General features: G+C 41.2%; 4 protein-coding genes and 1 long non-coding RNA gene across 5 annotated transcripts; 1 reads left to right on the top strand and 4 right to left on the bottom strand.

Annotated features, from left to right (window-relative positions):
• Window positions 1-6,124: 6,124 nt before the first annotated feature.
• Window positions 6,125-14,919, bottom strand: LOC133592348 (sulfotransferase 2B1-like). The gene is made up of 6 exons (XM_061944931.1): window positions 14,739-14,919; window positions 13,048-13,256; window positions 12,849-12,975; window positions 12,574-12,668; window positions 9,965-10,145; window positions 6,125-7,135 (listed from the first exon to the last, which is right to left on the bottom strand). The coding sequence occupies exons 1-6, from the start codon at window positions 14,875-14,877 to the stop codon at window positions 6,999-7,001; spliced, it is 888 nt and encodes a 295-aa protein (XP_061800915.1). The 5' UTR covers window positions 14,878-14,919; the 3' UTR covers window positions 6,125-6,998.
• A 295-nt stretch (window positions 14,920-15,214) lies between these two features.
• LOC133592340 (uncharacterized) lies at window positions 15,215-19,094 on the top strand. Its single transcript, XR_009814543.1, has 4 exons — window positions 15,215-15,299; window positions 17,305-17,437; window positions 18,604-18,828; window positions 18,904-19,094. It is a non-coding gene; the product is annotated as an uncharacterized lncRNA (long non-coding RNA).
• On the bottom strand, window positions 16,504-30,015 carry sult2st3 (sulfotransferase family 2, cytosolic sulfotransferase 3). The gene is made up of 6 exons (XM_061944918.1): window positions 29,832-30,015; window positions 18,790-18,998; window positions 18,591-18,717; window positions 18,387-18,481; window positions 18,102-18,282; window positions 16,504-17,411 (listed from the first exon to the last, which is right to left on the bottom strand). Exons 1-6 carry the CDS (start codon window positions 29,965-29,967, stop codon window positions 17,275-17,277), a joined length of 885 nt encoding a protein of 294 aa, XP_061800902.1. The 5' UTR covers window positions 29,968-30,015; the 3' UTR covers window positions 16,504-17,274.
• A 6,065-nt stretch (window positions 30,016-36,080) lies between these two features.
• tmem147 (transmembrane protein 147) lies at window positions 36,081-50,506 on the bottom strand. The gene is made up of 8 exons (XM_061950336.1): window positions 50,361-50,506; window positions 49,572-49,675; window positions 45,976-46,045; window positions 43,163-43,228; window positions 41,703-41,839; window positions 41,481-41,565; window positions 41,150-41,271; window positions 36,081-37,726 (listed from the first exon to the last, which is right to left on the bottom strand). The coding sequence occupies exons 2-8, from the start codon at window positions 49,646-49,648 to the stop codon at window positions 37,606-37,608; spliced, it is 678 nt and encodes a 225-aa protein (XP_061806320.1). The 5' UTR covers window positions 49,649-49,675; window positions 50,361-50,506; the 3' UTR covers window positions 36,081-37,605.
• A 2,463-nt stretch (window positions 50,507-52,969) lies between these two features.
• Window positions 52,970-75,460, bottom strand: gapdhs (glyceraldehyde-3-phosphate dehydrogenase, spermatogenic). The gene is made up of 11 exons (XM_061950325.1): window positions 75,356-75,460; window positions 66,454-66,513; window positions 66,062-66,158; window positions 58,216-58,322; window positions 54,646-54,736; window positions 54,427-54,545; window positions 54,212-54,293; window positions 53,970-54,121; window positions 53,728-53,890; window positions 53,554-53,651; window positions 52,970-53,472 (listed from the first exon to the last, which is right to left on the bottom strand). The coding sequence occupies exons 2-11, from the start codon at window positions 66,480-66,482 to the stop codon at window positions 53,403-53,405; spliced, it is 1,008 nt and encodes a 335-aa protein (XP_061806309.1). The 5' UTR covers window positions 66,483-66,513; window positions 75,356-75,460; the 3' UTR covers window positions 52,970-53,402.
• Between the last annotated feature and the right edge of the window lie 37,436 nt (window positions 75,461-112,896).

Raw genomic sequence — 112,896 nt, 5'->3', positions numbered from 1 at the left:
CAGGCAAAAAAGGCCACCATGTAATTGATGTAGTGTCAGAACTCAAGGGACAGAGGACACACAAGACACACACATGCAGAGACACACACATTACACACACTACTCAGTGGCCTAGTGGTTAGAGTGTCCGTCCTGAGATCGGTAGGTTGGGAGTTCAAATCCCGGCCGAGTCATACCAAAGACTATAAAAATGGGACCCATTACCTCCCTGCTTGGCACTCAGCATCAAGGGTTGGAATTGGGGGTTAAATCACCAAAATGATTCCCGGGCGCAGCCACCGCTGCTGCCCACTGCTCCCCTCACCTCCCAGGGGGTGATCAAGGGTGATGGGTCAAATGCAGAGAATAATTTCGCCACACCTAGTGTGTGTGTGACAATCATTGGTACTTTAACTTTAACTTTAACATCCTTTACATATCAAAAATTGGGCTGCGCTGTTGGACAGTTTTAGTAAACAGCACTAATAATCCAATGGTAAATTTTCCTGGGGACAAAAGAAAACCATGTAACTGCTTTAATTAAATTATGGTCAAGTCTCTTTTGTCACTGAAAGGAAGACTGTTGATGTCGAATTAAACACCCAGCAATTACGCCAGGGCCACGTTATAGCTGCTATCGTGACCCTCAGAGGGCCGCTTGTAACAGCAAATATATATGAATATAAAAAGGTACGATAGCCTCGATACACTATTTGTGACTCCTCCATGAATCACCACCTTAACGTGGTGGAGGAGTTTGAGTACCCAAATGATCCAAGAAGCTTTGTTGTCGGGGGCTACATACCCCTGGTAGGGTTTTCCAAGGCAAACTGGTCCGAGGTGATGGGTCAGACTTAAAGCAGTTCAAAAGACTTTTATAAAGAAAGCCCGAAAGAGAGACGTGGAACCATGCCCCCCTCCCCCGTAGACCCACCACCTGCAGGGGGATCCATGAGAGTCACTTAGTGGACAGGGTAGGCGAATGCCTCGGCGACCCGGCCCTCGGTTGCCAAATCTGGTTGTCGGGACATGGAACGTCACCTCTCTGGCGGGGAAGGAGCCTGAGCTTGTGCATGAGGTCGAGAGATACGTCTAGATATAGTCAGGCTCACCTCAACGCTCTGGAACCAAACTCCTTGAGAGGGATTGGACTTGACTCTTTGCTGGAGTTGCCGCGGGGAATAGGCGGTGAGCAGGTGTGGGCTTATTATTAGCACCCTGGCTTGGGGCCTGTGAGTTGGAGTCATCCCCGGTGAACGTGTGGGTTATTTTCTTGTGCCTTCGGATCGGGGGACAGGCTCTGACTGTGGTTTGCACGTAAGCGCCAAATGGCAGTTCGGAGTACCCGGTCTTCTTGGGGACTCTGGAGGGAGTGCTGCAGGGCGTCCCACCCGGGGACTTCATCGTTCTACTGGGTGACTTCAATGCCCACTTTGGCAGCGACAGCAAAACCTGGAGAGGCGTGATTGAGAAAAACGGCCTCCCTGATCTGATCAGAGTGGTGTTCTGTTATTGGACTTCTGTGCTAGCCACAGTTTGTCCATAATAAACACTATGTTCAAACATAAGTGTGTCCACAAGTGCACGTTGCACCAGGACACACTAGGTAGCAGGTCGATGATCGACTTTGTAGTCAGATATGCGAGAGCATGTTTTGGACACTCGGGTGAAGAGAAGGGCTGAGCTGTCAACTGATCACCACCTTGTGGTGAGTTGGATCAGGTGGCGGGGAAGGATGCCGGACAGACTTGGCAGGCCCAAACGTTTAGTGAGGGTAAGCCGGGAACGTTTGGCAGAGGCTCCTGTCCACCAGATCTTCAACTCGCACCTCCGGCAGAGCTTCAACTGCATTCCGAGGGAGGTGGGGGACATTGAGTCCAAATGGGCCGTGTTCCGTACCTCCATTGCTTCTGCTGCCGATCAGAGCTGTGGTCATGGTGGCAACCCCCGAACCCGATGGTGGACACCAGAGGTAAAGGGGGCTGTCAAGCTGAACAAGAAATCCTACCGAGCATGGCTCGCTTGTGGGACTCCCGGAGCAGCTGACAGGTACCGACAAGCCAAGCCTCAGCGGTGGCGGAAGCAAAAACTGGGAAAAGAGTTTCGGTCGGCTTCAAAGAGATGCTGGCAAACCATCCGACGTCTCAGTAGGGGGAAGCGGTGCCCTGTCCACACTGTGTATCGTGGGAAACCTGCTGACCACTACTGGGGATATAGTTGGGCAGTGGAAGGAATACTTTGAGGATCTCCTTAATCCTACAGACACACTCTCTGTAGAGAAAGTAGAGTCTGATGTCACAAACGCGGACATGTCAATCACTGCAACCGAGGTTGCTGAGGTAATCAAAAAACTGCCCAGTGGCAAGGCCCCAGGAGAGGACGAGATTCGCCCCGAATACCTCAAGGCTCTGGATGTTGTGGGACTGTCGTGGCTGACACGTCTCTTCAACATAGCGTGGAAGTCTGGGGCGGTACCTCTGGATTGACAAACCGGTCCCCTTCTTGAAAAGGGGACCGGAGGGTGTGTTTCAATTATAGAGGGATCACACATCTCAACCTCCTGGGGAAAATCTATTCCAGGGTGCTGGAAAGGAGAGTCTGGCCGTTAGTCGAATCTTGGATTCAGGAGGAACAATGTGGTTTTCGTCTTGGTCGTGGAACACAGGACCAGATTTATACCCTCGCTGGGGTACTGGACAGGGCATGGGACTTGTATTTTGGGGTCTTGTTCACGAGTGAGGGAAGAATGGAACACAATATTGACAGACGGATTGGTGCAGTGTGTGCAGTGATACAGTCACTGCACCGGTCTGTTGGGGTGAAGAAGGAGCTGAGCCAGAAGGCAATGCTCTCGATTTACCGGTCAGTCTACGTTCCTACCCTTACCTATGGTCACGAGCTTTGGGTAATGACCGAAAGGACAAGGTTGCGAATACAAACGGCAGAAATTAAATTATTTCGCAGGATGTCTGGGATCACCCTCAGAGGGTGAGGAGCTCGGTCATCCGGGAGGGTCTCAGAGTAGAGACGCTGCTCCTTTACGTCGAGAGGAGCCAGCTGAGATGGCTGGGGCATCTGCTACGGATGCCTCGTGGACGCCTCCCTAGTGAGGTGTTTCGGGCATGTCCAGCAGGGAGGAGGCTTCGGAGCTGACTGAGGACACAATGGAGGGACTATGTCTTAAAGCTGGTCTGGGAACACCTCGGTATCCTCCCTGTAGAACTAGAGGAAGTGGCCGGGGACAGGGAAGTCTGGGCATCTCTGCTTAGACTGTTTCCCCCATGACCTGGACTTGGATAAGCGGCAGAAAAATTGATGGGTGGAGACGATTTTTTGATCACCAAAAAATGTAGAACAAATGCATTTTCTGGCAAAAATAAACAATTACATTTACCCAGAAATGCATAAATGATGTGGCGGGCCAGACAAAACTACTGCTCCATGCAGTTAATTTTTTTCTGTCAAACGGCATGGCGCAGAGGGTAAAGCGGCCATGCCAGGTTCGATTAGAGCTTCCGCCATCCTATAGTCACTGCCATTGTGTCCATGGGCAAGATACTTAACTATTTCTCCCAGTGCTGCTAATACTGGTGTATGAATGTGAATGAATGTTTGCTAGTGGAGGGGCCGTATAGGCGCAAATTGGCAGTCACGCTTCCGTCAGTCTAACACACGGCAGCTGTGGCTACAAAGGTAGCTTACCACATTCATGGTGTGAACGTGGAGTGAACGAATGATGGGTTCTCTGTTCTTTGTGAAGCGCTTTGAGTGTCTAGAAAAGTGCTATATGAGTCTAATCCATTAATATTATTATAAAATTGAAATACATTTAGCAAGAAAGATGAAATGTCTTAATACTTCCAGGCTTTTACAGGCCACATGAACCAGATGTGGTCCCTGGGCCTTGACTTTAAGTTATGTCATATGTTTCGCAATTACAAGCGGCCCTCTGTAAAATCCATTAGGTCAAAATGTGCAGGGAAGTTGTGGGGTATGGAAAAAGTTGTGAGCTCCTGTGGGGTTTCTCACATAGGGTGCCATTGAAGCTATAGAACTCCCTTTGATTAGTCTAACACATTCAAAAATATGTGTCTTAACCTAATAGTGAATTCGTACTCGCAATGAAAGGAAATGGAGAATGTAATCAAACAAAATTAAAGATGGTTAAAAAAAAACACAAATAAAAAAAACTCAATAGCTTTATGAGAAGCACATCACGGTGGGGTTTAAAGATTGTGAATTATATTTACATTGCTTTTTTGAGGGGGGGGGAGGGGTCATGTCTGTATGAAATAAAAAATGAAGACAAGTGAAAACTAAGTTAAATTGGATATTATATTTTAGTAAATATAGCAATTGTTTGCGTCAGCGTGTGTGTGTTATATTCCTTGACATATTTGGTTGCGCAGGGGTAATTTGTCTGTGAAAAGGTAGACATGTGCTGCCATCTATCGGTTGACTTTGTAATGTCTTACTGTAAATAGTTGACACTAGTTTTGAAACATTAAAGTTATTGAGAGGACATGGATGAAAAAAAGGAGTTCATTATAAAAAGAAACATTTTCGGCAATGTTGCTGAGTTTGCATTTATGAGATTGACTGCTCATATTACACATAATTTAAAAAAGCTGCTTTAAACAATGAAGTGTTTCTAACTAAGCTCTTGAATCAACAGGGGGATATAGTGATTATGTCTAACAAACTGGCCATGATATAAAGTAATCCCTTCAAGGAGTTGCAAAATATGCACTCCATGCACAATTAAAAAGGTACAATGGGGGGGGGGGACTAAGGAATTCTGTATATTTCAACATGTTTGCATGCATTTTAAACTTTTTCAAGAGTATTTTAAAAACAATCCATACTATCTAAAGTTGCGGTGAGGTTCATGGCTGGTGAGGCACTGACTTCATCACAGTCAGATTTACAAACATATGAACCCTAAAGAGTATCTTATTCATCATTTGATTGGCAGCAGTTAACGGGTTATGTTTAAAAGCTCATACCAGCATTCTTCCCTGCTTGGCACTCAGCATCAAGGGTTGGAATTAGGGGTTAAATCACCAAAAATGATTCTCGGGCACAGCACCACTGCTGCCCACTGCTCCCCTCACCTCCCAGGGGGTGAACAAGGGATGGGTCAAATGCAGAGGACAAATTTCATTACACCTAGTGTGTGTGTGACTATCATTGGTACTTTAACATAACTTTAACTTTACACATACAAACTGTAGCACACAAAAAAGCACATTTAATTAAAAAAACGTTATTATGGTCTTACCTTGACTTATAAGTGCGGGAACAATGGTGTTTGTGTTGGAGGAGTTGTGAATGAATGAAATATGAAATCCGTGCTGCAGTCTGCAGGTGTACCTAATGTTGTGTCCCTGCAGTCGTTCACGGCTCCTCCGGCGCGAGCATTGTTGTTTTTGCACTTTTTGGCTTCTTGTTAAGTGACTTTTTTTGGGTGGATTCGGTCTTGCACGTGGAGGGTTTGGGTGTGGGCTTTGGTTGGTGTGGCGCTCCCGTCGGGGGGTGCATTCTGTCGGCCGGGGTGCATTAACCGGCACCAGGAGGCGGGATTACTGCGAGCCTCACACAGTGCGTCTTCGCAGCCGTTTTATGATTGCTCAGCACAAGAAATACTTTACACACATACAGTTGTTGACAAAATACACTGTACATTATATACCTCAGCTAACTAAACTATGGAAATGTATAATATAGTTCATATAGCAATACGCTCTCACTGCACAGCAGGCCAGCAGTTAGCCGAGTCCGCAATCCATGTTGAGGCACAACTGAGTGACGTGCCTCAACTGGCTGCTGATCACCGCACCGTCTCTTCTCAGTGTTTGAACGGCAAATGTGAAAATTCAGCGATTTTCAATAAAAATTATCTAAAACTGGTGAAGTTAAATGGAAAATAACTTTATAGTATAATCACTGAATACATATAACAATTTAATGATTTTTTTTTCTTTTTAAATTTTTTTTCTTTCCATGTCGCAGGTGAGGCGCTGCCTCACCTGCCTCCAGTGACTGCACATCTCTGATATATATGTACCGTATACACAATCATATGCACACACATACACATACATTAATTTACACATATACAGACGCAGGCATGCACGCATTTTTTTTTTAAACGGTTTTATTTTTCTAACGCTTATCTTGTTCAGGGTCACAGGTATGCTGGAACCTATCCCAGCAAGTCATATGTTAAGTGAATCGTAACAGTCAATGATTCTACATGAAGAACAAAACATGTCCAAATGTTAGTGCAAGTGTCTTATTCAAGATCAAGTGCTGTAGTTTTTACAACCAGTGGTGTAGTAAGTAGTGGGTAATAAACTATAAATCACAGAAAAGTAAAAACAGTGCAAACACACGCGGGTAGAAATGCAAACAAATAGCAGTAGGAGCACTAAGCCCATAAAGATTAGATCTATCTAGATCTAAATAATCAATAAAGATAATAGGAGTAGTATTAGTATTAGAGCTATTCTTGTATGAAAAGATTGATATTTTTCATAATTATTTTCTATTTTGTTGTGTTTATATTACATTGTTATTGTTTTATAATGTTATGTTCATAAACTCAGAGGATAGGTGTGTATGCACACAGTACTGTTCACTGCTTGCAAAATTATAATCACCTTATCAAAGGCAAACTAAAAAAAAAAAGTTCTGATATTTTGAAATATTTCAGTTACAAAAGTATCAGTATCGGCAATATGGGCCCTGTATTTACTTGGTATTGGGCCAGTAGCTAAATTTGCAGCATCACTCACTCCAAACACACCCACTAGGAACATGGCAAAGCATGCCTGGGCGTGTGCTGTCCGGAAGGGGAGAACTACTTGGTGAAAAACATTGGGTGGGGCAGACACAGGTGAACATAATAAGGACGCCAGGAAGAGAGGAGCACAAAAATGACCAGAAACTCATTAAAAGTCATTGTGCTAATATTGAAGATTTTTGGCCCACTAAATTTCCAGTGCTGACATTTTATCTTATATTCCCTTGTCTGCTGCTCCGTCCAGGGTCCAGGGCAAAGTGAAGTTCTCTCCCTCCAGCTCCTTGTAAATGGTGGAGGAGATGCGGGCCACTTGTTCTGCACTAAAATGTTTTTTCCAGTCCCCGGCAACACCTTATACACAGAAAACAACAACTATTGTAAGTATCGGTAGGTCGTGAGTTCAGCATCAAGGGTTGGAATTGGGGGTTAAATCACCAAAATGATAATTAAATCATCAAAATTCAAGTCTAAAGGCAGGGCAGTGATCCACCAGTTCATATGTAAACATACAGTACCTTCAATATTTGAAACCATACGGTACTAATTCCTGGTACCTGGGAATCGATACCAGTACTATTCGTTACCAATTTCGGTGCTTTTGTGTGTTCATGTGGTAATAAATGGTAATTGATTATACATTCTCTTTTATTTAAAGATACACTTTACATTGAGCTGATATGCTGTCCAGTTGTTACAGCTTGTTTTTTTTTTTATACTTCTGAATCTAATTTCCAAGGCTCTTTGACCGACCCAAATATATCCATTTCACAACTGTGGTCGTATGGGACACAGAGGTACTCAGTTGTAATACAATGTTTCACCACGTGTGGCAGTAATGACAATTTCAAAGAAACAGAAGTCTGGAGCTATTGTCAAAGAGAAGTTTAAGCGCACAAATTATAACTAAAGGGGTGAAGGTTAATGTGAGTGTGAATGTTGTCTGCCTATCTGTGTTGGCCCTGTGGTGAGGTGGCGACTTGTCCAGGGTGTACCCTGCCTTCCGCCCGAATGCAGCTGAGATAGGCTCCAGCACCCCCGCGGCCCCGAACGGGACAAGCGGTAGAAAACGGATGGATGGATGGTGGTGGTGAAGGTTTGTTTTGGTTTGCACTTAAATTTTGACAGTTTCTTTTAAGACACATGACTCATTTAGAATGTATTCACTGGAGTCTATGTTAATAATTCCTCTGTGGAAACGCTCCCCACCCACACTGCTTGGTGCCTCGTCTGAGCGGCTGTGACGTAGATTACCATAGTAACTAGTATATCATGCAAAAGCGCAGATTACAACCATTGAAATACCTTGTATAGTTCAAGATTTACGGTCATTTGAAAACATCACTACACATCATAATGGCAGCTACAGTTTCCATCTTAAAGATCTAAAAAAATTATTTGGGAATGTCTGGCGGGCCAGATTGAAAAGCCTAACATGCGGCCCCCGGGCCTTAATTTGCCCAGGTCTGCTATAGGCTGATTATTAAACCGCTCACAATACTGTAAGGCAGGGGTCACCAACGCGGTGCCCGCGGGCACCAGGTAGCCCGTAAAGACCAGATCAGTCGCCCGCTGGCCTGTTCTAAAAATAGCTGCACTTACCAGTGAGCTGCCTCTATTTTTAAAATTGTATTTATTTACTAGCAAGCTGGTCTCGCTTTGCTCTACATTTTTAATTCTAATAGAGACAAAACTCAAATATAATTTGAAAATCCAAGAAAATATTTTAAAGACGTGGTCTTCCATCCATCCATCCATCCATTTTCTACCGCTTATTCCCCTTTGGGGTCGCGGGGGGCGCTGGAGCCTATCTCAGCTACAATCGGGCGGAAGGCGGGGTACACCCTGGACAAGTCGCCACCTCACTTGTTTAAATAAATTCATTTTTTTTTTACTTTGCTTATTATAACTTTCAGAAAGACAATTTTAGAGAAAAAATACAACCTTAAAAATGATTTTAGGATTTTTAAACACATATACCTTTCTACCTTTTAAATTCCTTCCTCTTCTTTCCTGACAATTTAAATCAATGTTCAAGTAAATTTTTTTTTTTTATTGTAAAGAATAATAAATAAATTTGAATGTAATTCTTCATTTTAGCTTCTGACAAAGAATATTTGTGAAAATATAACTTATTATGATTAAAATTCAAAAAAATTATCATGGCAAATCTAGAAAATCTGTAGAATCAAATTTAAATCTTATTTCAAAGTCTTTTGAATTTCTTTTAAAAATGTTATGCTGGAAAATCTAGAAGAAATAATGATTTGTCTTTGTTAGAAATATAGATTGGTCCAATTTGTTATATATTCTAACAAAGTGCAGATTGGATTTTAACCTATTTAAAACATGTCATCAAAATTCTAAAATTAATCTTAATCAGAAAAAATTACTAATGATGTTCCATAAATTCTTTTTTTAATTTTTTCAAAAAGATTCGAATTAGCTAGGTTTTCTCTTCTTTTTTTTGGTTGAATTTTGAATTTTAAAGAGTCGAAATTGAAGATAAACTATGTTTCAAAATTTAATTTTAATTTTTTTTGTGTTTTCTCTTCTTTTAAACCGTTCAATTAAGTGTTTTTTCACCATTTATTCTCTACAAAAAACCTTCCGTAAAAGGAAAGAAAATGTACGACGGAATGACAGACAGAAATACCCATTTTTGTATATATATATATATATATATTTATTTATTTAGCTATTCTTGTTTAAATCACACTTACATATAACTTACAAATGACAATATATTTATTTATTTAAGTGTGTATCAAACTGGTAGCCCTTCGCATTAATCAGTACCCAAGAAGTAGCTCTTGGTTTCAAAAAGGTTGGTGACCCCTGCTGTAAGGAGAAGATGCAAATATAACCAATGAGAACCCGAGAGGAATAAGCGGTAGAAATTGAATGGATGAATGGTTCTACATGTAAAGCGACTTTGGGTACTTAGAAAAGCGCTATATAAATCCCAGTTATTATTATTATTATTATAATGGATAGCACTCGCACTATGATTTATCAAGCATGACACTGTTCAGCGGGCACCTATATTTAGCAGGTTTGAAACGTGTGCAAACTGTGAAATGGCTGTAAAAAAGAAGGCAATGTGTGTAATGACATCTTCCGTGGTCATTTTGATAATCGACAGCTTTCTGTCAAATTATAGAAAATCAATTGGCATCTCACCTTTCCTAAAGAACGGAGACTTGTCAGGATCCATGTAGTCCTTGGAGATCAAACTGAAGTTGGACATGATGTTGGCCTGCATGGACTTGAAGGAACAATTATCCGCTATTTTCTGGATGACTTCGCTACTCAGGTTCTTGCCCAGGAAATCAGCAATCCTACGTAGAGCTGAAGGAAGATCCTGCAAGAGATGATTGATTTACTGAGAGTGGTATCTTGACTTAAGAGCGCTCTCACTTAAGGGTTTTGAGATAATGATAATGATAAATGGGTTGTACTTGTATAGCGCTTTTCTACCTTCAAGGTACTCAAAGCGCTTTGACACTACTTCCACATTTACCCATTCACACACACATTCACACACTGATGGAGGGAGCTGCCATGCAAGGCGCTAACCAGCACCCATCAGGAGCAAGGGTGAAGTGTCTTGCTCAGGACACAACGGACATGACGAGGTTGGTACTAGGTGGGGATTGAACCAGGGACCCTCGGGTCGCGCACAGCCACTCTCCCACTGCGCCACGCCGTCCCTTAAGAGATTTCTGTCGGCTAATTGTTATGGTTTAAGATGCAAGCAAAGATTTGAGTTACAAACATCCTCGCCATTCGTTGGCACAGCAAATGTCAGAGTGAACACCCCAAGATTCGACCAAAATATCTAGTCTTACTTGTGATCACCACCTTATTTTTAGAGATCGACATAACTTGGTTTTTAGCATGGAAAGGAAGAAAGCGAGTGTGAAGAACAATGCTGAGAAGAAGTGGATGGTATTCATTGAATTAAAAGCAAGAGTATAAAGCCAGCCAAATACATTAAAACAGTATGTAAACAGGGGATGTGTATTCTGAAAATATGGAGAAGCTGCTGATGGTGTGCTTGACAGAGATGCAGCTGGAAGGATATACCTTAGAATTCCACTCTCCAGTGGAGAACAAAAAAGGTGCACATGACATTTCATAAGACTACTGTAGTTTGTAGTTTATTCTATTGCATTGTATTTCATACAGAAGTTTGTTCATATTTTTTACAACTCTTGTTATATGTTAAAACCGTGCTGTTTAGGTGGCCAGAGCACCAATTAAATTGATTTCAATTAATTTCAAATTGGAAGAGGTTGATTTAAGAGTACAAGCGTTTTGAGTTAAAAGCTCTGGCACAGTACCACCTAAGCTTGCAAGTTGAGGTATTGCAGAACTAGGCATTCTGCGGCCCGCGGGCCACATCCGGCCCTTTGTGCGTCCCTGTCCGGCCCGCGTGAGGCCAATCATAAATTACAAAATAAATTTTAAAAAAAGTATCTATGTCGAGTGTGCAATACAACGGTGCTGCTTTTGTTTTGAAAAGCGTTATTTGTATTACGTCCGTGTGGACGTATGCGCGTGCGTGATTGTGAGTGAATGTGAACAGCTGCAATCACAAATTACAAAATAAAGTTAAAAAAACATCTATGTCGTGCGCGCAATACAACTGTGCTGCTTTTATTTTGAAAAGTGTTATTTATGGACGTATGTCCGTGTGTAACCTGTGAGTGAAGGTGCACAGCAACAAGTGATGCACGGTTATTCCCGAGACGCTAAAAAGAGAAAAGTTGATGACGAATGGCGGGTTTTCAACAAGACATGGACTGCCAAGCAACGTTCCCTCTAAGGTGCGCGCCTGCGCAATTGCGCACTGCTCAAGCGTCCTCTGCGCACAGCAAATATATGCCGCGCACCAAATCAAATCCCATCTGAATTCTAAACAAAATAAACACATTTATTCTGTGTAATTATTTAATGCAACTCTGAGTGATAGTGACAACAAGCGGCCCTAACGGTGTTCGTCAACACCGTTCAATTGAACACCGTTCAATTATTGCAACGTCTATCGAGATGCTTCGAGGCCAAGAATTATATCGATCACTTTATTGAGCAAAACTGTTTATATTCGGCCATAACCACACCAAAAACATGAGTAAAACACTTCTATCTCGAAAAACTAGTCATTTTCTGCCGTACAAACCAGGCCAAAACCAACTTGTCATCTGTCACCAACACGCATACCACTGGTGCGTTTATGGCCACACAAAAAGTCGGACAACTCAAATACCACACCAAGTTACACTATGACTCCTCAGTCGTACGTGTGCTTATTTTACTGTCATTTATTATTAATGTTAATTTATTTATATTAATCATGGAATGCTGTTACTAGAGAATGTTACAGGAATGCACACTTCATCCTATGCTTACATTTCATTGTGCAACATGAGGATGTTTAAGGGGAACTAAATGTGATCTTTGAAAGGGGTACAAATGATTTCCAAAGCAGTGCTTTTGGTATTAAGTTAAGTTAGGTTAAATGAAAGTATTATTATTATTATTATTAATTATTATTATTATTATTATTATTATTATTTATCTTACGGTATATATCAAAAATAATATTGAGCAAAATTTTATTGAAATATTTTCGATGTGGCCCTCCAGCAGTGCTCGGGTTGCTAATGCGGCCCCCGGTAAAAATTAATTGCCCACCCCTGAGGTATTGTGTTGCTGTATCTTAAAAGTACATTTTCCCACAAATGTTAGTGTATTGTAATTTGACCAACATATAAACTTTATTTTACCTGAACCATTTCCTCATATGTAATGAAAAGGATTCGGTCTCCTAACTCTGCACGCTTCCAGCTCTTCAAGTGGTTTGTCCATTTGCCAAAAAACACTGCAGACACAGAAAGTCATTTTGAGTTAAAACATCTACACATCTCTAGTATGCTGTTCAAAATATTTTAAGCACACCTGCACAACCAAGATGTGTCTCTTACTAGCCAAATGCTTATTTTTGTAGTGACGTACTGTATTGCATCATACTATAAAAACTGTATATATAAGGGTTGTTGACCTCTGCCTTGCAGGAATTTGTCAATAAACTCGTCCAAAGTTCCAGGGTCCTCAAGGAAAGTCGCCATCTGATGGAAGTAATATGACGACACAATGATATCCTTGGGGTTCCTCATGACGTAGATCACCTGAAGGAGGGATAAGTAAGTGCAAAGCAGGACCACGTGACAAAAACCGATGACGTTGGGACTTGAATTCACCTTGGCACTGGAAGTTTTGAAGGAAGGTGGCATGAACTGGTAAGGAAAATGTGTGACCAGCCCTCTTGGGGAGGGCAGCTGATCCACCACTTCTTGTAACCTCTTCTCCTCCAGCCAGGGAACTCTGTCCCAGTTGGGGACGGTTAGGATGGGTGTCAGGTCCCCCTCATTCAGCACCAGCGGGAGGATCTCTTGCATCCAGACTGTACCTGCAGAGGAAAGCAAAGTATAATGTTTGATGGCAGAATAACGGCACCAACAAGTATATATGCTTTGCTTTTGCACAACTTACATTCCTTATTTGACTAAACAAATACACTATATTGAAAAAAAGTATTTGGACACCCATCCAAATGATGAGCATCAGGTGTCCTAATCACTTGGCCCGGCCACAGGTGTATAAAATCAAGCACTTAAGCATGAGGACTGTTTCTACAAACATTTGTGAAAGAATGGGCCACTCCCAGGAGCGCAGTGATTTCCAGCGTGGAACTGTCATAGGATGCCACCTGTGCAACAAATCCAGTCGTGAAATTTCCTCGCTTCTAAATATTCGTAAGTCAACTGTCGGCTTTATTATAAGAAAATGGAAGAGTTTGGGAACAACAGTAACTCAGCCACATAGTGGTAGGCCACATAAACTGACAGAGAGGGGTCAGCAGATGCTGAAGAGCATAGTGCAAAGAGGTCGCCGACTTTCTGCACAGTCAGTTGCTACAGAGCTCCAAACTTCATGTGACCTTCCAATTAGCCCATGTAGAGTACGCAGAGCTTCATGGAATGGGTTTCCATGGCCAAGCAGCTTCATCTAAGCCATACATCATCAAGTCCAGTGCAAAGCATCGGATGCAGTGGTGTAAAGCACGTCGGCACTGGACTCTAGAGCAGCGGAGACACGTTCTCTGGACTGACAAATCACGCTTTTCCATCTGGCAATCTGATGGACCAGTCAGGGTTTGGAGGTTGCCAGGAGAACGCTACATTGCATTGTGCTGAGTGGGAAATTTGGTGGAGGAGGAATTATGGTGTGGGGTTGTTTTTTTAGGAGTTGGGCTTGGCCCCTTAGTGAAAGGAACTTTGAATGCTCCAGGATATCAAAACATTTTGGACAATCCCAAGCTCACAACATTGTGGGAACAGTTTGGAGCGGGCCCCTTCCTCTTCCAACATGATTGTGCACAAAGCAAGGTCCATAAAGACATGGATGACAGAGTCTGGTGTGGATGAACTTGACTGGCCTGCACAGAGTCCTGACCTGAACCAGATAGAACACCTTTGGGATGAATTAGAACGGCGACTGAGAGCCAGGCCTTCTCGACCAACATCAGTGTGTGACCTCACCAATGTGCTTTTGGAAGAATGGTGGAAAATTCCTATAAACACACTCCACAACCTTGTGGGCAGCCTTCCCAGAAGAGCTGAAGCTGTAATAGCTGCAAAAGGTGGACCAATATCATATTGAACCCTATGGGTTAGGAATGGGATGGCACTTCAAGTTCATATGTGAGTCGGGACAAGTGGCCAAATACTTTTGGCAATATAGTGTATGTCAGCCTTGCAAACAACCACATTATATTTATGGTTAATCCTTATTTGGTTGGACATTAACATAAATCATTGCATTGTTCTTTAGAGACAAATAGTTTGCATACATACTTTAGTTAGGAGCTGGAACAAACGAACTGACTGACCTGACTTCGGGTACGTGACAGAAATGGCGTCATTGTCTTCAAACGAGAAGTCTTGTGCAAACGCCAGACTTTCTTGGCAGTGGGTCTCTTTCGGTAACATAAGTCCATGATGCATAAAATAGAGGTCTTCTGCAGCCATTGTTTGTTTTTCACTAAATATCCAAAAACTGAGAGGAAGGCGTGTCTGCTTTCGGGTGTTGCGTTCAAGTCCATAGGAATATTTGGATTCCGGGTTTTGTTTGACAATACACTGACGTTTTCAAAAGTACACTTCAGATTGATTTGAGATCTTAACATTATTTTCAGGACAGTACAACGATTTGAACACACAACCGAGCAAATATCGGGCTAAAAATATGACAAAATGACACTCGATAGGAGGAGGTACATTTCCGAGGGTACCTGAAGTTATCACAGCACTTCCAACACACGTTACAGAATATTAATTGGCCAGATTTAGTAACTCTAATCGTCATACAACATCTACTTGGAGACTGTGGTGAACCATTAAGTAATAATGTTAAGGAGAGGGAAATCACACTTCAACGACTGGCTTTGACGGTAAAGGATTGTTTGTTTGCATCTAAGCAGTTGTTGTTGTTGTTGTTGTCACTACAATGGGCACACCGTCCTGGTTTTGGAGTCACAGCATCGAAACACTTCTTGCATAATCATTTTTTATTTTAAAGTTTTATTTTTTTCCACTCATTTTCATCAGCTTGTCTTGCACGGGGTCACAGGTTAGCTGCAGCCTATCCCAGCTTAAAAATGAAGTAATGTGTTGAGTGAATAGTAACAGTCAGCGATTCCATGTGAAGAACAAAACATGTCGAAGTATCAGTCCCAGCATCTTAGTCAAGACGTAGAGCAAATGATAACCTGCTACCCAAAAAAGTACAACCATTCTTCTCAACTAAAGAGGAGAAATATAACCTTAGAGGAAAAACATATTTAAAACAATTGTATGCACGTACAACACTAAAAACCTTTAGCATATCTGTATGTGGAATTAAATTATGGAATGGATTAAGTAAAGAAGTTAAACAATGTACTGATATGATCCAGTTTAAGAGGTTGTTCAAATTAATAGTGCTTGCAAAGTACAAAGAAGAAGAATTAAGAGAAACACCTTCGACCAGAGATGTCCGATAATGGCTTTTTTGCCGATATCCGATATTGTCCAACTCTTAATTACCGATTCCGATATCAACCGATACCGATATGTATAGTCGTGGAATTAACACATTATTATGCCTAATTTTGTTGTGATGCCCCGCTGGATGCATTAAACAATGTAACAAGGTTTTCCAAAATAAATCAACTCAAGTTATGGAAAAAAATGCCAACATGGCACTGACATATTTATTATTGAAGTCACAAAGTGCATTATTTTTTTGAACATGCCTCAAAACAGCAGCTTGGAATTTGGGACATGCTCTCCCTGAGAGAGCATGAGGAGGTTGAGGTGGGCGGGGTTACGGGGTGCGGGGGTAGGGGGTAGCGTCCCGGAAGAGTTAGTGCTGCAAGGGGTTCTGGGTATTTGTTCTGTTGTGTTTATGTTGTGTTACGGTGCGGATGTTCTCCCGAAATGTGTTTGTCATTCTTGTTTGGTGTGGGTTCACAGTGTGGCGCATATTTGTAACAGTGTTAAAGTTGTTTATACGGCCACCCTCAGTGTGACCTGTATGGCTGTTGACCAAGTATGCATTGCATTCGATTGTTTGTATGAAAAGCCGTAGGTTTTATGTGATTGGGCCGGCACGCAAAGGCAGTGCCTTTAAGGTTTATTGGCGCTCTGTACTTCTCCCTACGTCCGTGTACACAGCGGCGTTTTAAAAAGTCATACATTTGACTTTTTAAAACAGATACCGATCATTTTGAAACCGATACCGATAATTTCCGATATTACATTTTAAAGCATTTATCGGCCGATAATATCGGCAGCCCGATATTATCGGACAACTCTACCTTCGACCTTATTGAAAATGGGATATTCTTAATCTCAGTATGTTTATCATGACTGACTTAATTAAAAATTCTGTTTTAATAATTCAAAGGATGTCATTGTGCTATAAAAAGAAGTCAGTAAATGAACGTATATATTTGTAAACACTCTGAAGTTGGAAAGGTGTAGGATTAAACTAGCTTTGCTTCTTCCTACTCCTTTCCGGACATGATATATAGAGAAATTATATGAAATTGTGTGATGTATTATGCTGTAAGTGTGTTCATGTTCAAAGTAAACTAAAGAAAGAAAGAAAGTACTGTAGTTGTCACAACCGCGGTAGTAATTAGTAGGTAATAAACTATAAATCACAGAAGAGCAAAAACCAGTGAAAACACATGGCAGGAGGAATGCAAAGAAAATGGCAGGAGCTCTAAAACCGTGACAAAAAGACTCGATACGCAGGTGAACATAAGAAGGAAGAGCACAAATATGACCATAACTCAATAAAAGTGCAAAAAAGACAAGTATTGTAATATCCTAATAGTGAAGATTGTTGGCCTACTAAATTTCCAGCGCTGACATTTTATCTTATATTCCCTTGTCTGCTGCTCCGTCCAGGGTCCAGGGCAAAGTGAAGTTCTCTCCCTCCAGCTCCTTGTAAATGGTGGAGGAGATGCGGGCCACTTGTTCTGCACTAAAATGTTTTTTCCAGTCCCCGGCAACACCTTATACACAGAAAACAACAACTATTGTAAGTATCGGTAGGTCCTGAGTTCAGCATCAAGGGTTGGAATTGGGGGTTAAATCACTAAAATGATTCCCGAGCGCAGCCACCGCTGCTGCTCACTGCTCTCCTCACCAGAGGGTAATTTCACCACACCTAGTGTGTGTGTGACTATCAGTGGTACTTTAACTTTAACTTTTAAACCAGAAAGAAAATGCAAGTCTAAAGGCAGGGCAGTGAGCCACCAATCCTAAAGTTAATATGTAAACACTGTAGGAATGTGTGCAGTAACTTCTACATTTGAGCGCATACCGATTCCTGGTACCCAACAGTAACAATTTTTATGCGGTAATAAATGCTCATTTTTAAATAATAAAACCTAAAAACAAATATTCAAGAGTAAGCGGATAATAACTGCTATCAAGTTGTTGTATTTTGTTTTCTTACACTTCTGAGTCTCATTTGCAAATATCGTCCAGTACATGGGTGTCAAATTTGGCCCGCCGTGTAATTTCACTTGGCCCTTGAGGCGATATCAAATTAACACTAGAGCTGGCCCGCTGATTATATACAGCGGCGGTGCCGCGGTAACACCGCATTCACCGCTAATTCTCATACTTGCCAACCCTCCCGGGCAAAGTGTTACCGAAGTTTCTTATTCCTTTTACAAAATAATAAATTAGCATCTCACCTTTCCTAAAGAATGGAGATTTTTCAGTGTCCATGTAGTCCTTGGGGATCAAACTCAAGTTAGACATTGCATTGGCCTGCATGGACTTGAAGGAACAATTATCTGCTATTTTCCGAATGACTTCGTCACTCAGGTTCTTTCCCAAGAAATCGGAAATCCTACGTAGAACTGAAGGAAGATCCTGCAACAAATGAGGATGCATTTATTATTATCTTAAAAGTACTTTTTTCACAAATGTTAATGTTTTGTAATTTGACCAACATATAAAACATAACTATATTTTACCTGAATCATTTCCTCATATGTAATAAAAAGGATTCGGTCTCCTAACTCTGCACGCTTCCAGCTCTTCAAGTGATTCGTCCATTTGCCAAACAACACTGCAGAAGCAGAAAGTCATTTTGAGTCGAAACGTGACAAAACATCTCCACATACACACAAATAATACTCTCTATTATTATAAAAACTGTATATATAAGGGTTGTTGACCTCTGCCTTGCAGGAATTTGTCAATAAACTCGTCCAAAGTTCCAGGGTCCTCAAGGAAAGTCGCCATCTGATGGAAGTAATATGACGACACAATGATATCCTTGGGGTTCCTCATGACGTAGATCACCTGAAGGAGGGATAAGTAAGTGCAAAGCAGGACCACGTGACAAAAACCGATGGCGTTGGGATTTGAATTCACCTTGGCACTGGAAGTTTTGAAGGAAGGTGGCATGAACTGGTAAGGAAAATGTGTGACCAGCCCTCTTGGGGAGGGCAACTGATCCACCACTTCTTGTAACCTCTTCTCCTCCAGCCAGGGAACTCTGTCCCAGTTGGGGACGGTTAGGATGGGTGTCAGGTCCCCCTCATTCAGCACCAGCGGGAGGATCTCTTGCATCCAGATTGTACCTGCAGAGGAAAGCAAATTATAAAGTTAGATGGCATAATAACGGCACCGACAAGAATTATGTTTATTTCTGCACAACCCACATTCACTACCGTATTTTTCGGTCGCAGTTTTTTTCATAGTTTGGCCGGGGGTGCGACTTATACTCAGGAGCGACTTATGTGTGAAATTATTAACACATTACCGTAAAATATCAAATAATATTATTTAGCTCATTCACGTAAGAGACTAGACGTATAAGATTTCATGGGATTTAGCGATTAGGAGTGACAGATTGTTTGGTAAATGTATAGCATGTTCTATATGTTATAGTTATTTGAATGACTCTTACCATAATATGTTTTGTTAACATACCAGGCACGTTCTCAGTTGGTTATTTATGCGTCATATAACGTACACTTATTCAGCCTGTTGTTTACTATTCTTTATTTATTTTAAATTGCCTTTCAAATGTCTATTCTTGGTGTTGGGTTTTATCAAATAAATTTCCCCAAAAAATGCGACTTATACTCCAGTGCGACTTATATATGTTTTTTTCCTTTTTTATTATGCATTTTCGGCCGGTGCGACTTATACTCCGAAAAATACGGTAATTACTTAATTGACTGAACAAATATGTCAGCCTTGCAAACAACTACATTATGATGATATTGGTTGATCATCATTTGGTTAGACATGAACATAAAACATTACATTGCATACCCTGAGTGTATTAAGTACCGAACAAGGGGCTATAAATGATGACTTATTTCATTTTTTTTCCTATAAATGTTAAATATACAGTTAACTCAATGTTCTATGTTAGCTACCTCTTTATTCTATGATAGCTATCTCTTTTTGATCATAATGTATATTTCCTGCTAGATCTACTCTCTTTTATGCTGCCCTTTTTTTTTTTTGTAGCTGTTACATATACGGTAATATTGTACATGGTAATTGGGATTTGTTATATATTGTATATATTATATAAAAATATAATATAATATATCAGTATATATTATATACTGTATATATATAATATGTAAATATTACATGTATGTTATATTTTATATTGCTACTATGGTACATTTTTAGTCTACTTTATACCTGCATTATCCTTTCCATCCTTTGTAACTGAGCTACTGTGTAGAACAATTTCCCTTGTGGATCAATAAAGTTTGTCTAAGTCTAAGTCTAAATGTTAAATCTATATGTTGCATAAAATGTAAAATCTAAATGTTCAATCTAATGTTGAATATAATTATTCAATGAAAATGTTAAATATAAACATTAAATCTAAATGGTGCCGCACCGCGAGCAGTCAGAGATGTGGGTGTGACGTTGCGTGATTAGTTGCATATTTTATAAATATGTAGCTTTACACACATTTACATTTAACATTTATAATTAAAATTAAATTCAACAACTATATTTAAAATGTAACAATTGGATTTTGCATTAATATTTAGTTAACTAGGGACGCGTCGCTCGATCGGCCACTGATCGATATAAGATGTTTTTTGTTAAAAAGTGTGTGGTTGGCCTTCGCCAAATAAAGTATTTTAATGCCGATCACAAACGCCGATCCTCTCTTGCTGACAACCAGCTATCAGCTCATTATGTGTATCTATACACAATGTGAAGCCACTCCCCTAAGCTAATAATACTTACCTCCATTACGGCAAATAAACTGCATTTTTTAGTATCTTAAAAGGGGTCATATTATGATTTTTTTTTTCTACCATTAAAACAGTTCATTTTGGTCTAGATCAGTGTTTTTCAACCACTGTGCCGCGGCACACTAGTGTATTGTCTGGTGTGCCGTGGGACATTTTGCAACTTCACCTAATTGGTCCAAAAATTATTTTTTGCAAATCAATAATTGTAATCTACAAATAATGTGCCGTTGTCTCGTGTCTGTGCTGTAAAGAGCTTAGCAGGGTTACCATGTAATACTCCATATCAGTAGGTAGCAGGTAGTTCATTGCTTTGTAGAAGTCGGAATGCGTCGAGGATGGTTTGTCGTGATCCCAATATGCAGAGCACAGTGGGAGGTAAGTGCAGGTAAAATGGTATGTTTTGATTAAACCAAAAATGAACAAAAGGGAAAGGAAAAGGCACTGAAGCTTAGGGATGGCTATGTAAAACGAAAGTAAAACTGAACTTGCGACAAGGTAAACAAAAACAGAATGCTGGACGACAGCAAAGACTTACAGCCTGTGGAGCAGAGATGGCGTCTACAAAGTACATCCGTACATGACATGACAATCAACAATGTCCCCACAAAGAAGGATAGCGTACGCACAACTTAAATAGTCTCGATTGCTAACACAAGCAGGTCAGGCAATACCACTCAAAGGAAGGCGTGAAGCTGCTACAGGAAAACACCAACAAAACAGGAAGGAAGAGTCACCAAAATAACAGCGCAAGACAGGAACTAAAGCACTACACACAGGAAAACAACAACAAACTCAAAATAAGGCACGGCAACGTGGTGGAGTTTAATTTTTTAACCTTTTCTGCTAATGGTGTGCCTCCGTATTTTCTTTAAAAAAAATACATATGCCTTGGCTCAAAAAAGGTTGAAAAACACTGGTCTAGATGTAATAATGTTTTTTGGTGAAAAATTTGCATACATTTTGTTTTACAAACCTGTTTGTAAGCCATATTTTTTGCTTTCTTTGAAAACAGGCCGTTTTGAGACGCGGAGTTGTTAGATGCAAATTAACCTCTCCTCACCACGACCCCTTACGCTCGGTGAGCATTCGCCTCCGACCGGCAGAAATGTTTTGTAGTTTTTAAGCTTTCTTGTTTTTATTGTGCACTTTGGACATTGATGACATCACAACACAACATCCCGGGATCAGCGGCTCACCGTGGTTTGTTGTCAGCGAGATAAGGAGACTATATGCAGACAAACAGGATTGAAGCAGAAGCCACCCAAGCTGCAGGTATGTAACTATACAGGTATGTAACTATAAACAAAGGTTAAACTTCTACAAAGTCTGTTTCTCTCCAAATGCTAAATCATAGACATACACTATTTTGCCAAAAGTATTTGGCCACCCATCCAAATGATCAGAATCAGGTGTCCTAATCACTTGGCCCGGCCACAGGTGTATAAAATCAAGCACTTAGGCATGGAGACTGTTTCTACAAACATTTGTGAAAGAATGGGCAGCTCTCAGGAGCTCAGTGATTTTCAGCGTGGAACTGTCATAGGATGCCACCTGTGCAACAAATTTAGTCGTGAAATTTCCTCGCTCCGAAATATTCCTAAGTCAACTGTTGGCTTTATTATAAGAAAATGGAAGAGTTTGGGAACAACAGCAACTCAGCGACGAAGTGGTAAGCCAAGTAAACTGACAGAGAGGTCAGCGGATGTTGGGCTTGGCCTCTTACTTCCAGTGAAAGGAACTTTGAATGCTCCAGGATACCAAAACATTTTGGACAATTCCATGCTCCCAACCTTGTGGGAACAGTTTGGAGCGGGCCCCTTCCTCTTCCAACATGACTGTGCACCAGTGCACAAAGCAAGGTCCATAAAGACATGGATGACAGAGTCTGGTGTGGGTGAACTTGACTGGCCTGCACAGAGTCCTGACCTGAACCCGATAGAACACCTTTGGGATGAATTAGAACGGAGACTGAGAGCCAGGCCTTCTTGACCAACATCAGTGTGTGACCTCACCAATGCGCTTTTGGAAGAATGGTGGAAAATTCCTATAAACACACTCCGCAACCTTGTGGACAGCCTTCCCAGAAGAGCTGAAGCTGTAATAGCTGCAAAAGGTGGACCGACTTCATATTGAACTCTATGGGTTAGGAATGGGATTGCACTTCAACTTCATATGTGAGTCAAGGCAGGAAGCCAAATACTTTTAGCAATATAGTGTATCAATGTGTATATTGACAGTAAAATGCTTTTCCTATTCTATATCCTGTTAATACATTCACTGTCAAAAGTCAAAGTCAGCTTTAGTGTCAATTCTTCACATGTACAAGACATAGAAGGAATCGACATTGCGTTTCTCACTACCCCGTGCGTAGACTAGACAAGAAAAAGACAAGACACAAATAGTAAAGTGACACAACATAAATGTAATGTATCTAACTACTATAGTAACAACAGAACAATACAATGATAATAACAATAATAATAAAACTGCAGATGGTGGCATAATACTCTTACAGGTCTTGAAGAAGATACATATGATACAGATGTAAACAATTTGATGTTTCAGCCGATTACTGTGAAAAAGTGGTGAAACTTAGCCAAGGATGTGTGAATATAATACGTTTTTAGTGCAAAAAAAACGTTGATAGCAGCGGGTCCATAAGTGAAATTTGCAAAGTCTTTTCAGAGTTTCAGGATGTCTAAAGGTCGATTTTTATCTTCCTGACGCCCTGGTGGCTCGGACTGAGGGTGGAGAGGGGAGAGAGTTCAGCAGCCTAACAGCCTGGTGGACAAAGCTGTTATTGAGTCTAGTGGTGCAGGAGCGGAGGCTACTGAACCTTTTTCCAGAGGGCAGGAGGCTGAACTGTTTTTGTTTTGTAGGGTGGCTTGGATCACCCACGGTTGTGAACGCTTTTCGGGTGAGGCGGGTGGTGTATTTGCTGCTGCTTTGAACACTAGTAAACAATAGAGGCTACAGTTAAGTAAACCACGATACGAGTAACATCGCAAAGGTAATAGAGTATATTACTAACTGGTCCATTGCCAAACACAGAGGGCACTGATCCAATTAAAAGTAGTTTTCTGGAAAATGATCCATCATTTTGCAGCAGGACAGTGGCGCTGCTCCTACAGTAGAAAGCTAGGCTAGCTACACAACAACTCGAGCTAACAATGCTAACGTATCATTCACACTAGGGTTGTACGGTATACCGGTATTAGTATAGTACCGCGATACTAATGAATCATATATGGTACTAAACTCAGGAAATATGTCCCTGGACACATGAGGACTTTGAATATGACCAATGTATGATCCTGTAACTACTTGGTATCAGATTGATACCCAAATTTGTGGTATCATCCAAAACTAATGTAAAGTATCAAACAACAGAAGAATACATTATTATAACATTTTAACAGAAGTGTAGGTAGAACATGTTAAAATAGAAAGGAAGCAGATATTAACAGTACATGAACAAGTAGATTAATAATTTGATTTCTACCACTTGTCCTTAATCATTTTGACAAAATAATAGAATGGAAAATGACACAATATATTACTGCATACGTCAGCAGCAGCCTTTGTTTGTTTACTTACTACTAAAAGACAAGTTGTCTTGTATGTTCACTATTTTATTTAAGGACAAACTTGCAATAAGACACATATGTTTAATGTACTGTAAGATTTTTTTGTTAAAATAAAGCCAATGATGCAATTTTTTGCGGTCCCCTTTATTTAGAAAAGTACCGAAAAGTACTGAAATGTATCGAAATAGTTTTGGTACCGGTACCAAAATATTGGTATCGGGACATCACTAATTCAGACATTTCTGACCTAGTGTTATTACTTATCATTTGATTCTCTCCTCCATTTCTATAGATAGAAGTCACCAAGCCCACCACTAAAATTAAAATCTATGTTTTTGTGAAAGTTTGTGGGAAGCAGGATTTTTCTTAGCACACACACAACAAGAGACTTTTTCCGAGTTGACGGTGCATTTCAACAAATCATAAAATTTAAAAGTACGGCACTTTTCACTTCAGATGAGGCTGATCGTCTGTGTAGTGTGTTGCTTTTTAAAGCAACCGATAACAGGACCTTTTTGGTCTTTGTGTTGTACCTCGTTTGGACTACAAATGCTCAAAATAATATGGTGGATTCACACAAACACTGTTGGGTAAGCCTTTACCATATATTGTCACGACATGGACTATGATGCAGTTTATTGCGTGGATTGTGTTCCCGGAATGCAATCGCTGCGATGAGGTGGCGACTTGTCTAGGGTGTACCCCACCTCCCGCCCGATTGTAGCTGAGATAGGCTCCAGCACCCCCCGCGACCCCGAAGGGAATAAGCGGTAGAAAATGGATGGATGGATGGATGGTAATCGGACCAGACCAGTCATGGCTTGAAGGTAAATACATGATTTAATTTATCTATACAAAAAAGGGGTACAAACAAAAAGCGCTCACAGCGGAGGCACAAACTTAGCGTGGGAAACAAAAACTATGGACATGAAACAAAAGTCACTAACTGTGGCATTAATAAACAAAAACTTACCGTACTTGGCAGAGCAGGAATCTAAGGCATGAAACGAGCATGAACAGAGTATGAAACGAGCAACGTCGCCAGGCCGACTACGTGGCAACTACAGGCTTAAACAATAAAGTCTTGATTAGAGACAGGTGTGATTCAAACAAATGAGACAGGTGAAAACTATGAGTTGCCATGGTGACCAAACAATGGAGCGTAAACAGGAACTAAAAGAGTCTTAAACCAACAGAACATAACTAAACAAAACATGACCACAGTACATGACATATATATAGAGATATCCGCACGCGTCATAGGTCAGAAAAAGGTCACACGACTGACAAATTCCGCACGGACCGTTTAGAGGAAGCGTGAAGAAAGGCAAGAGTGTTTAATAAAAATATCTCTGCAATGCCTCCATGGTTTGATTTTAAATTTCCAGGACTTATGCAGAACCCAAATACACAAAAGCAGGTACCAATAGGTTAGAAAAGTTGGTTTTGCATTATAGGTCCCCTTTAAGCATCATTATTAAGTCATACTATTGCTGGAGGACGAGGCCAAACATGTTACACACCGAGAGAAAGCCATGAGCAGGTATGCTAATAGCTAAGATAATCTAGCTTGAAAAGACCAACAAATATAATGAGTAAAGTATTAAGTAAAGTTTAAGAAGTGTAGATGGAACCTTGTCAGAGCAGAAAGTAAACATACAGTCGTGGTCAAAAGTTTACATACACTTGTGAAGGACATAATGTCATGGCTGTCTTGAGTTTCCAATAATTTCTACAACTCTTATTTTTTTGTGATAGAGTGATTGTAGCACATACTTGTTGGTCACAAAAACATTCATGAAGTTTGGTTCTGTTATGAATTTATTATGGGTCTACTGAAAATGTGACCAAATTTGCTGGGTCAAAAGTATACATACAGCAACATACTTAGAAAAAGTGACAATCAAATCAAATTAGCTTCATGGCATGGCCTCTTAACTTCATGTGAGTGATTATGATTGACGACACCTGTTGACTTCTCTTTTGATAATTAATAATCATTTTAGGTGTTTGCTAAAGGTGTTGATAATGACTAAAATTCATAATAGTTAACAATATCCATCCATCCATTTTCTACTGTTTGTCCCTTACAGGATCGCAGGGGGTGCTGGATAATCGTGGTGCAACACCATCGCAAAATAAAAACTGCCACACCTTAAAAAAAAATGTTTCCCTTTAAAACAAAATTAAGTTATATATTTTATGATTGGATAAATAATATATAAACTTTTTTTCTGTCCATAATTAGTCTGAAAAACATCCCAAATATGAAAAGGTTTCTCTGCTTTGTTTTGAAAAACGTGCATCTGAGTTCCGTAGGCGCTACAATGACCCTTGAACTGAGTTGGTACTCGGTTAAGTAAGGACAAAAGAAAAGTTTTTGGGTTGTCAATGTATATACAATATATATTTTTGTATATACAATATAAATTTTTATATAGTTCTGAAATTACTGTTCTCAAATTTTTACTTTTTAAGGTCAAGGCAAGTGTTGCCTAAAAGGAGGACTCATATTTTAGGGCAGTGGTTCTCAACCTTTTTTCAGTGATGTACCCCCTGTGAACATTTTTTTAATTCAAGTACCCCCGAATCAGAGCAAAGCATTTTTGGTTGAAAAAAAGAGATAAAAAAGTAAAATACAGCACTATGTCATCAGTTTCTGATTTATTAAATTGTATAACAGTGCAAAATATTGCTCAATTGTTGTGGTCTTTCTTGAACTATTTGGAAAAAAAGATATAAAAATAACTAAAAACTTGTTGAAAAATAAACAAGTGATTCAACTATAAATAAAGATTTCTACACATAGACGTAATCATCAACTTAAAGTGCCTTCTTTGGGGATGGTAATAGAGATCCATCTGGATTCATGAACTTAATTCTAAACATTTCTTCACAAAAAAATAAATCTTTAACAACAATATTTATGGAACATGTCCACAAAAAATCGAGCTGTCAACACTGAATATTGCATTGTTGCATTTCTTTTCACAGTTCTTTTTGACAGACATTTTAGTGAGAAACCTGAGCTTGTGCTTCACTGAGTTTATGAACTTACATTCATATTTTGTTGAGGTATTATTCAATAAATATATTTATAAAGGATTTTTGAATTGTTACTATTTTTAGAATATTTAAAAAAAAATCTCACGTACCCCTTGGCATACCTTCAAGTACCCCCAGGGGTACGCATACCCCCATTTGAGAACCACTGTTTTAGGGCACCAGGGCAAGTTAGAAGGGCACCAAGGCAAACATTTTTTTCTTTCGAGGCAGGGGCTCCAAAAAGATTTTATATATACACAGGTACAGTATATATCAGGGTTTCCTGCAGCGCTTTGTTGTTAAGGCGGCCGCCTTAACAATAAAGAGCCACTGCCTAAACTAAAGTCTTAACAAGCTGCTCCGCTTAGTTCTGCCTCTGTCAGTACGTCTCTGTAGCACCCAGCATTGTCCCACCCACAGAACCATCTGATTGGTTACACGCAGAGCGGTAACAGCTTCCAAGAATTTCTACAGCTCTTATTATTTGTGATGGAGTGACTGGAGCACATACTTGTTGGTCACAAAAAACATTCATGAAGTTTGGTTCTTTTATGAATTTATTATGGGTCTACTGAAAATGTGACCAAATCTGCTGGGTCAAAAGTATACATACAGCAATGTTAATATTTGGTTGCATGTCCCTTGGCAAGTTTCACTGCAATAAGGCACTTTTGGTAGCCATCCACAAGCTTCTGGTTGAATTTTTGACCACTCCTCTTGACAAAATTGGTGCAGCTCAGCTAAATTTGTTGGTTTTCTGACATGGACTTGTTTCCATACCATTGCATATCAACTTTATTTATAAAGCCCTTCAAAAACAAGCACAGTTGAAAAACAAAGGGCTGTACACCACAAAGAAATAGAGGCAAAGGACAGACTAAAAAATAACATTTAAAACAGAAATAAAAATACACATTTAAAAAGCAAATATAAATTACCCTAAGAACAGTTTGTTAGATAAAATTATTTCTTCAGCATTGTCCACAAGTCAGGACTTTTGGAAGGCCATTTTAAAACCTTAATTCTAGCCTGATTTAGCCATTCCTTTACCACTTTTGACGTGTGTTTGGGGTCATTGTCCTGTTGGAACACCCAACTGTGCCCAAGACCCAACCTCCGGGCTGAGGATTTTAGGTTGTCCTGAAGAATTTGGAAGTAATTGGCAACACTAAATTGGCCCTAGTGTGTGAATGTGAGTGTAAATGTTGTCTGTCTATCTGTGTTGGCCCTGCGATGAGGTGACGACTTGTCCAGGGTGTACCCCGCCTTCCGCCCGAATGTAGCTGAGATAGGCTCCAGCACCCCCGCGACCCCGAACGGGACAAGCGGGAGAAAATGGATGGATGGATCTTCCTTTTTCATTGTCCCATTTACTCTCTGTAAAGCACAAGTTCCATTGGCAGCAAAACACGCCCAGAGCATAATACTACCACCACAATGCTTGACGGTAGGTATGGTGTTCCTGGGATTAAAGGCCTCACCTTTTCTCCACCAAACATATTGCTGGGTATTGTGGCCAAACATCTGAATTTTTGTTTCATCTGACCACAGAACTTTCCTCCAGAAGGTCTCATCTTTGTCCATGTGATGTCAAACAAATTTAGCTGAACTGCACCAATTCTTTTGAAGAGGAGTGGTCAAAAATTCAACCAGAAGCTTGTCAGAAGCTTGTGGATGGCTACCAAAAGTGCCTTATTGCAGTGAAACTTGCCAAGGGACATGTAACCAAATATTAACATTGCTGTATGTATACTTTTGACCCAGCAGATTTGGTCACATTTTCAGTAGACCCATAATAAATTCATAAAAGAACCAAACTTCATGAATGTTTTTTGTGACCAACAAGTATGTGCTCCAATCACTCTATCACAAAAAAATAAGAGTTGTAGAAATGATTGGAAACTCAAGACAGCCATGACATTATGTCCTTCACAAGTGTATGTAAACGTTTGACCATGACTGTATATTCACAGGAAATTAACAAATAGATTAATAAGAGTCTAAAAAAAGGACGATATAAGAGCAACTTTGTCACAGTCAGTGCATGACACGTAAGAGGAGGATTAGATTTATGGGGTCGAAATTAAGGGTAGTTATCTTGATCTTGATCTTGAATAATAAAGTCAATATTTTTTTATTAAAACAATTTTTTGTTTGAGTTAATGTTCACAAATGCACGAAATAACTCCCTGGACGCAAGTAGACTTTATAATATAGGTATTATAAATGTGAGCTAAACATTCCGTATATATCAGCAAGAAAAGTGATTTCATTTTTACATTCGGCATGTTATACCAAACTTTCTGAACTAACAAAACCAAACAAAAGTTGTCCGTGTGTCACTTGCTTCTTTTCTTTGGAAAAAAAAAATACATATTTGATTGGTGCACTCAATAAATGTAAGTGTGCCTTCATCTGTCCATCCTTACATACAGTTACTACAACATAAACATCATGCAGTGCAGCGTTATATCCTGGCTAGTTTAGCGTCCCACACTCAGGACATTATTCACAGGGCACCAAGTCAAAAGAAAACAAAGTGTACCTGATTTGGGATAAGTCACAGCAAACACATCTGTATCCTCCACAGAGAAGTTCTGGGCATATTCCAAGCTCTGTTCCGTGTGGGCTCCAGGAGGCAGGGGCAGGGCACGGTATTGAAGGTACTTGGTCCAGGACATGCTGGCTGAAACTCTGCAGGAGGATTGACAGTCCACATGTCACGCCTTGTTCTCTTAACGAGTCCCTGCTATTATTATAAATAAATTCTTCACGATTCGCTAATTTAGTTGACAGGGCTGCAAGCACTTCCATACCCGCTGCTTTTAGCCGCACTATTAGGTAAAACTACCACATTTTATTCTCTCTTCTTCAGAGTCACATGTGTCCAATTCTCGGTGGAATGTGCAACGTCGGCGCCATTATTAGTGTTTCTCAGCATCCGTTATTCTTGCACACAGAAGCAACAGTGTGTCGATGAAGAAATGTGCACATTAGCGAACAGCGCAGTCCATTCAGGCCTGTTCAGAATGAGAGCTTTCTGGGCCCCCTGAGGCATGGGCTAAGATGGGAGACAAATGAAATAACTTCTAGAGTCTAGGTGTTAAAATGAATAAACTCCTCAATGAAAACGTACAAATTGTGCCAAATATGTTGTGTGGTTAGCCTTGTTTTCTAGCATTGCCTTATCGCTCTTGGACATGGAGTTCAAACTTCAACGGTTGTCTCTGCAAAAGTCTTCGACTCCTCCATAATGATGGTGGATGTTAGAAGCTTTTTCCTCTTCCTGTTGAGGGTCCCGCTTTGCCAGTCCATCACCTGGACAGTGTGTTTTCTTCATTAATTTATGAATACAAAAATACTCAAATTTTCAATTCCCCTAAAAGGTTTTTTGATATCTAACAGGGAATTTGTATGAGTTCCTGTGAGAATTCTTCCCTAAACTGCTGAATGACACTCACCATCCCGACCCCTCCTCCTAATGTTGCACAAAAGGCTGCAGCATACTGTTGGTCTCCTCTGACACGCAGCATCAGACAGACAGGTAAAAAAATAAAAATAAAAATAAAACGTTTGTGCGATCACCAGATCACATAATTACCCAGAATAGTGCTGCTGTTTCGCTGCTGGTCCAACGTTTCCTAAACAAAACAGAAAAAACAAGTCACAGCCTTGTGCAGCCTTTTGGTCATGTTTAGAAGGAGAAAGGATATACCTGCATTTAAAAAAAAAAAAAAAATTTCATCACAAATGACCTACAAATCAGTAAAAAGAAAAAAGAAGTTCATTGTATTCCTCATTAACGTACCCCATCTTGACAGAAAAAAAAGAAAAGTATAATTTTTTGCCTTTTTTTTCAATTTATTTATTTATTTATTTTTATAAATCACATGGTCATAAGTATTCAGAGTCTTTGCTGAATACTTTTATTATTTATTTATTATTTTTATTTTTATTATTTACTTATTTTTATTTTATTTTATTTTTTAAATTTTATTTTTAATTTTATTTTATTTTTTAATTTTTTATTTTTTTAATCTTATTATTTATTTGTGTGTGGCGTCGCGCGGGTCTCACTTCCTGTTGGATGGGGTCCGTGCCCGTGTGGCCCGACCTTGCGCTGTGGGGTCTCTGTTGGTGACTTGGTGTGGTGGCGGCGCAGCCCCCGTGTCTGGTCTGGATGCTGTGTCTCGGTTGTTTGGGCGGTGGTGTGTTTGTGCGGGTTTGGGTTGGGGTGGGGGGGCCTTTTGGTTGGGGGGGTTGTTGGTGTCTCTTGTTTGCGTGTTGGCGTTCGGGCTGACCGGCGGGCTGGCGCCGGCTGGTCTCCGTGGCCCTGGTGGCGTGTGGTTGCTGGTCGCAGTTTTTTTTTGATCGCTTTGATTTGATTGGCTGGTGCTGGCTGTCTGGGGTTATTGCGGCTGCTGTTTCTGCTGCCGTTTGTTTGTGGTGTGGGCGCCCGTGGCTGCTGGGTCTGGTGCAGGGGTGTGGCTGATGTTGTGACTGGTGGCGTGATGGCTGTCGGGGCTGACGAACTGTGTATATGTATGTATATGTGTGTGTATGTATGTATGTTTATATATGTGTATGTGTACATATGTGTATGTATATGTGTACATATGTGTATGTATATGTATATATGTGTATGTGTGGGTATGTATACGTGTATGTGTGTATGTGTATGTATATATATGTATGTGTGGGTATGTATACGTGTATGTGTGTATGTGTATGTATATATGTATGTATGTATGTATATTTCTGGGGGTGCGCTCTGGGCCTGCCTGTCAGACGGGGGTCGACGCCTCAGGCTACTGCATCCGAACTGCGTGTCTGGAGCTCCTGGGTCCCGCTGTCCATCCCTTCCGGGTGCCCGTCTTGGTTGGGGCCTGTTGGGCCTAGTCCCTGCGTCTATTGTGGTAGCTTGGTGCTGCAAGGTATTCCGAGGTGCTGCGAGTCGGCCAGTTGCTGGGGTAGTGACCTTGTTTGTCAGCATGTCTGTGATCTTCTTTTAATTCTTTTTTTTTTTAATTAATTAATTAATTAATTAATTTATTTATTTATTTATTTAATATATTTTATTAATATTATTTTTTAATTTTCCCCTCCCTCAGGGGGGGGGCTCGGCGGGGCGGTTGCTGGTTGTTCCATCTCCATCGTTGGGGTCCCTGCGGGTGGGGTGGGTGGTTCCCGTGGCCCTGTGCCTGGGTGGTCCTGCGGCGGCCGGTTTGGGTGGGGTGGCCGGGGGCTGGCCTCGCCGCGCTCTCCGGGGGTGGGGGGTGGGCTCGTGGGGGCCCGGTTGCCGGTGGGGCGGGGGCGGTCTTCCCGTCCGGTTGCGGGGAGTCTCTGGGTCCCTCGGGCGGTGCGTCTCGCCTTTCTGCCCGTGTGGGGTGTGGTCTCTCGCTGGCTTGGGGTCTGGCTGTCCCCTGCTTTTCTCGTGCCCTGTCCTCTGCCGGGTGCGTCTGTCTGCGGCCTGCTGCTGGCCCTTGTGGGCGGTACGGTGGGTCGGGCTCTGGGGTTCCTGTCGCTGGCCGGCTTGGCTGCGTGGGGGCGGTGGTCCCTGGTTCCCTGGGCACCACGCCTCCTGTTTGTGGGTTGGGCTCTCGGGGGTGATGGGGCCGTGCTCTGGCTCCCACGCACTCTGGGAGTCGAATGTATTGTACATGCAAATTCACATATGCTCACATACGTACATAGGTACCTACGCTCCCACATACATACACAAATACAGTACATATTTACCTACCTAATGTTCGTACATCCACACGCACATTCAATATACAAACATACACATACACATACTGTACATATACATTCACTGTACAAACACATATACACATTCTGTACATATACATTCATTGTACAAACACATATACACATTCTGTACATATACAAGTACATATGCATACTTACACTCATGCACATAATCACGTTTCATCAAACATATATTAACGTTGTTGCCCTAGGGTAAACTGGGTGTAACACATGGCACACTGACAAAGCTTAACCTATTGTGACTATAACAATCTACAAGGTTAATGTAGGTTGCTTCTCTTTCTCCCCCTCCATTTTTCTGCATTCTTTCGTATCTCAAGTTATCATTACGTATATGTATTGTTGCATTTAAACAACTGTATTGTTGATAATAAAGGTAAATTATTGGTATTGTTCATTATCAATAGCGCTATTTCTATTGGTATTTGTATTGATCCATTTGTAGTGTAATAATGCTCATTGTCATTTCTGTATTATTTTTTATTTTTCGCTAACTGCTTATTTGCTATTACTTTTACCATCATATTTGTACATGTCATATTTGCTGATGTTGCTCTATTGTTGTTGTTGTTGTTGTTTGCTGTTGTTGTTTTTGTCTCTCTGTCTAATCCCCCTCTTGTCCCCACAATTTCCCCCTCTGTCTTCTTTTTTTTTCTCTTTCTATCCCCTCCTGCTCCGGCCCGGCTGCACTAAATGATAATATAAATACATTTAATAAAGTCAAATACAAATAAGGCAACAAGAGAAGTATCCTACACTTCTCTTTTGTAAAGTAAATCTGAACAGCCGACATGGGCATCTACATCAACTATATGATTTGCCTGAGAAGCTGGACAGGACAAAAAAAAAAAAAAAAAAGAGTCTTTGCTGTGACACACGTTGTCCATTTATTCTGATCCTCCTTGAGATGGTTAAGTTCCCTCATTGGACTCCAGCTTTGTTTAATTAAACTGATTAACTTGATTAAGAAATACACACACCTGTTTATAGAAGACCTTACAGCTCACAGTGCATGTCAGAGCAAATGAGAAAAAATAGGTCTAAGGAGCTGCCCAAGGAGATCAGAGACATAATTGTTGCAGGGCAGAGATCTGGCCAAGGTTGGAAAAATCGTTTTCCGAAGAGCACGGTGGTTTCCATAATCCTTAAATGGAAGAAGTTTGGGAGGACTACAACTCTTCCAATACCTGGCCGTTCAGCTAAACTGAGCGATTGTGGGAGAATAGCCTTGTAGAGAGAGGTAAAGAAGAACCCAAAGATCACTGTGGAGATGCAGTAGGGAAATGGGAGAAAGTTCCACAAAGTCAACTATCACTGCAGCCCGCCACCAGTCAGGGCTTTATGACAGAGTGGCCCCTCGGAAGCCTCTCCTCAGTGTAAGACATATGCAAGACTGCATCGAGTTTGCCAAAAACCACATGAAGGATTCCCAGAATATGAGAAATAAGGTTCTCTGGACTGATTAGACCAAGATTTAACTAATTGGTATGTTTGGAGAAAACCAGACACTGCTCATCACCTGCCCAATACAATCCCAACAGTAAAACGTGGTGGTGGCAGCATCATGCTATGGGGGTGTTTTTCAGCTGCAGGGACATGACCACTGGTTGCAATTGAAGAAAAGGTGAATGCGGCCAAGTATAGAGATATCCGTGAAGAAAACCTCTTACAGAGTGCTCAGGACCTCAGACTGGACCGAAGGTTCACCTTCCATCAAGACAATGACCCTAAGCACACAGCTAACATAATCAAGGAGTGGCTTCAGAACAAATCCGAGAGTATTTTTATGTCACAGCCAGAGCACTGACCTAAACCCAATTGAGCATCTATGGAGAGACCTGAAAAATGCTGGCCACAAACGTTCACCATCCAACTTGACAGAACTGGAGAGGATCTGCAAGGAAGGATGGCAGAGGATTCCCTAAATCCAGGTGTGAAAAACTCATTGCACCCTTCCCAAGAAGACTCATGACTGTCCTAGCTCAAAGAGGGGCTCTACTCAATACTGAGCTAAGGGTCTGAATGCTTATGACCATGCAATAAAACAAAGAGTGAAACATTTAAAGGGTTCTGAATACTTTCCGTACCCACTGTATATATATCCTGGATGAAAACCAACGCTTCCCATCCAATCCAATCGGGTGACGCTTGCTACAAAGAGCGAAACAGCCCAAAAATAGATGTGCCAAGCTTGTGGTATCGTATTCAAAAAGACTTTAGGCTGTAATTGCTGCCAAAGGTGCATCAACAAAGTATTGAGCAAAGGCTCTGAATACTTATGTACGTGTGATTTTTTAGTTTGAATAAATTTGCAAATTAAAAAAAACACACACACAAAAAAAAACACATTGTAATTACAGGGTATTGTATGTAGAATTTTGAGGACAAAAAATAATTTATTCCATTTTGGAAGAAGACTGTAACAGGACAAAATACGGAACAAGTGCTGTGAATACTTTCCGGATGCACTGTAAGTTTCCAGTGGTTTAAACATTAAGAACTGTGTGTCGAGGTACTTTGGAGGGGTACAGTAAGTTTACAATATTACACAAGTTGTACACTGACTACTTCATATTATATCAAAGTGTCATTTTTTTAGGGTTGTCCCATGAAAATATTTGCAAAAATGTTAGGAGTGTATTCACTTTTGTGAGGTACAGTACAATATCCTTGCACACTAGTGTTTTTTTTATGCACATATTGTAAAATGCACATTTTGTACATTGTCCTGTAATTTTTGTAAATCTGAATTTTAATTTGTTTCCGTTAGCTCACACCGTGGTTCAGACATAAACTTTTTTTTTCCCTGTATGTCCAGAACATGTTAAATTGACAATAAAGATGACTTTGATATGGGTGTGCTGATACACTAATTATTCGATAGATACAGATAGCACTTTCGCAAACTTTCATAAAATTAATTATTTTCTATGATAGTGAAGTCACAAACAGAACACCCAGACAGTTTTAAGGAACAGATTGTGTAATGTCTACTGTGTTGTTAAGGATGACGAGGAGGAGGTTGATCAACAATCACTTTATTGCAAAACTGGCTACTGCAAAACAAAACAAAAACTAACTTTTTTCTCAACATTCAATCATCTTCTATCACTCAAACCAACACAGAGCTGAGCTACTGACACATTCATGGCCACAGAAACAGTCAGACTACACATAATAACCGACATGTCGCTACAATATTAAACCTGCAGAACTATGTACAATAAATTGAAGATTTAATTTTTTTTGGTAAAATATTTAGTTTGAAAGTCCTTATTAGTTCTGATTAAGTGGGATGATTTTTGTTTTGCATTGAACCTGCTAGTACTGACATCTGTGAAAACAGCAGAGCATTTTGGTCTTATTTTTTTAAAGCCAAATTATGTAAAAAGAGAAGCTTTTTAGTGGGAAATATGTTAGATGGTGCTGTCTGACATTTGTTTACTTTAATCAATGCTGACAAATATACGGAAAATACCATTAAAAAAATTGTGGATGGGAAAAAAGATGCATCATCAATCATAATAATTGTTTAATAATCAAATTGTAGCACCCTGAATCGAATCGTGAGGTGCCTAAGATGGCACACCCCAACTGTACATACAGTCGCTTAAACCTTAAGTGGTGGTGGAGCTTCTAGAATCTACTTAACTTATAAAATGGAAGCATGAAAGCATATGGAAGGTTGTTCCGTTTTCCGGACTTGTGGAGAACGGCCGCTCCTGGCTAAATTGTTGGCAATAAGCAAAATCTTATTTGGAGGTCCCCCACCCTCATTACAACACTTTTTCAATTTTTTTATTTATTTATGTTAAACGAATGCAGCTGAGATAGGCTCCAGCACCCCCTTCGGCCCCAAAAGGGACACGCGGTAGAAAATGGATGGATGGATGGATTTTTATACTCAGACTTGACTAAATCGATGCATGTCTTTCTTATCAGCGACGTTTGCAGTACAATGAAGCTACCTGTCATTCATTAATTGACCCAACGAATCACGGGACCCTATGCAAAGCGTGTGATCTGCATATGGTGAGGGAGGCTGGCAAATGACAATAAAAACATGTATTTTTGTTAGATTGTTTTTAAATCCTTTAACCACATACAGTATTTGCACCGTGTAGAGACATTTAAGCCACTACTGGTTTCAGAAACGACAATGCCATGTTCATGTGGGTTTGGATTTGTTTTGCAGTCGACACTCATACATAATCAGGAAATGGTTCAACTTAGAACTTAGTTTGTGTCCTAATTACATCAAGGTAAAATTTTGTACTGAGCCAACCATGTACATAAAATAACATCAAGAAAATGTTACTTTTTTGACTTAATTTATGATCATAATACAAAATCCACCTTTTCACATAACCAGTTGTGTCTTAGAAAAGATCACCGTGGATGTCACTTTGAGAATCATTTCCAGTTCAAGTCCAACAAAACAACAATTATGGGTAAAAAACCTTTTACCTTTAGTTTATCAGCCGGTGGTTTGGATGTAGAACCAGTTAATACAAACAGTGATAAGGTAAAGAGAGATTGGATTGGATTTAGTTACTGTGCACCAGGGTGACAAAAAGAAAAAGTGAGCATAGAGAGATGGCACCAGTCAGCACAGCTTTCACCAACAACACAGTCCAGCTGCCCAGCAAGAAGGCATGGATGAACAACCTGCAGACACAGAGTTGTGAAAGACATTAGACGTACGTTTAAATGGGCAGTGACCCTTAAGTCTGGCCACATGCAAAACATGCATATTTCCAACTGGAATATTAACAAATTATATCAGCAACATTATGTCAACATTTGTGACGCTGTGGATGATGCGCTTTGCAAGACGAAATAAACGGCACACTTTTTACACTCCTCGTGCCATTTAGGATTTAGCTCTGTTTTACAAATTCGCTGTAGTATTAAAATAGACCTTTCTGCTCAGTAGAGTGGTCAACATGTTATTTCTCTGGTTATAAAGTGCACTCACCACATTCCGGGCTCATACACTCACACTGCAGTTGTTCAAGTGGACATACTGTGCAGTTGCAAATATTTACTGTACTGCTTAAGACATTGTTCAGGGTCATGGCAGGGACTGAAGCCTAACGTGGCAGATTTAGGGTCATAGGTGGAGAACACCATGGAAAAGTCACCAGTCGATTGCAAGGACTTTGTAAAAAGGTAAGAACACAGGTTCTTATTTGAAATAAAAAAAATTTGGATGACTGTAATATGTTAATCACTGTCAACACAGTTCATTTAAGAATACTGATATTGTTTGATGATTAATAATCAATCAATCAATCAATGTTTATTTATATAGTCCTAAATCACAAGTGTCTCAAAGGGCTGCACAAGCCACAACGACATCCTCGGTACATAGCCCATATAAGGGCAAGGAAAACTCACCCCAGTGGGACGTCGATGTGTTTGCTAAAAGGTGTTGATAATGACTAAAATACACAATAATTAACAATAATGTTAATGTAATTAATCGTGGCGCAAGACCATTGCAAAATAAAAGCTGCCACACCTTAAAAGTATTTTTTTAAATGCTAAAACAAATTTAGGTTAAGTAAGGACAAAATAAAAGTATTTGGGTTGTCAATGTATATACAATATATATTTTTGTATATACAATATATATTCTGATATAGTTCTGAAATTAGTGTTCTGAAATTAGTGTACTTGTATAGATATAATATCCAGACCTCGCATTGTAACTTTCTAAGGTCAAGGCAAGTGTTGCCTGAAAGGAGGGCTCATATTTTAGGGCACCAAGGCAAGTTAGAAGGGCATCAAGGCAAACAATATTTTGAAGTTTGGTTCTTTTATGAATTTATTATGGGTCTACTGAAAATGTGACCAAATCTGCTGGGTCAAAAGTACACATACAGCAACATACTTTATCAATTTTGGTGATGCAGAAAAAATTACAATCAAATCAAATTAGCTTCATGGCATGGCCTCTTAACTTTATGTGAGTGATTATGATTGACAACACCTGTTGACTTCTCTGAGCCCATTTAAATATGGCTCATGTGATGCAGTCATTAGACTCGGTTACAAACGCGACAATGGGAAAGTCAAAGGAACTCAGCACAGATCTGAAAAAACAAGTCAGGAAAGTCACTTGGAGCCATTTCAAAGCAGCTTAAGGTCCTAAGAGCAACTGTGCAGACAATTGTACGTAAGTATAAAGTGCATGGCACAGTTTTGTCACTGCCACAATCAGGAAGAAAATGCAAGCTATCACCTGCTGCTGAGAGAAAATTGGTCAGGGTGATCAAGAGTCAACAGAGAACCACCAAAAAGCAGGTCTGCAATGAATTGGAAGCTGCTGGAACACAGGTGTCAGTGTCCACAGTCAAGCGTCGCCATGGACTGAGGGGCTACCATGCAAGAAGGAAGCCCTTGCTCCAGAAGCGACACCTTAAGGCTCGTCTAAAGTTTGCTGCTGATCACACGGACAAAGATAAGATCTTCTGGAGGAAAGTTTTGTGGTCAGATGAAACAAAAATTTAGCTGTTTGGCCACAATACCCAGAAATATGTTTGGAGGAGAAAAGGTGAGGCCTTTAATCCCAGGAACACCAAGCCTACCATCAAGCATGGTGGTGGTAGTATTATGCTCTGGGCCTGTTTTGCTGCCAATGGAACTGGTGCTTTACAGAGAGTAAATGGGACAATGAAAAAGGAGGATTACCTCCAAATTCTGAAGGACAACCTAAAATCATCAGCCCGGAGGTTGGGTCTTGGGCGCAGTTGGGTGTTCCAACAGGACAATGACCCCAAACACACATCAAAAGTGGTAAAGGAATGGCTAAATCAGGCTTGAATTAAGGTTTTAGAATGGCCTTCCCAAAGTCCTGACTTAAACGTGTGGACAATGCTGAAGAAACAAGTCCGTGTCAGAAAACCAACAAATTTAGATGACCTGCACCAATTTTGTCAAGCGGAGTGGTCAAAAATTCAACCAGAAGCTTGTGGATGGCTACTAAAAGTGCCGTATTGCAGTGAAACTTGCCAAGGGACATGTAACCAAATATTAAAAATGATGTATGTATACTTTTGACCCAGCAGATTTGGTCACATTTTCAGTAGACCCTTAATAAATGTATATATATATATATATATATATATATATATATATATATATATATATATATATATATATATATATATACATATATACATACATATAAACATACATACATATATATTTAGACACATATATATATATATATATATATATATATATATATATATATATATATATATGTATATATATATATATATATATATATATACGCACCTGCGATGAGGTGGCGACTTGTCCAGGGTGTACCCCGCCTTCCGCCCGATTGTAGCTGAGATAGGCTCCAGCGCCCCCCGCGACCCCAAAGGGAATAAGCGGTAGAAAATGGATGGATGGATGGATATATACACACATACACACACATATATATATATATATATATATGTACTGTGTATATATATATATATATATATATATATATATATATATATATATATATATACATATACATATACAGTATATATACACACACACACACCCATACATACATACATACATATATAATATATAATATATATATATATATATATATATATATATATATACATACATATATAAACATGCCATTTTATATATTGACGCTAATCTGTGCTCAAGTCCCTTCCAAAGGAAACTCATGAATTTTGACCATCGTTTCTAATATCGCCCAGAAGAGGGGGACAAGATCACGCCGAATTGACTCACATTGAGCTAAATTCAGGTATAAACACAGCAGGTCAATTTTCTTGTTACACTTGTGATGTTTCGCGGGCCGCACTGAAGATTGTGGCGGGCCGCACTTGGCCCGTGGGCCGTAGTTTGGACACCCATGTTCTAGAGCCCGTTAAATGTTTTTACTGTTTGTGTAGGACAAATATTATTGCTTATAAGCTGCAGAGGACAGACATAAGGTGAAGCAAACAGTACTGTGCATCGCCTGAAGAGTGCATAGGCATAAATGTGTGAGCTCCTCACCAGCCATGAACCTCACCACATGTCAATGGTATCGGAAAATGTACTTACTCCATTAGGAAAGACTTGTAGACACAGAGTGCCAACAGAACAGTAACAGGCAGCCTGAAGCTCTTAGGAAGATCATAGCGCGTAAACATCCACACTACTGCTGCCGTGGCAATATAATGGACCTGTACACACACACAGACAAAGATGAATAACAATTTGAGAATGTGCTTGTGCAGAGAACAATCATTTCAGATATTTTTAATGGAAATTTAAGTAATTAAATAAATGAAATTGAAATTATTATACTTAATGATATAAACTGTACTATAATGATGAATGTGACAAGGAAAAGAGACTCTAAGTGGATAGGTGTGAAATAATGAACACTCACTAAACTAATATTGGAATCAAAGCTCATTTGGATATATTTCCAGTCAAATTCAATCCCTCTGGCTCCCACCCACAGAGGAAGACATCTGAAAAACCACAAGTAGAGAGATTATTATGAGAACTTATTTGAAGAAATGAAAGGCGTCAGCCAATGTATATTTGTTTTTGTGACTCAAAGTCGAGTCATGACAAAATAGCCGAGGGAAAAAGAGTATCTGCTTACCTTGACATGACGAGTTCTGCTGTTGCCCAGCCCATAGCTGCCACCATGATTTTGTACTCTCCTTTGCCAGCGTTACGTGACATGACAAGATGAAGGCCCAACAGGTCTGCAAGGTCCACCGTAGCCTTCATAAACTCCTGATTTAAAAAAAACAGACATTTTACGATAAGTGACATCCACGATATTAAGTACACCTTCACAATATAATAAAAACAATTATTAAAATATTGCTTGCTACACAACCATATTATTGGTGAGATTTCACTTGATGGTGGTTGTAGACTGCAGTGGTATGGAAATGCACTGTAGCTGATTGATTGATTGATTGATTGAGACTTTTATTAGTAGGTTGCACAGTGAAGTACATATTCCGTACAATTGACCACTAAATGGTAACACCCAAATAAGTTTTTCAACTTGTTTAAGTCGGGGTCCACTTAAATTGATTCATGATACAGATATATACTATCAGATATATACTATCATCATAATACAGTCATCACACAAGATAATCACATTGAATTATTTACATTATTTACAATCCGGGGTGTGGAGGGGGGCGGGTTAGGTTTGGTTGTTATCATCAGTCATCAACAATTGAGAACAGAGAAATGGATATTGGAACAGTGTAGGTCTGACTAGGTAGGACGGATATGGACAGCAAGTAGTGGGCAGAGAGAGAGAGAGAGAGAGAGAGATAGAGAGAGAAGGCATAAGAAAAAGTATCTGCATTTGATTGTTTACATTTGATTATTAACAATCCGGGGAGGGTGTTAAGTTTAGGGTTGTAGCTGCCTGGAGGTGAACTTTAATTGTGGTTTTGAAGGAGGATAGAGATGCACTTTCTTTTATACCTGTTGGGAGCGCATTCCACATTGATGTGGCATAGAAAGAGAATGAGTTAAGACCTTTGTTAGTTCGGAATCTGGGTTTAACGTGGTTAGTGGAGCTCCACTAACCACTAACTAAGCTCCATCCTATATAACATTTTGTGCAATTTAGCTGGGTTTTTTTTAACATTTTAACTGTTTCCTATCCCATATTTATCTAAACATAAACAAATACAATAATTTGTCTAAGGGCCAAATATCGACAACTGGTGCTCAAGTTGTTATGGTTACATTTGTCCAGTCGGTGGCACATTTTCTCAAGTTCAACTTCCCTTTATCTGTGCCAATGTTTTCGATCATCAACACATTTAGTTTAAGAATACATTTTTCAAGGGAGTCCTGCACATTCATACACCAGTGTATAAGTGAGGAGTCTTGCACAAGAACACAACGACAGTGGTTAGGAAGGCGGAAGCTGGATTCGTACCAGGAACCCTCTGGTTTCTAGACGACCATTAGTGTTAAAAGCAATTGTTGTAGAAAGACATACAATACAAGTATCTATAAGTCAAATATATATCTTAAAAAAGCAGACTTGTGGATATGCTGGAATGTTGCTTCAACACTTACCCCTACAAAATCATAAACACCAGCTCCTCCTTCCCAGGTGGGGAAAAAAGTAGCAAGAAACAGCATCTGACAAACAACAAACATATAAGATTAGTAGCAGCAGTGTCAAAATTTCCCTTCAAGAGATCACTATATAGGACATTTACAGTGTTATTCTGCTGTTATGGCATACATGCTTTAGACTCTATACCAAAATGTGACTTAGAATTGTTATCCCATTACAATCTTCTAATATACTTTTTATATTTATTATCATATTATTTTGAATTCAATAAATTGTTCGATTAATAATGCATACATATATGCACTTGGTTTAAAGTTCAATCATACGTTTGAATTAAAACAATAAAAGTGTGGCAACCTGTCTATCAGGGCTGGACAATTAGTCAAATTTAAATTTTGATTATTACTTCTCACGATTATGAAAATATAATAATTGAAAAAAACAAACAACGATGCATGCAAATTCCAGCGCTTGTGACGGTGAAACAAATAAGAGTAAATAAAGAGCATGTCTACTAGAAGTTTGGGATGTCACCATGATTGCTACTTTTTATTTGACATAGCGCTAGTATGCCTAGTCAATAATCACTAAACGCAACAAAAAAGTAAGGCATACAATTTCCGCACTCACGAAACGCCGGAAGGAGTCACATAATTGGCTACTAAAACAGAATTCGCTGACAAACGCAAAATAATATCAAAGAAAGTGACATAAATGTAAATTAAATGTCATTGTGTGGAGAAGGAACATTTGTTTGGGAAAATAATGTGTTCCGTAGCGCTCATTTATCCATGACACACCCAACCGCCCCGTCCTAAACTAAACAATATCGAGACGGTCATTTGAAACAGCGACTAAACTACGGAACTAAAGCTGGCAAGAACAATCCATATACCGACAACTCATGTCCTCTGCTTGTGTTGTTGTGAACGACATCATCAATGCAACATTAATGTACATACAGTGGTCACAACTTGAGAGGCGCCTCTTTTTTTTATTGCTGTTCTGTTCTTGGGTGTTCCAATGGTTCCAGAAGAGAGATAGAAAAAAACATTCATATAGTTCCAAAGAAAAGTAGCTCATAAAAGGTAATAAAGTCAGGGAAAATCGAAAGCGCGTCAAAGAAAATGACTCTTAATATATCACTTTCATCATCTTGTGGAAAACAACCGGACCATGCTTGTGTCTGCAGCGATCACTTAGTGAAATGTTTGTTTGAACATTTGATTTGTTTGAGAAACTTTCTTTGATGCAATCGAGTTTATTCTCTACTGTATTAGTAGTGTTTGATAGCAAAACTAAACGTAAGAAAGGACAATAGATCGCAGTAGTTTGAGTTATTTTGTGGTTGCTATGCCTAAATATAACTAAAAAGACCTGGTTGTGTGAATAAACTAACGTCATGTGAAGTCGTAGTAATAAATATTGTGATTGTTGGTCCCTTCCACCAAGTTTTTGTTGTCGATTTTCATAACAGAAACTAAAAACTTAGTTGTTGTTGCCAAGTGCTTTATACGACATGGATTAAAACATTATAGTGTCTTTGGTGATATTTGTTAGCATCAAGAAAATACCCTTAATAGTATTAATAAAGTGGATGAATACATCTCTTGTGGGCTCAACAGCATATACTGGAACTTGATATCGCTAGCAACATTGCCGAACAACAGGGACATCTACAGATAAATAATGAGACAAATACAAACTTCAAACCAAAAAAAAAACTGCAGACATGAATTGGAGATGAGACTAATGTTTAGAGCAGGAAATCAACTGCACACAAACTTATCCTTTTTCTCATTAGCGTCGCAATCACAGCAACACGGCACTTATTATGTCAATCAAATACGATACTTACCAATGCACAAATAAGTTCAATTTTGTCTTTCACCGATTAATGCTTAATTTGTGGACCCCACACATGATGTGCCTCCAATCTTTTCTTCTCTAAATACCGCAAGTGTCAAGTGAAGTGAGGTAGCAGTAACCTCTTGGTGATGATAAATGGTTTAAATATTTTCCTTTAAAGTGTAAAAATTCACTCCATCTTATTTTAAATATTTGTTCATGATCGCTTTTATATTTGCCTATGAACCTTTCAAAAAAAAGTCTCAATCTGCACGGATTCAGGTAAATAAACAGTAGCCTAATGGGGCTTAGACCATCACCTGAAACCCGGAAATGCCTGGATGTGACTCTAGGTCATGTGATTGCAACCCACCTATAAAGTACCTTGCACAAGCATAATGTACTCAAAGAACTTATTGATACATTTACAAAATAATTATGCTTTGACCTAAACTACTGGTCAAAATTGTCCAACAAATGTATTGCACCAATATATGTGAGGATTTCAGCATTTAATTAACAAACACTTTATTAAATTGTATTTCACACAAATAGCACACACTCTATGGTGGTAAAATAAGTGTAAAAGGTAAAATACTGAATTATAGAGGTTTTTTTATATTGTAGTTATTTAAATGTATTTAGTTACATATGTATTTTATTATTATTTTACTTGTTGTGGTTTATTCGTTACAAATGTATATCCTTTTTATTAAAACAATACTAAAGAGGAGTTTAGGTGGTACAATAAATACTCGTGTTTGGAAGTTAATGAATAATCGTGAAATTAATCGTGAGAACAAAATCAATCAAAGTAATCAAGATTATTATTTTTTCTATAATTGTCCAGCCCTACCGTCTAAACCATTATTTGTCCAATACTATCAACTCGATTTTAACTGAAATACAGGTACTTTCAAAGACCTAAAAGGTTGAATGCCAGACAAAAAAGCTCACTTACTTTGCAGAGCTGGACAAACAGGTATGTGGCGCCTGCCTGGACACATCTCCAGAAAGCATTGTACTCGGAACTGACAGTCGGAAACAAAAAACAACACATGACAGTATGCACAAAGTGGCGGAAATAATAAAAACAATGACAGAAAATGGCCTAAAATATAAGTTTTAAAGGCAACCTATGATGATTTTCCTCTTTTCTGACTTACATTGTTAAAATGCTGTATACTCAACTAAACAATGCCAAAGCGTCAAATCATAAGGTTAATGCTTTTGGGCATGAGGTTGCACTCTGTTTTGCATGCCTCTGAATGCTGAGTTCGGAGTGTTTTTAAAAAAAATATTTATTATTGTGGGCCTTTTGTGACATCCCAGATTGACGGATGTACATATGTGATCATTCTTGTGCATACTGTGTCGGCCATGCTGGCCTTCTCCCCCTATACTGGGCCGACTCAGCCGAGAATACTACCTAAAGTTTCCGGTGTTATTCCTTCTCGTTTAATGTGTTCCCGACTGCGCTGTTGTCTACAAAATAAACACCGCCATGTTTATTTGTTCATGAAATTTTACACAGGACCTTTGGGCAACTATGAAAAGACGCAGACATTTATACTTGGTTTTAAGAAACACAAGAAAGAAGGTAGGCTAAAGTAATATTTAAATGGCTTTACAAATATGACTATGGAGCAAAAATTACACCGAAGCATATCCAACACATTATCAAGACGAGGGGTGCCCATTGTAGTAGGTGTTGTAGTAGATTGATCGCGAGCTACAGATCATCAATCTTCACTATGAGGTCACTTTCGTCAGTTGATTGACATACAGGATCTTGTGAGATGACGCTGGCTGCTGCGAGCTCAGTGTGAAGAAAAAAAAACGACCGGCAGGACATATATACATGCACTGCACTGCACTAATATATATATATATATATATATATATATATACACACACACACACACACACACATATTATATATATATAATATATATATATTATATATATATATATGTATGTGTGTATATATACACATACACACGTACATACATACATATATATATATACACAGGTAAAAGCCAGTAAATTAGAATATTTTGAAAAACTTGATTTATTTCAGTAATTGCATTCAAAAGGTGTAACTTGTACATTATATTTATTCATTGCACACGGACTGATGCATTCAAATGTTTATTTCATTAAATTTTGATGATTTGAAGTGGCAACAAATGAAAATCCAAAATTCCGTGTGTCACAAAATTAGAATATTACTTAAGGCTAATACAAAAAAGAGATTTTTAGAAATGTTGGCCAACTGAAAAGTATGAAAATGAAAAATATGAGCATGTACAATACTCAATACTTGGTTGGAGCTTCTTTTGCCTCAATTACTGCGTTAATGCGGCGTGGCATGGAGTCGATGAGTTTCTGGCACTGCTCAGGTGTTATGAGAGCCCAGGTTGCTCTGATAGTGGCCTTCAACTCTTCTGCGTTTTTGGGTCTGGCATTCTGCATCTTCCTTTTCACAATACCCCACAGATTTCAATGGGGCTAAGGTCAGGGGAGTTGGCGGGCCAATTTAGAACAGAAATACCATGGTCCGTAAACCAGGCACGGGTAGATTTTGCGCTGTGTGCAGGCGCCAAGTCCTGTTGGAACTTGAAATCTCCATCTCCATAGAGCAGGTCAGCAGCAGGAAGCATGAAATGCTCTAAAACTTGCTGGTAGACGGCTGCGTTGACCCTATCTCAGGAAACAGAGTGGACCGACACCAGCAGATGACATGGCACCCCAAACCATCACTGATGGTGGAAACTTTACACTAGACTTCAGGCAACGTGGATCCTGTGCCTCTCCTGTCTTCCTCCAGACTCTGGGACCTCGATTTCCAAAGGAAATGCAAAATTTGCATGGTTGGGTGATGGTTTGGGGTGCCATGTCATCTGCTGGTGTCGGTCCACTCTGTTTCCTGAGATCCAGGGTCAACGCAGTCGTCCGTCTACCAGCAAGTTTTAGAGCACTTCATGCTTCCTGCTGCTGACCTGCTCTATGGAGATGGAGATTTCAAGTTCCAACAGGACTTGGCGCCTGCACACAGCGCAAAATCTACCCGTGCCTGGTTTACGGACCATGGTATTTCTGTTCTAAATTGGCCCGCCAACTCCCCTGACCTTAGCCCCATAGAAAATCTGTGGGGTATTGTGAAAAGGAAGATGCAGAATGCCAGACCCAAAAACGCAGAAGAGTTGAAGGCCACTATCAGAGCAACCTGGGCTCTCATAACACCTGAGCAGTGCCAGAAACTCATCGACTCCATGCCACGCCGCATTAACGCAGTAATTGAGGCAAAAGGAGCTCCAACCAAGTATTGAGTATTGTACATGCTCATATTTTTCATTTTCATACTTTTCAGTTGGCCAACATTTCTAAAAATCCCTTTTTTGTATTAGCCTTAAGTAATATTCTAATTTTGTGACACACGGAATTTTGGATTTTCATTTGTTGCCACTTCAAATCATCAAAATTAAATGAAATAAACATTTGAATGCATCAGTCTGTGTGCAATGAATAAATATAATGTACAAGTTACACCTTTTGAATGCAATTACTGAAATAAATCAAGTTTTTCAAAATATTCTAATTTACTGGCTTTTACCTGTATATATTAGGGTTGTACTGTATACCGGTATTAGTATAGTACCGCAATACTAATGAATCATTTTCGGTACTATACCGCCTCTGAAAATTCTGTCAATATTTTTTGGTGTCACCACATCTTTCGTTTTAAAAAAATTGATATTACATTTATAAACTCAGGAAATATGTCCCTGGACACATGAGGACTTTGAATATGACCAATGTATGATCCTGTAACGACTTGGTATCGGATTGACACCCAAATTTGTGGTATCATCCAAAACTAAGAGAATAATAAGTGATTATTACATTTTAACAGAAATGGAGATAGAACATGTTCAAAGAGAAAGTAAGCAGATATTAACAGTAAATGAACAAGTAGATTAATAATTCATCTTCTCCCACTTGTCCTTAATAACTTTGACAAAATAATAGAATGGACAATGACAATATGTTACTGCATATGGCAGCAGCCAAATTATGAGCCTGTTTGCTTACTTACTAAAAAAAGACAAGTTGTCTTGTATGTTCACTATTTTATCTAAGGACGAACTTGCAATAAGAAACATGTGTAATGTACCGTAGGATTTGTTGTTAAAATATATACATTATATATATATATATATATATATATATATATATATATACACAGTATATATATGTATATATGAGGTAGATCAACTTGACTTGGTCATTTGATAAATACAAGGAAGTGTTTTCAATGTAGATTAAAATCATCATAGGTCCCCATTAAATACTGCTATGAGCACCAGACAAAGCGCTAAAAGGATTACCAAAGCTCTGGTAGTACTAAGCTGATTATTTGGGATTTTATTGTCTCTATAGACAAAGAGCACAACACTTCTATATGATACTTCAAAACGAACAAAAACAATACAAATGTTAAAAGGTAAGTCAGCAATGTGGTCTGTATGTTTCAAATTCAATAAAGACACTTACAGTCCACTGCACTTGTATGTTATGAAATAGGGGAAATACGCCAAAGCGAAGCAATTTCCAAAGTGAAACAGGGTCATGATGACTGGTGATGAAATGAAGTCCTCCTGTAAAGAGATTTAACAATGTAAATATCAACTCGTGCGAGGCCATTTGTCACTTTTTAAACGTTCTACCATGTTTTGAAACAACATATGTTGCCATCCAAGCAACGTTATCATGGACGCCCCTGCTTATTTCAGCAAGACAATGCCAAGCCACATGTTACAACAGCGTGGCTTCATAGTAAAAGAGTGCGGGTACTAGACTGGCCTGCCTGTAGTCCAGACCTGTCTCCCATTGAAAATGTGTGGCGCAACATGAAGTCTAAAATACCACAACTGAGACCCCCGGACTGTTGAACAACTTAAGCTGTACATCAAGCAAGAATGGAAAAGAATTCCACCTAAAAAGCTTCAAAAATTGGTATGCTCAGTTCCCAAACGTTTACTGAGTGTTGCTAAAAGGAAAGGCCATGTAACACAGTGATAATCAGCTGGAATTGCCCAAATTAGTATGAACACTCGATACAAATCTAATAACTCAGTACTATTCAGTTATGCATTCTTCGCTTAAGTCTAAATCCATGTCGTTTATCACTAGTGCATACTCGACATCATTACAGCTCTATGGTTACCGACACACTCATGCCCGCCGAACGTCTGTTTTTCCTCGGCAAGTCTAAAAGCATTTTAATTAATTCAACGTGTAACTATGACGGCAGTAGAAATGTACTTTCACGGCGTCACTTACAGACAAAAATTAGGAAGCAGCAGAACCTGGAGCGGCGCTGAATGACAACCGGAAGTGAGCGTGGTTCTACGAGGAAATCCTACCGACTGTGTCAAGTAGTGGACTTGACAAAGGTTCCGCTACAGTCAGAATAACAACTACACTCCTGCATTTTCTGTTATATAGTACTGTATCAGCTTTTCTCAGCATTGTCATGCCATTTATGAAAGATAACATGCTGCAAGTCTACTGTCGAACGGAAAATCAAAAACACATGTTTATTCAGTACAGCCGTCAATGATCTGGCTAAACACTTGACTACGCCACATATCCCCTCAACTTTATTTTTAATACCACTAGATATTTAATGCATTGATGTAATTATTGTTTAATGCTTAAGTTTAGATGTCAGCCATATGTATAGCATCAACACGTATGACTTAAACCACCAAATTCGACAAAACACGCCACATCACTATTACTTGTATTCCGACACGTGACCTTTTCCCGGAAGTGAAAACCAGTGGTGGTCAACCAAGCTAAGATGGCTGTTGTACGGCAAGCATCGCACGAACTATCGGAGTACAAAAGAGGCTTAAATCTAAAGCTGGAGTCTATCCCAGCTGCATATATATGCATGCTGTATAGTATTTATTGTCTATTGTGAGCGAACTGTGGTGCTGAATTACACCCAGGGATCAATAAAGTACTTTCTATTCTATTGTATTATATTCGGGTGGAAGGAGGGGTACACCCTGGACAAGTCACCATCTCAGACAGACAACATTCACACACTAGGGCAAATTTAGTGTTGCCAATCCAATTGATTTTAAAAGTTTAAATAAGTCAAAGAGACTAATCAAGGCTCAGGAATGTTTTGCAGTTTACTTTTTTGATTTGAGCATGAACCTGCAGTATATTAAAATGTTAATGTTAATTTGTTAAAGTACATTTTATTAGGTGTTAAATTTGGGCTGCAAACAATAATCCTTAACAAGACTAAGAAATACATTCTTGAACTATTTCACTGTGAAATGAATCTACAAAATATACATTTCACATTTTAAAGCAAACTATTGATGTTTATTGCTGGTGTTATCATCCTCGTCCGGACAGAAGGGTGACACAGCAGTGCGGCTGCATCAAAAGAGACATCGGAGCTTTACTGAACCAAAAGTTGCTTTATCACAAGCGAGCATCATTAAACAGGACTGCAGTTCCTGGAGGAGGTCAAGTCAAAAAATTACTAACTTGGGGAAGCCAAACCATCAGTTTATAAATTTCTCCTTCCTGTCTCTGGGTGTGTGCTAAATCAGGAGAGCACATTCTGACCATAAAAGGAGATGTTCATATGTAAGGGTCTGGAAAGACAACAGATTCCGGTTGGAACTTAAATGTTGGCATTAAGATAAACATGTAGTCTCTTCTCATGGATAGGGCAATCACCTTTGCATTTCGAAGTCCAATTTTATTGCCTTCTCTTACAGAGAACTAATCCAATTCACATGCAAATGTCAATACTAAAGGGCCCCATGTTATATGCCTAAATTGAAATACCTACTATTTAAACTGGTGGTTTGCTTTCTCCAAGATGAATATAAACATTCACCATATGCAAAACATAATATGAGTTAATTAATTCACTTCACTGCTAAAATAAATCAGGTGATCAGGACCCAGATACACGGAAGCAAATGGATGAATGGAAAGAAGTTACTGTAGCTTTCAAACAGTATTCTAATCGAGGCTGTCTAAATGTATGCGTTAATGCGGATTATTCCATCATTATTAATCTGATTTAAAAAGTTTAACACATTGAACCCATAGAATAACTCAAACTCCCTGAAACATTTTCGGCAACACATTTCAGGTAGTTTGTCCAAGTAGTGTTCCTAACATGTAACAGGTCCACATTAATTGGATATATATATATATATATTTTTAAACAGATTTATAGTTAACATTATATTAAAGGTGTTTATTTAAATGAAGTTAAATAAATAAATGATAAATGGGTTGTACTTGTATAGCGCTTTTCTACCTTCAAGGTACTCAAAGCGCTTTGACACTACTTCCACATTTACCCATTCACACACACATTCACACACTGATGGAGGGAGCTGCCATGCAAGGCGCTACCAGCACCCATCAGGAGCAAGGGTGAAGTGTCTTGCTCAGGACACAACGGACATGACGAGGTTGGTACTAGGTGGGGATTGAACCAGGGACCCTCGGGTCGCGCACGGCCACTCTTCCACTGCACCACGCCGTCCCTTGTTGCTAAAGTTGCTAAATTAAACACAATCAATGTAGATTAAAATATGTGTAATTAAATTTAATTTATCCACAGCAATCTTGTAATTAATCCAATTAAAAAGATGAGTGTTTGAAAACACTGATTCCAATACATTGATGTGTTAATAGTTTATTATATTAAGTTGTTCACCTGTGCAGCACACCAAAATTAATTGCTTGGTTTGCTGTGATGACCTGCAACAAAACGATTCATGTAAAATATTAGTATTGCTTAATATTTTTAAACAATGTGATCTTTTTTGTGTAATTACTATTTTCACGGTATCAAAAGTTAACATAATAATGTGTATAATTAATCAGGACAAGTAGACATCTTGAAGGTTTTCTCGTTCTGTTTATTATCATTCGGTTTCATTAATCTTTAGGAGTTACAGTCACTCTGCCTCTCCTGTTCCTCTTTCCACTGGTGAATATGCCATTGAAACACACCAACATGGAGATGGGTACAGCAGTTGACCATATTACTGAGCCAAAACGACACAACTACAGTGGCAATGGGAGGTGGAGAGGGCAGGGGCACACGGACACAAATACAGTCAACAACCAATCGTCTCATTGTTAAAGGAAAAGACAAGATTAACTCAGAACACTTAACACAGATTCTGCTGCCTACTTGCACAGTAGTAGAGCTAAGGGGCTGTGAACCTATGACAGTGCTATGGCTGGGGCCTGTGTGTAAAACAGAAAGAACAGGATGAAAACATGGGGGTGGTCCCTTTTCAGACTTCCTTTGAGGACAGGAAGTGTCTACTCTTGGGAGTGCATGTACAGCAGCAGGTCAGCAACACGGTGACTGTAGCCGAACTCATTATCATACCTGTCAAATGAGAGGGAAGTGAGAACTGATTAAAATGACTATTAGGATTATCTTAAACATAATAAACACAAAAATACAAACCAGGAAATGAGCTTGACAAAGTTGTCATTGAGGGAAATACCAGCACCAGCATCAAAGATGGAAGAGTGGCGGTCACCAATGAAGTCAGAGGACACCACCTGCAAAAACAAAGCGAGCAGTTAGTGTCTGATGATCACATTTAAGTACATTTCCGACAATGATGGTATTTGTCACCTGATCCTCAGTGTAACCAAGGATTCCCTTCATGGGCCCATGAGCGGCCTTCTTGACAGCTTCCTTAATCTGAGAGTAAGACGCAGACTTGGACAAGCGGCACGTCAGGTCTACCACAGACACATCAGCCACAGGCACCCTGAAGGCCATGCCTGTCAGCTTACTGGAGACAAATGAACACAATTAAAATTCCTTACTTCCTTGTCTCAGCTAACTAAAGTACACGTTTCTTATGTTCTCACCCATTAAGCGCAGGAATGACTTTGCCCACAGCCTTGGCGGCCCCGGTGGATGCTGGAATGATGTTCTGGTGGGCCCCACGGCCATCACGCCAGGCCTTGCCGCTAGGACCATCCACTGTCTTCTGGGTGGCTGTGTAAGCGTGGACTGTGGTCTGCAATGACAAAAGTATTTTAACTTTCTCAACCACCATCATTCAGTGTAAGGAATTATGAAAATGGTGCTTGGTGTCACTGTGACTTACCATAAGGGCCTCCTCAATACCAAAATTATCATTGATGACTTTGGCCAGGGGGGCCAGGCAGTTGGTGGTGCAGGAGGCATTGCTGTCAACAGTAACACACACACGGTCACAGAAGAGCACTTGCTATGTGGGTCACATCACTTACCCGAACACAACTGAACTCACTTACCCGAACACAACTGAACATTTTTTTTAAATAAAGAAACTACAATTACCTAACAATCTTCATGGAGGATGGATCATATTTGTCCTCATTAACGCCCATGACAAACATGGGGGCATCAGGTGAGGGTGCTGACACAACCACACGTTGAGCTCCACCACTGATGTGAGACTATGGTGGGCCAGGAGAGAAAGAGCACAAATAAGAGATTTGACAAGTTGCAGAAAATATGTGCCTCAATGTAGTGAACGTGTACACAGTAAATACATACAGAAGCTTTCTCCACACTGAGGAAAACTCCGGTGGACTCCACAACGTATTTCGCACCAGACTTGCCCCAGGGGATATCAGCTGGCTTCATACTGGAGTCAGAAAAATAGCATATTTTCAAACACTACTGCCATATGACAATAGACAAAAAAATCTTGTTGAACAACCAAAACAATGCATTTTTAAAAACAAGGTGACGCGAGAGGAAGATCATTAGAATGCAAACAGGATTTGATTGAGGAAGGAATTTTTCATATCCCCCCTTTGTCTGCACTGTCCACAGCCAACTGACAATGGACTGAAACAGCAGGATTTTGAAGGGTATGCTGGCAGCTATTGCAGAAGGATTATGTTGACTGGAATTCACTTGACTGTTAAGGTTCATATCTGTGTCACTCACCACTCAGGATGCAAGAATTATAGATTTTGATAATACAATTATTGTCTGTGTACAAATTACTGTTTCAGAATTATTATGCATGGATTGATTTCACAAAAATAATTATACAATCATATATTTCTTAGACATTTTAATTTGTGTTATTTATTACTGTTGTAAGTAAAGAGTAATCCAATAACATAGTAACAGTACAAAATAATAAATATAAAAAATTGCTCTTTTTTTTTGCAAATAACCTCTGCTCTGTGAACATCATTCTGTTAATATATTAACTTACAATGTATATAGTTTATTTAACTAGGCATGTGAGCACCCATTGATAAACAAAAAGGAAAACTGATGAAAAAAAGAGGAACATTTCTATCAGCACAAAGTGCTGCCACATAAGCCCCTTAAGAACATTTTGAAAAGCAATACTACATTTCCTGCAACTGGGTGCATTTCTAGACTAAATTTTACCTTTAGATTTATTCTCGTCTACCAACTAGGGCTGTAACAACTAATCGATAAAATCGATTATAAAAATAGTTGGCGATTAATTTAGTCATCGATTCGTTGGATCTATGCTATGCGCATGCGCAGAGGCTACTTTTTATTTTTTTATAAACCTTTATTTATAAACTGCAACATTTACAAACAGCTGAGAAACAATAATCAAAAAAAGTATGTTGCCAGTATGGTGCCAGTGTGCTGTTTTTTTTTCAATAAAATACTGAAAAGGATAGAAATGTAGTTTGTCTGTTTTATCCGATTATTAATCGATTAATCGAAGTAATAATCGACAGATTAATCGATTATCAAATTAGTTGTTAGTTGCAGGCCTACTACCAACCTTGTTTGGCTGTCGTTTTGACACTTACATGTTGTCCCATTTGATGTACCACATAGTTTTTAGTTTTTTTAATAGATAACACTAAGCCTAGTATCATTGAAAATGTAATGCAAAATTCTATAACATACATGCGAATAACCTCGAAAACGTTTCCCATTTGCCAATGCTATCCTGTAGCCGTGTATCCTCGGGTAATATACTTCCAGTGTTGTGACATATGTTTACATCCATCACGTAAGAAAACATACCTTCCCGCTGACTACTAATATCTGCTCTAGAACTACAACTGGTTCGGAACAAACAGTGTTCGGATTGTAATCATCCAAATAACATTAGCAGCAAAGTAGGCCACTGTCAACGTTGTGGCTCGTAGAGGGAACAAAGGAATGGTTAGCGTGTTGTACGCTCCCCATCCTTCAACTCAAAGCGGCGTTAAGGTAAGAAGAACAGAGAGTACCTGCGGCTAAGACGAAAATTCTTATTTTTATTGATATTTAATCAAAGCCCCACTTAAAGTACCAGTAGATGGGAAAAATAAGTTGCCTCTATATTGAAGCTATCATCATATGTATCTGATTCATGACAACTAAAGACTTTCAAAGTTTGCAAATAAATAAATATGATCACTATAGTATAAATCTCACAGAAGATTCCCAAGTCATTTTGAAAGACAATTAAGAAGCCAGTCACATGATCGCGTGACGTTGCGAGAGGAACCACAGATCCCTTCCCCATCAACAACATGCAGACTTTGTGAGAGCCAACAACGATTACTTTAGGACAATTATGATCAAAGACCTTATATTTTTGAGCCCGGACACAAAGAGGATGAGCAATACGTTTTAAAAGCCGACTGCTACCCGGCGGACGCAGTCGGCAGTTGTGACACTAGCATACTCAGCATTGCGGGAGTGTAAGACCACATTTCCCATGAGGGCTAGCGCATAGGGTTAGTCAGTCATTAAGACTTTCCACACTTTTACTCAAAATTCATATTTGCGATTTGAAGTCATTGCATTGCTTTTTTCTTTATACAGTACTTTTCAGTTTGTTGCATGGCTTGTCGTGTCAGTGTGGAATTGCAAACTATCAAACTGGTGGCTATTTATTGCTACCACGTAAATTTCCTATAGCTATCATTAGCATTATCATTTTGATTGGAGCATCAAAAATGACTGACTCGTCCAGCAAGAACAGAACCAAGGCAGCATCGGTCTGAAATCCCTCCTCGTCTTTGAGCTCACACCAGCAAGTGAAAGCTGCACCAATGTTGATCCTTGACTGTTCTTTAATCCGGGTCGCCACACTTTTTCTTTTTTTGTCTCCTCAGATGAAACTTTTCGTTTCTTTGGTTGTTTTGCAGCTTCGGCCATGACAGCAGTAATTGTACGTCGGCGTTCACACCGACTTTCGTCTTTGTAACGAATGGGGAGAGGGGGGAGTGATGTATGCCGTAAAGCAAGTCAGCACATTTGTTGTTTTTTGTGTGGCAGGGGTCCTGCCACCCTCTTCAAAGTTGCTTAGTGCCAGTGAAAGTGATACAGACCCCATCAGGCCATGACAGAGGTGTCATTCAACTAGCTGTAAGTAGTTGTATCATCGCAAACGTTATGAAAATATTTTATGAAGGTTAAAAAGTTACTTAGTGCTGCTTTAAAAAAAGCGGAAGTGATATTTTGACATGAAAATTAATGTTTAAAAATGCGGATTTCCGAGTTTACGCGTATATTTCACATTCCTGATTTAACAGACAGGAATAAGCAATCTCTAATGTTTAATGGTCACTATATAAATTCCTTGACAGGGGTACCTGATGCTGTTTGTTTACATTAAACTGACTCAACACTAAGCTACAGATTGTAAATGGCACGTTTATATTTAAGTCAATTCTTCATGAACTTACTTGCCACGAACATAATTTAACTCAGCTAGTATGTCTTACATTTACTTCCGTGTGTTAATCTGGGTGGTGATCCAGCAAACGCCTGCGCCATATTGGACGTTTTATACCCTTGAACTGAAACTTTCTTTTGGAAGGTTTTTCAAATGACTCCTTGGTTATTTCTCAAGTACCCAAAATTCTTTTTTTTGGTGGGAAACGTTTGGGGCTTTGACCTGAAGCCATTTTAAACTAATTTAGCATATTTTTGTGTATCTCCATAGGTGTGTATAAGTGCGTGTTTTCGTTCCGTGCAGGTTGTGCCGAAAATAACGTACCAGCATAATGTCCATTTATAGTGAGTGAAGAAGACTAGTGGAGTGGAGCCTATGCTTTTAAATAACCATGACACTTTTAATTACGGCTAATAGTAAAAGTGGTTAATTGTATTCTTACTCACCACTGGAAGACAGAGATGGGGTTGCCATCGACGATGAGTTTGCCATCCCCCTGGGATACTTCACCGCTGTAACGGCCGTGGGTTGAGTCATATTTGAACATGTAGACCTAAATAGAGGTGAGATGTTATTGGTGAGTATGCATGTTAGCGATCAATAAAAACACACAATTTCGCCTAAATGTCAAAGCAAAATATAGTACAGTATAAGTGACATGTTTCCAGCTAGTGTTGCACGATACAGACGATATACAATATGAATTATTCAAATTTGACAGACGATAAAGCTTGTAATACTTTCGTTAGATCGCGATAACGCATGTTGATGACACATTCTAGCTCTGTCCGCATATTTGACAGCGACAAGCGATCGACTGCGTCCTTAAAGCAATGTCAGGGTTTCTCCTAGACTGCCAAGATAGTTGTGCTGATGGGGCGTGGTCATTATGGCATCATCAAATAATTTGCATAATTTGCCATGATATTATATTTCTTTAAAAAGACTCAAAAAATGTATACATACAGTACATTTAAAAACAAATATGTTATTATTAATTACTATTAATGTGTATTTATGTTTTATCGTTTTGCCATATTTTCTTTTGTTGCTGCTTGTTGTACAATGTACAATGTTTTCAAATGTCTAGAGAATGTTAATGAGTTTTTCTTATTAAAAACAACCAGCAACAAATCTTATTATAAAATGTACTCATGTTTACTGTCATGACGCGGAGTCGAACCCACGTTTCCTCTGCAGTTGGAGCTGCAGGCACCTCTCTTAACCCCTCTGCTAGCAGCACACTCAGACAAGCCTCTGCTCGCGCTGAGCACAACACACCCACACAGCAACAAGCCTGCAAACAATTACTCATCAGCGCACCTGGACTTGACGAGGGGGAGCAGCATAAAGACCAGCGGACCTGAGGAACCTTTGCCAGAACGTCGCTAACCTTCCAGTAAGCATCACGTCTGGCATTCCTTTCCCAGTGATTTCCTCGTCCTTGTTTTGCTCTATCTCTCCGTGTTTCCCCTTGGTTCATGCCCTTTTGTATTTTCCACAGTGACTCCCATGTCCTCCGTGATCGTGCCTTGTTACTCGACACCCATCCGGATTCCTGACTGCTCTCCATGATCCACGACCACCCTGCTCGGACCCAGACACGCTGCCCTGCTCTTGCCCACGACCACTTGCCTGTCCACGAACTGCCTCTTCGCCTTGCCCCCTTGGATAACGACGAAAGATACAATCAACATTTACAGACAACAACCCTTGGTAACATTCACATTATTAATTTTACACATAGTCAACACTCACTCACTTTGAGTAGCATACACACGCCACGTATTCAGCAAAAGGTTTCAAATAAACCTTGTAACTGCAGTCCTGCCCTGGTTGTCGCCTCCTTCCCTTTTCTGATACATAACAGTACGTTCTGGCCACAACATGTCGGAACCAGGCGACAACGGCAAGCCCCAGGCCCGGTCATCCAGAACTTCTGACCTGGCTATCCTTAGCTCCGTCGTGAGCGAGCATCAGGTTCGTTTTTCTGCCCTTGAGGACAATCTGGATAGAGCATTTTCCCGACTGTATACTAGGCTGGACAGCCTATGCCCTGGGGCCAGTCCCGAGCCGGTGGTACCCCCACATACGTCCCAAGTCCGCGGACCTGAACACTGCAATCTGGAACGGGAACCCAGGATTGCCAGTCCGAGACCCTTTGAGGGAGACTTTGAGCTATGTAGGGGTTTTCTGGTACAATGTGACCTCATTTTTTGTCATCAGCCCTCCCGCTATTCCACCGATGGTGCCAAGATTGCATTCATTTTTTCCTTGCTTTCCGGACCGGCACTCAAGTGGGCTACGGCCGCCGTCGACAGAACCGTGGGTCTCAACTCCGACTACTGTGCTTTCCGTGCTGAATTTCGGGCCGTCTTCGATCACCCCAAGGATGGGGGGGACGCGGCCGGACGTCTGCACTCCATCTCGCAGGGCTCACGCTCCGTGGCAGCCTACACCCTGGAATTCCGGACCCTGGCGGCGGACAGCGGTTGGGGGGACCGGGCGCTCCAAAGCGCGTTCCGTCGCGGCCTCTCTGAGGAGATTAAGGACGGTCTGCTGAGAGACAGACCTACTTCCTGCAAAGACCTCATCGAATTGGCCCTCCAATTTGACCGAAGACTTTGTGAACGTGCAGCAGAGCGAGGCCAGAGAGCGGCTTCTAGAAGCCAACCTTTTCCTTCTTTAAAGGTGGAGGGAATCCTGGTGAGCCATACTTTATTCCCCCGTAAGGAAGAAAACCCAGACATTCTGCTACCCGCTACTCTGGCCTGGGACAAGAGGAGCGTACAAGTGGAGGCATTTGTGGACTCTGGAGCAGACGAGAGTCTTTTAGACTATGAGTTTGCCCAGCAGATGGGCATTCCATTGATCTCCCTGGACAAGACACTGCCTGCACAAGCCCTGGATGGACGGCCTTTGGGCCCCATCAAGTACCGCACGGAGCCCCTCTCCATGACCATTTCCGGTAACCACAGGGAGACCATCAGCCTTTGGGTGCTGGAAGCTCCAGTAGCCCCACTGGTTCTTGGAAGATCTTGGCTTCGTCTCCACAACCCCCATATCTCTTGGACTTCCGGAAGAATCCTGGCTTGGAGCACACCCTGCATGGCCAACTGTCTCAGGTCAGCATCCCTTCCAGTCCACCACTCCTCTACCACGACTCCCCCGGCCGATTTATCCCTGGTCCCTGCTTGCTACCATGACTTAGCCGAGGTCTTCAGCAAGGTACGTGCACAGGGACTACCCCCTCATAGACCCTACGACTGTTCCATTGAGTTACTCCCTGACGCTACCCTGCCTTCTAGCCGCCTTTACAATCTGTCTCTTCCAGAGAAGGAGGCTATGAGGGAATACATTACGGAGGGCCTTGCTTCGGGCATCATTACCCCGTCCAAGTCTCCATTGGCCGCAGGATTCTTTTTCGTGGCCAAAAAGGACGGGTCCCTTCGGCCCTGCATTGATTACCGTCACCTGAACAACATCACCATCAAGAACAAGTACCCTCTTCCGCTACTCAACTCTTCTTTCGAGCCCTTGGCACCTGCTACCGTCTTCACCAAACTGGATCTCCGTAACGCCTATCACCTTGTACGGATCAGAGAGGGGGACGAGTGGAAAACGGCCTTCAACACCCATATGGGGCATTATGAGTACCGGGTAATGCCTTTTGGTCTTACCAACGCACCTGCAGTTTTTCAAACACTTGTCAACGACATCCTCCGGGACATGTTGGACCAATTCGTGGTAGTATACCTGGACGACATTCTGATTTTCTCCCGTAACCTCTCTGACCACCAGCAACATGTCCGGCGTGTCATGCAACGTCTCCTGGAGAATCGTCTATTTGTGAAGGCAGAGAAATGCAGCTTCCACTCCTCTTCAGTGGAGTTCCTGGGATTTGTGGTCGAAAAGGGGCACATAAGACCCGACCCGAAGAAGGTGAAGGCCGTGGTAGAGTGGCCTCAACCTACTAATAGGACGGAACTTCGAAGATTCCTCGGCTTCGCCGGCTTCTACCGGCGATTCATTCGGGACTTCAGTAGGGTTGCTGCACCACTCCACTCCCTCACGTCAACTAACGTGCCCTTTGTGTGGACACTTTTGGCTAGAAAGGCCTTTGAGGACTTAAAAGAGCGTTTCGTTTCAGCCCCCATTCTCGTCCACCCCGACTTAGACAGTGCTTTCCTGGTAGAGGTGGACGCCTCAGACTCTGGGATTGGGGCTGTTCTCTCACAACGGTCCAGAAGTGACAATTTGATTCACCCTGTGGCTTTTTTCTCTAGGCGCCTGACTCAGGCCGAGCTGAACTACGATGCTGGGAACAGGGAACTATTGGCGGTCCACGAGGCCCTGGCTGAATGGAGACATTGGCTGGAAGGAGCTAGACACCAGTTCCAGATCTTGACCGATCACAGCAACCTGCTCCACATCCGAGCTGCCAAAAGACTCAACAACCGTCAGGCAAGGTGGCAGCAGTTTTTCTCCCGCTTCAATTACGTGCTCTCTTTCAGGCCTGGGTCTAAGAACACTAAGGCTGACGCACTATCCCGGTTATTCGTGAAAGAGACCACCTGTCCGTCAGTGGCGGATCCCATCCTTCCTCCCACTCGCATCGTTGGAATGGTGACTTGGAAGGTGGAGGACCTAGTCAAATCTGCGCTGCGCGCCAATCCAGGACCGGGAGGTGGACCACCCAACAAGCTTTATGTCCATCGGGAGCTACGACCCAGGGTCCTGGATTGGGGACACTCAAGTCTGTTCTCTTGCCATCCAGGCTTTCAACGATCCCTATCACTGCTGCGAAGACGTTTTTGGTGGCCATCCATGGCCAAGGATACTTGTGAGTTCATCGCTGCTTGTACTACTTGTGCCCGTAATAAGACGTCACACAGGCCTCCTGCTGGTCTCCTTCGCCCTCTCTCCATTCCTGCCCGTCCTTGGTCACACATCGCCCTGGATTTCGTCACGGGATTCCCAGCCTCCAGAGGTAACACCACCATTCTAACTATTGTTGACCGTTTCTCCAAGGCAGCCCACTTCATTCCTCTGCGCAAGTTACCTTCTGCCTCAGAGACGTCTGATCTTCTCACACTACACGTCGTCAAGCAACATGGTATCCCGGTGGACATCGTCTCTGACCGAGGGCCTCAGTTTACGTCACAAATATGGAGAGCCTTCTGCAAGGGAATCGGGGCCTCGGTCAGCCTCACATCCGGATACCACCCCCAGAGCAACGGGCAGGCTGAGAGGGCAAACCAAAGCTTGGAGACCATGCTACGCTGTGTTGCCAGTCGTCAACCCACGTCCTGGAGCAAGTTTTTGCCTTGGGTGGAGTTTTCCTACAACTCCTTGAAGAGCTCCGCTACCGGTATGTCCCCATTTGAGTGCTCGTTGGGTTATCAACCCCCCTTGTTTCCCCAACAGGAACTAGAAATCGCTGTGCCCTCGACTAGGGCTCATATTAGGCGGTGTCAGAGGGTGTGGAGAGCCGCTCGTGCGGCCTTAGAGAGGGCCTCCGAGAGGATGTGCCGCAACGCCAACCGTCATCGCATTCCAGCCCCGTCCTATCGGCCAGGACAACAAGTTATGCTACTCACAAAGGACCTCAGCCTCCAGGTACCATCTAGAAAATTGGCACCACGTTACGTTGGTCCTTTTGCCATCTTGTCCATCATAAACCCTGTATCTGTCAAATTGGCTCTTCCACCCTCGGTCAAGCGGCACCCAGTGGTCCATGTGTCCCAGATTAAACCGGTAGCGGAGAGCGCTCTGTCTCCTCCTGCCCCTGCCCCCCCACCCTCGAGGTTCTTGGCGAACGGAGATCAGGTTTGGACGGTCAAGGAAATCCTCAGGGTCCGTCGACAAGGTAGGGGGCTCGTTTATCTGGTCGACTGGGAGGGATATGGGCCAGAGGACAGATCTTGGGTTCCTGCCTCCTATCTTGCCGATCCCTCTCTTCTGGAGGATTTCTACCGTGGCAATCCTGATGCTCCCCGGCGCTCGTCGGGGGCCTCGCATAAGGGGTGGGGTACTGTCATGACGCGGAGTCGAACCCACGTTTCCTCTGCAGTTGGAGCTGCAGGCACCTCTCTTAACCCCTCTGCTAGCAGCACACTCAGACAAGCCTCTGCTCGCGCTGAGCACAACACACCCACACAGCAACAAGCCTGCAAACAATTACTCATCAGCGCACCTGGACTTGACGAGGGGGAGCAGCATAAAGACCAGCGGACCTGAGGAACCTTTGCCAGAACGTCGCTAACCTTCCAGTAAGCATCACGTCTGGCATTCCTTTCCCAGTGATTTCCTCGTCCTTGTTTTGCTCTATCTCTCCGTGTTTCCCCTTGGTTCATGCCCTTTTGTATTTTCCACAGTGACTCCCATGTCCTCCGTGATCGTGCCTTGTTACTCGACACCCATCCGGATTCCTGACTGCTCTCCATGATCCACGACCACCCTGCTCGGACCCAGACACGCTGCCCTGCTCTTGCCCACGACCACTTGCCTGTCCACGAACTGCCTCTTCGCCTTGCCCCCTTGGATAACGACGAAAGATACAATCAACATTTACAGACAACAACCCTTGGTAACATTCACATTATTAATTTTACACATAGTCAACACTCACTCACTTTGAGTAGCATACACACGCCACGTATTCAGCAAAAGGTTTCAAATAAACCTTGTAACTGCAGTCCTGCCCTGGTTGTCGCCTCCTTCCCTTTTCTGATACATAACATTTACAGACTCTACTTCTGGCCCTCGATGTCCCTAACTAAAGAGGCGAGCTGCAGCGAGCATGGCGTCACACTTGCTTCGCGCTGTTGCTCAAGATGGACTTTCTCTCCTTCAAAACCGCCACTGTCCTCTTAATATTTGCACATTTTGTAGATCAATGTATGTGGGTATTTCTGGGATATATTAAAATTAAGTCCACATTGCAGACATGCTGACAACGCTCCAAACAATGTTTACATCTAGTTTGGGCAGCGCGGTTTTCGTGTGGCTTTGATTTAATGTCAGTTTTTCCCATGTTTGCAAACACACCGCCCTTGTCTGAAAGGTGACTTGCAGAGAATGAGGTGTTGGTGTGAAAAGTGAACTCACGGAGGCGCAAGTGTTTGCACGGGAGGTAAAGCCTGTTGGGATTGTGCCGTTTGTTATCATAGTATTGGTAATAAAATTTACAAAATATCGTCAGACTTTGTGTGATTTCTTCTTACTTTAATTTGGTTTTAAGTAAAAAAACAAACACATATTTTCAAGGTGTGGCTATAATAAAAATGCTGTGGCTGTGCGCCACATTTAATTACATTAAGGGGAAATGAATGTTGCATCCTCACGGGCGGCTAATGCCCCTTCACAGTGCAAGGCTACTTCTAAGTCAATAATCCTTGCCTTCGTGCCAGGAGGTAGAGGTATAGATAACATGTTACACTACACACACTAGGAAGACATTCTAACCTCAAGCAAGAGCAAACAACGTGGGCAAATTGATACAAAAATTGACAGTTACGATACCAAGCAGTATAGTGTCAGGTCAATACTACAGTGCTTAGATCAATGATTTTTTACCATCAACCCATTTTTTGTGGTTTTTCTTATTGTTTACAAACTCAGGAAATACATTCCTGTACACAAAAGGACAAACAAACGAGCAAACAATTTAAATCAGATTTAATTTGTTGTTGATATTGTTATACACCACTCTGTGTTTTTATCTGATTATAATGTTAATCAAAAATGTAATCATGCAATGATCTTGAAAATATGAAGTTTCAGTATCAGAATTGGTGTTCCCAATACTGCCCTGGTAACTACTTGGTAATTACATGGCATATTCTGACAAACAACTCCCACTGGACAATTCAGAGGCTTCAATTTCCTCTAAACATGCACATTTTTAGACCAGGTGACTTTAACGTTTTCCAGGACAAGGACTCCCAAACTGATTGACAGAAGGACCAGGGACCCCCTACTTCTATATCTTGTACAAAATTATGTTTGTATTTTATATTAAAATGGTCCTAAAGGTACATTCTTATTGTGCAATACTAACACTATTCAAATAATAACAGTATTGTGCCGGTGCTGGCAACTAGTGTGCTAATCGCCAGCTGGCAAATGGAGCATTAATCGCTACCTGGCAATTAGTGTGCAAATTGCCAGCTGGCAGCTAGTGCACCAATCTCTCGCTGGCAACTGGTGTGCCACTAGGTAGCTGACAACAAGTGTGCCAATCGCTAGCTGGCAACTAAACACATTTCAAGTACACTTCTATTTTCTCACCATGTACTGCAGGTCAATGAAGGGGTCGTTGATGGCCACAACCTTGATGCCTTTCTGAAGGCAGGCCCTCAACACAAGACGTCCAATACGGCCGAAGCTACATACAGAGAAAGACAGATATTTTCATTGCTGTTTTCTTTATCAAAGTCATTCCTAGGATGTAACATGAAGCTATGACATTCCTCAGTTCACAATGCCGTAGTCGTAAAAACACATCTGGTCACACATAAGGAGAATATTGTTCACAGATGAAGTATAATTAATGCAACCAGAAGACATAATCTGGCTAAACAAAACAGTGGAAGGCTAAATAATCCTTACATTTTGAGGTTTTCTATTGTTTTTCTATTAATAATCACATCATATTGCTAAAAAATGTATTTCTAACTCACCCATTGATTCCAACACAGAGGTCTGACATGCTTGCTGCTTCTTGGGGGAGACTGAGTTAACTGAAAAGAGAAAAGCCAGCATAAGACACAATTATGACAAAAACATTACACAAGTGCTGATTTAAGTCAAGACCAGTTAAGTTATTGGCACAACACAAAATGTGTGTGTCAACATATAAAGCCCTTGAAATTCCGGAAAAACACTGTAAGAACCATTCATTATTATACTTTGAATGCACATACACACAATATATCGAAGTATCTATAAAGGGGAACTCACTTTTTGAAGCAATAATTAAACGTGAATAAAAGTCCACATACAGCGAAGCCAATGGTAGCTCCACTATTCCGCCCATTAAATCTGATAACCATTCAAAAAGCGCCAACAATACTCAATTTACATTTCGTGATTTGAATATTAACCAAGTATTAGTGATATTGTTATTATAACCGCTAACGCAGCCAAACTATTCAGAGTGGCGCAGATGTTTACATCATTGATTGATCAGCAGCTTAATATATGAACATCCTAATGACAGCGGACCTTATACAGTAAGTGGTGTTTTATTATGTGTGCTGGCTTTCATAAAGTCTGCAGTGAGTGGAAATCAGTGATGAAGAAAAAAAAGCAAAGGTGATGCGGTTTTTAAATTAATGCACCGCATATGCTTAAAATTATCAAAATACGTAAATATTAAATGTTATTATAAAAGTGGGCAGCACGGTGTAAGAGGGGTTAGTGCGTCTGCCTCACAATACGAAGGTCCTGAGTTGTCTTGGGTTCAATCCCGGGCTCGGGATCTTTCTGTGTTGAGTTTGCATGTTCTCCCCGTGACTGCGTGGGTTCCCTCCGGGTACTCCGGCTTCCTCCCACTTCCAAAGACATGCACCTGGGGATAGGTTGATTGGCAACACTAAATTGGCCCTCGTGTGTGAATGTGAGTGTGAATGTTGTTTGTCTATCTGTGTTGGCCCTGCGATGAGGTGGCGACTTGTCCAGGGTGTACCCCGCCTTCCGCCCGATTGTAGCTGAGATAGGCTCCAGCGCCCCCCGCGACCCCAAAGGGAATAAGCGGTAGAAAATGGATGGATGGATGGATTATAAAAGTGCCCATTACTACATTACAAATATACTTACATCATGTATATACAACTCTAATGGTGGTGTTTGGATGTATTTTTAGGTGCTCTATAGGAAGAATTGAACGGCTCCCATAGGCTCCATTGATTGTGTTTATTTAATATTTAGACAGCATAAAAAACAATCCATCTGTCATCATGTCTTTATTAATGATTGTGAACGATTCCAAAAAAAAGTGCCGTTCCCCTTTAAGAAAGAGATCCCTCCTGATTTGAAAACACACACCAAACTAATCTAAACGTATACATAAAACTAGACTGCAATTTGTTAGGTAATCAGATATGTAAAAGCAGTGTGACACAGCAAGGTGAGCATATAGATGTATGTTGGCCCTGAGTTGTATTACAAAAGTGTGGAGTGGACGTCTATCAGTGCAATATTTGAAAGGTACAAGTTTTGACAGTGAAGGTATTACGGGCAAGTAGAGGTAATGTATCATGCGTGGACATGTTTAGAAAACAATGGGGAGGATAAAACAGGGAGTGAGAAATGCAAGGAAAAGTTGGCATGCAGCAGCACAATCAGATCATGTTAGGGAGTTGGCATTAGTTCAGCTATGTGATTTACTGTTTGTCTCCTTACATATATGCTTAAATTTTAGGTTTACAAAGACACAATGCTCACTAAAACCAGCAGCATTAACCACGTGTTAGCCTGGTGAACCAGTTTTGTGTGTGTTTGTGTGTGCTAGGTAAGTAAGACCACAGTGGGTTGTCCTTGAAACTGATTGGATATAATTTTAGAATAATCTCCTTAAGTGTGCAGGTGTGTGGCCTGTGTGTGCTGTGGCATTTATCTCAATAATGGTGGAGAGAATGTCAACCTGGTGAAATGCATTATATATACACATACATACCACCAAACATGAGGCCAGTATGTATTGGACTATTATTATTTCATGTCAACCCAAACTACCATTATTGTCTAGATATAACATATTTTTGTCAAGGTCAATTGAGAGTAGACCTACACTTGGTTTTAGTACAGTCTTCCCGTTTTATCAGGTGCTCCAAGTCCCATCTGCCATCTTACGTTGTGTTGCTACTACCGTACTATGTAATAAACATGGTTACCAATGTGGCTGTGTGTGTTCTTCCCTTTCCTCTATCTTTCACCTTTTGTGTGTTTACAAAACTCAGCAATCACCTCCCTTGTCTTAGTTTGTCTTTGTCTCTGGACACCTCCAGGCCTTGTTGAAACGAAGCACTCCATTTTCATTGAACACAATAGGTAGCCCAGCTCCTCTAACACAAAATGGCTGCTCTGCATGAATGATACACTTGTAGATTTTACAAGTAACGAGGACTATTTCAGTAAATTCATGGGTCCCTTTATTAAATGTGGCGTCAGAAAATAAGTTGCTCATGTTAGTGTTATGTTTTTAAACAAATAACCTGCATCCATATATAAGAATTGATAGATTATTTTCATAATTATAAACTCTGGTTCTGACAGTAAAGTAAAATTGCATACCATATTTAAAGCTATAAAGTAGTAGCGAAGTAGCACTAAGCACGATAGGTTTCTTCTGGGTACTCAGGATTGCTGCCACATCCCTAAAACAGATGTGAATATAAGGGTGAATGGTGGATTGTCGACATCCAGTGTCCCACAGGTCAGCAATCTATTTGTGGTGGTGAAATGAAAATACATATTTAGAAATATAAATAAACTTTTGTCACTTTTCTAAAATGTCACTGACAAAACAGAGCCGTGAGTGCTTTTAAATGGGGGACGGCCCACAACAGCACACGCTCTAGGAGCAATATGTGCTTTCATGTAGGGCTGGGCGATATGGCCTTTTTTTAATATCTCGATATTTTTAGGCCATGTCACGATACACATCTCGATATTTTGCCTTAGCCTTGAATTAACACTTGATGCATATAATCACACCAGTATGATGATTCTATGTGTCTACATTAAAACATTCTTGTTCATACTGCATTAATATATGCTCATTTTAAACTTTAATGCAGTGAGGGAAATCACAACTAAGTCAATTGACCAAAACTGTATTTATTAAACAGTTATTAAGCAGTGGCACAAACATTCATGTCATTTCAAAACAGAAAGTGCAAGATTGTCAGACATTTTAAAACAAGCTATGAGTGCACTTTTGTGCATGATGTCACACAAGATATTTCAATAACTGTCAAATACAAATGAGCTGCATAATAGGAAATCTAATAGTGTATGTCCTTTGCTATGTGGTAGGTTACTGCAGACATTATCTCCTTCTGTTGTTGACTATTTTTTTCATACGGTGTTGATGTGGAAATGGTTGCCTCTGCATTTTGTTGGTGTGGCACCGAACGGAGATGTTGACATGCAGAGTTTCAAGCACTCTTCATTCTCTAGCGGGTGACTTTTCAAATGATGCTACATATTAGCAGAAATGCTACTTTTTGTAGCTACGCCTTTTGCCCCACACTTGACAAATTACGGTTGTCTGTTCAACATATTCCCGCTTGAAGCCAAACCACCGCCAGACGATGGACCCCGTGCTGTTTTTCTTGGGAATTAATTCTTCCTTCATTTTGTTACCAGATTCGCACCTTCTTTCTCTCGTATTACCACTCGCACCACAGCTAACGTTACCCATGCCGCTACCTCTCTGCTCCGCGAGGGCGTATACATATGTGACGTATGTAAGAAGGTGCGCTTGTTTTATGTGAGAAGGAGAGACAACAAAGAGTGAGTAACGCCTGTAGCGTAACGCCCGCAGCTAAAAGCAACTGCGTGAGAACGTATACTCGAATATCACGATATAGTTATTTTCTATATTGCACAGAGACAAACCCGCGATCTATCGAGTTTATCGATATATATCGCTGAGCCCTACTTTCATGTCAAAGTTTCCAAAAGTGTCATCACTAAATTTGTCTCTTGTCGCTTTTTTTGAGTATTCAGAGGTGCCTAATCACTTGATAAATATAGCAACAAAGTTCCTAATTCGGTAAAACTGATATCTCCTGCTCTGTCTTCTCACTCTCTGGCAGACCATGTGGTATGAGATGTGTTACAGTAAGAAGCGGAGTTATGATGCATACCACCGTCTACTGTAGAGAGTTGGATTTCTTGATGGCATTATTCATTGTATTGTGGTGAGTTTGTGTTGGTCACAGACACACGTTTTACTTGAAGTAAATTGGGAAAGCAAAAAATATTGCATCATCAAATGTGTTAAGATATGCATATATGCAGACTACATGAAAAGGAGTGGCGGACTACTGGTAAATCAGGAGCAAAAGGTTGGAGACTCCTCATTTAAATTATTATTTGTATTATGATGTACCGGTACTGAAAATTACATGTTACACGATGAGCTAAGTTTAATTATAAAATGTTTCTAACGACACTTGGCTGCAGATTTGGTATTCAGCACCCAGTCACATTTAATCAATCAGTACACAAAGGCAGCATTGTGCCCAGCCAGCCAGTCAAGTCTAATGTTGGGAACAGCAGCTTGAAATCTGCTGACACTCATTTAAATGTAGAGGGGATGGCCCAACAAAGGTTGTTTTATGCTATTTTCGGTTTTAAAACTGTTGCTGTTTTTATGCTATTAAATGTCAACCATTAAATGGCCACACAAAGGCTTTGTCACACTGTACTGTAAAATGGCATGTCATAATCAGAGAAGACAGACAATGTCCGAATCGTTTAAAAAAAAAAAAAAGCTCAATCACTGGTTTTGTACTAACACAGGTGGTGCTGTAGGTATTTTATTTTACTGAACTCCTAAAGCTAACTTATTAATAACCTACTGAGACTAATACCAGAAATAGTGTTTTGTTAGAGCACTCTCTTTATTTTAGGAGTAGAAAACGTAAGCAAAACATATTTTACTACATATATATACAAAAATGGATAAAGCTAAAGGCATTATGCAATGAGAAAGAGCGGAAATATTAAAACTAATAATGAACACGATTACAAAGACGTGTCTTTAAATGGGCAGTGAAATTTCAGTGTAAGAGGTTGGAATTGGGGGTTAAATCACCAAAAATGATTCCCGGGCGCGGCCACCGCTGCTGCCCACTGCTCCCCTCACCTCCCAGGGGGTGATCAAGGGTGATGGGTCAAATGCAGAGAATAATTTCGCCACACCTAGTGTGTGTGTGACAATCATTGGTACTTTAACTTTAACTTTAACTTTAAACTTATTAGTAATTGCTAGAATGTGATATGAAGAAGAGGTCTCTCGGACTTGTTGAACTGTGAACTGCAAACTATTCTGATGCAACTTTGTAAGAATGTTCGATATAAACTACTACTAAATATAATGATACATGTATGAAGTTTATTAAGCCTTTCATTAAGACTATTTTATTACAAATTACATGATATAGTCACGTTCACATACGTTCCCCCTACCGCGAGTAGAATTGAATAGATTTTTTATTGTCCTTGCACATTAATAACAACACAATTGTGGTATACTGATGGCGAAAACTGCCATGCACGGCGCTAACTACTACCCATCAGGAGCAGTTAGGGGTTCGGTGTCTTGCTCAAGGACACCTCGACATGAGGTCGCCAGGCCGGGATCTAAATAGTTTCCGGTTACCAGACGGCCACACTACTAGAGGTGGGGGAAATAATCGATTTTTAGATGCATCTCAATTTGGACAAGGACAATTATAAAATTGATTTGGAAACGTCAGTAATCGATAATCAATGTATTTATTGTAAATAAAGTAATGAAGACAGTTTTTAAAGTTCTTGACTGCCTGCAGCGAGCCACCTCATCGAGAGCTTTGACCAGGTCCTTTATTTTAGGGCACTTATGTTCCAGTTTTTCACACATCTCCATGACTTTAATAAATGTGATGGAACATATTTTTACTGATTCTTATTGATTAATAATCGTGATTATCATTTTGTTCATAATCGTGCAGTCCATGACACATGTCATGCCTTTCATTCTGTTTTGCACCTTCAAAATTTTTAAAGATGTCTTTTTTTTGGAGGTAGTGAGCACAAAATATGTTTTCCTGGAGGCATCCATCTAGCTAGTTGGCCAAACAGGACCTTTACCAAGTCAAGAACGTTCCGTCTCATTGACATATTCACCTCCACATTCAGTCGCTGTACTTCTTTATTTCTTCACTTGCACACTCATCAACACTAACACTTAATTATAAATAATCACCACCACCAGCCCATTTATTTATTTTAGCATTTTTAGCTGTCAACCTCATTTAGCTCACCCTTCCCCCCACTAAGCTGTGACCCATTTTGTTCACACAAAAAGTAGGCTTGCGGGAGGGGATTCTATACACTCTACATATTGTCTACACTACAATATGTAGTAAGAAACCAAGCTCCTGCTACCCTTTGCAGGCCATAATTCCTTTTTTAGAAGAAAAAATGCACTTGAACTCATGGCCACTCCCCCATCCTTCCCATGCCTTGTCTTCAGTTACTCGGGCATATTCAAACTTTAATGTTGCTTTCTATCCCTCAGCCACACTCTTTGTCCCAGCAGTACTTTTCCATTGCAGTTAGCTGATTGGCTGGAGGCCAGGAGGCACATCCCATTAGGGCATGTTTTCACTTGCGGTGTTTGCCCTTAGCATCAAAGAGTTACAGGAGGAGCTTCATTTAAAAAAATACAAATTGTAACACCTCACAACATTTGTTCTCCTGATTGGCCTTTGTCAGTTTCTGGCAATGTCACTTTGCTGCCACATTCTTGTACAGGCCCCACATCAACACACACAGACACACACAGGCTGCACACTCAGCAGGCTTTACTTCCTGCGGACAGAAACACACAAACAACACGTTTGCTCTTTCAACAAGACTTTCCATGAGTGACATGCATGCACACACCGTCATGAATAAATGTAAGGTGCGCCATGTCTGCCTGCGTAGGACTCAATGGGAGAGGGAGGTCATGTGATGACTATGCAGAGGACATGCAGGTTGGCAAACAGTGTCCCTTTTTGTGCTTGTGTCAGAAGCACCCAGTTGCCTTCGAATTAATAATAAATTTTTTGTCTTGGTCTTTTTTTGCTTTGTTGTTTGTAGAAATACTGACAGCATATCAACAACACAAAGGGGTTAACAATGCATTTTCATCAAGTCTGACTTCCGACATAAATATGAAAACCTGCTATAAATTGTTATATTATTGGAACATTTAATGGTTAGAGTGTCCGCCCTGAGACTGGAAGGTCGTGAGTTCAAACCCCGGCCGAGTCATACCATCCATCCATCAATCCATTTTCTACCGCTTGTCCCGTTCTGGGTTGCGGGGGTGCTGGAGCCTATCTCAGCTGCATCCGGGCGGTAGGCGGGGTACACCCATACCAAAGACTATAAAAATGGGACCCATTGCCTCCCTGCTTGGCACTCAGCATCAAGGGTTGGAATTGGGGGTTAAATCATCAAAAAATGATTCCCGAGCGTGGCCACCGCTGCTGTTCACTGCTAACCTCACCTCCAAGGGGGGTGAACATGGGGATGGTTCAAATGCAGAGGATAATTTCACCACACCTAGTGTGGGTGTGACTATCGTCGGGACTTTAACTTGAAAGACCTCTGACAAAACTGACATTTGCATCTTTTGAAGTAGGCCTGAAAAGCCTGCTTAGACATCTAGCATTGACATGACTTAGCATATGGCAGCTACAGGCCTGTGCTTGATGAAATTCAGTCATCTCCAGCGTATACAGTAACAGATTCAGTACGACTATTCTAGCAGCATCGATCTGAGGTATCAGCATCGACATTAGCAGCGGCTCTTCATCGCAGCAACATCTTGAGGCCTGCATTGACCTCCGCCAGCTGGAGTGATGACCTTCAGAAAATTCCTCATTTTCCTCTCTTTCTTTAATGCAAATGTTGACAAGTATGCGGTGGTCTTGCATGGTTGCATCTATACTTCTTCTTTATAGACCAACTTGGACAGAAAAATAGATAAGATGCTTTGCACATTAGGGTTTTTAACACTTGGTTACTTGTCTATGAGACAATCCATAAAGTATTTCATATTTCATAATGACCACATTAGTCACGACACGTATGCACACATTCCCACTGCGCCAGGCATCACACTTCATTACGAAGAGACACGGTCACGTAGCTCTTTTTGCAACCATTTTGCAGCACCGCGTTCAAGATATAACATTTTACACCATCCCGACACATTCCAATGCTCGCAAAGAATTGCCGTTTCGCCGCAGATTGCATTGACAAACGTTGCAATATGTCGAGTTACGTAACTCGGCCATGTTACTTCCGCAAAGATGCAGCGAGGGGAGCTGCCCAATGTCACGCTAGCAAGGTTTCTGCCGCATCACCGTGTCTTTCCTCATTCACACTTTATGTTTTAAAAAGCTTATTGGTAAAACAATTTCACAATTGAGGTAAAATGACAAATAAATGATGCAACAGCGCGTCGATTACACAACTACTCGACTGGCGCCATAACCGCATCTCCTCCCATCAGGGGGCTTATCCTCCATTCCACGGGGAAGATAGGCCTGTATCCCCCTTAAGAGACTCCACCGCGTTATAAATGATACCCACTCAATATTAACTAATGTGTGAGTATTTTTACACGAATATCTGAAATAAACCAACACGAGCCGATGATGAGACAGTAACTTCCGCGAGCAAAAATAGGACGTCGGGGATGAATATGTATAATGTCGTATCTCAACGTTTTACAATGACGTCGCCAAGTAATATTATTTGAATATACATTGCGTGCGGGTTGGTGACGGCTAAAGCGGGATTATGGCTTACCTCACGGCTGATGCTTCTTGGGTCCGAGTGCGCCAACCAGTGGACCGCCTTCCGCTTTTATATATGACACGTGCCTCGCGCAGCCGGGTTTCCCTGGTGACGTGACGTCATGCCATCCATTGCAGCTAGCGTCCATTCTGAACCAGGCGTCCGACACGACCGCCCTTCGCTGGCTGCCATAGCAACCGTCACCTTAGCCCAAAAACGGTGCATTCTTATGAAAAATAATGCAGACCACAGACACAAAGTAAGAAACAAAGATATAGTCAGCTTGATGCAAAGATGAGGTGGAAACACAGATTATTAGTGTGATCTTGTGTCGGATGCAAATTATTATGCGTCTGATGCAGGCATGTCATGTAATGTTTCAATGGTAATAATATATCAACGTCACACACATACAATGTGTTCTTAAGTTGCTGGCTATACTGCAACACCACGCTGCTATACTGGTAGTACTGCTTGTCACTATGTCACATGACATGTTTGAGCAAGGCTACGTGCTGCAGGATGTGTACAAGATGGGAAATCCCTGCAGTGCAGTTGATCATTGGAGCAACATCCTCTTGTCATAATATGTGGCTATAGTGTCTGATATCTGGAGAATGAAGAGATTGCTATTTATAAACGCGATCCGTTTGTTGCCTCATTTTGCATGAAGAGGTGCATGGAAAATGTCAAAAGTATTCGTAGCGCCTTCTTGCTCCGTCACTGGTAACAGTATGCAAAACCCAAAACCAGTGATGTTGGCACGTTGTGTAATTTGTAAATAAAAACAGAATACAATGATTTACAAATCATTTTCAACTTATATTCAATTGAATAGATTGCAAAAAGATATTTAATGTTCGAATTGAGAAACATATATATTTTTTTGCAAATAATCATTAATTTAGAATTTAATAGCAGCAACACATTGCAAAAAAAGTTGCCACAGGGGCATTTTTACCACTGTGTTACATGGCCTTTCCTTTTAACAACACTCACTAAATGTTTAGGAACTGAGGAGACCTAATTTTTGAAGCTTTTCAGGTGGAATTCTTTCCCATTCTTGCTTGATGCACAGCTTAAGTTGTTCAACGGTTTGGGGTCTCCGTTGTGGCATTTTAGGCTTCATGTTGCGCCACACATTGTCGATGGGAGACAAGTCTGGACTACAAGCAAGCCAGTCTAGTGCCCGCACTCTTTTACTATGAAGCCATGCTGTTGTAACACGTGGCTTGGCATTGTCTTGCTGAAATAAGCAGGGGCGTCCATGATAACGTTGCTTGGATGGCAACATATGATGCTCCAAAACCTGTATGAACCTTTCAGCATTAATGGTGCCTTCACAGATGTGTAAGTTACCCATGCCTTGGGCACTGATACACCCCCATACCATCACAGATGCTGGCTTTTGAACTTTGCGCCTATAACAATCCGGGTGGTTCTTTTCCTCTTTGTTCCGGAAGACACGACAGCCACAGCTTCCAAAACAATTTGAAATGTGGACTCGTCAGACCACAGAACACTTTTCCACGTTGCATCAGTCCATCTTAGATGAGCCCGGGCCCAGCGAAGCCAGCAGTGTTTCTGGGTGTTGTTGATAAATGGCGTTCACTTTGCATATAGAGTTTTAACTTGCACTTACAGATGTAGCGACAAACTGTAGTTACTGACAGTGGTTTTCTGAAGTGTTCCTGAGCCCATGTGGTGATATCCTTTACCCACTGATGTTGCTTTTTCATGCAGTACCGCCTGAGGGATCGAAGGTCCATAATATCATCGCTTACGTGCAGTGATTTGTCCAGATTCTCTGAACCTTTTGATGATATTACAGATGGTGAAATCCCTAAATTCCTTGCAATAGCTCGTTGAGAAATGTTGTTCTTAAACTGTTCGACAATTTGCTCACGCATTTGTTCACAAAGTGGTGACTAGTGATGGGTCCGGCAACACCGATGCATCGGCGCATGCGTCGAGCTCATAGAGCGAAACCCTGTGTCGGTGCACGTACCGCTTTTAGAAAGTCACGTGACCGATCATGTGCTGTTTTGGTCACGTGACCGATACGCGAACTGTGTCGCTCTCCCGCCTCCTCGTGCCCTGTGAGCAGGTCTTTTCTACAGCCGGAGAAATAATAACTAAGAAGAGACGACTGAAGTGTTGATAACAACCAAACTTAACCCCCCCCTCTCTCTATATCCCACACCCCGGATTGTAAATAATGTAAATAATTCAATGTATATACTCTGATGATTAACTTGTGTGATGACTGTATTATTATTATTTACTATATTATTGTAAAATGCGGCTGCTAGACTTTTGACAAGAACAAGAAAGTTTGATCATATTACGCCTATACTGGCTCACCTGCACTGGCTTCCTGTGCACTTAAGAAGTGACTTTAAGGTTTTGCTACTTACGTATAAAATACTACACGGTCTAGCTCCGTCCGATCTTGTCGATTGTATTGTACCATATGTCCCGGCAAGAAATCTGCGTTCAAAGAACTCCGGCTTATTAGTGATTCCCAGAGCCCAAAAAAAGTCTGCGGGCTATAGAGCGTTTTCTATTCGGGCTCCAGTACTATGGAATGCCCTCCCGGTAACAATTAGAGATGCTACCTCAGTAGAAGCATTTAAGTCCCATCTTAAAACTCATTTGTATACTCTAGCCTTTAAAAAGCCCCCCTGTTAGACCAGTTGATCTGCCGTTTCTTTTCTTTTCTCCTCTGCTCCCCTTTTCCTTGAGGGGGGGGGGGGGCACAGGTCCGGTGGCCATGGATGAAGTGCTGGCTGTCCAGAGTCGGGACCCGGGGTGGACCGCTCGCCTGTGCATCGGCTGGGAACATCTCTACGCTACTGACCCGTCTCCGCTCGGGATGGTGTCCTGCTGGCCCCACTATGGACTGGACTCTTACTATTATGTTGGATCCACTATGGACTGGACTCTCACAATATTATGTCAGACCCACTCGACATCCATTGCTTTCGGTCTCCCCTAGAGGGGGGGGGTTACCCACATATGCGGTCCTCTCCAAGGTTTCTCATAGTCATTCACATCGACGTCCCACTGGGGTGAGTTTTTCCTTGCCCGTATGTGGGCTTTGTACCGAGGATGTCGTTGTGGCTTGTGCAGCCCTTTGAGACACTTGTGATTTAGGGCTATATAAATAAAGATTGATTGATTGATTGATATTATGATGTTAGTATATGTCTGTATCATGAATCAGGGACCCCGACTTAAACAAGTTGAAAAACTTATTGGGGGGGTCACCATTTAGTGGTCAATTGTACGGAATATGTACTTCACTGTGCAACCTACTAATAAAAGTCTCAATCAATCAATGAAAGAAATAGTCTAAAATTGAATACGTTGGAAAAACTGTTTTTAAAAAAAATAAAAATGTGTAAAAAATTAATTAAAAAAAATCCCAGTCCACAAGCATCCTCATTCACAACACATTCTTTTAGATTTCCATGTTATGATCCATGTTCACATTTTTTATTGACTGTATCTAAAAAAGATACGAATATATTTTTATTTAAATGAAGATATGAACTAATCCTAAATGAAATACAATGACTTGGTTTATTTTATTGTATATACTAGGTCATAAAATCAGTGTCAGTTGAGTCGGTCCATAGGTTGCCTGTAGGGATTTTTAATGTCCAGCAGATGTCAGTATTTAGTGACACAGTATCAATACAGTATCAATACAGTTTTGCAATGTGTCGAAACGCTTCATGGCGCCTCATCAACCCATCACTAGTGGTGACCCTCGCCCCATCCTTGTTTGTGAATGACTGAGCATTTCATGGAAGCTGCTTTTATATCCAATCATGGGAAATGGGCACCCACCTGTTCCCAATTAGCCTGTTCACCTGTAGGATGTTTGAAATAAGTGTTTAATGAGCATTCCTCAACGTTCTCAGTCTTTTTTGCCACTTTTGCCAGCTTTTTTCAAACATGTTGCAGGTATCAAATTCTAAATGAGCTAAAATTTGCAAAAAATAAAGTTTTCCAGTTCGAATGTAAGTATGTTGTCTTTGCAGTCTATTCAATTGAATATAGCTTGAAAAGGATTTGCAAATCATTGTATTCTGTTTTTATTAACGGTTAACACAACATGCCAACTTCACTGGTTTTGGGTTTTGTAATAGCAAAATCAATTCTTCCGTGCATGGTCTTGTATGGCAGACATACTGAGTTTGATCCCCCCCTGAGGCTTTAATGAGGTTAATTTTGTTATTTTGCACTAAAGAAAATAAATTATTGAACAATAAATTTAGTCTAAAACATGCATCAAATTAAATTCAAGTTTGAGTCAAAGACTATTAAAAACATGTTTGTGTCCAACAGCTACATCAGTGACATCATGTTGCAGAGCTGCAAAGGAAGTTGTTATTAAACTTTATTTACTTCCATTTTCACTTTTATAGTTGCTGTCATCCCAAATACTTTAGTCCAGGGATGTCAAACATGCGGCTCGCAGGTTCAATCTTTCCCGCGAGATGAGTTTGCTAAGTGTAAAGTTGAGCTGCATTTTTAAATGCTGTTCTAAAAGTGTCCATTTGATGTCACAATAGCAATCCTGTTAGGCAAGCAAATAGTTTACATCGGGGCGAGCAAGTATACCAAGCAAGAGGTACACGTTAAAGCGGGGCTGCGACTCTTCCCCCTCCGCCCAATGTAAAACAAACTGGAGTAAAATAAACAATTGGTAACCTCACTTAAAATGCTGGATAAGACACTGCACTATTGGTAGTTCTGTGAAAAATATTTTGTTCTGCGCAAATTTAAAGAAAGTCAGCAATGGAAATGACAAATGAGGTAGTTGATACATAGAAGCGTTTTTATTTATGCTTCATTTTGTTTAGATGGGCTGTGACTTATAGTTTAATTGGTGTGTAGAAACACTGAGATTAAGTCTAATTTCATTGTGTTCTTAATGGTGTTTTGTCAAGAGGATTATTTGTGATATGTACATTTTCAGAATGTCCTTGTTCTATTTTGGGCCAAAGTAAAACAAAGAAAGCAATCTCAAGTTGTCGTAGTTGTATTTTTAAGTTACTATGCCATGATTTTACCCAACCGGCCCACGTGGGAATAGGTTTTCCTCCATGCGGCCCCTGAGCTAAAATTAGTTTGACACCCCTGCTTTAGTCAATCGATGTCACAAGATAATTAAATGAAGAATGAATAATAATTTGTGTGTGACTGTTTCAAATGGGTGTAGCACGGTGGAAAAAGGGGTTAGTGAGTGTGCCTCACAATACGAAGGTCCTGGGTTCGATCCTGGGCTCGGGATCTTTCTGTGTGGAGTTTGCATGTTCTCCCCGTGACTGCGTGGGTTCCCTCCAAGTACTCCGGCTTCTTCCCACCTCCAAAGACATGCACCTGGGGATAGGTTGATTGGCAACACTAGATTGGCCCTAAAGTGTGAATGTGAGTGTGAATGTTGTCTGTCTATCTGTGTTGGCCCTGCGATGAGGTGGCGACTTGTCCAGGGTGTACCCCACCTTCTGCCCCAAAGCAGCTGAGATAGACTCCATCACCCCCCGCGACCCCGAACGGGGCACAGCGGTAGAAGATGCATGTTTCATATGATGTTCCATATGGGTGTATCACGTATTATTCAACAACTTTGTGCTCATGAGCTAACCCAGGAGTCGGCAACCTTCAGCATACAAAGAGCCATTTGAGACCATTTCCCACTAAATAAAACCCACCTAGAGCCGCAAACTCTGTTTGAGCCCTAAAATGACAACACTACTTTTACTTTCATTACATTTATGCAATAGCATTTATGAAATCAAACACTAGACATAATATGACTCAGCAAGTATTTTTGCTCTGATCAGCTTTCTGCAGCAGTTCCGGAACTGCTCTTTTTCGGTCATCTACAGCTCAGTAGTATTTTTCCGCGAATGTTGTGTGTTTGTCCTGGAAATGTATTTCCACATTTGATTTTGTGTTGTTTGCCATTTTCTCCCCACATATTAAGCACACAGGTGAACCAACCTCATCAACAGGGAACGCAAATGAATCCGTCAATGAAGCATTAAATGTTCTATTTTCACCAGAAATGTTTCTCTTTTTGATTTCTCCATTGCCAGTTTACCGGGGGTTGACTACTAAAAACAACACAATTGCTTGGCAGCAAAAGATGACACATAAGGGGTGTTACGTACATTTCGATATTGCAATAATTGCCAGATCACAAACTCTCTAAAATAAAAACGGTTACATAAAAAAAATCGATTAAATCGATTAAAATGAAATAGCCATTATTTATTGACATTTTTTAAAAGCCAAAAGGAGCCAGGGTGGAGGCATGAAAGAGCCCCTGCGGCTCCGGAGCCCTGGGTTGCAGACCCCAGAGCTAACCGGTTCAGTGAGTGACTACATCCATCCATCCATTTCCTACCGCTTGCCCCTTTGAGCGACTACATGCATCCGTTTATGACTCACCACAATGCAAACTTGAAACGACAGTGACACCATGTGGACAAACTGTGAATGTACAGCCGTGAATCCAACAGGAGTGACTCAACATTTGCTAGTATTTTAGAATTGTTAACATATAATATTAGATAATAATGATGACAATACTACTACTATTACTACTACTACTACAACTAAAACTACTACTACTACTACCAATAATAATAATAATAATGATAATAATAAAAATAATAATGATAATAGTGATAATAATAATAATACTAATACTACAATTATTTATCATTAACTTCATTCTATCAGCATTTATTAGTTCATTTTTGGAGCACGGAGGTGGAAAAATAGTGTGCAGTACCCTGCATTACCTTCTTAGGCCATCAGAAGGCGATATTGTCTTGAACATGATTTGAGAACGTTCCTTTATGAGACATACGGGTACCTGTACGTTAATGTGAACTATTCTTATTCTGTTACTGATTAAGTATGCACAACGAATATATATTAATCTGTAAAGAGAACACAAGTTTTTCACCTTAACTCTTTTTTTTTTTTTTTTTTACATTAACCTACAGCATTTCTTAAGTCTCAACACTTAACTGTACACCCGCACAATCTATATGACGCATATTGGAGCTCTTTTACTTAGGTAACCCCAAAAATACACTGCAAATGATGACAATAAATCCATTTAATGGTTTGTGGACATTTTTGGAAGAAAATAAGATACCCACTGCTGATAGTGTATTTCCATTTATAACGTCAATACTCTACACCAGTGGTCCCCAAACTACGGCCCACCAGCGTCCAAAATCTGGCCCGCAAGAAGTCCCAAGTTAAAAAAATAAATACAAATAAAAATACTTTATTTTATTTATCTTTTTATTATTTTTGAAAATCTATCCTTTCTATTCCATTTTCTACTGCTTTTTACTCTCTGCGTCTCCTACATACATATAACAATTTGCCCGGGGGCCGGGCTGGATATATATATATATATATATATATATATATATATATATATATATATATATACATATATATATATATATATATATATGGTAAATGGTAAATGGGTTGTACTTGTATAGCGCTTTTCTACCTTTTTTAAGGAATTCAAAGCGCTTAGACACTATTTTCCACATTAACCCATTCACACACACACATTCACACACTGATGGCGGGAGCTGCCATGCACGGCGATAACCAGGCTCATCAGGAGCAAGGGTGAAGTGTCTTGCTCAAGGATATATATATATATATATATATATATATATATATATATATATATATATATATATGTACAGCCCGGGCCCCGGCCAAATTGTTTTAACCCAATGCGGCCCCCGAGTCAAAAAGTTTGGGGACCTCTGCTCTACACTGATATTTTTGTGTTTTTTGCCCCCCTTTCCACACACCACACATTGTCTTGTCATGCGAGGCATTACATAGTATTTAATGATATTTAATCTTCCTTTTGTAAACTGTCTGCTGACATGAGCTACTAGCCGAATGACAGATCTTTCATATCCATCTCCCACCACTACTTAACAGGAAATTTCCGTCTGAGCGGAGGTGTGGGGGTGTGCTTATTTATCTGTGCAGATGTGAACATATTAGAATTTGCGGCTTCCTTCATTCACAACGTTGGAAAAGCATACCATTTGTCATTATATCGTCAACTAATTAATTCCATATGCTACACTAATAATGTCAGACGGATCATTAAGCTTTATTTTCACGTTTACATTAGTCCATTAATCATATGTTTATATGTGGGTTAATTTTTCTTTGCAGCCACTTTAGGCGTCCCTAATTGTAGGAGAATAACAGTTGATCACACTGAGCCCCAAGGTAGCCCTAAAACCACCTCTTGACCACCTCAGGCAAAGCGATGACCCTCACTCATAATATTTTCATAGGCTGAGAATGATAAGCGTTTAAAGTGGTACTAAATGCAACGTTTCTCTCTGCTTACCATCATTCCACCACAAAGTCTGGTAAAAAGGCCTGGGGGCTGGGATTTAAAGCATTCGTCATGACAATTATGTTTTTTTTTTAATAGCGTATCTGCTTTTTATGAAACTACAAAATGGTAAGTATGGAGAAGGATGGAGATGGTGACTTTGGAGCAGTAACCTAAGGTTTCCTCAGGACAGTGTGAGCGGCTCGAGGAATTTTGTTGTCGGAAAACAGCATTTGAAAGAAGAATCTCAGGTTGAAATAGATCCGGCTGCAGAAAAACATTTAAAGGGCGGGCATTACATTTTTCCAGGGGATGGGGCCTGCCAAAATGGATTCCCGCTGCTGGAGCACGCACACTTGTTAGAGCTGCACTGCTGGGGCTCCGTCTGTCCACAACTGATTACTACATGTAAAACAAACACTTACATTACATCATTGTAAGGATATGTGTTTAAAATGATTTAAGCCTTTATTGTGTCCGAACAATGAAAAAGTTGGCCATTTTTATGGTACTAACGAGATTGTAAATGACTTTCATTGATTGCATGTTGATGTGCCTAAACATCTTTCTTGTTTAAAAGCTATACACAATATTAACTGCTCTTTGTTCATGCACACAATACATAATAATAAAGTGTTTGAATGTATTCATTAAATCAATGTATTCTTGGTTGCCAAAAAGAGATTCTAAGTAATATTTTTGTATTGACACATCTCATCTGTGCATAAATTACTAGAATAACCCTCAAGATGCACAGATGAGATGTGTCAATATCAAAACATTATTTTAAATCTCTTTTTGGCAACCACTAAGTTGTCGTTTGGGGTAGATTTCAGCTTTTTAAAAGGTCGATTTAAGTAGATTTAGATGTCACGACTGCAATGAGGTGGCGGCTTGTCCAGGGTGTACCCCGCCTTCCGCCCGAATGCAGCTGAGATAGGCTCCAGCACCCCCCGCGACCCTGAACAGGACAAGCGGTAGAAAATGGATGGATGGATAGATGTCACGATGGATAACCCGCCTGCTGATGGCATCATAGGAGTGAAAATTAAATGTGTTCTCTTCGCTTTCTCCCAGTTGTACACATATTACGATGTGAAACACGTTACATCTGCACATTTTGTTTTTTGGCAGTGACTTCCTCCTTTCACAAGGAAAATCATCTGATTAGCTCTACTTCATAATTACCCCCCACCCCTCTTTCAATGTACGCCATTAAATAGCTGATTTGTAATAAATATCCAATAATCATTGAATATTTTCCGAACTTGTCCCACCCAATGACAAGACGAAATTGATTGTACTTCGTTTGTGTCACAATTTTTGTCTCGTATTTGTACTTCAAGGAACATGTCAGTTACTTGTGTTATCGTTTTAGTCAACGTGCCTTTGTTTTGATTACTTATCGTATTATTTTTACCTGCTTTGATGTAAAATACAAAACCCAAATATAATATAAATATAATTTACTTCAAATTAAATCAACAGCTTCCATCCCAGGGTGGGCACAGAAACTCTGGGGGCGGGCACGGCCCACCCACCCAACAGGCACAAGACATTAAAACAACGTTGAGAACTTGTTGAATTAGGTCCTTACTTTGGGCAACTCAAACATAACGTCGAAAAAACATGCTTTTTGACAACGTTGAATCAATATTGGGTTCTGATGTTGATTTTCACCATCGAATTCTGGTAATTTTTCCAACCAATATTTTACAACACAAATACAACGTTGAAACAACATGCTATTAGACGCCGTTTATTCAATGTCAGGTTGTGACGTTGATTTGACCATTGGAATTTGGTCATTTCCCAACCAACAACGTGGAGCCAACGTTGGACGTTGTCTCAATTTACAAATCCAACTATTTGGCAACTTTGTTTTGAAGTCAGTTTTAAAGGACATGTATGTATAATCAACATTGTATCAACGTCTTGTGCCTACTGGGCAGGCCCACCAATGGCACCGGGATTGGGTTAAAGTTTAGTAGTATAGTATATATTTTATGCTAGTTTCTGTAAAATTAGTGAGAAAAGAATTTACTGGAAGCAATACCTGAATGCAGAGAAGAACATAAAAAGTTGGTTTTGGATTTCTCAAGGTTGAGGCATACATTTAGCGTCTGATCTACTAAAGGTTTGCGTGTATCAAAACATGTGCAAACTTGATATCATGCACACAGATGTTCTATTAAACTTGTGCGCACAGGATTGTGTCTCTTAAGTGCACAAAATAAAGAAGGCAATCCATTTAGCATGTCTGTCTTCATGAATATGCAGAATGCATGCTGATCATCAGAGCGCCCACAATATGGAGGTGATGCAAATATACAGTAGGTCTTTAATATGCGCAAAGTGATTTATCAAGACTGATCACTGTTCTGCGGGAGCTATTTTGCGTTTTCATAATTTTATACTGTAGCTGCTGGATGACTTAAGAGGCTGATTAAAATAAATTTGGAGATGTATTTTGGTGTCTGTTGGCGATTTTTTAAAATGCCGTTCATTTTTTAATTTAGGAAATACATTATTATTATATATCACCTATATGAAAAGAAAAAAAAAAGCCTTTCAATTAGCATTTTCTTGGGTTTGAAACATTCTAGACGCTTGAAAGCACTGCAATTGCTATAGTCCACCATCTTCCTGCAGCGCATCAGTGTGCTAAAATAGCTTCTGTTGTCTATTGATTGTGATTCGGTATTGCAGAAAAGGTGTTACCGATCATAGATGTGTGGTGTTGGTTCAATAACATTACACACAGGTTGGAGAGCACAGGAATACACCCACTAAAAGTACACACAATATCCTAGTTTACACAAGCTGTTTAGAGCGTTATTTGGATTTTAGTAGATCAGGTCCATACTCTGTTGTAATAAACGGTCTTGTATAAAGTACTTGAACGCAAAACTTAAGTAGAAGTACAAATATCTGACCGGAACATGACTTTGTTAGAAGTTAAAGTTGCATTTTAGAATATCACTAGAGTAAAAGTCTTAAAAGTACCTGACTTTTATTGTACTTAAGTATCAAAAGTATTTAAACAAAGTGTGTATTATCCCCTGTGATGCAATAATCCACATTTTTTAAACCAACACCCAGATTTGGGTATCGACCGATACCAATACTTTTCTGATACCATACCTAGGCCTATGTTATAAATGGGGCTTCTTTTTCTTCTTCTTTGCACTTGGCGTAAAAATAATCTATTTTATGTAGTAAATCTCCTCTCTGAGCTGCCACCTTAACGTGGTAGAGGAGTTTGCGCGTCCCAATGATCCTCGGAGCTATGTTGTCCGGGGGCTTCCATGCCCCCTGGTAGGGTCTCCCAAGACAAACAGGTCCTAGGTGAGGGATCAGACAAAGAGCAGCTCGAAGACTTCTATGGAAATGCAAGAACCGAGACTCAGATTTCCCTCGCCCGGACGCGGGTCACCGGGGCCCCCCTCCGGAGCCAGGCCCGGAGTTGGGGCACGGCCGGGCACAGCCCGAAGAGACAACGTGGGTCACCCCTCCAATGGGCTCACCACCCATAGCAGGGGCCATAGAGGTCGGGTGCAATGTGAGCTGGGCGGTAGCCGAAGGCAGGGCACTTGGCGGTCCGATCCTCGGCTACAGAAGCTAGCTCTTGGGACGTGGAACGTCACTTCGCTGGGGGGGAAGGAGCCTGAGCTAGTGCGCGAGGTAGAGAAGTTCCGGTTGGATATAGTCGGACTCACCTCGACGCACAGCAAGGGCTCTGGAACCAGTTCTCTCGAGAGGGGCTGGACTCTCTTCCACTCTGGCATTGCCAGCAGTGAGAGGCGACGGGCTGGGGTGGCAATTCTTGTTGCCCCCCGGCTCAGAGCCTGCATGTTGGAGTTCAACCCGGTGGACGAGAGGGTAGCTTCCCTCCGCCTTCGGGTGGGGGGACGGGTCCTGACTGTTGTTTGCGCTTACGCGCCAAACAGCAGCTCAGAGTACCCACCCTTTTTGGATTCACTCGAGGGAGTACTTGAGAGTGCTCCCCCGGGTGATTCCCTCGTTCTACTGGGGGACTTCAACGCTCATATTGGCAACGACAGTGAAACCTGGAGAGGCGTGATTGGGAAGAATGGCCGCCCGGATCTGAACCCAAGTGGTGTTTTGTTATTGGACTTTTGTGCCCGTCACGGATTGTCCATAACGAACACCATGTTCAAGCATAAGGGTGTCCATATGTGCACTTGGCACCAGGACACCCTAGGCCGCAGTTCTATGATCGACTTTGTAGTTGTGTCATCGGATTTGCGGCCTCATGTTTTGGACACTCGGGTGAAGAGAGGGGCGGAGCTTTCTACCGATCACCACCTGGTGGTGAGTTGGCTGCGATGGTGGGGGAGGATGCCGGACAGACCTGGCACGCCCAAACGCATTGTGAGGGTTTGCTGGGAACGTCTGGCAGAGTCTCCTGTCAGAGAGAGTTTCAATTCCCACCTCCGGAAGAACTTTGAACATGTCACGAGGGAGGTGCTGGACATTGAGTCCGAGTGGACCATGTTCCGCACCTCTATTGTCGAGGCGGCTGATTGGAGCTGTGGCCGCAAGGTAGTTGGTGCCTGTCGTGGCGGTAATCCTAGAACCCGTTGGTGGACACCGGCGGTGAGGGATGCCGTCAAGCTGAAGAAGGAGTCCTATCGGGTTCTTTTGGCTCATGGGACTCCTGAGGCAGCGGACAGGTACCGACAGGATAAGCGGTGTGCGGCTTCAGCGGTCGCGGAGGCAAAAACTCAGACATGGGAGGAGTTCGGGGAAGCCATGGAAAACGACTTCCGGACGGCTTCGAAGCGATTCTGGACCACCATCCGCCGCCTCAGGAAGGGGAAGCAGTGCACTACCAACACCGTGTATGGTGCGGATGGTGTTCTGCTGACCTCGACTGCGGAAGTTGTGGATCGGTGGAGGGAATACTTCGAAGACCTCCTCAATCCCACCAACACGTCTTCCTATGAGGAAGCAGTGCCTGGGGAATCTGTGGTGGGCTCTCCTATTTCTGGGGCTGAGGTTGCTGAGGTAGTTAAAAAGCTCCTCGGTGACAAGGCCCCGGGGGTGGATGAGATCCGCCCGGAGTTCCTTAAGGCTCTGGATGCTGTAGGGCTGTCTTGGTTGACAAGACTCTGCAGCATCGCATGGACATCGGGGGCAGTACCTCTGGATTGGCAGACCGAGGTGGTGGTTCCTCTCTTTAAAAAGGGGAACCGTAGGGTGTGTTCTAACTATCGTGGGATCACACTCCTCAGCCTTCCCGGTAAGGTCTATTCAGGTGTACTGGAGAGGAGGCTACGCCGGATAGTCGAACCTCGGATTCAGGAGGAACAGTGTGGTTTTCGTCCTGGTCGTGGAACTGTGGACCAGCTCTATACTCTCGGGAGGGTCCTTGAGGGTGCATGGGAGTTTGCCCAACCAGTCTACATGTGCTTTGTGGACTTGGAGAAGGCAATCGACCGTGTCCCTCGGGAAGTCCTGTGGGGAGTGCTCAGAGAGTATGGGGTTTCGGACTGTCTGATTGTGGCGGTCCGCTCCCTGTATGATCAGTGTCAGAGCTTGGTTCGCATTGCTGGCAGTAAGTCGGACACGTTTCCGGTGAGGGTTGGACTCCGCCAAGGCTGCCCTTTGTCACCGATTCTGTTCATAACTTTTATGGACAGAATTCTAGGCGCAGTCAAGGAGTTGAGGGGATCCGGTTTGGTGGCTGCAGGATTAGGTCTCTGCTTTTTGCAGATGATTTGGTCCTGATGGCTTCATCTGGCCAGGATCTTCAGCTCTCACTGGATCGGTTCACAGCTGAGTGTGAAGCGACTGGGATGAGAATCAGCACCTCCAAGTCCGAGTCCATGGTTCTCGCCCGGAAAAGGGTGGAGTGCCATCTCCGGGTTGGGGAGGAGATCTTGCCCCAAGTGGAGGAGTTCAAGTACCTCGGAGTCTTGTTCACGAGTGAGGGAAGAGTGGATCGTGAGATCGACAGGCGGATCGGTGTGGCGTCTTCAGTAATGCGGACGCTGTATCGATCCGTTGTGGTGAAGAAGGAGCTGAGCCGGAAGGCAAAGCTCTCAATTTACCGGTCGATCTACGTTCCCATCCTCACCTATGGTCATGAGCTTTGGGTTATGACCGAAAGGACAAGATCACGGGTACAAGCGGCCAAAATGAGTTTCCTCCGCCGGGTGGCGGGGCTCTCCCTTAGAGATAGGGTGAGAAGCTCTGTCATCCGGGGGGAGCTCAAAGTAAAGCCGCTGCTCCTCCACATTGAGAGGAGCCAGATGAGGTGGTTCGGGCATCTGGTCAGGATGCCACCCGAGCGCCTCCCTAAGGAGGTGTTTAGGGCATGTCCGACCGGTAGGAGGCCACGGGGAAGACCCAGGACACGTTGGGAAGACTATGTCTCCCGGCTGGCCTGGGAACACCTCGGGATCCCCCGGGAGGAGCTGGACGAAGTGGCTGGGGAGAGGGAAGTCTGGGCTTCCCTGCTTAGGCTGCTGCCCCCGCGACCCGACCTTGGATAAGCGGAAGAAGATGGATGGATGGATGGATGGATGGATGTAGTAAATGTAGTGCAGTAAAACATGAAAGTTGTCAAACATATAACAGAGTAAAGTACATACCCATATGTAAAAAATAAACTTAATTACAGCAACTAAGTTTTTGTACTTTGTTACTTTAAAAAACTGGAAATAAACGGTAAAAACATATCCATATAATAATAATAATAATAATAATAATAATAATAATAATAATAATAAAATAACAATAATAATATTTTGATGCGGTCCACTTCTTGTGTATTTTTTTTTTTTTGATGCAAATTTTATGTTGATAATATTTGCATGGCTGAACATTGCGGATAACAAAACTCTGTCTGCTTAGTATCATTTAGCAGAATCAAGTGCTGTAACAAAGAATCCGATGTGTTTGTTATTACCTTTTTAATTTATTGTGAATGCTAAAAAACTACAAAAGTTGCAGTTTTCGTTGAATTCTGTTTTTGTCTGATATTTTGCAACGGATCACTAATGACCACTATATTCAACTACCTACAGGTAGTTGAATATAGCTATTAATAAACTGTAACAATGTGTGCTCTCCCCAAATGTTCTATTAGTAAATTATGATGAGGTGGTGACTTGTCCAGGGTGTACACTGCCATCTGCCTGAGTGCAGCTGGGATAGGCTCCAGCACACCTGCTACCCCGAGAGGGACGGATGGATGGATGGATGGTATGAAAGCAAATGTGACAGGGCTATAATTTTAGGCTATAATTCTCTTATGTCTTAGGTGTACAGTCATCCCTCGCTTATCTCTGTTAATTGGTTCCGGACATCTCTGCGATAAAGTAATTTCTGCAAAGTAAAAATAATTCATTACAAATATAATATTTTCATACCTAAAGCATGAACTGTCACGGTGTGGTTGCAGCTTGCTGCGAGGTTTGTTTCCCCGAGATGCAAACGGACTACTCTGGACAAGGCGTGCAGGTAAAACATGATTTAATTATCCAACTAACGACACAAAGGCAAGCGTGCCAATCGCACGCGGAAGCTAAGGCAAAAACTTAGGGCAGGAAACATACACGACTTACGTGGCAAGGCATGAGGCAAACAGACAGCATAAACTATGGCATTGCATGAAACAAACAATGACACCAGGCCGACTGACTGGCAAAGGCAGGCTTAAATAATGTCTCTTGATTAGAGCCAGGTGAGCGTCCCGAACACAAGAGGCAGGGGAAACTAATACGCAACCATGGCAACCAAAACAAACAAGAGTGCACAAAAACAGGAACTACTGGAGTCCAAAACTAACAGAACATAACACAAACATGATCCGGACCACAGATCATGACATGAACAAGCTGTTTACGACCATATAATTTTTTTTATATCATAAGTGCCCTTTAAACATGAAATAACCCCCTTTTGTCACCTTTACACTTTTTAACACAATATGTAAATGGTGCCTGAGGCTGAACCAATCAGTGGCCATGTTATTGAACAGTGCGATTTCAGTTTGGTCTCCTGTGGTGGCCAATACCACTGTAAGACTGATATCTTCAGTTTATTGAGCCATGCTCATGCATAAAAATGCTTAATTTAGGACAAAAACACCTATGTTTAAAAATGTTAAAAAATATCCTCCCAAAATCTGCGATGTGGTGAAGCCTCAATATTTGAAGCAACGACTGTACGTGCCAGAAGACCTTAATGCATTATTTGAAGCTGCACAATTTAAAGCAAAAAATATGGACAAATTATTATATCACAAAAAAAGCCAACATTTACCTGGCCCAGAGTCATGCATGTCATGGACTACAAATTGAAAATATCACTTAAAGAAATAATATAAAGATACATTGAAAGCTACATTACAATGCCTTTTGCAATTTAGTAAAGCGAGATAATTTTTTAACACAATGTATTTCTGCGTCATGACTTTTTGTACTATTGTTATACATCCACATTACATGTGATGCACATATTGTTAACATCTGCTCTTCACCATTAAACTGATTGTCTGGAGCATATTTTTTACTCCTCAGATTGAACTACATATCCATTTTGCTTTCAACATTTACTGCATCTCACAAAAATTTGTACAGCCCTCATATTTCACAATTTTTATTACAGTTTGCAAATATTGGATGTGCGCAGCTTGTATATTAGTAGACTTACTATTCACTTGTAATGATAGCCATTATTGTCTATATCAGGGGTCCCTAAACTACGGCCCGCCAGCGTCCAAGATCCGGCCCGCGGCAAGTCCCAAGTTAAAAAAATGTAATCAATTTTTAAATCTGTCCTTTCTAATCCATTTTCTACCGCTTGTTACTCTCGGTGTCTCCTAGCCGCTCAGGCAAATCATATTGTCTAAAAATGCATTTTCCCATCAATAACTTGACATCAGCGCGCTTGGAATATATATATATATATATATATATATATATATATATATATATATATATATATATATATATATATATATATATATATATATACATATACAGTATATATATATATATAGTATAAATATATATATATATATATACATACATACACATATATATATATGTGTATGTATGTGTATATGTGTATATATATATATATATATATATATATATATATATATATATATATACACATATATATTTACAAGTTGGGTCAGGAAAAAACACGGAGGCTATTTCATCCCTCCAAGCCTGTTTCGCAGGTTTCCCTGCTCTTCAGGGAAAGAAAAAAGAGCAACTCCCTGAAGAGCAGGGAAATCTAGCGTCCGTGTTTTTCCCTGACTTAACGTATATTCCGCTCTACCCCGGTATTGAGCACTGTATAACGGATAAACCACAGTAACCTTGACTATATATATATATATATATATATATATATATATATATATATAGTCAAGGTTACTGTGGTTTATCCATTATACATATATATATATATATATATATATATATATATATATATATATATATACAGCCCCGGCCAATTTTTTTTTTAACCCAATGCGGTCAAAAAGTTTGGGGGCCCCTGGTCTATATGGCTGGCAACACCAGTGACACCCAAGATAATTATGTGCTACCTAAAGCCAGGCTGCATGAGAGCTGCCGGCATTGGAAATCTGTTGAGCTTCATTGTGGAAAACGTGATTGCAACATAGCATAGCAAGATTCCCTCCCTTGGGTATACATTTGTATATCCTGACTGATAATGATCCCAAGCACACCTTTAACATGACTGAGGAAGGTGAAGAGGATGTAGTGGTCAAGTGTAAAGCCAATTAAAGGGAAATGATAACTGCCAACTGGACATGAAACTAAGGAGCGCGAAGTTCCACAGAGAACATATTACATCAGTCATCTTTCCGCAAACCCAACCCAGACAACAGCAACTTTGTGAGCTTGCTACCTTTTACTTGACATTTTTTCTCTCCAACGTCTCCAATCAATGTAATTGCCAAGCAAACATAGGGTAAAAAGATCATTACTCAGTGAGATCAGTGTGTGATAAATGAACCTGCTCTTCCACCTACTTTCTGGTACCACCTGGACAGATCTTCTCGATCCTTTCCTGCCTCTTGTTTGCTTTGGCCCGCATGCCACTGAGGGCTTGGAACTGTCACTTCATCACAGCCGATTTGTGTTGTCCTTGGAGATTGCACAAGGATGTCTGTTAATCGGATCTAAAATCCTCAACCCAGATTTGGCAACTTCCGTACAAACACCTTTGACTCCTCAGCAAAGTCCATGTAAAAACCTTGTCTCTGTTTGAGAGATGGACTGTCTTTAATAACTCTACGAGGAGCCCCCGCTTCAGTCGTGTGTGGGATGGTGTGACAGTTTGAAACTGTATTTTTGTGCCAGATCCATGGCTGTGTGGTTTGCGCACCCGCCTCAAAACCAGAAGGTTCTATGTTGGAATCCAGCTGTCTATTAAACTTGTGTACAGAAGATTGTCATCCATTTAGCGTGTCTGTCTTCATGTATATCAAATAAAATAAAATAAAATAAAATAAATGTATTCATAAATGCAGAATATAAGCTCATAAACAGAACGCCCAGAACACAGGGAGAAGGATATGCAAATATAAACATTTAGCACCTGCTATGTGATTTATTTGTTTTGTGGTCGCGCTTTTTTTATAATGAGCTTGTCTGGAAAGAAAGTGCATAAATGACTATGAGAGAGGAAGCAATTGCGCTGTAAAGACATACGTTGGACAGAGAATACTTAATTTGTCTGCGTGTTAACATACTTGGACTGTAAAAAATAACAATATTAGACACGTCGTCTATTCACGTACCTACCGCACCACAGTGGTGGGCCATGCCTTTCCCACCTAGGCTTTCAGTGATGTCAGACTTGAATGATTACCTCTCAAAATATCATCATTTATGTCGCCACATGACCATTGCTGGAGAAATACTATACAGAAACAAATTTACACACTACTGGGCATTGTATTAACCACCTCATCTGGCTCCTCTCGATGTGAAGGAGCAGTGGCTTTACTTTGAGTTCCCCCCGGATGACAGAGCTTCTCACCCTATCACTAAGGGAGAGCCCCGCCACCTGGCGGAGGAAATTCATTTCGGCCGCCTGTACCCGTGATCTTGTCCTTTCGGTCATAACCCAAAGCTCATGACCATAGGTGAGGATGGGAACGTAGATCGACCGGTAAATTGAGAGCTTTGCTTTCCGGCTCAGCTCCTTCTTCACCACAACGGATCGATACAGCGTCCGCATTACTGAAGACACCGCACCGATCCGCCTGTCGATCTCACGATCCACTTTTCCCTCACTCATGAACAAGACTCCTAGGTACTTGAACTCCTCCACTTGGGGCAGGGTCTCCTCCCCAACCCGGAGATGGCACTCCACCCTTTTCCGGGCAAGAACCATGGACTCGGACTTGGAGGTGCTGATTCTCATCCCAGTCGCTTCACACTCGGCTGCGAACCGATCCAGTGAGAGCTTAAGATCCTGGCCAGATGAAGCCATCAGGACCACATCATCTGCAAAAAGCAGAGACCTAATCCTGCAGCCACCAAACCGTATCCCCTCAACGCCTTGACTGCGCCTAGAATTCTGTTCATAAAAGTTATGAACAGAATCGGTGACAAAGGGCAGCCTTGGTGGTGTCCAACCCTCACCTGAAACGTGTCCGACTTACTGCCGGCAATGCGGACCAAGCTCTGACATTGATCGTACAGGGAGCGGACAGCCACAATCAGACAGTCCGATACCCCATACTCTCTGAGCACTCCCCACAGGACCTCCCGAGGGACGCGGTCAAATGCCTTCTCCAAGTCCTCAAAGCACATGTAGACTGGTTGGGCAAACTCCCATGCACCCTCAAGGACCCTGCCGAGAGTATAGAGCTGGTCCACAGTTCCACGACCAGGACGAAAACCACACTGTTCCTCCTGAATCCGAGGTTCGACTATCCGGCGTGGCTTCCTCTCCAGTACACCTGAATAGACCTTACCGGGAAGGCTGAGGAGTGTGATCCCACGATAGTTGGAACACACCCTCCGGTTCCCCTTCTTAAAGAGAGGAACCACCACCCCGGTCTACCAATCCAGAGGTACCGCCCCCGATGTACACGCGATGCTGCAGAGTCTTGTCAACCAAGACAACAACACAGCATCCAGAGCCTTAAGGAACTCCGGGCGGATCTCATCCACCCCCGGGGCCTTGCCACCGAGGAGATTTTTAACTACCTCAGCAACTTCATCCCCAGAAATAGGAGAGCCCACCACAGATTCCCCAGGCACTGCTTCCTCAAATGAAGACGTGTCGGTGGGATTGAGGAGGTCTTCGAAGTATTCCCTCCACTGATCCACAACATCCGCAGTCGAGGTCAGCAGAACACCATCCGCACCATACACGGTGTTGATAGTGCACTGCTTCCCCTTCCTGAGGCGGTGGATGGTGGTCCAGAATCGCTTCGAAGCCGTCCGGAAGTCGTTTTTCATGGCTTCGCCGAACTCCTCCCATGTCCGAGTTTTTGCCTCCGCGACCGCTGAAGCCGCACACCGCTTGGCCTGTCGGTACCTGTCCGCTGCCTCCGGAGTCCTATGAGCCAAAAGAACCCGATAGGACTCCTTCTTCAGCTTGACGGCATCCCTCACCGCTGGTGTCCACCAACGGGTTCTAGGATTACCGCCACGACAGGCACAAACTACCTTGCGGCCACAGCTCCAATCAGCCGCCTCGACAATAGAGGTGCGGAACATGGTCCACTCGGACTCAATGTCCAGCACCTCCCTCGTGACATGTTCAAAGTTCTTCCGGAGGTGGGAATTGAAACTCTCTCTGACAGGAGACTCTGCCAGACGTTCCCAGCAGACCCTCACAATGCGTTTGGGCCTGCCAGGTCTGTCCGGCATCCTCCCACACCATCGCAGCCAACTCACCACCAGGTGGTGATCGGTAGAAAGCTCCGCCCCTCTCTTCACCCGAGTGTCCAAAACATGAGGCCGCAAATCCGATGACACAACTACAAAGTCGATCATGGAACTGCGGCCTAGGGTGTCCTGGTGCCAAGTGCACATATGGACACCCTTATGCTTGAACATGGTGTTTGTTATGGACAATCTGTGACGAGCACAAAAGTCCAATAACAAAACACCACTCGGGTTCAGATCCGGGCGGCCATTCTTCCCAATCACACCTCTCCAGGTTTCACTGGAGAGTACCATATCTTATGTGGTACTGTCAAAATTAAAAAAATTGCAAAAAAAATATTAAACGTGGAAAAAATAAAGAAATAAAATATATGAACTCCCATTTCATCGCCGGGACAGCTGAGCTAGTTTAGTTGGCGGACATCGTCTCACAAAATGTAGTTTATCTTTAAATATCCTTCTTGAAAATGGCCTTGCAAATATATATGTTGTCTTGTCTAATCATAAAAGATGCAGACGAGGCGTGTTGGCTGACTTCTTTACCAGTAAGTTTACTCCACAGTGTGCTCATCGATAACATCCAGCTGCCGGCATGGCTACATTATTCAACAACCTAAACGGGGCTACTGGCATGCCCTTCACTACTGTGGCATGCTGGGTAATGGAGTTCTTATGTTACCTAGCTCATAAAATCACAATATATATCTGCCTTAGGCCAGCTAGAAGGCCTTACTGACAACTCGTGATCTGATTGGCTATCGCAACTGTCTGTCAAATGTTTGTGTCCGTTCACTTACAGTGCACAGACGCCGCATTGTTGATTCTGAAGGCCTGTGGCAGATTTGGTACAGCATGGCAACATAAGCTAGTTGAATTCTGATTAGATGAAAACTCTATAATCTAAAAAAACAACTGCGCTGGAAGGAGCATAATATGACATGAAGAGAATATGAATACTTTTAGATATTTAGGGAAAGTAAATTAAAAAATACTTTTATCTTTAATTATGATCATGATTTTTGGTTATGTTAGGCCAGCAGAGAAGGGCTTGCTGGCCCTGACGGCACACCACTGCCGCCCCATCCTCACTTATAGTCATGAGCTTTGGGTTGTGACCGAAATTTCAAGACCACGGGTACGAGCGGCCGAAATTAGTTTCTTTCGTCGGGTAGTGGGGCTCTCTATTAGAGACAATGTGAGGAGCTCTGTTATGTGGGAGGAACTCAAAGTAAAACCGCTGCTCCTCCACATCGAGAGGAGCCAGGCGAGGGGGTTCGGGCCTCTAATCAGGATACCCCCGGACGCCTCCCTGGGGAGGTATTTAGGCCATGTCTTTCCGGGAGGAGGCCACGGGGAAGACCCAGGACATGTCTCCCAGCTGGCCTGTGAACGCCTCGGGATCCCCCAGGAGGAGCTGGACAAAGTGGCTATGAAGAGGCCCCGCGACGCCGGATAAGCGGAAGAAATTGGATGGATACCGTCTATTCAGCAATAGCATTTTATAATTTTAAGGGACTGATTTAAACATATCCAATTGATTTGTTTCTGTGTATGTGGGTGTTTATTTTAAAGGGAGTGTTTTTTTTTAATTTCTATAAATGAAAAAATGTATTTCAACATCCATTTTCTTGTGGCTGGGTCATTCCTGTGCACCGTCTAAGAAGTGATTGCTGGTGTTTTAAGCACAACACCGTAGCTTCACAGAATGCACGTTTTTGGCATGCTAGAAAAAGGTGTTATCGAGATCACGCTTCAAAATACTACAGCCCAGAAAAGACGTAATATATATGCTGGTATTTGGGTTATCCTGATACCAATATTTTGCTACCGGTACAAGTACCAAACTGTTTATGACCTTCTAAATACAATTTTTAACATTATTAAGCCCTCTAGACATGAAAAAAACACTACCACAGTCACCTTTACACTCTTTTAATCCAATCTAATCGACATACAGCAATCATAGAAAATAAGACGTACACTGTACAGTAATACCTATCAGACATAAATAAAACATACCGTGCAGTAATATAAACTGACGCACACACAAACAGTTCCTAAATACAATAACCAACAAGTGAAAATATTACTTAACTATTTACTACTAAACCTGTTAGTTCAGGGGTGTCAAAGTCAAGGCCCACGAATGAATTATCTATGGCCCCCGGTATGATATTTGATTAGTATTAGAACCGACCCGCAGGCCACAGCCACCTGCTGCTGTTTTGCATGCACCAATACTCCATCTGTGTTGGCGTTAGGAATTTTCAAAAATGGGGGTCGGACCCCATCAAGTCATAAAAATGGGGTCCCTCAGTAAATTTTTGGGGTCCCACTTTTTTGTAACTGTTTTGAAAACAAATAATAAATGTATGCATTATCCTGTTAAATCTCACATTCTATATTGTGTTTTTGGAAAAAGGTTGTCATAAACTTTACTTAATTCATTAAAAAAAAAAAATACAAAAGTAAACACTTTTCATGCATATGTACATTTATTCGGTTATAAACATTCATTCACTTTCTTCTTTCCTTCATGGATCGAAACTTTATCTCTGCCGGGTATTTTTTTCCTATATTTTTTATGTAGTATTTTCAGAATGTGTTTGTCCTATTTTTGGCCAAAGAAAACAATCTGCAGTTGTCTTTATTTTTTTGTTTTAATGCCATGATTTTAATAGTCCGGCCTGCGTGTGCACAGATTTTCCTCCTTGCGGCCCCTGAGCTAAAATAAGTTTGACACCGAGGTGTTACTTAGTGATGATGATGATCTGATGTGCAATACAGTACCTTAGATTTGTTATTTTTAATTCATGTAGCCATTTTTATGCTCGAAAATGCTTAAGTTAGGCCAAACATATACACATTTTCTTAAATATGCATATTTTTTACGTAGTCGAAAACAAAACAGTAAGGAACAGTGATATGATTTTTAAAAATAACTATATTTTGAAAAAAACGCAAATTCGTGTGAAGACAAAAGGTTAAGATAAAACACTGAAAAATTGATGCTAATAACAAAAATAACGCATAATATTTTTGGTACCTTTTTAAAGAAAAGAAAAATACTCGTGTCATGGCTAATTTTGCAAATTGCATGATGTCATCTAGCCCAGTGTTTTTCAACCACTGTGCCGCGGTAGTGTGTGCCGTGAGATACAGTCCGGTGTGCCGTGGGAGATTATGTAATTTCACCTAATTGGGTTAAAATATATATTTTTTAAAACCAGTAATTATAATCCGCAAATGTGCCGTTGTTGAGTGTCTGTGCTGTCTAGAGCTCGGCAGACTAACCGTGTAATACTCTTCCATATCAGTAGGTAGCAGCAGGTAGCTAATTGCTTTGTAGATGTCGGGAACATGGTTTGTCATGATCAGAATATGCGGGAGGCAGTGTGTAGGTAAAAAGGTATCTAACACGTAAACCAAAAATAAACAAAAGGCGAGTGCCGCTAAGTGCCGCTAAGAAAAGGCATTGAAGCTTAGGGATGGCTATGCAAAACAAAACTAAAACTAAACTGGCTGCAATGTAAACAAAAACAGAATGGTGGACGACAGCAAAGACTTACAGCGTGCGGAGCAGATGGCGTCCACAAAGTACATCCGTACATGACATGACAATCAACAATGTCCCTAGAAAGAAGGATAGCGCCCGCACAACTTACATAGTCTTGATTGCGAAAACGAAGCAGGTGCGGGGAATAGCGTTCAAGGAAGACATCAAACTGCTACAGGCAAATACCAACAAAAGAGGAAAAACCACCAAAATAGGAGCGCAGGACAATAAAAAACACTACACACAGGAAAACACCAAGAAACTCAAATTAAGTCACGGCGTGATGTGACAGCTCGTAACCATACTTGCCAACCCTCCCGGATTTTCCGGGAGACTCACGAAATTCAGCACCTCTCCCGAAAACCTCCCAGAAGAAATTTTCTCCCGAAAATCTCCCGGAATTCAGCCGGAGCTGGAGGCCACGCCCCCTCCAGCTCCATGCGGACCTGAGTCCAGTGTGCGCACACAAGGAGACGAAGCAGAAGAACAAGACCGTAGTTGAAGAGCGCAGGGGAGACACTTCTCCAGGGCCGATGTATGCTCGGGGCAACACCCTTCACCTTACCCGGCAGTGGGTCTCCACAGCGGACGACTTTAGGGTGAATGATGAGTCCAGCGATTAGTTGCAAATCTTGCTTTATTGATTGCTTGCACACAGCCAATCCAACACAAAACCAACTAGACCCTCCCCGCACTCACGCTACCGCTGCCTCTCTTCTCTCGCCCGCACACTCACTGACGTCACTCACCTCACATGCTGTCACCTATTAAAGGGCCACACACATACATACTCTACTCTCATAACACACAGTACAGTTAGTAGAACAACTGTGTTTTCATTACTGTGTATTTGATAGGTGCCATTGCCCCAGAATTGTATTGCATTGTACTTTCAAGTACAACAATGAGTAGATGAGTGTTATGTGTGTGTATATGGGTAAATAAATGAACACTGAAATTCAAGTATAAAATAAATAAATATATATATAGCTAGAATTCACTGAAAGTCAAGTATTTCATACATATATATATATATATATATGAAATACTCCAGTTGGTGAATTCTAGCTGTAACTATACTCCTCCCCTCTTAACCACGCCCCCCGACCCAACCACACCCCGCCCCACCCCCCACCCCCCACCTCCCGAAATCGGAGGTCTCAAGGTTGGCAAGTATGCTCGTGACAGTACACCTACTTTGAGACAAGAGCTATAGTGATGCATGGTTGGTTATGGTATGAATTCATATCAAACAATTGCGAGAACGACTTTTTATTGTCCATATCGGCTACTGAGTTTCATTTGTTTAGGTTTTCTGCTGGTGGTGTGCCTCCGGATTTTTTCAATGAAACAAATGTGCCTTGGCTCAGAAAATGTTGAAAAACGCTGATCTAGCCGCCCCAAAGTCAGCTGGGATAGGCAGCAGCTCACCAGTGAAACATGAGCATAGAGCAGTGGTTCTTAACCTTGTTGGAGGTGCCGAACCCCACCAGTTTCAAATGCGCATTCACCGAACCCTTCTTTAGTGAAAAATAAAATGTTTTTTTTTCTCAAATTCAAGACAGTTATATGGTTTTTTTTTACTGGTGCACAAATATAACTGTGCATGACCATCATCGTGTTCAAAGAACAAAACCAACACAGTGTATGAACTCACAACAAATTCTACACCTGCGAATCAGATGGAAAATTAGAGGGAACATTGTTTGGGGGTATCCATAATACGGCGGTAGGGAGAAGTTTTTATTTACACGATGAGTCGGGTGTGTCTTGACCTCTGCGGCGGAGGCTCCGCCGAACCCCTGAGGCCGACTCACCGAACCCCTAGGGTTCGATCGAACCCAGGTTAAGAACCACTGGCATAGAGGGTGACAAATGAATTAATTGAAATGAATATCAGTGGTCAAGAAAGATGCCAGAGGTGTCGCAATAGAAATACTCGTCATCATTATTTTTATTTTGTCATTTCATATTTTCTTTCTCCCATCCAATTGTCATTGTATTTACTCAAAGTATTATATATATATATATATATATATATATATATATATATATATATATATATATATATATATATATATATATATATATATATATATATATATAATATATAACTAGTAGGTCGCTTTCAGTCAGGTATAGTCAAGATGAGTTCTAATCTCTAAAATTAACATTTGACCTGTGCGTGTACATGTGCATCTGATCTGACTGTTTTTTATGTAATTGCAACAGAAATCTTCCACATGCACAACATTACTGTTTTCTTCTCTTCGGCACACTCGTGTGCTCCGATGTGGTTAACATATAAGCTCAAGAGAAATGTTAATTTGTCATAAAGTGCATTGGTTGAAATCAGAGGTTCAAAGAATGCAATAAATCAATGCGAGTGCGCGTGTGGGTGTGTTTGTGTGTGTGCGCATGTGTGTGTCCAAGATGTGGTATGGCAAGAGTAAAATGACATACTTCAGAGTACAAAAACATCAGGTTGGTCTCAGGAGAGATGAGCAAACCTTCTTGGACGGAAGGAGAATGTGGAGAAAAGTCCAATGAGGGAGAAAGATGAGCAAAGTCGACCAAAACAAAACATAAATTGACGACTGACTATTTGTAAAGATTGATCAATTCAGTTTGAAATGGTAGCATTTGAAAGGAAATGTGCAAGTTTTGCATTTGCTATTTCAATTGAGTTTAAAAGACACACATTAATTCTACTTAGTCATGTATTGACTTTATAAAAGGGTTTTTAGATGTTTATGAATTAGGATATGCTCATTGAAGCTTTTTCTGAATAATTTATCCTTATCAACACCTTTAAAATGCTTCCTTTTAATATACTTACATCCGTAGCTGCATGGATTCTTAAACTTCACCCTTTTAGTGTTAGAAATAAAGTAGAATGCATTTAGTTCATATTGTGTCAATGTAGGCTATATTTTAAGATGGTTATTCAGCTTCTTCTGAGAAATGTTATAGATTATAGAAAAACATATACAGTAGTAGCGTAGTAAAAATGTATATTATTGGGTAATACACCTGGGGTACTACTCTTGGAGTCTGTTCTGTATTATATCATAAGAAAACGGTAAATATTGAAAGCCAAATTCTACGAAGTGGTTTTGCAGCTGTGGGCCGAGCGTGTGCGTACTTCATCTGGATTTGGAAAAACAAAGAGTATAAAAGAGTATAAAAACAAAGTGACAGAGTGCTGCTGTTTTGACATTTTAATCTGAATTCTGATTTGCTACAACGTCCCAGATTTGGATGAGGAGGAGAACTATTTGACATTTCTTTAATGCCTCAATTCTTACCTAGCTGGTAATTGTGAAAAAGAACACGGTGGCGTTTAAACAGCTGTTCTTATTCTGCATATACACATATTCTCTCTACTCGTCTTTGTGGACATTAAAGCAGTGTTTTTCAACCTTTTTTGAACCAAGGCACATGTTTTTAATTGAAAAAATCCGAAAGACACACCACCAGCAGAAATCATTCAAAAATTGAACTCGATATTGACGTCGCAATTGTTGAATATGAATTTAAACCATAACCAACCATGCATGACTATACTTGTCTCAAAGGACTGTCATGACCTGTCACATCACGCCGTGACTTGTTTTTTTCCTGCGTGTAGTGTCTTGCGTTCCTAGTTTGGTGGCTTTTCCTGTTTTGTTGGTATTACAACATAAATTCACAGATCAAAACACGTTGGGGGCCTCCGTACGTCTGTAACGATTAGTCGACATAATGGACAACATTGATTAAAACAATTAATCGTGAAAAATTGGTATTCTCGACGACTCGCTTAATGTAGTCTAAATAGCGAACAAAAAACAGCCAAATAAACCTAACAGTCGTAGATATCATTGTTTTTGCTCTGAATATCATATTTACAGGACATCTTGCACTTTAAATATGTTGATTTATTTTCCACCGTGGCTATGCAGTTTGAGTCATAAAGTAAAATCCTTAGTTTCTCAGTTATTTATGTTTCTTTTGTCACAGTTCAATAGGTTTTAGAAATTAGTTAAAATCAACGACAAACGTGTCATTTTTGTGTCTTTTAATTAGATACCACAGATTAAAAAAATAAAAAATGTTTGCATAAAAATAAAAATGATGTCACACACAGTTGATATAATTGTTGATGGTGTAGGAGAGAATCACTTAAAACCACTGAAGATCCTCATTCATAAACAGATGCAAGAATATTTTCTTACTGCACTACTTTATTATCATCAAAAACTGCTGTAAGTATCATATTGTCACATGTTTTGGGACATTCTATCAACCACACACACACACACACACACACACACACACACACACACACACACACACACACACACACACACACACACACACACACACATTTTTTTGTATTTGTTACCTTCTTGAGACCTCCAAAAAATGCCTACTTCTTTACGACCACCCTTCCTAGATATATAAAGATTTGTATTTACAACATTAATAATACATACATACTTCGCAAACATAAAACAATTTAAGCTTTTAGTAAAAAAAATTTTTGTTGTTTAAATTAGTTGTTTGTAATTCTTCAATATTTACTTCAAGTTATATATATACATATTTTTTTTAATTTGTTTTATACATTTTGGCCAAAGGGGGCGCATTTCAATTTCTTACACGTACTTGTTATTACATATGTTGGCCAGAGGGGAAGCACTTTTTACAGTCAACTTGAAAAAATCCCTCCTTTTTGGGACCACCCTAATTTTGATAGATTTCACCACCAGGGGTGCAAATAAGACACTCGCTATTAGATGCAATCGTTTTCCGTATTGGGACCATGATTTCGGTCCCAGCTTGTTCACCGGTCCTCATATGGACTGTACTTTTCCTTGTTGATGTCTCAATAAGAGTAGACATACAAGAGCACACACACACACACACACACACACACACACACACACACACACACACACACACACGCACACACACACACACACCTTCTTCATTGTAAGAGGTTCAAGTCCCACACTGAATTAACCCTTGACCCCATGCATATAGAAAGTTTTACCACTCAACCACCAACACTAACAAATCAAGAAATGTAAAATTATTTCAAACGACATATACAAAATGAGGGGGGGAATTAATTAGTGCATGGGCCCCTAATTGCTGCTCCATACATTTATCTTCAAATACAAACAAAATATTGGTCATAATTAGGGATGTCCGATAATGGCTTTTTACCGATACCGATATCAACCGATATATGCAGTCGTGGAATTAACACATTATTATGCCTAATTTGGACAACCAGGTACGGTGAAGATAAGGTCCTTTTTTTAAAAATTAATCAAATAAGATAAATAAATTAAAAACATTTTCTTGAATAAAAAAGAAAGTAAAACAATATACAAACAGTTACATAGAAACTAGTAATTAATGAAAATTAGTAAAATTAACTGTTAAAGGTTAGTACTATTAGTGGACCAGCAGCACGCACAATCATGTGTGCTTACGGACTGTATCCCTTGCAGACTGTATTGATATATATTGATAAATAATGTAGGAACCAGAATATTAATAACAGAAAGAAACAACCCTTTTGTGTGGGGGTGGGAGGTTTTTTGGGTTGGTGCACTAATTGTAAGTGTATCTTGTGTTTTTTATGTTGATTTAATTAAAAAAAACAAAAAAAAACGATATTGATAATAAAAAAACCGGCAGGCCGATATTATCGGACATCTTTAGTCATAATTTATTCTTATTGTAATGAAATCAATTCTACCGTGTTCCATGTGTGTCACTAATCATTCAGAAATAATAATAATGATCGCATAGATGGAAGGCTTCTGTTTGTTTTCAAATCCGAAACGGCGCTGGACTGCAGGAGAGCACCAGGGAAGAAACCAGAACTGACTTGGGCCTGAGTCTGCGCAGCCACAGATCACCTTGTTAGTCTTGATTTCACATTCTGACCCAAACCTGGAAGTTCCATCTGTGTGGTTGAGTCCAAGGTTGACGAAAGATTGGGTTGCCACTGCTGTGTGTGTGTGTGTGCGTGTGTGTGTGTGTATATACATTTGTGTATTCATGCCCGTGTTCATGCGTACAGAGAGGACATGATGTGTGCGTTTGCTTGCACATGACATGTTTGCACGTGTGTGTGTGTGTATATGAATGTTGTGTGTGTGTGTGTGTGTGCTGGCTGAAGGCGGGCCAGGTATGGGTTGAGGAGGAGGATTGATGTTCCAAGAGGGACTCTGCAGCTGGAACAGAGTACAGACAGACAGACAGACGGACGGATGGAGAGAAGCAGGGGAATAAATCAGAGACAAGAGAAGGACGCTGGATGGAAGCATGAAGCAAGGAGGTTGAGGAGGAGGAGAAGAAAGAGGAGGAGGAGGAGGAGGAGGAGGGGAATCAAAGAATATTGATTACATTAACCGGATTCTTTGGAAATGAAATGATGTAAGATTTTAATAATAAGCCAGTAGACTGCAATAAGGAAATATCATATCATGCTAATGTATCTGACCACAACCATTCTTGATTCTGCACACACACACACACACACACACACACACACACACACACACACACACACACACACACACACCTCACATCTTCACTTTCCACTTCTCTTTTCCTCTTTTTTACCACATCCCTAAACGTTCTTACTGTCGCTGTCTAACCCCTTTGGCACACACACACACACACACACACACACACACACACACACACACACACACACACACACACACACACACACACACGCACACGCATGCACTGCAGCCTCTGACCACATCCCCTCCTCACTACACTCCTCCCAACCTCAGGTCGTGTGGTAATGAGCGTGTGTGACGGAGCCTTGTGGCTACCAGACTGGCAGAGGTATTTTTAGCACTTCTGGCGGTTTCTGGCCTTAAATGTGCCCCCATGTCATATTTCAAGGTTTGAAGCCAACCTTAAAAGGGAGGATTGGATCATTTGCTGAAGGAAGGTTAAGCAATTAGCCGCCGGTGTTAACTAGTAGGATCGACAGACTCGGAAGATCATTTGTGAAGAGTAGGACAGGTAAGATTGATCGGCCACTGATCAGTATCTGAAGATTTCTGTTAAAAGTATGTGATTGGACATTGCCAATTAATACTTTTTAATGCCAATTTTCTCTGGCTGACAAGCGGTTAGCAGCTAATTACTGTATGTGTCTCCATACACAGTGTGGAGTCGCTCCCCTGTGCTGATAATCATCTCTATTACAACAAGTAAAATGCATTTCAGAATCAGAATCAGAATCAGAAATACTTTCATAATCCCCGCGGGGAAATTAGGATTTTCAGCACGATCCCATTCAAGATCAGACAAACATTACAGGGAGACAGAACAGGATCGCTGACGGGTCTGCCAACTTCCGGCGCCCCTGTCAAAAAAGGTGAGAAACAGGTAAACGCTGGGGAAGGGGAGTGAGAAAAAAAAATCAGTCTAAGCCTGGGCCCCTGGATCTTTCTGTGTGGAGTTTGCATGTTCTCCCCGTAACTGCGTGGGTTCCCTCCGGGTACTCTGGCTTCCTCCCACCTCCATAGACATGCACCTGGGGATAGGTTGATTGGCAACACTAAATTGGCCGTAGTGTGTGAATGTGAGTGTGAATGTTGTCTGTCTATCTGTGTTGGCCCTGCGATGAGGTGGTGACTTGTCCAGGGTGTACCCCGCCTTCCGCCCGATTGTAGCTGAGATAGGCTCCAGCACCCCCCGCGACCCCGAAGGGATAAGCGGTAGAAAATGGATGGATGGATGGATGTTTGATGGTCAACATTCTGGGTGATCCTGAATGCAACTTGTTGCAGATGCATGAGTTTGCATTCATTTAGCACCGGAATAAGGCACCGATAGCTTCTTCTTTTTTCCAGTCTGGTTACTCCCGTGTAAATCAGGCTTTCGGCGCCCATCCTTGGTGAAAAGAGGCGGTCAGAACAAGTTTGAGCAGAGTTGAAAGCGTGTTGATGCAAATAACGTAATCCAAATTGTTCTCGTATTATTCATATAACAGAGTGGAGTTGATCTTATCTGTTGATGCATGTCAGTGTGGTGCTTGAAATCACATCATGTACTGTAAATGTGGCCTCATACAACCACTACGAGACTTTGGGAAGTCATTCAGACTATTTGGAACCGGCACGTTGACTTGCATGTGATATTTACCATGCAGGTATTGTGTTGCATGTGGTCGAACTGCACGAGAGAAAAAGTGCGCCTCAAGTATTAAAAGTTTCCCTGAAGTGTTTGCTGACGTCTGTTGGTTCTCGAGTGCTGGGTCAAGCATATTTTGGTGTTGATAGAAAAGTGTGTCACGCGTTGCTCACTGTTTGCAGTCATGACTGGCCAGCTTCACACAAGACACACAGCACAAACACTGGCCATTTTGCATTGACAGCTCCGGCATTTTATATTCAATTCAGTAATGAGTCAATTCATACAATTCCCACCACATATCCTGTTCAGGGTCATGAGTGAGAGGGAGCCTATCCTAGATGACTTTGAGTTGGACTTGTCAACCACATGAAACAAATACAGTGGACCAGAAACTTTTTCCACCGAAGCCTATATACCGAACAATCAAAGAATGCTAAAGGGCGCTTTGATATATTTTGTACACACTAAAACCCATCCAATGTTTAAGTAATATCTTTTTGAAGAAAACATTAGTGTAAAAGGCCACGGACCTGAGGCCTGTAAACAGATTACCGTATATTACCTAATAGCCGCCCAGGGTCTGACCCCATTTTGTGAATTAACCGCCTCTTCCTAATAACCGCCTATGTCCAAATAGCCGCACATGGGCTGTTATTTGCATAATTTAGATTAAAATGCTACTGGGGTTGCGTTTGCTGCAGTATTATTGTTTTGATGGTTTTATAGAGTACTTGGTACCATAATTTTATTTTTCCTGTATGCTGCTTTATTTAAAACTTGGAGTACTGTAGCCTTTATTTTATTTAAGTGACAGTATTATTGTTCTGTTTTGATGGTGGGTTTTTATACTTGAGTACTTGGAACCATAATTTTATTTTTCCCGGTAGGCTGCTTTATTTAAAAAGTGTATTTATTTTTAGTATTGGTATTCTATTTGACAATTGTTGCACTACTGCCATGTTGAGGCCTTTGATAGCCTACCTCAATCAATCAATCAATCAATGTTTATTTATATAGCCCTAAATCACAAGTGTCTCAAAGGGCTGCACAAGCCACAACGACATCCTCGGTACAAAGCCCACATAAGAGCAAGGAAAAACTCACCCCAGTGGGACGACGATGTGAATGACTATGAGAAACCTTGGAGAGGACCGCATATGTGGGTAACCCCCCCCCCCCCCTCTAGGGGAGACCGAATGCAATGGATGTCGAGTGGGTCTGACATAATATTGTGAGAGTCCAGTCCATAGTGGATCCAACATAGTAGTAAGAGTCCAGTCCATAGTGGGGCCAGCAGGACACCATCCCGAGCGGAGACGGGTCAGCAGCGCAGAGATGTTCCCAGCCAATGCACAGGCGAGCGGTCCACCCCGGGTCCCGACTCTGGACAGCCAGCACTTCATCCATGGCCACCGGACCTGTGCCCCCCCCCCCTCCACAAGGAAGAGGGGAGCAGAGGAGAAAAGAAAAGAAACGACAGATCAACTGGTCTAAAAGGCTAGAGTATACAAATGAGTTTTAAGCTGGGACTTAAATGCTTCTACTGAGGTAGCATCTCTAATTGTTACCGGGAGGGCATTCCATAGTACTGGAGCCCGAATAGAAAACGCTCTATAGCCCGCAGACTTTTTTTGGGCTCTGGGAATCACTAATAAGCCGGAGTTCTTTGAACGCAGATTTCTTGCCGGGACATATGGTACAATACAATCGACAAGATAGGACGAAGCTAGACCGTGTAGTATTTTATACGTAAGTAGTAAAACCTTAAAGTCACATCTTAAGTGCACAGGAAGCCAGTGCAGGTGAGCCAGTATAGGCGTAATATGATCAAACTTTCTTGTTCTTGTCAAAAGTCTAGCAGCCGCATTTTGTACCAATTGTAATCTTTTAATGCTAGACATAGGGAGACCCGAAAATACGAGAGAGTTGGGTCGAAGATAATACCCAGATTCTTTACTGATTCGCCTTGTGTAATCATGTTGATCTCTTGTTTTTTTGTTTGTATGTTTTCAATAGCTTTTACATTTAAAGTTTTTTGTACGAAAAAAAATACTGGACAGTAACCATTGTAACCAAGTAATGGCCTGGTGCAGGCTGGTGCAAAAATAAATAAAAGCCTTGTGCAAATAACCGCCTGCTTCTTTTAAACCCCTGTCTCCAAAATCGATTTTGTGAAATAGACGCCCGGGCTACTATTTGGTAATATACGGTATGTGTGTAGTTCTGTAACGACCAAAGAAATGATGAGGCAGATAGTAGCGTCTGTTGTCTTCTCTCGCTGCAGTCTGACTTATTTTATTGTCAAAAAATGTTTCTGTCTTTGCTTGTTTTACATTCACTCATTTTTAAATTGTAAATCATGTCATAACCTACATAAATAGAATCACCAGCTCAAAACATTCCCATTTGAGTCCTTACATCTTATATTCATAGGCAATAATGAAAATACTATTAACCAGTGGCGTGCCGTTAGGGCCAGCAAGGCCTTCTCTGCTGGCCTAACATAAATCATGATCATAGATTAATAAAAGTTCATTTTAATCTACTTTCCATAAAGTATTCATCATATTCTCTTCATGTCTTGTAGGCTCCAGTGTTGCTTGTTTTTACGTTAAAGCTTTTATCCAATCAAAATTCAGCTAACTTGTTGCCAGCGCTGTATGAATTCTGCCGGATAGACAGTTGATAGACAGTTGCGATAGCCAATCAGATCACGAGTTGTTGACAGTAGCCCATCTAGGTAGCCTTGCACTAAACATGCCTAAGCCCCAGTTTCAGCCAAACCCTAAATTGCCGTTTAAGGTTCCCGTTCTCGGACAATTTTTTACACGGGCAAGTGTGCCATCTATTTCTTGAATCTCTGGCTCTTAGCTTTGTATGGACTCATTGATCGTTTACAAACTGAGTTCGGAGAGGAAGTGACGCCAGAAAGACCACGCCTCACACAGGAAGTGACATCAGAAAGAACGCGCCACAGCCAGCTTCATAACAACCCGTTCGGTAACTCGGCGGCAACCACTAGAAAGATGGAGGCGAGTCATCCAGACATGCCCGTGTTTCTCTTTCTTCTACATGTACAGACGCTTGTGGAAATCACACATGAATACCTTAAGAGAAAGCGATTGCAGCTATTTGGGATACAACACTTCTCAGACGACAAGAGAACTTTCGAATGTCCAGGTCGGCTATGATTCTACTTCTCTCTCTCTTTAAAGATTGTCACACACACACTAGGTGTGGTGAAATTTGTCCTCTGCATTTGACCCATCCCCTTGATCACCCCCTGGGAGGTGAAGGGAGCAGTGGGCAGCAGCAGTGCCGCGCCCGGGAATCATTTTGGTGATTTAACCCCCAATTCCAACCCTTGATGCTGAGTGCCTGGCAGGGAGGTAATGGGTCCCATTTTTATAGTCTTTGGTATGACTCGGCCGGGGTTTGAACTCACAACCTACCAATCTCAGGGCGGACACTCTAACCACTAGGCCACTGAGTACTTAACGAAAAACGTCATCCATTTGTCGAAGGAGAGACAACAAAAATGCGGGCTCCCGTGGATGTGATAAAAAAGGTAGCGTGTGATTTGTATTACCTGTCCGACAAGGGAAGACTACGGAAAACAACGAATGCATTTGGACTGGCAAAGCAGATCGTATCAGTTATTGTCCGCCATGTATGTCGCGGACTCAAGGTCTAGGTCCAGAGTATATAAAGTCACCAAAAACGAATGGACAATGAAGGTGAAGGCAAAAGAGTGAGGAGTGTCCTGACCAGATATCTAGATCCCTAGTTGGATTGATGTAAAATGTTCTTTATCACATTGTTTACGTGTCTAATAAAGATTTGATTAATTTATGATGGCTCAGGTGTGATTTACTACAATAGGTCCCCGCAGCACACTGGATTCCAGTTAATTGGAATACCACAACACTGGATATTGTTCAGATAAGTTACATTTAATTTAAGAACTTGAACCCAAAGCAACACTGGAGGTGACTATGACGTGAGCATTTTCCTTGCATGCGTACTAGGTCGCGTTGCGCCGGGTGACGAAGGGGGGGGAGTGTGTGTGTGGACAAGGATAAGGTTAGGTGGGATTTACCCTGGATAACCTTGGTGTAGAAGGGGCCTAAAAGGTCTCCTTTATGGCAGGTGACAATGGTGACGTTATTCATGCCTGAGCCGCTGCGATGCAGGGCAATGTCAATTTCCTTTAATTTTCCCAATGTCGTCCCTTATTTTCAAATGTGAATGGAACAGGTATGTGAAGGATGAAAAACATATTTTTGAACAAAAACTGTATAACAGAAGCACACTAAAACACAAAAAAGGGGATCGTATCTACAGTAAAGAGTATGAAGCCAAAAAGGCAGTACCAGAGCCATCCCCTTGAGGAAAAATACAGACATGACTGGACTTCCCAGCATCAAATTGTCAGCGTCTGAACAATGGGGTTTTGTCTACGTTCCAACTCTGACATGTGTCTATAAACATT

The sequence above is a fragment of the Nerophis lumbriciformis genome, linkage group LG04, assembly GCF_033978685.3.
Source record: "Nerophis lumbriciformis linkage group LG04, RoL_Nlum_v2.1, whole genome shotgun sequence".
In the NCBI taxonomy this organism is placed as follows: Eukaryota; Metazoa; Chordata; class Actinopteri; order Syngnathiformes; family Syngnathidae; genus Nerophis; species Nerophis lumbriciformis.
Note: the sequence above shows the minus strand (reverse complement) of the source record. Positions and strands in the feature narration are given on the sequence as shown.

Bases quoted from the DNA above. Each gene is read 5' to 3' on its own strand.
- sult2st3 (XM_061944918.1), bottom strand. From the start codon at position 29,967: ATGTCCTGGACCAAGTACCTTCAATACCGTGCCCTGCCCCTGCCTCCT. The intron at 18,999-29,831 runs GTACACTTTGTT...TTTCCTCTGCAG, and splicing joins TGTGACTTATCCCAAATCAG to GTACAATCTGGATGCAAGAG. The intron at 17,412-18,101 runs GTGAGATGCTAA...TCTGTGTATAAG, and splicing joins ATCTCCATTCTTTAGGAAAG to GTGTTGCCGGGGACTGGAAA.
- gapdhs (XM_061950325.1), bottom strand. From the start codon at position 66,482: ATGTCAGACCTCTGTGTTGGAATCAATGG. The intron at 58,323-66,061 runs GTGAGAAAATAG...ACCTCTATTTAG, and splicing joins TCATTGACCTGCAGTACATG to GTCTACATGTTCAAATATGA. The intron at 53,891-53,969 runs GTGAGAACATAA...ATTTGTCTCCAG, and splicing joins GTCATTCCTGCGCTTAATGG to TAAGCTGACAGGCATGGCCT.
- tmem147 (XM_061950336.1), bottom strand. From the start codon at position 49,648: ATGACCCTGTTTCACTTTGGAAATTGCTTCGCTTTGGCGTATTTCCCC. The intron at 41,840-43,162 runs GTAAGTGTTGAA...TTTTTAAATCAG, and splicing joins GTGTTTATGATTTTGTAGGG to GAGTTTATGAAGGCTACGGT. The intron at 37,727-41,149 runs GTAAGTACATTT...CTGTGTCTGCAG, and splicing joins TACAAGTCTTTCCTAATGGA to GTTGTTCATCCATGCCTTCT.
- LOC133592348 (XM_061944931.1), bottom strand. From the start codon at position 14,877: ATGGCTGCAGAAGACCTCTATTTTATGCATCATGGACTTATGTTACCG. The intron at 13,257-14,738 runs GTCAGTCAGTTC...TTTCCTCTGCAG, and splicing joins TGTCACGTACCCGAAGTCAG to GTACAGTCTGGATGCAAGAG. The intron at 12,669-12,848 runs GTCAACAACCCT...CTGTGTCTGCAG, and splicing joins CAAATTCCTGCAAGGCAGAG to TGTTTTTTGGCAAATGGACA.